A 141,786-nucleotide genomic window follows, 5' to 3' on the forward strand; every position below is an offset into this window, starting at 1 on the left:
CTGTGTGACTTCCACCTGGAGAAATCTAAGGGTGGTGTTGGGGGAGAGATTGGCCAGGCAGTCCAGTTGTGGATATCAGTCCTCTGTACACCAGTGGCCTGTGTAGTCTTGGGCCTGTGTGAAGCAAATGAGGACCTGCCTGGGTGGCTTACCATTCAGTGGTCAGAGAAGGCAGACCTGGCCAGGGAGGCCTGGGGAGGCTGGAGAGGGCTTCTAGATGCTGAGCCAAGAAAGGGCTTCAGGAGCAAGGCAGTGAGAAGCTCACAGAGATGAGGCCCGGGGAACGGTGGGGTGCAGCCGTGCCAAAGCCCCTGTGGCCAGGATACTGGAGGATAGGAGGAAGAGGAAGGTGCCCAAACAGATGTGCCTTTACCAACATGGGGAGCTCAGGTGTGGACGTAACTGTAGAAGACAAAGAATGCCCTGGACCAGGGCACTGAGGTCCCCCGAGGAGACTGGAAAGGCTGAGAACCAGCTGACAGAGTTATCTCAGGTAGATCCTGAGAAAACAAGGGGGCTAAGAAGGGTTCCCTAGGGAGTGGCTCAAGGAGTCCCCAGGGGACAGGAGCAGAGGGAGAGGCTGAAAGCATGAAAGGGCACTGTGCATTTGGCTCTGGAGTGAGAACAGGTCTGGTCTGATAAGAGTGGGAATTGGATTAACATGCTGAGAGTTTGGGTGGTGGGACCCCCCCTTTAGATGGTCCCCATTGTCCAGCAAAGCAGGCCAAGGTCATGTTTGAGGTGGGCCCAGTGGAGTAGATCCCATCTGGGTGGAGGCAGGGCTGCAGATGCCAGGGCTGGACCCTGCCAGGCAGGAAAGCCATCCCGGGAGGTCAGGTTTCATGCCTGTGTGGGGAAGAGTGGGTATTCCTGCCTCCAGGCACCCAGCAAGCTCTAGGCCCTCCACTCAGGGTCAGGCCAGGGCTAACAGGAGGGTTCGTCATTGTGGACAGGGGCATCTGTCTCCCCTCTGATTGGGGCTGATAAGGCAGGTGCCTCGCTTAGGGACAGACAGAGAAGCACATTCCCTGGGGAGCCCGGGAGGCTGGGACAGGTGGGGACATCCAGGGGAACAGTGGCTGGATTTTAGGGCAGATGCTCCCTCCTCAGAACCCTGGCTATTCTCAGAGGGGGAAACTGAGCCCCAGAAGGAGGCACAGCACAGCCTGAGGCAGACCTCCACCACCAGTTCAGGCTCTTCCCGTCAGTTGCAGGCCCAGAGCCGTTCCACTTCTCGCCTCAGACACCTGCAGACAGTTATTTAGGGAGAGGAACCCTGGACTCCCCATGGTCCCAGGGGCCTAGAGATGTGGGCAGGCAGCCTGACGTCTATGTGGCTGCTGGTCTGAAGTGGGAGTTGGGGGGTGAGGGGTGCCAGCTGGGCCCACCCTCCCTCTTGGGCTGAGGATGAAGCTGAAGGAGGGCCTGTGGTCCCTGGGCCAGGTGACAACGAGCCCTGCTCCTTAAGCTGCCTCTCTGGCCTTGCTGTGTTTTCCTTTTGACATGAACCTGGCCCTTTCAGACCCTGGGCCTCCTGCATCAGGGGGGCTTTCCCTCAGGGGCTGGGAGCTCAGTGCCAACCCCCTTCCTGCACATGGGCCCCCAACTGTGGTGGGAAGACCGCCCCCGCAACTCCAGCCAGCCCCTCCCAGGAGCAGCTGTGTCCCCGTTGGCCCTTCCTGTCTGGGTTATGGTGTATTTTTAGCACCGAATCCGGAACCTACTCGGCAGCAGCTGCCTATGGCTGGAGTGCAAGAACAATAAACCGTCCAGGTGGGCTCTGTCAGGCCAGGGCTGGCCCTCTGAGCTTGGTAGCAGATTCCAGACTTTCCAGGAATTAGCAGGTCTTTGGGGTGGATGGAAAGGGAGGAGGCAGCTTGGGGCTGAGGAAGAGTAGCATGAGCCAGGCCCATGTGGGGAACAGTCTGTGCAAAGGTCCTGAGGTGCCATGGTGCGGGTGCAGAGAGAGGCAGAAGGCATGGCAAGGAGGAGGGGCTGTATGCACTGTGAGGCTGAGCAGGGCTGTAGAGGCTGTGATCCCTGCCCCGAAGGGCAATGAGGAGCCCTCTGAGAGTTTTCAGCATGGTGGTACGTGCCAGTCAGATGGCAGCTCTCGGGAGGAAGAAGGAGACAATAAGAGAAGCAGTCATCTGAGTGGAGAAGGATGGCAGCCAGCCTGCATTAGGGGTGAGTGACAGAGGGAGGAGGTGGAAGCCACAAACCTTCGTGACTGATTGGCAGACAGGTGAGTGTCGGGGAGGGCCAGGTTTTGGAGGGAAAGCTCCCACTGGTTTGGGACATGTCAATTCAGGTGCTGTGGGGCATGACCAACTCAGGGAAGCCCTCCCTCCCTGGCCACCCCAGCTTGGTTCTCCCAGCCCCTTGTCACCTACAGCATAGGTAGGTGCTCTCAGCTCACCATGCTCTCTATCCCTGGAAGTCCTCGGTGACATTTGAGCCTCAAGAAGGCCGAGACCCGTGCTCCAGTGCTGGATCTGCGGCCTGGGGGCTGGCACTGAGACCTGACCCTGCCAGGTGGGCCTCTGTGTCCCGGTCTGTGAAATGGGCTAGTGGAAGAACCCATTTGTAGAGCCTCCTTCAGCTGTAGTCTGTCCTGATGTGGGGAGTATCAGATTTCTGGGCAGGGGCCCCTTCCTGGGACATAGTTATGGCTGCCCCTCCTGCCCCCCAGCAAGGCTGGTCTCTACCCTGAAAGAGCGAGAATGCACCAAGGCAGGATTTTCTCTCCGAGGCTGGTTTTCTCACCTGCCTCCTCCTGCTCCAGAGCTCTCCCAGGGCTGCAGTGGGGAACATTCACAGAGGAACATTCACAGAGGCCTCAAGGACCTGGGAGGGAGGCAGTAGGGTCTGGCTCTGATGGGGATATGGGGAAAGATACCGACATTGTGCAGGGAGGGGCCAAGAGTCATGGGCTTGCTGAGGAAGGACTGCCGGGCAGGCAGGAAGACTCTGGACAATGACAGTGGAGAGGGCACCAAGGCCAGGAGAATGCCTTGAGCAAAGGTGTGGAAACATGGAGAATCCATGTTTCATGGCTCAGTCATTAAGCAACTGCCTTCGGCTCAGGTCATGATCCCAGGGTCCTGGAATCGAGCCCTGCATCGGGCTCCCTATTCAGGAGGGAGCCTGCTTCTCTCTCTCCTGCTCCCCCTGCTTGTGCTCTTTCTTTCATTCTGTCAAACAAATGAATAAAATCTTTAAATTAAAAAAAAAAAAAAAGAATCCATGTCTCACGGAGGCAAGGACAAGTGAGGTCCTGAGAGCCAAGGTTGGAGCCAGTCGCCACAGTCAGAACAGTGGCTTAGGGGCGCCTGGGTGGCTCAGTGGGTTAAGCCGCTGCCTTCGGCTCAGGTCATGATCTCAGGGTCCTGGGATCGAGTCCCGCATCGGGCTCTCTGCTCAGCAGGGAGCCTGCTTCCCTCTCTCTCTCTCTGCCTGCCTCTCTGTCTGCTTGTGATTTCTCTCTGTCAAATAAATAAATAAAATCTTTAAAAAAAAAAAAAGAACAGTGGCTTAGCGACCCCCTCACTGGATTCTGCACCCCTCACTGAAGCCCCTCAGTGGGTTCCTGGACCCAGTTCCGATGCATGCGTGTGGGGCGTGTGTGTGTGCTCAAGCTTCCCCACACCCACAAGCAACCAGACCCCAATAGGGTGTCCAAGAATTCCACTCAATTCTAACACTCCACCCTGAGATAGCATCAGATTCCACAGGCTAAGGGCTCAGTCCCCCCAAGATCACCCCCACTTCAGGGGAGAGTCCAAAGGTCATAACCTTTGGATCTATATTAGGTTCTTCTTGGCTCTGTATCTTCCTCTTGGCTCTATATCAGGTTCCCACGAACCCCCTTTGGGCTCCACTAATTTGCTAGAGCGACTCACAGAACTCAGGAACTGTTTACCCACTAGATGACTAGTTTAAGTCAAAAGATATTAAAGGGTACCAGTTGGGGCGCCTGACTGGCTCAGTCAGAAGAGGCTGCCACTCTTGATCTTGGGTTTTTAAGTTCGAGCCGCACACTGGGTGTAGAGATTACTTAAAAACAAAACAAAAACCAAAACAAAAAAGGCGATCCATCAACAGCCACAGGGAGAGATACCTAACCCCTCCGGTGAGGGGGTCGCTAACGTGAGGTCCCAAACAAAGGTGCTTCTGCCATTGTGGAAGTTGGAGTTCTGCACGAGGCCACATGGAAGCCTTCCGGTTCCCCAACCGGGAAGCTCTCGGAACCCCATCCTTCTGGAGGCTTCACCACCTAGGCACAAAAGATGAAAGAAAGTGTGGGCTGCTGATGCTTGAATCCGCCTTTAGCTCTTCTCCTCCCCCACCCCCTATGTCAGGGCCTGGGACTGCAAGATCCACCCCTTTATTCGAGGGTGGAGGGTGGTTTCCCTGGCAACCAGCCCCCATCCTTAAGTGTTTTCCGAAAAATCACCTGCTTAACATAAACCCAGCTGTGATGGAAAGGACCTTGTTATGAGTAATAAGAACCCCATTTCACCTTCATGGCTCAGAAGAGCCTTCAGGAATTTATGAGAGAACAAGTAGAACACAAGAGGCTCCCCTTGCTCTTATCCCCCCAGGAATTCCAAGGATTTGGGAAGCAGTCAGCAAGGAACTGTAGATAAAGATCTAACAAATATGAGAAATATATTTTGGTCATCGGAAAGACCAAATCTCTCTTTTTTTTTTAAGATATTATTTATTTGACAGTCAGAGATCACAAGTAGGCAGAGAGGCAGGCAGAGAGAGAGGGGGAAGCAGGCTCCCCGCTGAGCAGAGAGCCCAATGCGGGGCTCAGTCCCAGTACCCTGAGATCATGACCTGAGCCAAAGGCAGAGGCTTAACCCACTGAGCCCCCCAGGCGCCCCCCAAGTATATCTCTTATCAATCACACACTATCACATGGCCACCTTACCAAAGAGGTTATTTTTTTTAATATATTTTTTAAGATTTTATTTATTTATTTATTTGACAGACAGAGATCACAAGTAGGCAGAGGCAGGCAGAGAGAGATGGGGAAGCAGGCACCCTGCTGAGCAGAAAGCCCGATGTGGGGCTCAATCCCAGGATCCTGGGATCATGACCTGAGCCAAACGCAGAGGCTTTAACCCACTGAGCCACCCAGGCACCCCTCAAAGAGGTTATTATTACAGAGGAGGAAATGGGCTCAGAGAGATTAAGTCACCTACTTGAGGATACTCAGCTAGATAGAGAGGAACCAAGACACCAAGATGCCCATGCTGACTTTGCCACCATGAGGACGGATGAAAGGGCTGGTGGCAGTGAGCTGCTCCTAGATCTTATCATAGGGCACAGGGGAGTTCAGCGTGGGGAGTGAGGGACATCACCTGCGGGTGCCTGTGGAAGGTAGCCCCCCAACCCCCTCACCCAGCCAGCATCTCACAGCCTCAGACGGTTCTCCAGCCAGAGTTTGGAGGCAAAACCTCTTTGCCACCTCTGGGCTTCTGGAGTGTCATGAGCATCAGAAGCACCCCCGGCAATACCACAACGCTCTCCTGCTGAGCGGTGTGGGTGCCTGGTTCTCTGCCTGGGCCTCAGGGTCATTGTGTCTGACCCTAGATGGCCGGATGGGAGCTTCCTTTCCCAGCTGGTCCCCTCCCAGCTGTCTTGATCCTCAGCAAGTGCCATTAATTCCCACTTCCTTCTGTGGCTACTGCAGGAATGTCAAAGCCACCTCCGGCCAGCCACTCAGGAGTCCCCAGAGCATCTGGCAGAGCCTCTCCCTGGACTCAGCTATTTTGGGGCTCAGCACTGTGGGTGGTGTTTTGGGAGAAGCAGGAAATCCGCTTATCAGAGTCAGCGGCATGGCAGGGCCACAATGCCCGTTCACCCAGACAGGAGGAGCGCAAGGCACCGTAAAAAGACGGGAGAGCCCCGTGAGTGTGTGCCGCTTGTCTGCACATGGGGCGGGGTGGGTTGGTGGGTAGTACACAGAAGGTAGTTGTGGTTTGTGCGGCCCTGACGTGCGTGTGTGGAACCCGGGGCCACACTGTCCTCCTGTCCACACAGTCTTCCTGCTCCTTACAGGATCATCAGGCCGTGCTGGCCTGTGGCCTGCCTGTGGCCTGTCTGCCTGTGGCTGTGGCCCGTCAGCACCGTGGCCCTGCCACCAGAATTCCACTTCCCTGCCCTTGGTTTACCCCAGCCACGGGGGCCTCGTTAACAAAACAAAAGCAAAATGAAAATGGCAAGATTTGGTGCAAGAGGGAACACTGACTTCGAATGAGAACTGAAACAAAACAAACACTACATTCATAAAAGCTGACAAATACCGCCCAACATCATAAAACCCAGAAAAAAATCCCTCCATCTTGAGAAGCATGTGGCCAGATGGTGTGCTGCGGCAGGTCAGGCAGGGACCCCTCAGGGCAGTGGAGGTGGGGGGAGGAGTCCAGGAAGGGGTGAGGGGGTACCCAGGAAGGGCTGGGCTGCCTTTTCAGCTTCCACACACCCCCCCCCGCCCCCGTAGCGGGTGGCCACAGCAGGGGAATGGCCACTTTGGTGCCCTCCCCTCTCCTTCCCTGGGCCGTGCTGGGAGGAGATCCTCTCGTCCACAAGGAATGCAGACATCAGCGCTTCAGACTTTGGCCTGACCACCCTCCCCCAGCCCCCCCACCTCCCACCCTCCCCTCCAGATGTGGACACAGCTGTATTTTTCAAGCAGCCAACCGCAAGGACATTCTTTCCTTCTAATTACGATGGCTTCAAATTTCCTAGCCGCAAGGGTCTCATTGTCCTGTCCCCAAATATCAGAGGGTGGCCAGGAGGGGCCTCTTTGACTGGTTGTAGCCCTCCCTCCCTCCCTCCCTCCCTCCCTCCCTTCCTTCCTTCTCTTCTTTCTTTGAACCATCAGATTGGAAATGAGACGCAGAGCCAGAATGGATGCCTGCCAGCTCTGAGGAAGAGGGTGAAGCAGGATTCAGGGGTAGGGCCTGCAGGCCTTGCTTTCTGCACCCCTGCCCCCACTGGGGATGTCCAACTATGCTGCTGCCCCCTCTGTGTTCACACAGCCAAGGGCCTGTCTGGGACAAGTGTGAGGGTGAAAAGAGGGCCGGGTGCCTGTGCTCAGGATGCTCAGTGCAGGGAAGGTCAACAGACACACACAGGGGCCTGAAGACGCAATGCCTGTGCAGTGGGCAGGCCAGGGCTATGATGTCCGCATTTTACAGGCAAGCAGACAGAGACTCAGACAGAGGAGGGAGCTCTTGGAGCTGCAGAAGCCCCACTGGGTGTTGGCTGCAACCAGGCCTGTGGCTGCCATGCTGTGCTTGATGCAGCCCGTGGCCACTCTCTCAGCCTGGTGTCCAAGGTCAGCAGGTCTGCCAACCTCTGCCCCCATACCTCCCTGGGAGACTTCTGGGGTGGGGCAGAGGTGCAGTCCAGGTGGGAGGAACAGGAAAGACTGAAAGGAGGAAGGGCCTTTGAGTGGCCTTGAACCAGCAGTTAAAGGCCCACTCTGCAGCACTTCTGGGAAATGGAGGCCCGGAGAAGCTAAGAGGTAGGCCCAGAACGGGTCAGCCCTAAGTCAGGTGCCAGGCACCTCAGTCTGGACTAGTAGTGGTCCACGCACCACTCAGTCCCAGTGATGGCCTGGCCTTTTCCTGGCCTGAGCCCTGGAAGCGAGGCCAAGGGGCTCTGGGTCCAAACTGAGCACCGGTTGCAGGGGGAAAGGCGCGAGCTCCGTGGAGCCCGCGACGGCACAACCTGGCCTTTGTCGCCCCCTCGTGGCCAGAGCGGGTGGCGGCGGCATCGGGGAAATCTCGGGAAACCAGCAGGGCGGGGCAGGCTGAATGGGGGTCTGGAGGCCCCATCTCTGGTAGCCACCCCCCCACCCCCGCCGCCGCCCGCGCCAGAGCTGGGACAACAGGCAGAGGCATTTTCTGGGACAGGCCAGGTGGGGGTAAAGGGCAGCAGAGCCGGCAGGCAAGAGGTGGGTCACAGGCGTTTCCATGGGACTTTTACTGGCTTTTCTGTATTGATTTTTTAAAATTTAAATTCAGTTAATTAACATATAATGTAGTATTGGTTTCAGAGGTATAGGCCTGTGGTTCATCAGTCTTATATAACACCCAGTGCTTATTATATCACCTGCCCTCCCAATGTCCATCACCCAGTTACCCCCCCATCTCCCCACCCCCGCCTCAAGCAACCCTCAGTTTGTTTCCTATGATTAAGAGTCTCTTGGGACACCTGGGTGGCTCAGTTAGTTAAGAGGCGCTTTGCCTCATATCATGATCCCAGGGTCCTGGGATCAAGCCTGCTTCTCCCTCTGTTATCTGCTCCCCCTGCTTGTGCTCTCTCTCTGCTCCCCTCTGGCAAATAAATAAATAAATAAAATCTAAAGAAAAAAAAAGTCTCTCATGGTTTGTCTCCCTCTCTAGTTTTGTCTTGTTTCACTTTTTCCTCTCTCCTCCTATGATCCCCTGCCTTGTTTCTTAAATGCCACATATTGGTGAGATCATAATTGTTTTTCTCTGATTGATTTATTTTGCTTAGTATAATACCCTCTAGTTCCATCCACACTGTTGCATGTACTGGTTATTTTTATCTTATTTTAATTTTTTAAAAATTTATTTGACAGAAAGAGACATACCGAGAGAGGGGACACAAGCAGGGGGAGTGGGAGAGGGAGAAGCAGGCTTCCTGCCCAGCAGGGAGCCCGATGTGGGGCTCCAATCCTAACCAACTGAGCCACCGAGGTGCCCTGTGTTCGGCTGGCAGGAAGGGCTACTAAAGATGGCAAAAAGTTCCCGCCACAGGACCTGAGCTCGGACAGGAGAACAAAGGCCCAAGCAGGAATCTGAGACCCCCGCCCCAGGCTCCTGTGGACCAATGGGATCCTGACGAGCAGGCGAGATATCCGAATAAGGGAAACTTCCAAAAGACCCCTGAGCTTCCTCCGAGACCCCTTAAAAGCCCCCTCCTCCCTGCCTTGGGCGTGACTTCCACCACTCTGCTTTCCAGAGTCGCGGAAGCTCGCCCGAGGGTGCCCATCTCCTCCCAGCGCAACTTTCCTGGCTCCCCTTCTCCTGAACCCTGAAACTTCGCCAGAGAGTGTTTTTAATAAATCTTGCCTTGCACCCACTTTGCCTGGTGTTGTGTTTATCTCGCCGGAAAAAACTTTACACCCTGTATTCTTTAATTTTAGTGTGAGCATCATTCCTCCCTGCTTCCTGCTGGGTGCCGGGGCAGATCCAGGCCCACTCTGGGCCTCAGTTTCTCTATCTCTAGAGTGAAAGGCTTGTTGGAGGGGGCATGGAGGCGTGGCCTCGTACCCAGTTGCACCCAGCTGAAGGCCAGCCCCTGATCTACACTAGCCACTGGTTAAGTGTCTTTTGTGAGTGGCTGGTGGCTGTGGCAGGTTACCCCTCCTCCCCTGCCCCTCACTTCCACCTTCTCAGGAGACCCACTAGGTGAGAATCAGATGCAGAAACCCAAGGGCTGAAAGAGTCAAGTGGTGTTCTTTCTACACTCCCCCCAACTCTTTTGTGGTTTGCTGGCACTACTGGAGTTGAGCAGGTAGGCCTCGCCTATCAGGCAGGGTCTGCCTGGTTGACTCGGGATCTGAGGACTTCCAGCAGGGCTGTTGCAGGTCCACACTTAACCTTGTGGAGTCTAAGGGGATGTGGGAAATACAGGCAAAAGAAAAAAAAAAAATTCCTTACTACTTACAGCCCATTGACGAGTCCTGGAAACAGTCAGAGTAACCTTCCTCTGGGAGCTCAGCCGTCTTTACGTTAATACTTTGCTAAGGGCAAAAGGCCCAAACCCCTAGGATCCTCTAAGATCTAAATTCCTTGCCTTTATCTCTTCTCCTCAAGATATACATTTGCACTCTCCCCCAAGCACATCTGAAGGACCTCATGACTAGGAATTTACTAGACCATAATAAATGACCCTTTCCTAATGGCCCCTAGCCTCTCAAGGTCCTGGAAACCTTGGTTCCAAATTTTGTACAGACTTAACCCTCTCCCAACTTGAAAGTCTATCATCAGCCACTGGTCACAAGCCCAGTGCAGCTCTTTCTGACCACGGGTCGTGTCCCCGTGACTTAATAAAACCACCTTTTTGTACCCAAGATGCCTCAAGAATTCTTTCTTCACCGCTGGCTCCGAACCCCAATCATTTCTCCACCATCAGTGACTCCTTTGCAAAGGAGACTGAAACCTCCCACAAGGCAGCTGCCGAGATGATTAGCATACAGCCCTGGGGCCACCCACTGCTCACACCTTAACCTTCATACTCAAGGTTAAACTCCCAGTTAATGTTTGCTGAGGAGAAACCTCAAGCTTCCGGACTTAAGGATAATAATTAAGGGTTGCCTGGACTGCTCAGTCACAGAGCGGCTGCCTTCTGCTCAGGTCGTGAACCCAGGGTTCTGGGATCGAGCCCAGAATCAGGATCCCGTTCAGCGGGGAGCCTGCTTCTCCCTCTCCCTCTGCCTGCTGCTTTGCCTACTTGTGCTCTCTCTCTTTGTCAAATGAATAAATCCAGTCTTTAAAAAAATAATAAAATCCTCAGGATGCCTGGGTGGTCAGATGGTTAAGCCTCTGCCTTTGACTCTGGGTTGTGATCCCAGGATCCTGGGATGGAGTCCCTCAAAGGGTTTCCTTGCTCAGTAGGAAGCCTGCTTCTTCCTCTGCCTGCCACTCCCACTGCTTGTGCTCGCTCTGACAAAACAATAAAATCTTTTAAAATAAAAAGAAAGTTTTTATGAAGGCTTCATAGTCTGTGCAATTTTCTGCAACTTTATTCATGCCTTGTTAGGAGTCACCTAACTTTATGTTAATGCTGTTCTTCTAGTTCATCACTTTCCACTGATGACCCGCATTCTCGGGTCAACCACAAATCATTCTCCGGACAAACCACAGATGACTGACATCTGGGCTGTTAGTGTGCTGCATTTGTGAACAGAAGTTCTTGAGCATGGGATTAAGAGTTCTTATTTTCAGGCAGACTTAGGAGAAGAACTGTTGGAATTTGCCGGCTTGCCAGGTGTTTGCAACTCCCATTTTCTAGATATGCCCAGATGGCTCTCCAGCCTCATTGAACCCATTTACATTTTTCATCAACAGTGAGCGTTCCAGCTGATCCTTACTGCCTTGGTATTGTCAGAATGAAGCTGCCAGTCTGTTGAGTGGGACATAATATTCTGTTGTCAATCCAGTTTGCATTTCCTCATTGCTGAAACAGGCAAGAATCTTTTCATGGTTTTTTGGCCACTTCCATTTATATTCTATACATTCCCGGTTCAGAGACTTTGCCCATTGTCTTGTTTTATTCCGAATACTAGTACTTTTTTGGTCATATGCTTGTGGACATCTTCTCCAACATGGTGGCTTTTAGTCTCACATTTTTATGGTTATCTTTTAACATAGATTTTTAATTTTATAATTTTTTTTAAGATTTTATTTATTTACTTGACAGAGATCACAAGTAGGCAGAGAGGCAGGCAGGGAGAGAGAGGGGGAAGCAGGCTCCCGCTGAGCAGGGAGCCCGATATGAGGCTGAATCCCAGGACCCTGAGATCATGACCTGAGCCAAAAGCAGAGGCTTTAACCCACTGAGCTACCCAGATGCCCCAATTTTATAATTTTATTATTATTTTTTAAGTAGGCTCCAAGCCCAACATGGGGCTTAAATTCATGACCCCGAGATTAAGAGTTGCATGCTCTAACACTGAACCAGTCAGGTGCCACTTGATTTTTAGTTTTAATTATATTAAATCCGCGTAAGAAACCCGTGTGTTTTACCCTTATTTATACTGAGTGTTATGCACCAATAACGGGTCCGTTATTAAAGGAGCGAGACTGATATAAAGCGAAGGTCAAGCAAAGCTTTATTTCGCGGCAAGCATCAAGAATCTAACCGAACATTCGGGGACGCACCTCTTAAAAGAGAAGGCGACCCTTCCTCATTTCATAGACTAGCTTTTTTTTTTTTTTTTTTGGACAGGCAGAGATCACAAGTAGGTAGAGAGGCAGGCAGAGAGAGAGGAGGAATCAGGCTCCCTGGCGAGCACCCGAAGGCAGAGGCTCTAACCCACTGAGCCACCCAGGCACCCCCACAGACTAGCTTTTAAGGGCAAAGGCCATGCAGCCGAGCCTGGCCACGCACAGGTGACCAATGAGATTGTAACACACACAGGAAACTCCACTGTGATGCTAGGTGACCAATTGAATTACAATTTACCCTAGTAGACATTTGACCCAGCCTATCACCTTGGTTGGGATTGGCGCCCAAAAGGCTCCCAAAGGGCGGGGCCCATACTCTTCGGTAACCAGGGAGACAGTATGCATCCCGCAACTGATCAGATGTTCTCCACCTGGCCTGACCCACCCTTGTATCTGGGCTTTGTACCTGGAGTGGTTTCCAGGACTTGTTTCTAAGTGAATCTCCTGGGGGAATGGGAGCAGGAACAGTTTAAGGGTTAAACAACAAGGTTTTTGTTTAACTTCAATGAAAGCCTCTTGCTAAAATATAAAAATAAAAAATAGGTCCTTACACTGAGGTTATTGTAGAAGCCGCTTTTAGGCAACCAAGTTGCGCAATGGATACCTGAGTAGGGTAGATGGGCACACGGTGACCACCTACCCCTGGGTGGATACAAGCAGGCCCAACGAGTGACCCACCTCAAAATATGTTGAAGCCCTAGGTGACCAGCACAGCTATTTGCAGGGGAAAAAAAAAATTTTTTTTAAATAACAACAAAAAAAGAAATCTATTTAAATAAAATATTAGCAACTGAAACCAACAATGACAACACTATGAGCAAGTTGTGTTTATCCTAAGAATTAAAGGATTAATTACCCTTAGAAATTCTTGATGTAGCTGAGCTCATAAGCAGTACAGTAGAACCCATATGATCATTGCAACAGGTGCAGAAAACACATGCAATTAGCAACTGCTACTACTTTATTGTATTTTTCCTTAATAACGCATGGTGTTTTTAGAAAAACCTTTTATTTTATTTTTTTTTTTTAAGATTTTTTATTTTATTTATTTGAGAGAGAGAGACAGTGAGAGAGAGCATGAGCGAGGAGAAGGTCAGAGGGAGAAGCAGACTCCCCATGGAGCTGGGAGCCTGATGTGGGACTCGATCCTAGGACTCCAGGATCACGCCCTGAGCCGGAGGCAGTCGTTTAACCAACTGCGCCACCCAGGCGTCCCTAGAAAAACCTTTTAAAAAGATTTTTATTTATTTATTTGTCAGAAAGAGAGCACAAGCACAGAGAGCAGCAGGCAGTGGGAGAAGCAGACTCCCTGCTGAGCAGGGAGCAGGAACTCAGGCTTGATCCCAGGACTCTGGGATCGTCCCCTGAGCCTAAGGCAGAGGCCCAACAGACTGAGCCACCATGCGTTCCAATATTTTTAGAAAAATTTTTTTTAGAGCAGAGCAGCAGGGACTGCTGGGTGGCTCAGTCAGTTAAACAACCCACTCTTGATTTTGGCTCAAGTCATGATCTCAGGGTCTTGCAGTGGCGTCCCCAGTTGGGCGGGTGCTGAGCTGGAAGCCTGCTTGGAATTCTCTCCCTCTGCCCCTCCTCACTCTCACGAGCTCGAGCCCTCTCTCTCTCTGTCTCTAAAAAAAAAAATTAATGTATTATTATTATTATTTTTAATTCAGAGCAGCAAAAATCAAACAAAAACCAGGCATGAGCAAGAAAGATACTGCAGTCTCCGTTCTGTTTATGTCCCATCACAGTCTTTTCTCAAAGGGCTTCCTAAGGTCATTTTCGGGTATACGCTTCTATGACCACAAAGAGTGTCTTTGCCAAGTCTGGTTCGATTTGGCCTTTATCCACGTCCTGGATTCCACGCAGGCTCTGAAAAGCCCTGCGAAATAAAAGATTAACCAGGTCCAGTGGACCCTGTGGTTCCTCACCTCCAAGGGTCAGCCTCTCATGCCATCAACCCCAAACCGGTTCTCCGCTCTGCACCCAAATCACTGGCTCTGCCAGGACTGACGGATGAGAGCGCTCCAGAGACTGGTGGGTCTGCCCTTCAGTCCCTTCTGATTCTGTCCCTCCACTGGGTCAAGGGAGGGGACACCTGGATTGGGGGAGGGTGGGGATGTCCGGGGGAGCAGGGGTGGGGTTTCCCGTGCTCTGGTGGTTGGCAGGGGGGGCTTGTTGAGGGTAAAAGGAAGCAGGGGAGAGGGGTCAGGAGGGGCAGTGGCGGAGGTCCGAGGGGGAACGAGGCAGGGACCGGCATCACACCGGAGGCGGCAGCAGGAAAAGGGACTAGAGGCCAGGACAGGGTTTCGGGTGAATCTGGAGCTCGCTGGGACTTCCCGGGGCAACTGCAAGGAATAGGCCATGGTGACCTCGGATCACAGTTCCCTTCCGGTTGGCAGAGACGGGCCCCAGACTCGGTCGACCAAGGAGTGTGTGGCTTTTCAGCCTCAAAGCTACGGAAAGGGCGGGATGGAGGAAGATATACCACCTGCCCTTTTGGGTCTCGTTCCCAGGTGACGGCCTGAAGCGCCTCATACCCCTCAACCGCTCTCTGCGCCTGCGCAGGTGTCTAGGGCGCGCACTCTACCCAGAGGCGCGCTGGGCTGCCCTCAACACCCACTGCGCTTGCGCATCCGCTTCGGGGGGGCCCGCTAAGGTGGCAAGCGTGTCTACCATGCCTAGTGCGCATGCGCTTCCCCAACATTTCTGGCGTCCTGCAGCAAAGACTCCGTCACCCTAGGTTCTGCGCACCTGAGCGTCGGGTCGGGTGGCGACGGCAGCGGCAGTTCTGAATCGCAAACCCGGTGTCGTAGCGAATGCTAGAGAAGTGTGTACGTGCTCAATGCCGTCCTGCAATCGGGAAAGTTCTGAATTCCGAACCACGCCCGGACCCGGTGTTTCGGACGAGGGATTGCAGACCACCGTGAATGCACCGGCGCAGCCACTCTAGAAGGTTTAGCGGAAGTGTCCGTGTATAAAAGTAGCTGGTGCTTGTTTGTCCAGTGGAATTAGGTGCTGGGCTCTGGGGAACATAAGCTGGAGGTCACGTGCAGGAATGGCCAGGAGGCCAGTGCAGCGGTGCATGGGGTCACCCGTCTGCAGGAACTGTGGCTGCAGACCCCCAGTCCTCCCACTCCCCTGCCAGCCTGCACTAATTTCCTTCAGATACCTGCATGGCACATTCCCCCGTGTCCTTCAAATCCTTGGGCAGATGTCACCTTCACAGGGCCTATTCTCAGACCACACTCTCCAAACATTCCCTCACACCCTTCCCTGCTTTATCTCTGCATTACACCAGCTTACATACTTTGTGTTTTCCTTGTTCATTTTGTTATTGCTGGTCTTCCTCCAATGGAAAGAAGGCTCTGTGATGTCACGGATTCTGTCGCCAGTTCCATGGTTATATCAGTAGCACCTGGAACAGCTGGCTTATTGTCCACACTAGGGAGGCAAGAAATATCTGTTCACTGAATTGGTAATCACTGGCATAGCTAATGTTGTCATGCTTTTCATGATCAGGCACAGGACTAGGCAATCTCCATGCATGATCTCGGTGAATCAATTTCCTGGGGCGCCTAGATGGTGCAGTTAAGTTTCTGAGTCTTGGTTTCGGCTCAGGTTCTGATCTCAGGGTCCTGAGATCAAGCCCTGCGTGGGGCTTACGTGCAGCATGGAATCTGCTTGAGATTCTCTCTCCCTCTGTCCCTCTGGCTCATTCTCTCTTAAATCAATCAATCTTTAAAAAAGATTAACTGCTATCTTGAAGACCTGCCAACATCTTCTGCCCCATGGGCTGTGTCTGTGTGTGTGTGTCTCTCTCTCTCTTTTTTGGGGGGGGAGGTTATTATTATTTTTTTTACTAATGTCTGCACTCAACATGGGACCCAAACCCCAACCCTGAGATCAAGAGTCACATCTTTTTTTTTTTTTTAAGATTTTATTTATTTATTTCATAGACAGAGATCACATGCAGGCAGAGAGGCAGGCAGAGAGAGAGGAGGAAGCAGGCTCCCTGCTGAGCAGAGAGCCCGATGCGGGGCTCGATCCCAGGACCCTGGGACCATGACCTGAGCCGAAAGCAGAGGCCTTTTTTTTTTTTTTTTTTTTTTTTTTTAAGATTTCACTTATTTGTCAGAGAGAGGGAGAGAGAGTGAGCACAGGCAGACAGAATGGCAGGCAGAGGCAGAGGGAGAAGCAGGCTCCCTGCTGAGCAAGGAGCCCGATGTGGGACTGGAGCCCGATGTGGGACTCGATCCCAGGACGCCGGGATCATGACCTGAGCCGAAGGCAGCTGCCCAACCAACTGAGCCACCCAGGCGTCCCCGAAAGCAGAGGCCTTAACCCACTGAGCCTCCCAGGTGCCCCAAGAGTCACATCTTAATCCAACTGAGCCAGCCACCTCTTGTTGCTTCCTTTTTTTTTTTTTTTTTTAAGATTTTATTTATATACTTGACAGAGGGAGAGAGAGCACGAGCAGGAGGAGCAGCAAGCAGAGGGAGAGGGAGAAGCAGGCTCCCTGCTGAGCAGGGGTTTGATCCCAGGACCCTGGGATCATGACCTGAGCTGAACCGCTGGAGCCACCTAGGCGCCCCACTCTTGCTGCTCCCTGCAGATCTTCTAAGTGGACCGCTCACGTCCATGCAGCCCACGTGGAGCTTCAACGTGACTCTAGTGAGACGGAGTCCTGGGCCCTCGCCTGGCTCCCTCTTCTGGCTTCCAGAAGGAAGTTATTTAGGCCTTAGGGAACTGTGGGCAGGTCCTCTGATGGATCTGTCTCTAGACCTGTGGCAAGATCTTTGACAAGATCCTGCACCCCAGAGCCCCTTCCTCAGCTTCCCCGTTGTCAGCATGATAGCTCACCAAATGGAGAAAGCACATCAGTTTTTTGCCCAGCTTGGTCTGCTCCCTAGCACTGTTCCTAGCTGGGACAGGCACTGGGTGTTTGATAAAATGAATAAATAGTCATCAGGTTCTGGAAGTTCTTTGGGAAATCTTTAGCCAAACATCTTTTCGCCATGAAACTGGTATGAGATTACTTAAAAAGTCATACATTTGACTTGTAGGATTTCAGATTTGCAGGGTGATCTGCTAGAACAAGACAGGCAGTATGATTTACTAGGAAAAGATCAATGTTTTGATTTTTGTGTAGTCAACTACTTTGTGCATGCCTAGGAAAGTATCTGAGAGGAGCAGTTCAATGCTGTGCCTTTGGGTCAGTGGAGAACTTTCAGCATATACTAAATTTTCGAGCATTTTAATAAACATGTTGTTTTTTGTCATTAAAAACTAGAAGAGAGGGACGCCTGGGTGGCTCAGTTGGTTGAGCCACTGCCTTTGGCTCAGGTCATGATCCCAGAGTCCTGGGATCGAGTCCCCAGTTGGGCTCCTTGCTCAGCAGGGAGCCTGCTTCTCCCTCTGCCTGCTGCTCCCCCTGCTTGTGCTCTCTCATACATACACAAAAAATAAATAAGTAAAGTCTTTAAAAAAAAAAATTTGAGCATCCCTAAAAAATAAACTGACCTAAGGGGACAGGACCTTAGCATTAAGCTCTCATGGCTGGGTGCTCTGGAGAGTTCTTTCTCCATCTTCAAGGGTATTGCATGGGGATGAAAACTGTCCTCTGTTGTACCAAGTATGTGTGGCACATGTGTACCTTGGCTGCCTATCCCCACCCTGGAGGTAGGCATGATCATCTCCAGGTCCAGTAAAGAAGTGACTCAGAGGGCCGCCTGGGTGGCTCAGTGGGTTAAGCCGCTGCCTTCGGCTCAGGTCATGATCTCAGGGTCCTGGGATCGAGTCCCGCATCGGGCTCTCTGCTCAGCAGGGAGCCTGCTTCCTCCTCTCTCTCTCTTTGCCTGCCTCTCTGCCTACCTGTGATCTCTGTCTGTCAAATAAATAAATAAAATCTTTTAAAAAATTTTAAATTAAAAAAAAAAATGAAGTGACTCAGGACAAGGGAGGAAGGGCAGAGTTGGCAGTGGGACCCAAGCACGGCCACCAGTTGTGGCTACTCTCTGCTACTTCATATGCCCCACCAGTGCCCACACATACAGATCCATGTGGCCCTTCTGTTAGCCTTACTATGAAACAGGCTGGCAAGTGAGAGAAGGAGGCGCAGCCTCTCTGTTGGAGAATATTTTGCTGGGGCCAGCCACTGGGGCTGGGAAGCTCTAGTCCTGCTAGGGGCAGAGCCTCACTCTCCTGGGGCCCCAGCCCAGAGCACTGTGCCCCAGAACAACAGCAGGCAGGCCTGCCCAGGGACAGCCTGGCACAGAGGGCCACAGACCTATTGTCTCTTTTGGGAAGAGGCTAATGGGGGAGAGGGTGGAGGGTGAGGGGACAGTGGGGCCTGGGACTCGAGAGCAGAGACTGGGGTTCCTCTGCTACCCGCCAGCCATGTGACCTAGATAACCCCTCCTCTCCTTGCCTCAGTTGGCTTATCTACAAAGTGGAAACATCACTGCATAGTTCAACTAGATTGCAGTGCTATGATTGGCAGGTTGCAGCCCTGGGAGGGAGGTGGAGGCTATTAAAGGTCACTCTGTGTCCTCCCTTCTCTCCTCAGATTCAGGGCAGGGTCCTGCTCCTGACCACCTGTGCAGCTGGCATTGGTGGTACTTTTCAATTTGGCTACAACCTCTCCATCATCAATGCCCCGACTTTGGTATGTATTTTCTGTGCCTGCCATCCCCATCCTGGTAGGTGCGGGGGAAGGCTAACAGTTGCCTGCTGTGGGGTTTGGGCCGGCATCCACTTTGTGGTACTCCCCCCAAACACACACACACATCCACCTTCACTGAGATGGCCCACAGGTCCTACAGATGCAGGTTCAAACCCAGCTCTACATCCTCCCTTGAACCTGGATGTCCTCCTGGGTCCCTGATATCAGCGGATAATTCTACTGTCTGCCTAGCGGGGGACCAGCCTTGACTCGGCCCCTTGCCCCCAAATACCGAGCCCTTCCTAACTACCTCTGACTAGCCATTTCTCCCTGTGTCTCTGCCATGACTCCAGTTCAGGCCCTGTCTCTCCTTCCTGGACCCCTGGCTTTGCCTCTTCACTGGCCTTGAAAGTTGACCAAGGCACTCCCCTGCCCAGAAACATTCTGTGGCTCCCCGATGCCTATAGGAGTAAGAACAGACTCATCCGCCTGAAATTCAAAGCCTTCTTAGATCAGAACCTATCTACCCGTCCCCTGCCTTCATTCCCTGAACCCCACTAGCAAAGCAATTTAAATGCAGGTCCCCAAATGCACACAGCTCTCTCTCTAAGCATCTTTTGCTTAGGAAGCCCTCTCTGCTGCCCCTGCAGAAGCCCCTCAAGGACCACCCAAACACCATCACCATCCTGAAACCTTCCTTCGACAGCAGACCCCCAACCCCAAGTGGAAGTTGCCCCTCTCTCCCCAGCCGTTCGAGCGGGCTGTCCCCACTGAGGTTGTGTGCCGGTTGTGTGGGACACTGCTTTTAGTGTCTGAGTCGTCCTTGTGCCCCCAGCACATGGTGTTGACCTGGCCCAAGGGACTTTCTTGGCCTCAGAGACTCCTAATCCACCAAATGAATTTCCAGCCAAGGGCAGGAGAGGCTGGGCCTGATTCCCAGCTCTCCTAGATGGTCCTTTCCCGGGAGGGACCTGGGAGGCACCAGGCTGACACCCATTACCCTGAGCCGGCCTGACCCGAGGGGAACTGGTCCAACCCCTCAACCCGCTGCCCTCCCCACATCCTCCCTCACATCCTGCTGGGAGGCCTGAGACCAGTCAGACCCTGAAATGTGTCTGGGACTTGCCCAAGTGCAGTCATTCCTCACCCTGTGGCCTCTGTTCACTTAGCTAGAACTGCAGCTCTGGGGGTGGAGGACTGGGGTGTCCTGACCACCCTCTACAGCCCTGACCTGTGGCTAAAGCCATGAGCAAGTCCTTTCACCTCTCTGGTCCTAATTCTGAGTGTAAACAGCGAACAGAGGGACATGTATCTAATGAATACCTCTAAGGGCTGTCAAAATCGGGGTCCCAGGGAAGCAGGTGGTACAGTCCAGATAAGTCAGGTAGGTTTAGATGCCACAAGGGACAATTTACAGATTGAGTGTGGCAGAGAGCACACAAGACCAGGGAGAGCTCACTGACACCGGAGTCATTACCACGCCTGCCCCCAAAGGGACACGTGGAAGGAGCAGTAACTGAAACCGGAAGGAAAGAGATGTGTGGCATAGGACCCCTTGAGAAGAGCGGTGATGTTTGATTGAGTGTCACAGCTGGCCTGAGGGGACCCCCCCCAGCCTGAGATGACCTGGACGCAGGCACCCCCCGCTCTCTCTCATGTCCTACTGGTGCTCACCATTGGCAAAGTCCCACAGAAAGCCAGTCAGCGAGGGGCCCCCTGATGCAAGCCCTGAGGTTGGGTTCTTGGGCTGAAAGCCAGGGCCCCGGGGGGTGATCGTGGACTCTGTGGGGCAGACAGAGACTGGCCAGCACTAGGCTCCCGGAGACATATGTGAAGGAGACCTGCCTGGTGCACTCACAGGGTAGGAGTTCAGGAGACTCTGTCCCTGCCCCCACAGCCAGGGAGCAATATGGCTGGAGGAAGCCTGGGTGCCTGCTCTGGAGAGGCAGAGACCTGTCGGGGAGAAGACCTAGCCTGTTGGGCCTGTTCCTGGGAGGCTAACTGGCATCTCTGTCCAAAGCCCATTCAGGAATTCATCAATGAGACGTGGTGGCTGCGGACCGGCCAGCCACTGCCCAACCACCTGGTTCTGTTTGTGTGGTCCCTCATTGTGTCTCTGTACCCCCTGGGGGGCCTTTTTGGAGCCTTGCTTGCTGGGCCCCTGGCTGTCCTGCTGGGAAGGTAAGTGCTTTCTGTGTGTACCCTTGATAAGGGGATGCCCCAGTCTGTAGGCTGAGGAATGTGGGAGAAGGAACAGCCCCTAGGGGCTCAGGCCCAGGCCCGCCCAACTGCCCCAGCCTCCTACCCTGCCAGAAGTTTCATCACAGAGTCACATTTCCAAGCCGATTTGGTAGAGGGAGGAGCCTTGTGCTCTGAGGGAGGGAGGATTCCTGGCGTCTAGTTCCATGTCTGCTGGTAAATTTAGGCTCTTCCTGCAAAAGAGAAGGAATTAGCTCTGACCCCTGGGGTGCCTTGGGAGAAGGGCGGCAGAATGGTCAAGCAGGCAGAGTGGTCAAGTAGGCATGCCGACATGAGTAACTTGCTCATGCAAACCTTTGGGGCCCACATGGGGCATCACTGAAATAGTGACTAAGTGCTACTAGGCACACCCTACCTTAGCGAAGGATTGTCCTATGGGACACAGTGTGTGATGGATACACGGCCACAAGGGGTCCCAGAGTCTGGTGTAGGCACTACTGACAAGTCCAAGGTTATTTCTAATTAAGAGGTTGATAATTCATTGAAGGAGAGTGGCTTTGCTCCAAAACTCTAGGTCTTGCCTTGTGACTCTCCTTTTAGACACCCGCCGCTGTCACTTGGAGCACCATAGGCTCTCTTAGGTCTAAAGGGGCGAGTGGCAGAGCGCTTTGCACTTCGCGTGGACCCACTGGAGAACACTGTCCGTGTACTGTCCGTGTTCGAGCTCCCCTCGAAGCCGCCAGGTTTTCAAATCACCTGGTTTGTGTGTGAAAGCATGACACCCAGGGTGGTCCGTGCTCTCTCTCCAAAATTTGAACGAACTCTCTGAGAGTTGATCATCCTTCTTAGAGGGAGGGCAGTGATTTCTCATGCCCTTTGGTGGAAATAGGCTGATGGGCGTTAGTCCAGCGAGCCTCAGGAACTTCCCTGATGCGGCGGCTTGAAACTTCTGGTCTTTGCCATGCTTGTGCCCTACAAGACAGTGGACTCTTCTGGTGCCCGTTGTCCCCATCCTTTCAGTGTAAAATCATCAGAAAAGTGGGGCAGCAAGACACCCTATGGAAGGGACTGTGGCCTGAGGTGGGGAGCTGCTCTGTCCTTAGGCAGGTCAGTAAAGGTGTAATTCTGCCCCTGCTAGGAGAAAGCCAAACGTTTTCGGTGTTGTCTGTGTATGGAAAAGGAGCAAAATGCATTTACCAAATAAATACCCCACCCCCAAAGTACTTTATTAATTTACAGCACCAAGGCAACCTTATCTGGTTTTCAGCAGGAGTCCCCCGCGGGCAACGTTTGCTATAATCTGTGCCATTCTACATTCTCTAGACCCAGGCAATATAGATTAGTTTTTATTCCCTCACCAATGTGCCACTGGCTTTAGGCAAAACACTGGCCTCCTCTAGGATCCAGCTTCCCCGGCAGAAGCCGGCTCTCCCGAGTACCCTGTGTGACAGCGCTTCCGCGCTCAGTATCAGGAATCCCAGAGTCGAAGCTTCGGCACGGTTAAGCCGCTGACATTTCTAGTGGCCACTCCCCGGGCTGCAGACTGTCCCACCGAACTAGCCATGGGCCACCCTGCCATCCTGAAAGTTCTGAAAAGTGACTATAATACATGGGAGAAAATGTGAGAGAGCGGTACTTGGCTTTCCAGGTGTCTCTTCCCTTACTCTGAAAGCCCCGCTCTTCTTCTCTATGGTTTGATTGAGTCGGAGAAATCAGATGTCAGGCCCCTCATCTTACAGAAGAGTGGGAGGAAAGTGATGCTTCATCTGGAAATACTGTCATTTCAAGCCATGGTGTAGGCAGAGAGGACAGGCACTTGGAGTATGTTGGAGAGGGAGGGGTGTGGGAGTATGCCCTTCAAGGCACACCACATGTGGTCCTAGGCACACTGGCTCATGGGCATTTCTGTCTGTGTAGCTTAGACTCTTTTTTTTTTTTTTAAAGATTTTATTTATTAATTTGACAGACACAGCAAGAGAGAGAGAGAGAACACAAGTAGGGGGGTGGGAGAGGGGGAAGCAGGCTTCCTGCTGAGCAGGGAGACCAATGTGGGGCTTGATCCCAGGACTCTGGGATCATGACCTGAGCCGAAGGCAGAGGCTTAACGACTGAGCCACCCAGGCGCCCCTAGCTTAGACTTCTTGATGCAGGTCATACATGCGCACACACAGGTCTGATTGGGGCCAGCTGGAGCTGCAAAGAGGGGTCCCTGGGGAGAGTCCCCCCTCCCCCAGACTGAACCTGAGCCTCTCTTGCTTGCGTTCTACTTCCCCTCAGGAAGAAGTCTCTCCTGGTGAATAACGTCTTTGTGGTGGCCGCGGCCACCTTGTTTGGCTTCAGCCGCCGAACAGGCTCCTTTGAGATGATCGTGCTGGGCAGGCTGCTCATGGGAGTCAGTGCAGGTATTCGGGGCGGGGGGGCGGGTGGCCCATCCTGCCTCCCTATTCCTACTCAGTCATGTAGCCCATTTATTCATTTGTGTTCTCTTGATTAATTTCATCCACTCATGCATTCTCGTTCTTCACACTTTTCCTTCACGCCCACCTCTCCTTTTGCAAAATGATTATTTTGCAAGATGGTTTATCTCAAAAGGCTCATATAACCGAACCCTTAAAATGGACATCAAAAGTTGGCAAAGTTGTACAGGGCTGTGAATACGAACATCCCCAAGCCTGTGCTAACAGAGGCCCCATATTTGAGCCACAATATAATCCAGGAGCTTCCTGGCAAGCTAAGGTACAAAGATATCAGGATGAGTTCTCAGATTGTCCCTGTGGAGGCAGAGTAGCCTGTTAGGGGCTCCTCAGTTTCTAGGGCTTGTCATGTGTGGAAGCATATTTACCTGGGCTTCCCCCCCCCCAAAGACTATTTATTTGACAGAGAGAGAGACACAGTGAGAGAGGGAACACAAGCAGGGACAGCGGGAGAGGGGGAAGCAGGCTTCCCGATGAGCAGGGAGCCCGATGCCAAACTCGATCCCAGGACCCCCGGGATCATGATCTGAGCCAAAGGCAGACACTTAACCCACTAAGCCACCCTGGCGCCCTACCTGGGTTTTTAGAGACACCCATCAGCAAATCCCCTCTTGACTTACTACTGTTTACACAGCCAGGGGTCTCTGTCTGTATTAGTTATCTCTTCCTGGGAAAGAAAGTACTCTGAAGCCCCGTGGCTATGCACATGTCTAGGCTTGAGCATGAATGTCCAGCCCATGTACCTGGGAGAAAGTGCTCCCAAGGAACTCCGAGGAGCCGTGGCCATGACCCCAGCCATCTTCACTGCCCTGGGGATCGTGATAGGTCAGGTGGTTGGACTCAGGTAAGCACTCCATCTCCCTGTGCCCTGAGTGGTTTGAAGGATGCCAGAAAAAGCCCTTGCCTAAATTTCTTTTCAATCCACTAAGTGTATTAAGGCATTGCTTCTTTGAATTAAGAAATCCTCTTTGTACTGAAATCCTATCCACACCCATCTGGCCGATACACAAAACGGGTATTAGTCAAACCACCCCTCAGTGTGGTTTGGAAAGACTGGGCAGAGGAGTCACTATGGATAAGGTGGGGCCGTGGCCCTGCCTTATCCTGGGATCCTACCTAGGATGGGAGGGATCTTGGTGTCCGGACCCAGAGCTGGTTAGAAAGAAGCAAAGAGTAATACAGGTCCTCTGCCCTTGAGAGGGCAGACAGGCAGGGGACTGGGTGGAGGGAGATGGGGGGGGGAGTGGGGAGGGCAGGGGATTACGGGGCAAGTGTGCAGGGTCCTGGCAAGGAAGCACCTGGTCCCTCCTCTCTTCTGCCTCCCCAGGGAGCTCCTGGGTGACCCAGAGGCCTGGCCCCTGCTGCTGGCCAGCTGCCTGATGCCTGGGCTGCTCCAGCTTGCCTCCCTCCCTCTGCTCCCTGAGAGCCCACGCTACCTACTCATTGACCGTGGAGACACCGAGGCCTGCCTGGCAGGTGGGTGAGTCCCCGACTTCAGGTCCCCAGACCACCCTTGACACAGGGACACATCTGTCCAGAGCATGTGAATCCCCATTTCTTGGGTTTCCTTTATCAGGAAAAAACTGTCCTTCACTTTTGTGCCATCCACCCATCTCTTCAAAAGTCTTTTTTTTTTTTTTAAAGATATTATTTATTTATTTGAGACAAAGAGAAATAGGGCACAAGCGGGGAGGAGGAGCAGAGGGAGAGGGAGAAGCAGGATCCCCTGTGAGCAGCTAGTCCCATGTGGGGCTCGATCCCAGGACCCTGAGATCATGACCTGAGCCAAAGGCAGATGCTTAACTGACAGAGCCCCCCAGATGCCCATCTTCAAAACTCTTTATCAGGGCACCTGGGTGGCTCAGTCAGTTAAGCATCTGCCTTTGGCTCAGGTCATGATCTCAGGGTCCTGGGATAGAGCCAGCCTCTGACTCTGCACTCAGCGGGGAGTCTGCTTCTCCCTCTCCCTCTGCTCCTCCCCGCCATGCTCGCTCACTCTCTCAAATAAATAAATAAAATCTCTTAAAAAAAAAACAAAAAAAACCAAAAAGCCTCTTTACCAAGGGGCTGTCCTAAGTGCCAAGGCTGCAGGACAGAGCAGACCCCACCCCTGACATCCAGGAACAGCGTGACGGTGCCAAAGGAGAGCCCTTCCCTCTACCGCATTTGCAGGATGAAACACTGTGTCACCTGGGTGCTGATGGACTGATTCATTAGCTATGGCCATGATAATGATGCCCAAAAGCAATACCAAAAGTCTCTGGCTTAACATAATCCATTAGGGCGTCTTCTACTCATTTACTTGCTGGGCAGGCTGCATGCTGATCTCAGCCAGCAGCTCTTGGTGTCTGGGAATCGGCCGATGAGCCAGTCCAGGCTGGTCCGGGCCACAGCCCGTTCAGTTCTACCGCACACGCCTCTCTCCTCTCTCTTGGTACCAGTGGGCCTGCCTGGGAATGTTCTCTCTCTCTCTCTCCTTTTTTTTTTTTTTAAAGATTTATTTATTTAATTAATTGACAGAGAGAGAGAGAGAGCTAGAGAGGGAACACAAGCAGGGGGAGTGGGAGAGGAGAAGCAGGCCTCCCGATGCAGGCTCGATCCCAGGACCCCGGATCATGACTTGAGCCACCCAGGCGCCCCGGGAATGTTCTTATTACAGTGATGGCAGAGGACCAAGAAAGCAGATCTAGTTGCACGAGTATTTTGCACATGTGTGCTCCCCATGCCCGTGAACAGCCCATCAGCCATGTCACTGAATCCAAAGTCAAGGGATGGAGAGATCAATGGCCTATCCTCTCACATGGCAAGGGACGTCCATTTAGAGAAAGCTGAGGACCAGCGCGCACTCATGCATCTTCTCAGCTCGCCATTGTGATCACAGCTATTACTGATATCCTTTCCCTATGCGAAATATGCTCAGTGTCAGCCGGAACCCCTCGTCTCACCCAGTCATGGCATCTGTCTTGCAGTCCAGGATCTTAAGATCACATCAAGTCTCTGTGTGGCTTCTCTTGATCCAGAGACCTAGGAACTAACAACACAAGTCTTCTGCTCCTCTGAACTCAACACACAATGGTGAAAGTAGGACAGTATAACCAGAACTAACCCTCATTTCTTTCTTTCTTTTTTTTTTAAGATTTTATTTATTTATTTGACAGAGAAAGATCGCAAGTAGGCAGAGAGGCAGCCAGAGAGAGAGAGAAGCAGGCTCCACGCTGAGCAGAGCCCAGTGCAGGGCTTGATCCCAGGACCCTGAGATCATGACCTGAGCCAAAGGCAGTGGCTTAAATCACCAAGCCACCCAGGTGCCCCTAACCCTCATTTCAAAGAGGAGGAGTCAAGCAGTCACCAGTCCTTAACGCTAAGGTGCCCCTCGGAAAATGCTGCCAAATCTCCCTGCTTTGCAGGTTGGGAATGTTCCATGATCAAGTTCTGGCTCTGTCCCCTGGGAGGGGCTTTGAGGCCGTGGTGTCCCGTGGTTCTAGCTTCTGCCCTCTGAGATATCCAACCTTGACACCTTCTGAAGAGGGCATTGCAAATATACTCCTAGAAAGTTGAGGTACAGAAGTTTTTACATTTCCAGTTGTCTCGTTCCCTTTTCATCTGGTGTAGTGGAGCTTTTGTCAATAGAATTCTTTGAGAAACGATGTGATTTTTCTATGTATTTGATTGATGTGCCCAAAAGCCATACCCAAAAGTCTTTTTGGGACATGCTTCCCTCTTGAGACTGAATGACGGAATTTGGGGCATGGTAGGCTGCTGGGGATCAACACCCTTAAGTCCCCCAAATGCGCCTTTTCCTGCCAGGAGTGTCTATGACGCATTGGCATTAAACCACACCCTTAATTTGATCATTACCCTGAGTTCATGGCTCACTGGCAGGGCTCTGCACTTGATCTTTTTTTTTTTTTTCTTTTTCTTTTTAAATGATTTTATTTATTTATTTAACACAGAGAAAGAAATCACAAGTAGGCAGAGACGCAGGCAGAGAGGGAGGGGAAGCAGATTCCCTGCTGAACAGAGAGCCTGATGAGGGGCTCAATCCCAGGACCCTGAGACCATGACCTGTGCCAAAGGCAGAGGTTTAACCCACTGAGCCATGCAGGAGTTCCTTTATTTTCCCTTTTCAAAGATTTTTTTTTTTTTTTAAGTTTTATTTATTTATTTATTTATTTATTTGACAGACAGAGATCACAAGCAGGCAGAGAGAGAGAGGAAAGGAGGCTCCCTGCCGAGCAGAGAGCCCGATATGGGGCTCGATCACAGGACCCTGGGATCACGACCCGAGCCGAAGGCAGAGGCTTTAACCCACTCAGCCACCCAGGCAGCCCTTCTTTCCAAAGATTTTATTTATTCATTTGACAGAGAGAGACACAGTGAAAGCGGGAACACAAGCAGGGGATGTGGGAGAGGGAGAAGCAGGCTTCCCGCGGAGCAGGGAGCTTGATGTGGGGCTCAATCAGAGGACCCTAGGATCATGACCAGAGCAAAGGCAGACGTTTAACAACTGAGCCACCCAGGCACCCCTGGATTTGATATTTGCTTTCAGGCTGTAACTTCACATGAAAGTCTTTTTGCTAATTGGTGGGGCTCGGGATGAGAAGAAGGTTTTTTTGTTTTGTTTTGTCTTAAAAGACAAATTAAACTAAAATTAAATCAACCTATTGAGTTCCAGAATAAGTTAAATTTAATTAAATCTTGTTCTCTCTGAAGGTCTGTTTGAGGTCATGTTTTTCTTTCTCTCTCTTTTTTTTAAGGTTTTATTGATTTATTTGATAGACACAGAGAGAGCACCAGCAGGGGGTTTGGCGAGCAGAGGGAGAGAGAGAAGCTGGCTTCCTGATGAGCAAGAGAACCTGATGCGGGGCTCAATCCCAGGCTAGATCATGATCTGAGCCAAAGGCAGACACTTAACTGGCTGAGCCTCCCTCATGTTTTTCTTACAGTAAGCTTAGAATAATCAGCGAAAAGCAATCAGTTCATGCTTTCACCACATAAGGATCTCTTCCCTAGAGCCCAGGAGTTCATGAGATCTGTTTTCCTTTTTCTGCAATACTGCCCTTCCTACCCACCCAGGTGTCCATTTTTCCAGCCTCCTCTCCATCTCTGCCTGGTACTGGAATTGTACCATAGATTACAGATCCTAGTATGGTAGCACCTGCACCTGTTAATTCATCAGTTTTCTGTTGCTGCCTAATAATCATACCTCAGTGGCAAGCCAAAGAAGCAATCCCTTAGTTGAAGCTTCTGAGTTCCCTGGGATTCGCTGATGTCTGCACCAGGCTGGTGGCTCTGCGGGTCTTGGTCTCTTGCACAGTCTGCTGGGCATTGGCTAATTTAGGAGGGTCCCAGCTGGGCCATCTCTGCTCTTCCTGGGACCGGTGGGCTAGCCCCGCCACACCTTCTTATGATGGTGGTAGAAGAGCAGGAGAAATGAGCAAGGTCTCTTAAGGCTCGGGCTGGAATTTGCATACCCTCCCTACAACCTCGTTCTATTGGCCAGAGCGAGTCATATGACACAGCTCAGTGTCAAGGGGCAGAATAGGTACTTGCCCCTTTGGCTGGGGCCACTGCAAAAGTCATCTAGCAGAGGGCCTGGATGCAGGGGAGGATGGAGAACTGGGGACATTGGATAATGGCAATCTGCTGCAGTTGTGTCCAGTCTGATGTCTCTGCAGAACCCCGAGCTCCTAAAGCCTTTTTTGGTCCGTGATGCCCTGAAATGACAGGGAAAGGGGAAGATCATCCCCATATGATCAGGGGGCCGGGGGAGAGGATGAACAGAGTTGGGGGTGGGAGCTCACCATGGGGGACCAAAGAGGGACGGATGGGGCTCAATGCCCTCTACCCCTGCCCCAGCCCTGCAGCGGCTGCGGGGCACTGCAGACGTGGCGGGGGAGCTGGAGGAACTGGAGGAGGAGCGGGTCGCCTGCCAGGGCCAGCGCACCCGGCGTCCGTGGGAGCTGTTCCAAGATCGCGGCCTGCGGAGGCAGGTGACAAGCCTCGTGGTGCTGGGCAGTGCCGTGGAGCTCTGCGGGAACGACTCGGTGAGGACCGTGTTTCATTCCCCTCTCCCTGGGACAGGAGGCTGCAGACTGCAGGCCGCTGGCAGCCTGGCCCTCTGCTCTCTGTCTCCAGGTGTACGCATACGCCTCCTCAGTGTTCCAGGCGGCGGGGATCCCCGAGGGGAAGGTCCAGTACGCAGTCTTGGGGACTGGGAGCTGCGAGCTGCTTGCAGCCTGCCTCAGTGTGAGTTTGTCATGGGCTTGGGTTGACCCTCTACCAGACTTTGGGGATCGGTGGGGGGGAAGCAGTGACTGAAGTCCACTACCTTGAGCTCTTTTCCACTCCAGGTCACTATGTTCAAATGGGGCGACTTAGCTAGCATTTATTGAACAACTGTTGACCTGACTGTGCACTTAACACACCATTTTGAGATGAGGAAACTGAATGAAGGGGAGGGGCCAAATTAATAATTAAAACATCAATAGGGGCGCCTGGATGCCTCAGCCACTTGAGCTTCTGTCTTCGGATCTGATGGTAATTTCAGGGTCCTGGGGTTGAGCCCTGTATTGGGCTTCCTGCTCAGCGGGAAACCTGCTTCTCCCTCTCCCTCTGCCCCTCCCCACTGCTGCGCTTGCTCTCTCACTTGCTCACTCACACTCTCTCTCTCAAAAATCTTAAAAAATGCCTTAATCTCCTGAAGCAATCAACAGCTCCTAACAGTCCCCCCCCCACCATCTTCCCGCTGCTCTCCCTTAAACCAAGGGAAGCCTGCTTCCAGTGCAGGGGTCAGTGACCAAGGCTCCCTTCCTTTGCAGTGTGTGCTGATTGAGAGGTCCGGCCGCCGCGTGCTGCTGATAGGAGGGTACTGCCTGATGACCTGCTGGGGAAGTATTTTCACCGTGGCCCTATGCCTGCAGGTAGCTGGTGTGGGATGGGGACGGAGAGGGCACGAGTGTTGCAATTTGGGACAGCCTGATCTCCACCTCACTGCACCCCCTCTGCCCCTTTACTACAGAGCTCCTTCTCCTGGATGCCCTACCTGGCCATGTCCTGCATCTTTGCCTTCATCCTCAGCTTTGGCATTGGCCCCGGTGAGTGAGCCCAAGGAACACCGGGCTTTGGCTTTGCAGAAGGAACTCAATTGTCTGTGTTCATCACAGGTGGTTGTGAATGCTGTGTCACCTGCATGCCCCTCCCCCCAGCCTACCTGCGCTGAGGCTTCTGGGAGGGAATGGCCAGAGAAGAGGACAAGGGGTCCCCACTCCCATGTCAGGGACAAGGTGGGGGGGAGGCTGGGCTGGGAGCTCTGGCTGGCAGCCCCCTGTCCCTGCTCCTCCTTCTAGCCGGAGTGACAGGGATCCTGGCCACGGAGCTGTTTGACCAGAAGGCCAGACCTGCTGCCTATATGGTTGGCGGCGCGCTCGTGTGGACCTTGCTCTTCTTGGTCGGGCTGGGGTTTCCCTTCATCAAGGTAGGCCTTCCCTGTCTCCCCCAAACACCGGGGCCCTGTCTTAGGTTTTACCTCTGTAGGCAGCAGAGCCCCTGCTGGAGGTCTCCATCCTCCACCAGGAGGCTGGTGGGGTTGGGACTCATCTGAACCAAGAGGGACGAATCTCTTAACACCACCTGTCATGAAGCCTTCCGTCTGGCGGCTGAACTGGGCCACAGCAGGTCTCCGGGTCTCTCCACACCTACAGGAGGGCTTGTCCCACTTTCTCTATATGCCTTTCCTCGCCTTCTGTGTCTGTGGGGCCATCTATACTGGCTTCTTTCTCCCTGAGACCAAAGGCAAGACCTTCCTGGAGATCTCCGAGGAACTGCACAGACTCAACTTCCCCCGGCAGAGCCAGGGCCCCAAGTGGACAGGCCCAGAAGTCATCCTGTCCACAGAGCTGTAGCTCTGTTAGGTATGGTGGGGGCCCAGATTCAGCTGTTGCTGTCTCCTTTGCTTCCTGCCAAGGGTCCTGGCTTCCGGCATTCCCTAGTTCCTGTGTTCATTTGTCTAATGAGTGCTTTTTATTTTTATTTTTTATTTTTAAAAGATTATTTATTTATTTATTTGACAGAGAGAAATCACAAGTAGGCAGAGAGGCAGAGAGAGAGAGGGAAGCAGACTCCTTGCTGAGGAGAGAGCCTGATGCGGGCCTTGATCCCAGGACCCTGGAATCATGACATGAGCAGAAGGTAGAGGCTTAACGCACTGAGCCACGAAGGCATAAGCACCCATAACATGAGTGCATACTAAACACCTACTACTTGCAGCCATGGTGCTGAGTGCTTAGCAATCCATGGTGAGCCAAGAGAGGTGGCATCAGGACCTGCTGGTAAGCTCCCTGTCTAGAGGAAACCAACAAAAAGGATCACAAACTCAGGGAAATGCAGTGACAGGTAATGCAGATTATAAAGTGCTTACCGGGGCACCTGAGTGGCTCAGTGGGTTAAAGCCTCTGCCTTTGGCTCAGGTCATGATCTCAGGGTCCTGGGATCGATCCCCACGTCGGGCTCTCTGCTCAACGGGGAACCTGCTTCCCTTCCTCTCTCTCTGCCTGCCTCTCTACTTACCTCTGATCTCTGTCCGTCAAATAAATAAATAAAATCTTTTAAAAAAAAATAAATAGGGCGCCTGGGTGGCTCAGTGGGTAAAGCCGCTGCCTTCAGCTCAGGTCATGATCTCAGGGTCCTGGGATCAAGTCCTGCATCGGGCTCTCTGCTTGGCAGGGAGACTGCTTCCCTCTCTCTCTCTTTGCCTGCCTCTCCATCTACTTGTGATCTCTCTCTGTCAAATAAATAAATAAAATCCTTAAAAAAATTTTAAAAATTTAAAAATAAATAAATAAAATAAAGTGTGTACAGACTAGGGAGCTTGACTTAGTTTGAGGAGGGCTGTTAGAAAAAAATTTTCTGGGGGTGCCTGGCTGTCTCGGTCGGTAGAACATGTGACTCTTGATCTCAGGGTTAAGTTTGAGACCCGTGTTGGGTGTAGAGATTACTTAAAAATAAAATCTTGGGGCACCTGTGTGGCTCAGCTAGGTAAGCATCCAACTCTTGATTTCAGCTCAGGTCATGATCTCAGGTTTGTGAGATCGAACCCCATGTCAGACTCCACACTGGGCTTGGAGCCTGCTTGGGATTCTCTCTGCCTCCACCCCTCCCCAACCTCACCTCTTTTAAAAAAAAAAAAGGGCATACATTATAAAACCAACACTAGGGGCACCTGGGTGGCTCAGTGGGTTAGGCCGCTGCCTTCGGCTCAGGTCATGATCTCAGGGTCCTGGGATCGAGTCCCGCATCGGGCTCTCTGCTCAGCGGGGAGCCTGCTTCCCTCTCTCTCTCTCTCTGCCGGCCTCTCCATCTACTTGTGATTTCTCTCTGTCAAATAAATAAATAAAATCTTTAAAAATAAAAAAATAAAAAAAATAAAACCAACACTACACTCAAAGTGGAATATTCGCATCACCCCAAAATCTACCCCTTTGTCATCTGTAGGCCCCCCACATGCAGACCCAGGCAACCAGTGACATGCCAACTGCCATAATAGGTCACATTTACTTTTTTTTTTTTTTAGAGTTTGATGTCATTCCATACTATATGTATGCATTTGTGTCTGGCTTTGCTCCCAAAAGTTTCTGAGCTTCATGCATGTTGCCACATGTATTATATTATTCTTTTGTGTTGCTGAGCAGTATTTCGCTGTATGATAATTTGTTTACCATTTCCCTGTTGATGGACATTTTGGGCTGTTTCTGAATCTCAGCCATCCCAAATAAAACTGCGATAAATATTCCTGTATAAGTTGTTATATAGACAAATGTTTTCATTTCTTTCGGGTAAATAAATTGCTGAGTTTAATAGCAAATATATGTTTAGGGGAACCTGGCTGGCTCAGGTGGTAGAGTGTGTGACTCTTGATCTCTGGGTCATGAAATCAAGCCCCATCTTGGGAGTAGAGATTACTTGAAAAATAAAAGCTTTGGAATGCCCACAATAGCCAAACTATGGAAAGAACCTATATCCATCAATAGATGAATGGATAAAAAAGATGTGGGGTGTATATATATATATATATATATGTGTGTGTGTGTGTGTGTGTGTGTGTGTGTGTGTGTGTATATATAATGGAATACTATGTAGCCATCAAAAGAAATGAACTCTTGCCATTTGTAACGACGTGGCTGGAACTAGAGGGTATTATGCTGAGAGAAATAAGTCATTCAGAGAAAGACAATTTTCATATGATCTCCATGATATGAGGAATTTGAGAGGCAGGGTGGAGTGTTGTGGGTAGGGAGGGAAAAAATGAAACAAGATGGAATTGGGAGGGAGACAAACCATAAGAGACACTTATCTCACAAAACAGAGGGTTGCGGGGGTGGGGGTGGGGGTAGGAATGGGGTGGCTGGGTTATGGACATTGGGGAGGGTATGTGCTATGGTGAGTGCTGTGAAGTGTGTAAGCCTGATGATTCACAGAGCTGTACCCCTGGGGCAAATAATACATTATATGTTAATAATAAATTAAAAATATGTATATTAAATAAATAAAAAATAAAAGCTTTAGGGTGTCTGGGTGACTCAGTCAGTTAAGCATCTGCCTTCAGCTCTGGTCATGATCCCAGGGTCCTGGGATTGAGCCCCATGTTGGGCTCCCTGCTTAGTGGGGAGCCTGCTTCTCCCTCTCCCGCCTATTCTGCCTGCTTGTGCACTCACTGTTTCTCTCTGTCAAATAAGTAAAATCTTTAAAATAAAATAAAATAGGGGCACCTGGGTGGCTCGGTGGGTTAAAGCCTCTGCCTTCGGCTCGGGTCATGATCCCAGGGTCCTGGGATCGAGCCTCGCATTGGGCTTTCTGCTCAGCAGAGAGCCTGCTTCACCCTCTCTCTCTGCCTGCCTCTCTGCCTACTTGTGATCTCTGTCAAATGAATAAAATCTTAAAAAATAAAATAAAATAAAATAAAAGCTTTAAGGGCATCCCTCTCTGGTCCCCTCCCTCTTTGGGAGCTTTGTACTCTATTGGTTAATAAGCTTTACTATCACTCAATAAACCTTGCTTTGCTACCCACCAAAAAAATGAATAAATGAATGGATGGATGGATGGATGGATGAATGAATGAATAAACAAAAGCTTTTAAAATAGTGAATGTATGTTTAGCTATATAAGAAAAACAAAACTATATAAAAAACTTGTCCCAAATGATTATACTGTTTCATTTTTTTATAAGATTTAATTTATTTATTTGAGAGAGAGAGAGGGAGAGGGAGTGTCACAGGGAGAAGCAGCCACCCAGGTGCCCCTCGTCCACTACTTTTTTAAAAAAGAAGTTAAGGGGCGCCTGGGTGGCTCAGTGGGTTAAAGTCTCTGCTTTCGGCTCAGGTCATGTTCCCAGGGTCCTGGGATCGAGCCCCGCATCAGGCTCTCTGCTCAGCAGGGGCCTGCTTCCTCCTCTCTCTCTGCCTGCCTCTCTGCCTACCTCTGATCTCTGTCAAATAAATAAATAAAATCTTAAAAAAAAAAAAAGTTAAAATTTGGGCTGCCTGGGTGGCTCAGTCAGTTAAGCATCTGGCTCCTGGTTGTGGCTCGGGTTGTAATCTTGGAGTTATGGGATCAAGCCCTGCATTGGGCTCCATTCTCAGTTCAGAGTCTGCTTGAGGTACTCTCTGCCCCTCTACCCCTCAAATCTTTTTGTTGTTGTTGTTTTAAAGATTTTATTACAGAGACAGTGAGAGAAGGAATATAAGCAGGGGGGGAGTGAGAGAGGGAGAAGCAGGGTTCCCGTGGAGCAGAGATCCCAATGTGGGGCTCCATCCCAGGATCCTGGGATCGTGACCCGAGCCAAAGGCAGATGCTTAACGACTGAGCCAATCAGGTGCCCCAACAGCAGGATTTTTGAAGAAATGGTGGGTTTAGTTCCCACTTGCCATTGTTTTTCATCCCCCCCCCAGGTGACAGCGTCTCAGAAACTCCCCACCATCCTACCTGCCCTGCTCTGGATCTTCTCTAACTGTCCTTCTTGCCTCAGCAATGTGTCCTCCTCAGCCAGTGTCTCAGTTTCAGGGAATACGTACACAGGCAGACTTTGAGGCAGTATTGGACTCCGGCCCACAGATTTCTTTACAGAGACCAGGTCACCCCAGCTTCCAAGTCTTCTCAGCGACTGACTGCATGAGGAACCCCAGGTTGCCTTTGGGCCCATGTTCCATATCTTCTGCCAGTTCAGCTTCCGGCCCTCCCTGGCCAGTGGCACCTCCCACTATTGCTCCAAGAGGCTGAAATCACACTCCTGGCAGGGGGTGCCACCACCAGTGAGTGGTCACAGCAGCCCTGGAGTTCTCCTCCCAGCAGGGCTGTCCCCAAGGCTGCCACCCCCCCACACATGTGCACGCACACACAGACACACGCACAAACAGAGGGAGAGCCTGTCCACAAATTTTTTAAACTTTTAAACTCTTTGGGGGGCACCTGGGTAGCTCGTTTGGTTGAGCAATCCACCTCAATTTCAGCTCAGGTCATGATTTCAGGGCCATGGAATTGAGTCTGCCACCTACTCCCTGCTGAGCAGGGAGTCTGCTTGGGATTCCCTCTCTGTCTCCCTCTGTTGGCCCCTCCCCATCCCTCTAAAATCAATAAATCTTTAAAAATGTTTTGAAAAGTTTTTTTTTTTTTCAGAGCGGTTTTCATTTCACTGCAAAACGGAGAAGAAAATACAGAGATTTCCCATATGCCTCCTCCCTCCTCACAGGCAGGGATGATTCCTTTATCACCAACATCCCCCACTAGTGAGGTCCCCGTGTTACTATCCATGAGCCTACATGGATACATTAACACCCAAAGGCCATGTTGCACATTCTCTGGGTTGGACAGATGTGACGTGCACCACCACCGTGATATACAGAATATTTCCACTGGCCTGAAAATCCTCTCTGCTCTACAAATCACCCCTCCCTTCCCATTGATCCTTGGCAGCTACTGAGTTTTTGCTGTCTTCATCATTTTACATTTTGTATAACGTCCTATAGTTGGAATCAGATAGCACGGAGCCTTTTCTGATCGGCTTCTTCCCCTTAGTAATACACATTTAAGTTTCCTCCATGTCTTTGCACAGCTCGCTAGTCCATTTCTTTTTAGTGCTGAATAATATTCCATCGTCTGGGCAAAGCACAGTTTATTTTACCCACTCACCCAGTGAAGGACATCTTGATGTCAAATTTGGTCACAAATTTTACATTTGCGACAGTGTATTTCTCTTTTGTTATCCACATTCTGGCAAGAAGGAATAAAGTTGCTCTACACATCCACGTGCACATTTTTGTGTCAACATGCTTTTTCGACTCCTTTGGGTAAATATTGAGGAGTATGATTGCTGGGTCATAGGGTAAGAGGTTGCTTTGTTCTCTAAGAAACTGCCAAACTGTCTTTCAAAGTGGATATAGCATTTTGGATTCCCAGTGGCAATGAACAAGACTTTCTGTTGCCATGAACTTACTTTTTTTAAAGTGAGTTTTTTGAAGTTTTGACCAAGATCACAAGGAGGCAGAGAGGCAGGCAGAGAGAGAGGGGGAAGCAGGCTCCCTATTGAGCAGAGAGCCCAATGAGGGTCTCGATCCCAGGACCCTGAGATCATGACCTGAGTCAAAGGCAGATGCTTCACTGACTGAGCCACCCAGGTGCCCCTCTTCATATGCTTAGGAGTGTACCTGTCAGGATACAGGAGTGTATCTGTTACTGTCTTTAGCTCATTTTTTTTTAAAAGATTTTATTTATTTATTTGACAGAGAGAAATCACAAGTAGGCAGAGAGGCAGGCAGAGAGAGAGAGGGAAGCAGGCTCCCTGCTGAGCAGAGAGCCCGATGCGGGACTCGATCCCAGGACTCTGAGATCATGACCTGAGCCGAAGGCAGCGGCTTAACCCACTGAGCCACCCAGGCGCCCCTTTAGCTCATTTTTTAAATCAAGCTGTTCATGGGGTCCCTGGGTGGCTCAGTTGGTTAAGCAGCTACCTTCTCCTTGGGTCATCTCAGGCTCCTGGGGTCGAGCCCCGCATCAGGCTCCCTGCTCAGCAGAGAGCCTGCTTCTCTCTCCCTCTGCCTGCCACTCTTGTTTGTGCTCTGTCAAATAAAATTTAAGAAGAAAAGAAAAAGAAAGAAAGCTGTTCATTTTCTTACTGAGTTTTAAGAGTTCTGTGTATGTCTAGGATAACAGCCCTTTATCAGATTTTTTTTTGGGGGGGGGGTTATTTATTTATTTAGAGAGCACCAGCAGGAGGAGGGGCAGAGGGAGAGAAATCCTCAAGCAGACTTCATGTTGAGCAGGGAGCCCAACGTGGGGCTCCACACCACTGAGCTTAAGACCTGAGCCGAAACCCAGAGTCCATCGTTCCACTGACTAAGCCACCCAGGTGCCCCTATCAGATATGCCACTTTTCTATCGGTGCACGGTGCACGGGAGAAGAATGAGGCGCAAACAAGTCAGCCATGAGAGGGAGGGAGCAGGGGCACAGCTGGAAAGACTGTCATCCCAACAACTCCTCAGTCCCGTATTTATTAGATACAGGATGGCAACAAAGAGGAAGAAAAGGTTATGCAGTAGCCGTAGGTCTAGTAGGTAAACAAGAAGGAATTCGAGTCTTAGGTTTGTCACAAGTCTTAGAGGTAAAGGAGTTAAACAGGAGGAGGAGTAAGGTGTGTGGGGTCCAGCAGCGGGGGTTTGCAGTTAAGCAGGCGCACTTAAAGGAATTACCTTAACCAGAGGCTTTCGGAGAGGCAGAAGAGACCACAAACAAGGGAAGCAGGAGGTGTTCCACCCAGAGAGAGCCAGGCATCCCCAGGTGCTCGGCCTCAAGGACGGCTTCAAGGACAGATATCATCCCCTCCACCAGAGCCCTGCTGCTAGTGCATATTTTTCTCAAGGTCATCTTTAAGCATGCTTATGTGAGCATTACAACTCCTCATTAGTTAAAATAGTATTTTGAGCAATATATTTTTCTGAGGGACAGTTACATTTCCCCCTTTGTGTAGAAGTAGGAAAGTCCATTTTGCAACTTCTTGATCCATTCCTTGTCGAAAGGATTTTCACGCACCATCTGAGGACTAAGCATAAAAAGATTACAGCAATAAAAAGAATCATTCCAATAATGCCAAGACCAGTTTGTTTGATCCAACAAAAAGGGTTTAGATCAGAGTATCATTAATCCTTTGCGCAAAGCTCACTCCTGGAACTGATTGTAATGATAAGCGAGTATGCCTTAAGCAGTATCTTAACTTGTTTAATATCCAAAGTCAAATTATCGTCATGACGACTGGTAATATGACGGCGAATCTTGCTCCACGATATTTCTGATTCGTTGTAGGCACAGGGAGTAATACAGAAGGAAGAGACATTCTAATCACATAAAAGGTGGAGCATAGTTTTATGTTTTGAAGGTCTTCTCCTATATATGTCACGGCTGATTCTAAATCAGCAATTCTTTCTTTTTTTTTTTTTTTTAAGATTTTATTTATTTAGTTGTCAGAGAGAGGGGGAGAAAGTCAGGTGGACAGAATGGCAGGCAGAGGCAGAGGGAGAAGCAGGCTCCCTGCCGAGCAAGGAGCCCGATGTGGGACTCGATCCCAGGACGCTGGGATCATGACCTGAGCCGAAGGCAGCTGCTTAACCAACTGAGCCACCCAGGCGTCCCTCAGCAATTCTTTCATTTAATCTCTGCTCTATGATTGGTGATTCCAGGCTTTGCTAGCATTGTCGGGCCACTTTTGTACAAATTGCGTGATCTGTACAGTTTGATGCAAGGCCATTCCTGCAGTTGTAGCTGTAACAGTAATGACTGTAATTCCTAAAATAGCTGCTACAAGCAGACCAAGAAGCCTTTTTGTCCTACGGACCTAGTCCTTCAGAACTGTTAAAAGTACATGCATATCTGGAGAGCTTTCCCAAACACTGTGGTTGTTTTACTGGTAACCAAATGCCTATTCTTCTTCTAGCTCTGAGAAAGACAGAATTGTCTATATAAACGTTCTCATCCACGCAGGTGAAAATTTTACATTTGTGACAATGTATTTCTCTTTTGTTATGATCAATAGTCATTTTTCCGGTAACAAAATGGTCTAATATACTCTTTTTTAAAAATATTTTATTTATTTATTTGACAGAGAGAGATCACAGGTAAGCAGAGAGGCTGGCAGAGAGAGAGAGAGAGAGAGAGGGAAGCAGGCTCCCTGCTGAGCAGAGAGCCCGACGCGGGACTCGATCCCAGGACCCTGAGATCATGACCTGAGCCGAAGGCAGCGGCTTAACCCACTGAGCCACCCAGGCGCCCGGTCTAATATACTCTTACCCATTCTTCCCTCATCAGGGAAAAGGTGAATGCAAAATGACTGGACTGATAAATGTTAAGAGCTGTTCCAGACTCTTAGGTGATTTAAAGCAGTGGTGACTTTCCATAAATTCTTTTGTCTTTAATGATAATCAGCAAAAGGGGATGGTGCAGAAAGTCCTAGCCCATGCCAAATGAGGTTCGTGGCAAGTCATGGTGATCAGAAACTTGCCATTTTAAGTTCCGATGAGAGGAGCAAGGTCTCCCAGTGCAATTGTTGACTGCCATGCCTTTAGGGGACCAGTCCCATACAACTCCGTAGAATCATTAATGAGGACACTGCGGTGAGAAGCTCAACAATCCTCCCATAAGGGACGAATTCCCTTATCGGACCATATTTGTGTCAATTTGCATTTGCCGATATTCATTGGCCTGGAATCCTTTAGTAGAAAATAAATGTAACTGAACTTTTAATTAGACTATTTTTTTTTAAGATTTTATTTATTTATTTGACAGAGAGAGAGAGATCACAGGTAGGCAGAGAGGCAGGCAGAGAGAGAGTCGGGGTGGGGGGGAAGCAGGCTCCCTGCTGAGCAGAAAGCCCGATGTGGGGCTCGATCCCAGGACCCCGAGATCACGACCTGAGCCGGAGGCAGAGGCCTTAACCTACTGAGCCACCCAGGCGCCCCTAATTAGACTATTATTAATAGGAGAGGCCACCAACCATCTCTGATCATCAGGGATAAGAGAACTGGAATGACTACCAATACAGTTGGTCTATTTTGATATACTAAGGTAAGATTAATGTTTGTGCCCTCTTCTTGGGGCAAAAACGGCAATCTAGGATCCAATATTCCTGGTACCCATATTGATGCATTCAAATAAATTGGTATTATATCTTCTCACCACTCTACTGGGCAGAGAAGGGGAGGATTAAGTATACATGCCCAATAAGTAAAGTTAGCTATTTGAGCATAACATCCAGGAAAACTTACAGCTACTGTGATGAGAGTCATCATAGTTACAGCCATGCTATTAGGGGTGAATGGACGCTGTTCATTTTCCAGAACTACTTCTGCTTTCTTGGTCAGTTTCTTTATCTGACCCCATGTTGGAATCCTTACTCGGTCCATCCTAAGTATTGATTTGGCTGCTCTGTAATGTGAGTCTCTCTTGAAGATGATCAGTGGGACTGGTTTTTATCTTTAATTTTTTCCTCTTCTTGCTTATGACAAACCTTTATGGAATGAGAGGGCACCCATACAGGTTCGATGGCTTCTTTGGGTAATATACATATGTATCCTTTTCCCCAGGTAAGTTACCAGGAAGCCACTGATCAGAAGTAACATTTTCCCACCGGACTGGGGGACATACATTGTCTTGTTTTTGTTTACCAAAATGACTTTCTACTGCTGCAGTGTTTTCATCATCACAGTTTAAAAAATTTAGGAGTAAATAAAAGTTGGCTAGTATTTGAGGGGGACCTTGTATGCCCTATTGTTTGTAAAGCTGTCATTCTAAGATTTGTTAGCCCACTCTACAATTCCTTGTCCTTGAGGATTATATGGGATGCCGGTGGAATGTTTAATATTCCATAAATTAAAGGGCTGTAGCTTACTTGAAATATAAGCGGGTGCATTATCAGTTTTTATAGCTTTGGGCATGCCCAAGACCGTGAAGGTGGAATGGAGATGCCTAGTAACATGCGCAGCAGTTGCTCCTGTTTGGACTGTAGTCCATATAAAGCAAGAATGTGTATCTACAGTGACATGAATGAAAGATTGTTTCCCAAATGAAGGATGTGAGTGACATCCATCTGCCGCATCTCATTCGCAGTTATGCCTCGTGGGTTGAGGCCCGCTGGCTGTGCAGGCAGACTGATGGTAGCACATAAAGGGGAGGAATGGACAACAGAATTTGTTTGTTCCTTAGTGATAGGGAATTTGTGTCAAAGTCCTTTTTGGTTTCTATGCATGAGAGTGAAAATCGGATGCTTCCTGAAACGCTGAGAAAATGAGAGAATCAGGTATTTCATTACCTTTAGTCAAGGGCCCAGGAAGGCCAGTGTGACTTCAGCTGTGTGTAGCATAGAAAGGGGCAGAATGCTGATGAATGAGGGACTCTTAATGATGAAATAATGAGTGGAGGGAAACATTCAATATAAAATAGAAGTTTCAATACTATTGTAAAACGTACACTGTATATAAAGAATCAGATAACAAGTTAAATGCAGAAGAAACATCTTGAAACAATGTAATAATAATCACCATTAATTCTGATTTCTGTGCTGAGACACCAGTAGTAGGTATGACTTTTGAGGTAGGACCATAATAACAAGCTCTGCCTTTTACAGAGCCATTGGAAAAGTAGGTAGGGGCATCTGTGATTGGATTTTCAGAGGTAATTTTAGGAAGCATGAAAGCAGTGCACTTTAGAAAGGAAATAGCAAGTAAAGATAGGTAATGACATGTGTTTCCAGTAAAGCCACTAAGGGCAATTTGCCAATTTAAATTATTCTGGGATGCTGTTTCAATTTGTATTTTATTTAAAGGCATAACAGTAACTTTTGGATCATATCCCTGTATTTGACAAGTTCTTTTTCTTCCCAATTGAATAATGCTACCAATATGGTCTATGTATGTAGTGAGTCTTTTAACCATATTATTTGGAAGAAAAATCCATTCTATGATTAATTCTCCCTGCACAATTAGGTCCAGTGGGTGTAAGCGGGGTATGAAAAATAAGATCACCTAAGGGTATTTTAGGTTGAACTCTATCCATCTGCATTAACTGAATCTCATTTTCAACAAATCGTAATTCCTTTAAGGCCTCTCTTGAAAGGGTCCTAGGGCTGTTTAAATTAGGATCTTCCTTTGAAGAGGCAGATAAATAGGTGCTGTAAAGCATAAGTGGGAATTCCAATTTTAGGTCTTAATTATTTGATATCATAATCTTACCCCTATGAATCTGAACTTTTTTTTTAAAGATTTTATTTATTTATTTGTCAGAGAGAGAGGGAGAGAGAGGGAGCACAGGCAGACAGAGAGGCAGGCAGAGGCAGAGGGAGAAGCAGGCTCCCTGCCGAGCAAGGAGCCCGATGTGGGACTCGATCCCAGGACTCTGGGATCATGACCTGAGCTGAAGACAGCTGCTTAACCAACTGAGCCACCCAGGCATCCCTATGAATCTGAACTTTTTGCGGTTTAATAAAGGTCCTGTCCATAAGGAACCCCAAATATGAGAAAGGTGTGGTAGTTAGTATTTTTTCTGGAGCTATAATTAGTTTGTACTTTTCAAATTGCAACAGAAGCATATTTAATCCCTCCTGTAATTGTATATTATCTGAGGCTGCACATAATGTATCATCCATATAATGGGTAAGATAAATTTGTGGAAATTGATCTCTAACTGGCTGGATAACTTTTGCCACATGCTCTTGACAGATAGTAGAGTGCTATTTAACATTCCTTATGGTAAAACTTTCCATTGATATCGTTTGGCTGGTTCTTTTAAATTTACACTGGAAATAGTGAAAGCAAAACGGGGACAATCCCTTAACAAGTGGTATAGTATATGGGGCGCCTGGGTGGCTCAGTGGGTTAAAGCCTCTGCCTTCAGCTCGGGTCATGATCCCAGGGTCCTGGGATCGAGCTCCACATCGGGCTCTCTGCTCAGCAGGGAGCCTGCTTCTCCCTCTCTCTGTCTGCCTGCCTCTCTGCCTACTTGTGATCTCTGTCTGTCAGATAAATAAATAAAATCTTAAAAAAAAAAACAAGTGGTATAGTATAAAAGCAATCCGTAAATCTATGATAATTACTGTCCATTCGTGTAACTAAATTAGGTAAAGGCATTCCGGGTTTCAGACACCCCATAGGTTGGATAATAGAATTTATCACACATAGGTCTGTTGTAAGTCTCCACTTTCCCGATTTTTTTCGTAGTAACAAGGACAGGCAAATTCCAAGGTCTGTGAGATTCTTCCGATATGCCCTTTTTTTAGCTGCTCCTCAACTAGGACTTGTAAAGCAAGTAGTTTTTGTGTTAAGGTCCAAAAAAATTAGTGGGAATTTTAGTGTGAAGCTCGGCAGGCATTAAGAGACAATCTCTGGAGGGGCGCCTGGGTGGCTCAGTGGGTTAAACCTCTGCCTTTGGCTCAGGTCATCATCTCAGAGTCCTGGGATGGAGTCCTGCATCGGGCTCTCTGCTCAGCGGGGAGCCTGCTTCCTCCTCTCCCTCTGCCTGCCTCTCTGCCTGCTTGTGATCTCTCTCTGTCAGATAAATAAATAAAATCTTTAAAAAAAAAAGAGAGAGAGAGACAACCTCTGGGAATAGGGATATCTAATCCCACACTACCAGGCATAGCGTGTAATAAATTTAAAATGGTACATCTGTCGGAAAGCTGAGTGCTATGGGAGAATTGGCCCCCTTGTTTTTCGGGGCTGAGGGCTTGCTGAGAAAGGAGTTTCCCTGATGGGGGATCCATCCTTGTGGAATTTGGAATGACACTGCTTTGCCCCATGTTTTCATTTTTTACATTTAGGACAGAGACCTGGTGGCTTATGTCTTGCATTTTGTGGAGGGCATTTTCCTTTTCACCTACATTGAGCCTTAGTATGCCCTATCTGCCCACAGTTGAAACATTTTCCTTTAAATTTTTCTGTGGTCAGAGCAGCCATTGCTTGAGCTAGCAAATTGGCTTTATAGGTCTCTATCCCCACTCCTTGGCATAGCTTAATAGAGTCCTTTAATGTTCCCTTGCCTTTAAAGGGTGCTATCAATTTTTTACAATCAGCACTGGCGTTTTCATATGCCAACAGCTGAAGAACAGTATCAGCAGCCTCGAGGTTATTTACCTGTCTTTTAATAGCTTCTTGTAATCTCACAATAAAATCACTATAGGGTCCTTCAGGACCCTGTACCACCTTCTGAAAAGAAAAGCAAGTCTCTCCCTGGGATTCTATTCTCTCCCAGGCTCTCAAACAACGCTGGAGCTGCTCAATAGCTCGATCACTCACTTGTACTTCATCTTGCACCCGGGCCCATGACCTAACGCCCATGAGCTGCTCCAGGGAAATAGGAACATTATTAGCTGTGTTATGGGCAGCTGCTGTTTCTGCATAATCTTGCCACCATGTTTTATTTTTTATTTATTTTTTTAAAAGATTTTTATTTATTTATTTGACAGAGAGATCACAAGTAGGCTGAGAGGAAGTCAGAGAGAGAGAGAGAGGGGAAGGGAAGCAGGCTCCCTGCCAAGCAGAGAGCCAGATGCGGGGCTCGATCACAGGACCCTGGGACATGACCTGAGCCAAAGGCAGAGGCTTAACCCACTGAGCCACCCAGGCACCCCGCCACCATGTTTTAAACTGCAAAAACTCACTTGATGATAAGACTTTTTTTGCTAGTAATAACCAACCAACTGGAGTAAGTTGATTGCCATCTGCGATGCCTTGAAGGATCCCCACTGTATATGGGGAATTAACTCCATAGTTCTGTACCACCTGCTTTAATTCCTTCAATAATCTGAAGGGAAATGGCTCAGGCCTGGCCTCAGAGATATTGTTAGGGTTGTTGGGACGATACCCTGGAGCGACATGTTCCCTAACAGGAACCAGGACATCAAAGTGTAAAGGCATCTAGGTCTCCTGCTGGTTTTGCTTTCATGAGGCCTTTTTGAATTGCTGGCAACATGAATTTTTTATTCTTATCATTAAGTGGTGCTTTCTCATAGGACTGCAGTGCCAATTGTGATGGTGCCACTTGCTGGGCACAATGACAATTGTTCCCTCCTTTTATTCTATTATTGGAGAAGGAGGAAGAGGAAATTCCTCCTTTACATATTCCTTCACAGAGACTTTTTAGTTTTTTCTCTGGGATGGCATGTTTAGGTTCCTCATTTTTAGTTTTCTCCTGAACACTCCTTATCGCTCCTTATCGCTCTTCGAATCAGGGGTTTGTAAAGGTTCCAGAACAGAGCGAATAAGGGTCCAAGTAGACCATATAGTAATTGGAATCGGTTTTCCTTTAGCATGCAAAATTTTTTTTTTTTTTATTTTTTATTTATTTGAGAGAGAGAGACAGTGAGAGAGAGAATGAGCGAGGAGAAGGTCAGAGAGCGAAGCAGACTCCCCATGGAGCTGGGAACCTGATGTGGGACTCGATCCCGGGACTCCAGGATCACGCCCTGAGCCGGAGGCAGTCGTCCAACCAACTGCGCCACCCAGGCGTCCCGTAGCATGCAAAAATTTAACTCATGACCATGTTGGTGGGTCTAAAGTCCCTAATGTAGGGAACCAGGAGCAAAGTTCTTTAATTACCTTTCAAATCTCCAGAAGTTTACCCTCGCTGATTTTTGCTCCTCCTGCCTTTAGGAGCCTTCTCTGCAAACATACACAAGAGTGATAATCGGTGCTCTCTAGGTTACCCACACCTTGAGGTAAGTACCCACAATTCACCAGCGAGGAAAAGGCACGGCTGTACAGAAGTCACATTGGGGCTTCTTCTGTTTTGTTTTTTGTCCCTATTGGGATGCCACGTTTCACTTTCCGATCTGTGCGTGGGAGAAGAATGAGGCACAAACAAGTCAGCTGTGAGAGGGAGGGATCAGGGGCCGACAGCTGGGAGGACTGTCACCTCGAACAACTCCTCAGTCCTGTATTAGCAGATACAGGATGGCAACAAAGGAGAAGAACAGAAGGTTATACAACAGCCATAGGTCTAGTAGGTAAACGAGGAGGAATGTGAGTCCTACATTGGTCACAGGACTTAGAGGTAAACAAGGAAAACAAGGAGAGTGAGGTGTGTGGGGTCCAGCCGCGGGAGTTTGCAGTTGAGGCAGCACGTTTAAAGGGATTACCTTAACCGGAGGCCTTCTCCGAGGCAGGGGAGACAGCGAAAAGGGAAGCTCTCGAGTGAGCGAGCCGGGCAGCCTGGGTGTCCCCAGCTGCTCGGCTTCAAGGACGTGTATCATCCCCTCCACCCGAGGCCAGTTGCTAGTAGGATTTTCTCAAGGTCATCTTGAAGTGTGCCTGCGTGACCAGTACAACTCCTCATTAGTTCAAGTTGTATTTCGAGCAATGTATTATTCTGAGGGACGGTTACACAGATATTGTTAGGTCTCCCAATAATGGGTCCGTGATTAACGGAGCGAGACTGATACAAAACGAAGGTCGAACAAAGCTTTATTTCACGCCAAGCATCAAGAATCAAACCGACCGGCCAGGGCCGCTCCTCTTACAGAGAGGGCGACTTCTCTCTGCTTCACACACTAGCTTTTAAGGGCAGAGGCCGTGCAGTTGGGCCTGGCCATGCACAGGTGGCCAATGAAATTGTAACACACAGAGAAAGCTGCACAGTCATGTTAGGTCATACATAAGTGACCAATTGAACTACAATTTACCCTAGTAGATATTTGAATTAGCCTATCACCTTGGTCAGAATTGGTGCCCAAAATGCTCCCAAAGGGCGGGGCCCAAACTCCTTGGTAACTAGGGAGACAGTATGCGCCCCCCAATGATCGGTTGTCTCCACCTGGCCTGACCCACCCTTGTATCTGGGCTTTGTTACCTGGGACTGGTTACCAGGACTTGTTTTTAAGTAAGTCCCCTGGGGGAAGGGGAGCAGGGACAGTTTAAGGGTTAAACAACAAGGTTATTTTTTAACCTGGATGGAAGTGATCTGACTAAAGTAGGCCCTTACAATAAGTCTTCGGCAAATATTTTCTCCCAGTCTGTCATTGTTCTTTTGTTTTTGTTTTCGTTTTGTTTTATTTTCATTCTCTTGACAGTGTCTTTCACAGAGCAGAAGTTTTAGTTTATTTTTTTTTAAAGATTTTATTTATTTATTTGACAGAGAGAGATTACAAGTAGGCAGAGAGGCAGGCAGAGAGAGAGGAGGAAGCAGGCTCCCTGCTGAGCAGAGAGCCCGATGCGGAACTCGATCCCAGGACCCTGGGATCATGACCTGAGCCGAAGGCAGCAGCTTAACCCACTGAGCCATCCAGGCACCCCAGAAGTTTTAGTTTTAAGGCCGTCCACCTTCTTTCTTCCGTGGATCATCCCTTTGGTGTGGTTATCTAAAAAGGCATCACCCAACCCATGGTCTGCCGCCTAGATATTCTCCTAGTGTTCACCATTTTTTATTGGGTTGTCTTCTTATTTTTGAGGTGAGGACATTCTTCATACATTTTATTTTATTTTTTTTTAAAAGATTTTATTTATTTATTTGACAGAGAGAGATCACAAGTAGGCAGAGAGGCAGGCAGAGAGAGAGAGGAGGAAGCAGGCTCCCTGCTGAGCAGAGAGCCCGATGTGGGACTCGATCCCAGGATCCTGAGATCATGACCTGAGCCAAAGGCAGCAGCTTAACCCACTGAGCCACCCAGGCGCCCTCTTCATACATTTTAGATGTCAGTACTTTCTCAGGTATTTGTGATGCCAATATTTTCTTGAAGTCTCTAACGTGCCTGTTTTATGTTCTTAGTAGTGTCTTTTTTTTTTTTTAAGATTTTATTTATTTATTTGACAGAGAGAGAGATCACAGGTAGGGAGAGAGGCAGGCAGGGAGAGAGGAGGGGAAGCAGGCTCCCTGCTTAGCAGAGAGCCCGATGCGGGCTCCATCCCAGAACCCTGAGATCACGACCTGAGCTGAAGGCAGAGGCTTAACCCACTGAGCCACCCAGGCACCCTTAGTAATGTCTTTTTTTTTTTTTTTTTTTTTTTTTTAGTAATGTCTTTTTAAGAGCAGAAATTTTTATTTGATAAGTCCAATTTATCAATTTTATCTTGTATGTTGAATGCTTCTTGTGTCCTAAGACATCTCTGTCTCTCTCAACATTGCAAAGAATTTCTTCTAAATATTTGATCATTTTGGGGTTCCTGGGTGGCTCAGTGGGTTAAAGCCTCTTTCTTTGGCTCAAGTCATGATCTCAGGGTCCTGGGATCGAGCCCCACATCGGGCTCTCTGCTCAACAGGGAGCCTGCTTCCTCCTCTCTCTCTCTCTGCCTGCCTCTCTGCCTACTTGTGATCTCTGTCAAATAAATAAATAAATAAATATCTTTTAAATAAATAAATAAATAAATAAATAAATATTTGATCATTTTAACTTTTTTTTTTAAGATTTTATTTATTTATTTGATAGACAGAGATTACAAGTAGGCAGAGAGACAGGCAGAGAGAGAGAGGGGAAAGCAGGCTCCCCGTTGAGCGGAGAGCCCGATGCGGGGCTCGATCCCAGGACCCCGAGACCGTGACCTGAGCTGAAGGCAGAGGCTTAACCCACTGAGCCACCCAGGTGTCCCTAATCATTTGAACTTTTACATGTATGTTGATGATTGATTTTGAGTTGATTTTTGTATATGGCTTGAGGTAATTTTGTGATGGTGATCTCAGCCACCTGCCCAGCCCTGGAGATCCTGATGGGACAGGTCAGATTTGGGTGACCAACACCCGCTGCATGGAGGGCTTAGGGACACCAGTAAGTCTTTCTCTTAAATGACTTTTCAAGTCCTGTGGCTTGAAATCTCCTGGTTTGGGTTAAGGCTGTCCCATCTAAGTATGAATTGCCTGGTGAGGCTTCACGGGACAGGGAGCAGAGAGAAGGCTGCATAGAATGGGAGGGGGGGCGGATTACCATGGAGGAATTGTGGGAGGGTGCCCATCTCAGAGCCTTGTTTCCTCCAGTCAGGGAGAGGCTGGGCCTAGGCCCCTGAGGAAACATGGATGACACTGAGAGAGAAGAGAAACTCTTTGCCCCACTGGCTCCCTTTTGGGTTCCTTGCTGGAATGACATCCTGACTTTGAGCTGATTAGGAAGACGCACAGGACAATGCAGGCTCTTCGCAGGCATGGAAACAAGGAACAATCTGGGCAGGGCTGTAGCAAGGATGCCTCTGGCCTGAAATCTCTGTGTCCCCAGGGAGCTCCTAGGTGACCCACAGGCCTGGGCCTTTCTCCCTGAGAGCCCACACTACCACCTCCCTGACTGCAGAGGCCTGCCTGGTGTGTGAATCCCTGCCTGGGGCCCCCAGACCACTCCTGATGGAAGGATCCCACCATCCGGTCCCTTCAGATCCTTGTCTGTCAATCCCCACAGCCCCCAGAAATGGTCTCCTTCATGGCCAAAGGCCCCCCAGCTCTGACTCATGTGCCCAGAACCCAGATACAGTGTGGCTTCTCCCCTCCTGCAGAGTACCAGGCGGGCTCCCTCTCCCGGCCCACACCCTTCCCTTCCTTGCTTGCTAGTTACCTGGATTCTGTGCATCAGCTTGCCAGGGAGAGGCTGGGCAGAGAACCTGGCTACCGGGTCTCATGCACTGCTTGTAAGGGTCAGGAAGGCACGGCTTCCAAAGGGCTGCAGCTGTCAGGGGGCCTGGGTGGCTCAGTGGGTTCTGCTTTCAGCTCAGGTCATGATCCCAGGGACCTCGGATTGGGTTCCCTGCTGGGTGGGAAGCCTGCTTCTCCCTCTCCCACTTCTCCTGCTTGTGTTCCCGCTCTTGTTGTGTCTCTATCAAATAAAATCTTAAAAGAAGAAGGGGAACAAGAAGGAAGAGGAGAAGGAGAAGGAGGAGAAGAAAGTTAGTCTCACAGCCACAGCATCAACAGCACTGTCTGGAGCCAACATCTGTGGAGACTTTTCTGCCCTATTGAGACTGTTCTCAGTGCTTCGCAAGAACTGGCTTCTCTATCCCCAGCAAAGGCCCCAAGAAATAAGTCCTTTTTTGGTAAAGACTGTGTATGTATGTATGTATGTATTTGAGAGCAAAAGAGAGCACAGCAGGGAGAGGGAGCATTGAGGGAGAAATGAGGGAGAAGAAGTGAGGGAGAGGGAGAAGCAAACTCCCTGCTGAGCAGGGAGCCCAATGTGGGGGATCTATCCCAGGACCCTGGGACCTAAGCTGAAGGCAGACACTTAACTCACTGAACTGCCCAGGTGCCCTAGAAATATCTTCAGAGGCTGGTTGGGAGGGAGCCCACAGTGTGGCCCTTCCCCACAGAGCCTGCAGGAGGTCAGTCGCAGGCCACGGGTTCTGTGGCTCCATTCTGTAGGCAGCAGGAAATGGAAGATGAGGGAGAACCAGACACCCAAAGAAGGACAAGGTCCCACAATCAAGGCTCTGGCATTGGAGCAAAGCTCTAGGGACACACACCCCACACACAGCTTTCTTTGGAGGCCGACCATGAAAATGTGTCTGAGGTGTAGGGTGATGAGGCCTAGAGAGGGGTGGGTTTCCAGCTGGAGGTGCCTGGAAGGCATCCCCGGGGAAGGCTGCTGCTGAATGGAGATAGGAAAGTCCAGGACCAAGTGGAGGGAAGGCCATCCTGGGGGGGGGCCTTGGTATGCCCCAATTTTATAATTTTATTATTACTATTTTTTAAGTAGGCTCCAAGCCCAACGTGGGGCTTAAATTCATGACCCCAAGATTAAGAGTTACATGCTCTAACACTGAACCAGTCGGGTGCCACTTGATTTTTAGTTTTAATGATATTAAATCCTCATTTTGGGGCACCTGGGTGGCTCAGTGGGTTAAAGCCTCTGCCTTTGGCTCAGGTCATGATCCCAGGGTCCTGGGATCGAGCCCCGCGTGGGACTCTCTGCTCCGCGGGGAGCCTGCTTCCTCCCTCTCTCTCTGCCTGCCTCCCTGCCTACTTGTGACCTCTGTCTATCAAATAAATAAAATCTTAAAAAAAAAAAACCTCTATGTTTTATCCTTACTTATCCTGAGTGTTATGCCCCAATAATGGGTCCGTGATTAAAGGAGTGAGGCTGATATAAAGCGAAGGTCAAGCAAAGCTTTATTTCGTGCCAAGCATCAACCGAACGTTTGGGTACACACCTCTTGCAAGAGAGGGCGACCCTTCTCTGTTTCACATACTAGCTTTTAAGGGCGAAGGCCATGCGGTCGAGCCTGGCCATGCACAGGTGGTCAAAGAGATTGTAACACACACAGGAAACTCCACAGTGATGCTAGGTGACCAATTGAATTACAATTTATCCTAGTAGACATTTGACCCAGCCTATCACCTTGTTTGGGATTGGCACCCAAAAGGCTCCCAAAGGGCGGGGCCCATACTCCTTGGTAACCAGGGAGACAGTATGCATCCCTCCCACTGATCAGATGTCTCCACCTGGCCTGACCCACCCTTGTATCTGGGCTTTGTTACCTGGAGCTGGACTTGTTTTTAAGTGAATCCCCTGGGGGAAGGGGAGCAGGGACAGTTTAACTTTAATGAAAGCCTCTTGCTAAATAGGTCCTTACAAGGGGTAGGGGTCCTCAAGCTAGGATTGCCCTTTGACTTAGCAAAGTGTTAAGGTGAAGGCAGTTGAGTCCCTTGAGGAATGTCACTCTTCCTTTTTGAAGGGCTTGTCAGTGGGCAAGGAAATTTAATAATTTTTCTTCTGCCTCTTTTTCCCACATCACCCTCATTGGGAGGTTTCTTCCCTCTCACTTCTGTGCCCAGCAGCCCTTACCTACTGAATGGTTCTAGGTAGTTTTCCTTTTTTTTTTTTAATAAAAATTTTTTTTAAGATTTTTATTTATTGGGGCACCTGGGTGGCACAGTGGGTTAAGCTTCTACCTTTGGCTTGGGTCATGATCTCATGGTCCTGGGATTGAGCCTGCATCAGGCTTTCCACTCAGTGGAGAGCCTCCCCTCTCTGCCTGCCTCTCTGCCTACTTGTGATCTCTCTCACTGTCAAATAAATAAAATCTTTAAAAAAAAAAAAAAGATTTTTACTTATTCATTTGAGACACACAGAGAGAGAGAGAAAGACAGAGCACAGGCAGGGGGAGAGGCAGAGGGAAAGGAGAAGCAGACTCCCCACCGAGCTGGAAGCCCAATACGGGGCTTGATTCCAGGACCTGGAGATCATGACCTGAGCCGAAGGCAGATCTCAAGCTTCTGAGTCACCCAGGTGCCCCTCTAGGTAGTTTTCCTGTAAGCTTCTTCGCTGCAAGCATTTTGCCTCATAATGAATTGGCTATGAGACAGTTTTGCCATAAAAGATTAAAAGAAGAGTAACTGGTTTCAATAACATGATTCTTTGGTTTCATCAACTGGTGGACAGTTTGGTTCCAATTCTCCATTGACACAATATTCTCATTTGTATATTACATAAATCTTAGCTTCATAATGGTCTACACAGTGCAACGGAGTATTGAACCAACATTTGCCAAAGAACTATGGAATGGCTATCAATGGACATGTGACAATATGCCAAAACCAAGTAACAGTGTAGAAGCTTTCACAATGTAAAACAAAACTGACCCAAACTAAAGGAAGATTAAAAAAATAAACTAAAATAGGGGTGCCTGGGTGGCTCAGTTGGTTAAGCAGCTGCCTTCGGCTCAGGTCATGATCGAGGGTTCTGGGATCGAGCTACATATTGGGCTCCCTGCTCAGCAGAGAGCCTGCTTCTCCCTCTCCCTCAGCTGCTGCCTGCTGCTCTGCCTACTAGTGCTCTCTCTCTCTCTGTCAAATAAATAAAATCTTTTCAAATAATAACAGTAAAATAAAATAAAAATAGAACTACCCTATGATCCAGTGACCAAACTACTGGGTTTTTACCCCAAAATACAAATATACTAATTCAAAGGGATGCATGCACCCATATGTTTATAGCAGCATTACCTACAATAGCCAAACTGTGGAAGCAGCCCAAGTGTCCAATGACCAACAAATGGATAAAGATGATGTGGGGTGTGTGTGTGATGGAATATTACTTGGCCATGAAAAAGAATGAAATCATTAAAAAAAAGAAAGATAATGAAATCTTGCCATTTGCAAGGCGGTAGCTGGAACCAGAGGGTATTTCCAGAGAGAAAGAAGTCAGTCAGACGAATACCATATGATTTCACTCATATGTGGAATTTAAGAAACAAAACAAATGAACAAATGCAGAAAAAAGAGAGAGAGAGAGAAACCAATAGACAGACTGCTAACTATAGAGAACAAACTCCTGGTAACCAGAAGGGGAGGTGGGTGGGGGGATGGGTTCACCAGGTGGAGGGGATTAAGGAGCACACTTGTGATGAGCATTGGGTGTTATATGGAAGTAGCTGAATCCCTCTATCGTATACCTGAAGCTAATAAACACTTTATGTTAACTACACTGGAATTAAAATGAAAATAAAAATTTAGAAAGAAGCTTTCACAATGTAATTCAATGCTCAGTTACAATCATGTATCCTAAGGGTGCCAGGGTCAGTTGAGTGTCTGACTCTTGGTTTTGGCTCAGGTTGTGATCTCAGGTAGTGAGATCGAGCCCTGCCTTGGGCTCCATGCCCAGTGCAGAGTCTGCTTGAGATTCTCTCTTTCTCCTTCTTGTCTAACCTCCTGACCCACTGTCTCTCTCTTCTGTCTCTCTCTCTCAAATAAATAAATCTGAAAAAAAAAATGCATCCTAGTGTTTGGAAACAGATATCTCTCTTAATGAAGAAAACTGAGCAAAATAATAATAATAATAATAATAATAAAAGTGATACAAGATGAAAAAAAGACCCCCAAAATGCGTAATACTATTTTGCAAACAAATGCATGGGTACAATCTACAAAACAAAATCAGTTATTTGCACAGAAGCTCCACCTGTTTTAAATATTCTCAAATGGGACGCCTGGGTGGCTCAGTTGGTTAAGCAGCTGCCTTCGGCTCAGGTCATGATCCCAGCGTCCTGGGATAGAGTCCCACATCGGGCTCCTTGCTCGGCAGGGAGCCTGCTTCTCCCTCTGCCTCTGCCTGCCTCTCTGCCTGCCTCTCTGTCTGCCTGTGCTCGCTCTCTCTCCCATCTCTCTCTGACAAATAAATAAATAAAATCTTAAAAATAAATAAATAAATATTCTCAAATATTTGTATTTCTCAGCAAAGTCTCAGTAATTTTGTTTTCCAGTTTCATTCGGTCCTTTTTACTGAATGCCCCTCTTTTCTTTCTTTTCTTTTTTTAAAGATTTTATTTAACGGGGTGCCTGGGTGGCTCAGTGGGTTAAAGCCTCTGCCTTCGGCTCAGGTCATGATCCCGGTGTCCTTGGATGGAGCCCCGCATCAGGCTCTCTGCTCAGTGGGGAGCCTGCTTCCTCCTCTCTCTCTGCATGCCTCTCTGCCTACTTGTGATCTCTGTCTATCAAATAAATAAATAAAATCTTAAAAAAAAAAGATTTTATTTAACAGAGAGAGACACAGTGAGAGAGGGAACACAAGCAGGGGAAGTGGGAGAGGAAGAAACAGGCTTCCCACTGAACAGGGAGCTGGATGCCGGGCTTGAACCCAGGACCCTGGGATCATGACCTGAGCTGAAGGCAGAGGCTTAACAACTGAACCACCAGGTGCCCTTCTTGTATTTTTCTTGATTTTTATCTTTTATGGCAAAACTGCCTTATGGCAAATCAGTTAGGTGGTTAACACTTTATGTTTGCCACGAAAGTGCTTGCACCGAGGAGGAGTCTTGCACTGAGAATGCCTGCTGTGCCACTGGACATGGCCACTCAGGTCGTCCTTGGCAGCAGCAGGCAGGATCTGCAGTGGGGCTGTGAATGACACGAACCCAATAAGAGGACTTTGAGCAGAGAGGGGCTTCTATTTCTATTGTAACTGAAAGGCAGCCGAAAGGCCTAGGCAGAGAGCTGTCAGAGCCCCACACTCCACTGGGCTCCCACTCCTTGCTTCTATGCCTGGGGTTTTTCCAGCTTAGGGTCGCCTGACATCGGCTGCACTTCTAGGGGTCATGTCCAAGTTCCAGGGTGGAGGCAGGAGGAAGGAGGCAGGGCTATGCTTCTGTCAGCAAAGCAGCTGCTTCCCCATAAACCCCACATATTGCATGAGCTTCGCGTGGCTATATTTTGTTCCAGGGGCAGCGAATGTTCTAACCAGACAGAACTGGGAGTCCGTCAGTGAGAACGAATATGGAGAGGATCCCAGGCAGGTCAGCAGTCATGCCTGCTAACACCTCCCAGAGCATGCATCCTGCTGTTCAACACACCATTATCAAGCCCCAGAACAAATGACCGCAAATTTAGCAGCTTAAAACAACAGAGATTTACTATCTCACAGTTTCTTTGAGTCAGAAGTCCAGTAGTATGGGTCTTCTGCTTACAGTCTTGTATGGCTGAAGTCAACTAGCGAAGAGACCACTTCCAAGTTCATTCAAGTTGTTAGCAGAGTTCAGTTCCTTGTGGTTGTATGACTGAGGCTCCCGGCCCCCTTATCCTCAGAGCCAGTAAAGGCACATTGAGTCCTTCTCTTGCTTTGAGTCAGACTTACCCTTCTGTCGCATCTCACCGAGTCTAGCTGGAGAAAATTCTCTGCTTTTAAGGGCTCATGTGATTACATTGGGCCCACCCAGATAATCCATGATCATCCCTCTGTCTTAAGGTCTATAACTCTAATTACATCTGTGCAGTGCCTTTTGCCACGTAACATAACATATTCACAGATTCCAGGGGGTTAGAGCGTGGACATCTCTGGAGGCCCTCTGCCTACCACTGAGGTAATGTCTTCAGAGGCAGGCATACAGCAACAGTCAAAAAGAGACCATCCCCTCTCTCATGGAGCTTACCATCTAGCAAGGAAACACTGCCTCATAAGTAGAAATGTGGTGATGGCCTCAAATGATGGGAGAGGTGCTGGGCACGTTATAGGACTACGTTACAGCGTGAAGCTCTGGGGGTTTCCCAAGGGACTTAGGTAGATGAGGGAAAGTGAATGCAAATTGCATTTCAGGACACATGTGAGAGCCAAGAGCCAGGAGCACGGTACTGAAGGGCAGCGCACAGACTCAGGGAACAAGGAAGGATGCTGCTAGTTGTGGGGGGGCGGGGGGAGCCGCTTCCCCAGGGCATCATAACAAGACTACCTCTAGTATCAGTGGGGACCCTCACCAGTATTTAGGCCACTCAGTCCTCACAACATTCTTCTGGAAGGTGGGCACTACTATCATCCTCAAATTACAGGTAGGGAAACTGAGTTTCAGACAGGTTAGTGCTAAGTGTCCAAGCTAGTAAGGGATGGGATAGGGAATGAGATCACCTCCCCAGATGCCCTTCTAGAAAGATGGGACTGACTGCTCCTGGGAAGGGTCAGAGTAAATGGTAAGAGCTCAGAGGCTGTCCTGATCATGGAAGACAGCCCTCAGCTACAGAAACATCCTGAAAATTGCAGTGGCTCACCTACAGGGGCATCGCCCGTGTTTGCTGGTGCAGATCCCTCTCAGCACACTGCGACCATCTCAGAGAACCTGGTGCTGGCTCTTGAGTCTTCTGCCTGGAGTCGCTCATGTCACTTCTGTTCACATCTCACTGGGCCAGACATGTCATATGGCCAGATTTGCTGCCGGGGGCAGGGAGATAGGCTCCTCCCTGAGAAGAGCAGTGGCCCATGGTTTTACCACAGTCTACGCTAGGATAAAGGTGAAGCCAGCTAACTTAAACTAAGATGAGGGTGGGGAGGTGGAGGGGGGCAGAGAAGGGAGGATAAGGGCGACAGCGGAGGGAAGCATGCTTCACTGGCAGGCCAACAGGTGAGGGAGGAAAAGTGATGCACTTGGATTTGGACACAGGGAACAGGAAGTGCCCAACTTGCTACTGAACTGAGGGGCGCCCAGCTGGAGACACGGCGTGGAATGCATCAGTCCATCAGGGGTTAAGGGAGCCTGGGGTGCAAGGTGCAAGAGGAGGGAAGTAGCCTGGGGCCCAGCGGGAGGAGCAAACTCTTGCAGGCTATTTGCACAACCAGGCCATGGGACCTACTTGATAGGATGCTGGCTGGTCCCAAAGGCACGAGTGCCCTTGCTGTATCACATGGCCATTGTCAAGGCAGGGAGATAGGCTCCTCCCCACCTTAGCCTGCCAGATGCCAAGGAGAGCTCTGAGGACTTGGCCAAACGCAACATGCCCCTTCCAGCACCTGTGAGAAGTCTGCTCCCCAGCATAGCACCCTTATCTGCAGGGCTCCCCAGAGGGGGAGTGGGTGGCCACTTAGCCACAAGCCCTTCCACCCAGTGATGGCAAGACCTGCAGGCATGGCCAGGGCCTCAATCCAGCCACCGCTCTGTCCTCTTCCTGCCAGGTCATAGCTATCTTCACTCACCCATTCGTACATTCAGCCAGTATCTAGTCTGTGTCTTTTGTATGCTTGGCACCCACTAGATGCGCCCTGAGCTTACCATTAGCGGAAGAGACAGAAATCTCTTATGACTCCTAGCAAGGGCATCCCCACAGGACCTAACTAGGGTGGGGCTACCCTGAGGAGCTTAGGTTGGCAGAAGTGCAGAGAAGTTGCTCAGGGGAGCAGAGACTTGGGGTGGGCTCTGAGACAGCGCTGCTGACCACCTAAGCCTCCCCTCTTATCCCCCACCCTGCCCTTGGTGTCTCCTGGCAGCCTCACTCACCTTAAAGAACAAGCATGTAGGGAAGGCACCTGGATGGTGACTCTGACTCTGACTCTGATTCTACTATGGCTGCCCTGCCCCACTTCTGCCTGCAGCAAGGACTACCTCTCCCGGACACACACACACACCCCACCCCACCCCACCCCCAACCCAGGACCATAGCAATGGCGGACTTGTGGCCCAGGAGACTCGGGGCGCACAAAGCTCCCGTGCGTGTGGTGGAATGGGCTGGGGCTTCATCTATGTCACCAGCTGTGAACTGCTGGGGTGGGCCAGGGGCCATGTGCTCTGTAAACCACCGTAGCCCCAACTCCTGGCACACACATCCGTGACTAAATGAAAGGACTAACAAAGAAACGAAAGACAGACTTCTGGCCACCACGGGGAGAACGGCTTCCACAAGGTGCGTGGGCCCGGGACGCCAGAGCCCGAGGTCGCGCCAATGTCCGCCCGTGATGACGTCACCAGTCGGAAGAGGGCTGCGGCGGCGCAGGCCTGCGGTGATGTCACCAGTCGGGAGAGAAACGCAGCAGCACGGAGGCGGGGCTTCCGCCGGCGCTAGCGTCACAGGAGGCGGGGCCGCGACCGCCCTAAGGGCGCGGGGTTGGGGGGAGCATCGTGCGGCGGTCACGTAGCTCAGGTTTCCGGGCTGCAGCGGGAGGCGCGTCGGTTAGTTCCAGTGCAGCGGTCCCCGCCGTTTTTCCGCCAGCATGCCGATGTTCGTAGTCAACACCAACGTCCCCCGCGCCTCCGTGCCGGACGGACTCCTTTCCGAGCTCACTCAGCAGCTGGCGCAGGCAACCGGCAAGCCGGCCCAGGTTTGCGGGGAGGGAACAGGGACAGGGGGTGCTCGCTGGACGAGGTGGTCCCGGGCCGGGGGATGGGGAGGTGTGGGCGGGGGAAGCGATTCCGGGTTGAGGCGAGGCTCCGGACGCGGATGGGGTGGGGGGGGGTAGGGTTGCCGCCTGATCGCGCCTTGTCTCCCCACAGTACATCGCGGTGCACGTGGTCCCAGACCAGCTTATGGCCTTCGGCGGCTCCAGTGAGCCGTGCGCGCTCTGCAGTTTGCACAGCATCGGCAAGATCGGAGGCCCGCAGAACCGCTCCTACAGCAAGCTGCTGTGCGGCCTGCTGGCCGACCGCCTGCGAGTCAGCCCGGATAGGTGCGTGGGGCGGCTGGGGGCACGACGGTGGGGGGGAGCGGGAGGCGCGCGCTTGGGGCGGGGTGGGGATGCAGCCCGTTGAGCCTGGCATCCACGCCCCGCAGGATCTACATCAACTACTACGACATGAACGCGGCCAACGTGGGCTGGAACGGCTCCACCTTCGCCTGAGCGCCACGCCTGTCCAACCCCCCCGCACCAGGCCCTGCCACCTGCAATGTTGTGTCCACTTCGCCCCCCACTCCCACAGCGACCCCCACTTCCAAGTCCGGACAAATAAACGGTTTGGAGGCTGCATCTGCCTCTCGGGCTTCCTTGGTTTTTGGACAAGTGAGTGCAGGGCTGGGACGGTTGCCCCCCTGGGAATCTACTCTTAGGGTCTTTTCTCCTAGCTCTAACCCCCTTTGCCCCATCAGCGGCTCCAGCCTTGATTGGCATCCTGCCTCGGGCCACAGACTCAGGAATCAGAACCAAATCGGAGCTGCTCGTCTTGCCGCTCTGCCCTCCCAGGGCAGGTTCCTGACTCCGCCCTTGGCGGGAACCCAGACTTAAATCAGTTCGTGCCCACAGGGCCAGGGCCATCACCAGGGCTCTGACTGCCAGAAGAGTGGGAGGGAGAGGTGGGGATCAACAGCTGATTGGCCTGAGGGCCCCCGAATCTGTGCTGGGTTCTGCTGTCCTCTGGCACACAGTTCCCAGAGACAACACCCGGTCTGTAGTTGTGGTGCCTTTCACGTTTTATGGAACCATGGCTCTGGAAAGCCTTCAGGTGTTAGTCAACCCTGCTAGATATTGAAGGTCTTGGCCCTGGGGGACACTGTCCACAACAAAATCAGTATCGAGGCCCAAAGTGACTGGATTCTTAACTGGTTCAAAGCCCCTTCAGCCAAGGCCAGGGGCTCCCTTGTGGGGGTGAGGATAGGACAGTAGGCAACTCTGCCCCCACGCTTGGGGCTTCAGCTGCCATGCTGCTTCCCAGAGCCAGTGCCTTCGGGCTAGAATACCTTGGTAGTCCACAGTGTGTGATGCCTCGTGTGCTGTGGCAGCAACTCCTTCCAAGTGAGACGCAGCCACTAGCACTAGGAGTTAACGTACCCGGAGTTGGCCCTAGGACCAGCTCAGCCCTTCTGTACTGCCTGGCCTGTGGGAACAGTCAAGTTCATTTCCCCTGCTTGTACAGGGAGAGGGCTCCTCTGACCACATGAGCCCCATCCCTGGGGGCTCGAGAGACGTGGGGGCCTCACTTCTGGACGCCTGCTGACTAAGCCTTTGGGACCCCTTGCTCTTTCTTGCTCAGCCTCTATGTAAACCAGCTTAATCTTCAATGGAAGAGATGGTTTTTTTAAAAACGGAATTTAAATGAATTTACTTTTGAAAGCTGAGGGGCTTTGAGGGAAAGGGTTGCTGCCAGGCCAAGCCTTTGGAAGCTGTCACTGCCCTTCTGACACTGGCAGTGAGGAACAGGCCTGCCTTTGAGCCACAGGCAGTGACAAGGGCTGCCTTGTGTGTGTGTACAGAAGCCTGGGGCCTGTAGTTGCCGTGGGCTCCTTCCTTGAGATGGCTCCCAGTGGTCTAGTCTAGCCCCCGCAGCACCCACTATCCCTGGATGAGTCACCCCTGTGGCATCACCATGAACATCATTGTGCCCATCCCAGGCTTCAAGCAGAGAATGAGTCATTTTCTCCTCTGATTATGGCAAAATAATCAGACCTCAGAACAACCCAGGCCCCAGAGCTATGGACCCCGGTCAGCTGGCACTTTACACATGAATCCACTCCCACGCCTGCCCTCTTCCTCTCCCATCACGGAAGTTTTGGGAGTTTGCCTATCCTCACTTAACTAGCTTACTAGTCAAGATGCCTAAGGACTGCTCTGCTTCGCAGTCTAGGTCCTGCAGCCCCACGTCAACTTCAGCCCCAGACAGCAAGGATTTACTCCGAGAAGAACAGTAGTAGTGTTATTTGGGGTCACGTTTTAAAAGAGGAAGGAAAGCGGTGCCTGGGTGGCTCAGTGGGTTAAACCTCTGCCTTCGGCTCAGGTCATGATCCCAGGGTCCTGGGATCGAGCCCCACATCGGGCTCTCTGCTCAGCAGGGAGCCTGCTTCCCCCTCTCTCTCTGCCTGCCTCTCTGCCTGCTTGTGATCTCTGTCCAATAAATAAATAAAATCTTTAAAAAAAAATAAAAATAAAGGAGGAAGGAAAGTCACGGATTCAAGGGAATCGGGAAGGGTGTTTGCCCATCTTTGGAGGTGGGGAGGGCAATCTTCTCTTCCACAAAGATGTCTGAGGGTCTTGTTCCCGCTGCCTCAGTGAAAGGGCTGGTGAGCCCCACATCTATGTCCATGCAGGGTTTGGGGCATGGGGCAGGGGTGGGGCACGGGGATGGCAGCATGGCTCCAGCTAAAGTCAGAACCTGGCTTGTGAGCTGGGGCCTCCTTCATGGATCCAAGCACCTGCTGCTCCCACCCCAGCCCTGGCCTTTGTCACAACCCCTCAAGCTCCCTTGTGTTCCCAGTTCCCGACACAGAATCTCCATCCTTTGCTTCTGGCTCTGTGCGAACCTGCCATTTGTGTCTCCCTCTTAAATCCTGAACTATACCTGGTCAGGAGTGTGCAGGGTCATGGGTCTCTGCAAGTATGGGGCCCAACTCCCCCCTTTAACAGATGAGGACACTGACCCCAGCTTTCCTGGGTATGTCAGTGCTGGCCTGGCCACCTCACAGGACTCACCCACACATTACCCCCTAGTACCCACAGTTGGGTTCACCTTATGGTATCTCATGAGCAGTGGGGGTCTCCTGGAGCAGAAGGGGCATAGGAGACAGGCTGGCCCCCTGCTGTATTTGGGAAGGCTGAAGCCAACATCCAGGAGAGCTGAGGACAGCCTGCTAGCCGCCGCCCCCTCCACCCCACCAAGAAACGGGAGTGTCAGGCTCTCAAGTCAGCTGGGATGTCAAGGAAGTGGCTCCTTGGAATCCATGGAAAAGGTGGGGCATCTGTGAGTCAGGAACCCCACTGTTGCTTCTGCGCACCATGCTCCCAAGTCCCCTGGAACCAGTAATTGCCCTTATGCCAATGAAGGCTACTGCTGCATCCCATTTAAGCCATATCCCGTTCCCCAACCCAGTCATGCCCTGGTCAGCCCAGTTTATTACAAAGTGTGGGCTCCAGTCCCATTGAGCAGTCTGTCCCTTCCTTAAAGCCCAGTGGCTGCCCCAGGGCATCCTTGAAAAAAGTTGCAGAAACTCATTTCCAAATAATACCTCAAAGTGAGGTACAGAAGAGCTTGGGGGCTGGAAGGGGAGCACAGTCGGCCTCCTGCTCTCTCTCATCGCTCCAGTGATACCATGTTATCTGCCAGTGAAAACCTGACTGGAGAAAAGGCTGGCCCTGACAGCCTCCTACCTCACCTTGCGGGGGGCTGTTCCTTCTGCATGGAATGCCTGCCTCCCATCTGCCCACTCGGAGCCCCACACCATGCCTTTCTGGAAGGAAGCCCTCCCTGAGGCCAGTGCAGGTCGACATCAAGGCCCCTCTGCTTCAGCCTATGCCTTGTGAGCTGGGGTTTCCCTTCCTGTATCCCCCAGCAGCCTATGTGCATTGGGAGGCACCTGCTCCCAGCTCTGACTTTTTGGGCCCATGTCGCAGGTCTGGAGAGCCTGGCAACGCAGGCTTTCTCCCCAGCCTTCCACCCTGTCATCCCCACTCTCCACCCCCCAAATGCTTTCATTGCAGAAACCCCACTGCTCCCTCCCCCAGCCTCAGCTGAGACCCTGCCTCAGGCCCACCTCCCCTCCACCCTCCACCACTTCTGGGAGCCTGATCCCCGGGAGGTGGTTAGACTTGAGGGCGTGCCTGACCTCCTTGACTCTGGGGTCACTTTCCCCCTCTGTGAAATGAAGGGATTCACCAGATGTCCTTCCTACATATTCCCTCAACCTTGGAGCATGACTGGAGCAGCTCACAGCCGGTGACCGTGGACATAATGCAGATGGCCAAGGGAGGGGAAGGGGCAAGCAGGTGCCCTTCGCCTGTACTTGGGTCTTAATACAATTGTGAAGCCCCTTCCTTGGGTGGGCTTAGAAAAGACCAGGGGTGATATGGGCAGGTATCTTCAAGGTAGGCCCCCATCCAGAGCCTGGAAATGAAGGAGGGGGAAGGCTGAAAAGGGAAAGCACATGGCCTTGGCAGGAATGCAGCTGAAAAGTTCACTATGGACCCCAGCCCATACCGAGGGGCCCACCAACCACAGAAGCTGGTGGGTCAGATCATGGGGGACCCCACCGCCTCTAAAGCAGTAGGTAGAAATAGTGCAGTCTTCCCGGGGTGGGAGTGGGGGGTCAGCTGACACCCCACCCCCCAGAGATTAGGAAGTTTCCAAAGTTTCTGGACTACTGTCTTCCTTGACTTCTTGCCCCTACTGGGCAACTAAGTGTTAGACCCCAAAACCATGTTTCTGTAAAGGTTTCTCTGGCCGGCCCAGCTCCCTTCCCAGCTGAGCAGTGCCAAACCAGGCCCCAACCCTCCAGGCCTCCCAAGGAGAATTCCAGAACTAGAGGGAAGGGGGAGGGGAAGGGTGCAGCACATTGCACACCCACCAGCCATTTGCCCAGATTTCCCCTCCTTGTTAAGTGAGCCCACCTCTCTTCTGTGTTTGAAATGCACATAAAAGAGACCAAAAGTTGTGAGTTTTCAGAAATTGGCTCTGTCCCCTCACTCCTGGAACCTTGGTCTCCATCTTGGAACAATGGGGTCTGGCCTCAATATTCCCATAGGTCTAACACCGAAGACATCCAGACGGGGCCCCATATCCAAAAGCTACAGGTGAGAAGTCTCAGCCCCCTCGTCTCCCTATGATTGCAACTCCCCTTCCCCCAGTGACCTGGTTTCCTATGTACCTAATTTTATTCTCATTTTCATCAGTGATAATCTTTACATTGACTCAAATTCAAAGCATTCCGAGGATCCCGAGAGAAGTTTCCCTCCCACTCCCTCCCTCCACAGGATTACCCTCTCAGATCCCCCCCCATATTTTATGCATATTGGAAGCAAATATGTACAGCATATTCTAGGCTAATTGTGCATTTTCCCTTTTTTTTTTTTTTTCCACCTGGAAGTTTATCTTTGTACCTGAAGAATCTCCAGTATTCCCTTCTTAGGACCAACCACAATTCCTTTTAACTAGTCTCTGTCCTGAACGGTTAGGCTGTTTCCAGCCTTCCATTCTTAGCTCTGACATACTGAGTTGAACATGTGTAAGTGTATCTGTAGAATAGGCACCTGGAGGTAGAATCATTTGGTCAAGGGCGATGCTGTTCTAATATGACCCGATGTCCCCCTTAAGAGGTGGGGCTTATCATCACCGTCAGCTGGGTAAGGAAGGCCCTCCCAGTTCCAGTTTTGACTTTTGGCCACCTGATGGGGAAAATGCTTTTCTCTCCCAACCAAATGGTTTTAATTCGCTTCTTACTATGAGGCTGATCATCTTTTCACAGGGTCAATGGCCATTCCCTTTTCTTTCCTAGGAACTAAGTCAAATCTTTCAGCCCGTTTTCCCACAGGATTGGGTTTTCTTGTTTGTCTTAAAACTCTTTATTTCTTAGAGATATTAGCCCATTGCCATGAGTTGCACATATTTTTTCCAGATTGTCACCTAGATTTTTGACTGTGGGTGGATGCAGGAGATACATTTCTTTATGTCATTCCTCAGTTTTTCCCACTCTGTGATTATCAAACTGTTTGCCCTGGTTTCTTTCAAGACGTCATGTAAACTTGTTTTCACACTAACATTTCTGCTTCTGGAATTTCCCGTGTCACGTCTGAGGTATGGCTCCATCTATTTTTAAATCTTTTTTTTTTTTTCCTTTTTTTTAAGTAGGCTTCATGCCCAAGGTGGGGCTTGAACTCACTACCCTCAGATGAAGAGTCACATTCTCTGCCGACTTAGCCACCCAAGTGCTCCTGATCTATTTTGATTATAGACACCACCTGTCTGTCCCCTCACCATCTGCAGAATTATTCAACTTACTCCACTGATGAAATGCCACTTCTATTCTAAATGAAATCCGCTTTGGACTTGGGTACAAAAGATCTTGATTCTGTTTCCCTGATGGGTCCCCTCTGGATTTCATTTGTAACAGACAGAGATTGTTTACAGACTGCCTGGCACCTGGGGGTAGCCTGCGAACAAGGGGGAAACTTGTCCTGACCCTCCCTGGGCCTTCCCTCCTCCAACTCCTCCCTAGTGCCCTCAGTTTCCCCCACAGCCTGCCTTCTCACTTGCCAAGTGTCCACCTTTATGGTCTTGCCATCTTGGAGGGACTCTGCCTATTGTGTCCATTAGACAGTCTGGAAGAGCACAAGGACCTCAGATGTCCAGAGGTTAATGTAGACAAAGTATTCTCACAACACACGGATGTTGTCAGCAATAAACAAAAAAGCTGCAACAAATTCCTAAGTTTTCAACTTGGCTTATGAATTAGGAACTCTGGCTGGTGCCGGATCCCTCCTCTCTTAACTCCAGCTATGGAGGCAATGCCCATCGGCAATCGTCATTTTAACTGTTATTTTATCATGAGATTCCCAAAGATGGTATGAATTTCAAGGTGTCCTAGACCTTCTCGAAGATAGGGGAAAAAGCAACGTGACGTCAGGAACTCTACACAGAAGCAAATCAGGTGGAACTCTGTCAGAACCTTCCAGGTTTTCTCCAGGATAACAACTTGACTTTAGGTAGTGAGTGTCCTCTTTTGCTCTCTTGATAATCCAGATAATATTCTTGGTTTATAAAATAAGGCCATTTCCATCTTCTTCAGAAAGAAGTGAAAAGACCTTTTGGGTTGAATTCCTTTTGACTCTCTTTTTTTTTAATTCTGGTGAATACCCAGGCTTGAACCCCAACATTGGGCTAGGAGGAAAAGGGAACCAGGAGTCAGACCCCATCCAGGGAGCACAAAGCTTTGGAGAAGAATTTAATAGAATCCACCAGCCAGAAGGTGGGGCTGATGCGACTCGGGTGACACTGCTCCTCTGCGTCCTTAAGAGGAAACAGCCATGGGCACCTGGGTGGCTCAGTGGGTTAAAGCCTCTGCCTTGGGCTCAGGTCATGGTCCTGGGGTCCTGGAGTCCTGGGGTCCTGGGATCGAGCCCCACATTGGGCTCTCTGCTCAGCAGGGAGCTTGCTTCCCACCCTCCCCACCCGACTCCCACCTGCCTCTCTGCCTATTTGTGATCTCTGTCAAATAAATAAATAAAATCTTAAAAAAAAAAAAAAAAAAAAAAGGGCAGCCAGATCAGAGGTGGAAGAAGCTTCCAAAACCTCAACCCTCTCCATTCAGACCATAACTTAGAACCCCTAGCCCTCTTGGACCACACACAAACAGAGGAACAGCACACAAACAAGGCCATAATACTTTTTGACAAGAGGTGAGTGGCTCTGAGCCTTTGAACCCCACCCATCCACAGGGCTCCTCCTGTAAGAGCAAAGTATGAATGAGAGTTGAGAGTTGTGTACTAAGAAAGGTTCTGGAAAGGAGCCATTTCCAGGAATAAATCCTTCAGGGATGGGGTGGTTCCTTAGTGAGTTGCCACCAGTCAAAATAGAACATAGCTACGAGGCAGAGAAAAGAGTTCAGTCATTACAGCCCCTCTATTGTGATTTCAAAGTGTAGAGAAGGATCACGTGGGTGCTGACTGAAGGATGCCAGTGATCGTGAGTGGATTTAAAAAAAAGTCAAAGAAGAACAAGAAGGGTGTGAATTTATACAAGTTTAACATCTGAGCCATGTGGAGTCACTATAATAATATATTTGCCAGACAAGCAAGACAAGGGATATTTAGAATACTTGCATTGAATATTGATAAGAGAAAAGGACATTTTTCAGAGTAAGATATGACTTTACAAATATCATATAAAATAGGACTTCATACAAAGAAGAGAAGATGGGTTGGGGTGGCGTAAAGAAAACACGCCAACGAATAGCTAATAAGTTGCTCTGTACCTAGGAATAAACCCGAGGTGTACAGATTTCTAGAAAACAGACACACTGGGCTGGGGCGGGGCGGTTGTCACTGAAGGACTAAATAAAATGGAGAGACCATTTATTGGAACTATGTGACTTCTCCCCAGTCTGGTTTTTGACTCAAGACAGTCCCACTAGAAATTCCCACATCTCAGTGGAATTTGAGAACCCAATTCTACCTTTGACGTGTGTATCCAGAGGACTGATAGGAGCCAAAATCTTTTCTTGAAGAATTCAGGGTGGGAGGACTTGCTTTGCCCATGACAAGGTTTGTTATGGCATCCCGTAATCAAGGCAAAGTGAAATCAGCATGGGGGCAGACAACAGACCGATGGAAAGAAGAGAAATCCCAGAAGTAGAGCTCTCCACACACAAAGCTGATATATGACTGAGGACACACTGAAATCTTCATGAAGGGAAGCACTGTTCAATTACAGGTGCTTGGCAGCTGACTTCCAAACCACGCAGGCAGAAAGACCAAACTGGATTCCTAGTTCACATCCACACACAAATCAGTTCCCCGTGAAATAAAAGTTATAAAGAAAAGATCACAATGACCTTAAAGTAAGATGATGTAAGAGAACATCATCTTACTGATTCCTAAAAGGAGATACACAAAGCACACATGACTAAGGAAGAAATGGACACATTGGACCTCATATTAGTAAAACACCATGAACAGAAAGAAAAGCTGCACAGCTTTTGCAATTCATGTGATTGACAAAGGGTTCATCTCCAGAACGTATTTTTTTTTTAAAAACTTTTACAATAGACAACGGACAACCCAATAAATAATTAGCAAAGGACCTTAGCAGTCCCTTCACAAAGCAGAATATCCAAATGGAAAAGGTGCTTGACCTCAGTGGAAGACGGGGACCTGTGATGAAGGCCACTGCAAGATACGACTAACCACCCACCACGTTGGCTGTCATTAACATGCCCACAGTCTCACTCCTGGGTATATATACCCAAAGGAACTCCTGTCTGGACCCAAGATGTCCACCAAGAATAGAATGGATAAATAAACTGTGGTGTATTTCTAAGCTATGGCTACACATGTCACCGTGGATGATCTCGCAAGTGTAGGATGTTGAGTGAAAGATGCAAGATAGAGGTAATACAAACTCATTTAAAGTGCAGAAATAGGGAACGCCCAACTTCACAGCTCAGAGGTCTGCACCTGGCTGGTGCAGCTGTGATGGTGGTCAGGAGACCATTCCCCTCTCATGGTCAGGACAGTGATGTCCCTGGTGAGGAGGGAGGGCAGAGACTGGCAAAGGCGCCCAGGGGTGGTGATGGGGTCCTGAGGCGGTATTTTTTTTTTCCTTGCTGTTCACAAGTGTCTGTGTTATGTTTGTTAAACTGTTATGCATTTTTCTGTGTGTATGTTGTACTCCAATCATTAATGCGCACACACAGAGCCAAGGGAAGACCACAGCCAGCATACCGTACAGAGGAGCTGCCCAACAGCTGTATCCCTCTGAGACCTTGTCCCCACTGTGGGCCATACCAAGAGCTACCCCACCCTCCGCCTTTGCTGCCTTCTCCCTGACCCACCCCCAGCCTCCCTGAGCTTCCTGCTACTGGGGTTCCTGCTAGTGTTCGGGGTGGGGGGCTCTTCCCCCTCATCTCCTCACATTTCCCTGGGAAATTTTTCCACCCCTGGAGATGGAAACCTTTCAGGACCCCCCTCTGCACACCTGAACTGCCTGGCTTGTCCCTTTTGGGGCCCTCCAGCACATGCCATGACCCCCCAACCCGCGCAGCTGCAGAGAGGCCACAAGGTGGGACTTGGAAGAAGGCAGTATTCTATTGAGCGTGCCCCACCCCCCACACGACAATCCAACATCTTGTGCACTGGCTCTGAGCCTTGAGTCCACACTGGTGAAGGTGCTGGTGTTGTCTGGTGTGTTCATGGGGGCTTCCTGCGGTCCACACTGGCTTCTGGCCCTGGAAGTTCCCCACAGTGCTCGGGTGCTGGAAGCGGTTGAGGGGTTGGCTTCTAATTCCTAGTGAGAGGCTCTCTCTTCTCCCACAGGAGTGGGGTCTGTATCAGTGTCTGACCTTGGCAGGCCTCAGCAGTGGCGCAGGGCAGGGCTTTGGAGGGCAGTCCCAAGCTCACAGCTGTGCTTTTTAATGAACGAGGCTTCCCCAAGCCTGGGCTGCTGGAGTTTGGTGAGCAGAGGCAGGCCTCCCCGGTGCTGGGGCTTGGGTGTGAGTAGTCTCAGGTCAGTCATGGGCAGCCACTTCCAACTGCATAGTGCAACTATGGGAGTCTAAAGGTCCAGATGCACCCACGGAAGGGTTTGTTCACAGTTGGACGCATTCAAAGGAATCGGGGCCCTTCAGAGAATATGCCACTTTCTTTCACTCATATAGAAGGGCAACTCAGTGAAATCACTGCACACCCCAAAGCTAGCAAGGCCATGCAAAACCTTATGCTGGGAGCTGTCTGTCCCAGGGAGTCAGGTTTTCTCGGAAGATCCAGAAGGAACTGGAATGGTTTGAAAAACATGCCACAATCTTATTCTCAGAACAGGAGCCGTGGAAAAGGAGAGAGACTGCTTGGGGAAGAGGAATGTCCTCAGGGTGTGAGGTATCAGGAGACAGGCAAGTCCTCTGCTGAAAAGGGAGGGTGGAGGTTTGCAGAAGAGGTGAGACCTCCCTCCCCCTCCTCCTGCCACTCCCCTCCCCAGGCACCACCCACCCCGCGCCCCCTGCCACCAACACACACCCAACAGGGAGCCAGGTGACCCAGAACACTCTTGAGGGGTTGGCTTATGCTGCCAGCAGGAACTCTGTTAAGATCTAGAAGCCATCCCATGAGCCCAGCAGCTCTGAAGAGGCCATAGAGGATCTGAGCAAATTCAAGGACAGAAGATCAACATCAAATACTGAGATTTGGCATGCGTTTGCAGGCGGGGCGGGGGGGGGGCGGTTTGTGTTTCTGGGGACGGCTCAGAGCCTTAGGGAGTATGTTTTAAAATATATGGGATGGGCTCAAGGAAGGTTCTGCTGAGCCCTACCTCACCTCCCACATTGGGAGGCAGACCCAGGCATCAGAGGCAAGCTGCCGGCAGAGGTGGCTGGCTGGCACCCCACTGCGTGGAGCCATGGGATTGTTTCAACAGTGCATACTTGTGACAAACTCGAGATTTTTTTTTTTTTTCTGTCTGTTGCCATGGGAGACCCCAAGAGACAATGTCTGGAGGAATAGGTCAGAAAAATTAAAAGTTTAGACTGGAGAGCAAAAAGGAAAAGGAGGGAAGGCACTGGAAGGCAAGAAAAATGGTTAGCCCTCTGTATGGTGAACCAAAGGGATTTTAAACCAGTGTCAGAGCCCACACAGTGCCATCCTCCAGCCGCCAGCCATAAATAGTGTGAGGAAACACACAGTGGAGACAGATCCTGGCTCCCCGGAAGTTGTGTCGCAGAAACAAATGCCACTCGAGGCTAGAAGCATTCCAAATGGAGGACAGCTAGTGTCCTGAGAACTAACGGGGCAGAGCGGTAACTCCCTGGCCCTCAGTTCTGGAACCTGTTCCACACGGGACATACCCACATGGGCAGGGAGTTCAGCACTGGACAGAGCCCAAATTTGGAACCCGTGTCATGAGGCAGAGCTCAGCACTGGGCACACAGCGAAGTGGAAATGACAAGGTCTGCTACTGGAAGAAAGAAGATATAAATGAGACCCAATGAAGTGTCACAGATGTCGAGGAGAAGGAGGAGGGGGAGTAGGAGGGGGAGGAGGGTGAAAGTTGGTCCCTGCCCACCCAACATGGTGGGCGGGGGTAAAGGTAACTTTCCACTTGGTCCAACTCCCAGGGCATGGCGTCTGGGCTATCATTCTTTTTTCATCCAATTTCCATCAGCTGCTGGGACATTTCTACCAAGGTCTTGAGGCAGTGGGAAGAGGTACCTACATGGGATTGATCACTGGCTGCTTGGGACAGCCAGCAGCCCCCAGCCTGCCCTAGGGATGTCCTTCTGGAGGGCTGGGCTATGAGGGTGTCACCACCTACTTCATCCAAGTAACTCAGGGTCTTTTAAAAGCTCAGCACAGGAGAGAGGCTAATTAAAATGCTGGGATGTTGAGAAGGACCCTAATTCCGGGAGCCACCCTGCTCTGGCGTGCCTGCTGGGGCAGTGGAGTGGCCCGTCATGGAGCCTCAGGCGGTTAAGGGCTTTGGAAAGGGTCTTTGAAAGCCAGTTAGGCTCTCTGTGAATTGCTTCCGACTTTCGTCCATTGCCCTTAAGACTTCAGTTTTTATTTCTTTGAACTTGAAACTAAAAGGGCAAAGGAATATAATTTTTTAATTTGAATTTCACCCTAGGAAATTCATAATGAGAGAGGTCCTTTCTACGATGACTTTTTTACTAGAGTATCTTTGTCATTTCATCTCTTTGCACAACCTCTGAGCCACATTTGGTCTCCCATCCAAGTACTAACCAGGCCCGACCCTGTCTGAGCCACATTTGGACTTTGAGATTGGACCTAATTTAGGATGGGAAAGAGTAGGGAGAGGACTCTTAGTTTGGGGTCCAGTGTGGCCTTGGCAGTTCACTAATGCTGGGTTCTCACCCCTCCTTAGGCCTAGGAGGGAGAATCTAAACTAAACCCCCAAGTCAGGAGTGGATGGAATGGGTCATGGCCTCTCCATCCCTGGGGGGCCTTTTCACTCCCCACCCAGCCTCACCCCCCATTCTGCTCAGCAAGCAGCAGCCATATCATGGACCCACGAGTTTGGTCAAAGAAAGTGGACCAATTCAATTCATCTTCTTCTGGTCCCCTCTTGCGGTCTGGCCTGCCTTACCACGTGGGTGCCAGCAGTGACTGCTCTCTGATCAGCGGTAAAGCAGAGCAAGCCAGCTTGTGAAATGCTTTCTCCATCACCCCAGAAACCCAACAGGTGGCTGGGAGCAGCTCTCCCACTCAGCCCCAGGTGTCCCCACACTCCATGTGTTGTCTGTCTGGCTTCCTTCTTTATCCTCCATGTTGCAGTTAGTTTGGGCTTTGCTCCCCTGACCTCTGTCAGCCCATCCCCAGAACCATCCTATACCCATTTACTTGGCTGGAAATGAATCCCAAACTATCACTGCAGGTAAGCTTTCTTGTTTTCTAAAGGGCTCACTCTGTACACACTGGAAGAGGCAGAATAGGTTCAATAGTGGAGGCTGTCTGGGAGAGCAGGAAGGGGATGAGAAGAGTTAGCACCAGGTGTTATCTGGAGGAATCTCAACCAGGGAAACAACCAAGTAGGCCTGCAAGGGCCGAGAGTGCCTTGGAGCCACCTTGCAGCTGGGTCCTAGGACCATGGCAACATCTGGATCTGTGGGCACAGAGCCTGAAGTGATGCCTGGTCCAGCCATCGGTCCTCCCTGCCGTGGTCTCTGCTAACTGTCCTCCCACATGCACTTTTTTTGGGAGGTGTGGGGAGTTCCTCATTCTGGTCTCCTGCCTCCCCTGGCCCCTTTCCCTCTAGACCCTTGAAGAAGCAAGCTGGGCTACTCCAAGCAACTGGGATCTGGCTAGACCAGAACAGCAACTCCTCAGTCTTCCAGGCTTCTCCAAAGGACTTTGGCCGATCGGGGCTCAGGCCCAGGAGTGCCCACAAGCTGAGCTCTGAGTTTCCGACTTTGCTGTCAGGGCTCTCTCTGGGAGTGACCACCTGCACCAGGGTGTGGAAGGCTGTCAAGCAGGGCTAGTCCTCCTAAGGCAGGGTCAGCTTTGAGTAAAGGCTAGGGTGATTTCCCCAAAGAGGCAAGGCCCAGGCCTGGGTCCAGGGTCGCTGACTTTTATTTTCCCCCCTTTGGCCAAAGAATTACAAGAGTATCCTGTGTGAACAGTCTTTCCCAATTTCCCAAGCAATTTCCCCAGACATTACCTCGTGTTATCCTCACAACAACCCTGTGAGGTAGGTCTTATTTAGGAGTTCTACTTTAAAGGGGAAACTGGGGCCCAGAGAGGTCAAGTAGGAGGCTTTCGCCAGGATTACACAGCAAGTTAATGGGCAGGACAGTGTTGGGGGCGCAGCAGCAGGGACAGAACCCACCCTCTCACCCGGCAGCTTTGCACCCTCCCCCCACTGCCCTTCCTTCTGAGCTACTGCCTTTTCCTTTTTTCCAGTTCCTTTCTTCTATGCTTTTTCCCTCCTGTTTTCCCTCCCCTGCTGAGATGTGTTTTTTATACTTGCGGATGAGTTGTCTACAGCACCATTCAACAGTCCTGTTTTAGGACAGGCGGGGAAGAAGGGAGCTGGCATGGGATTCTGAAAAGACAGGGACCCTAACTGGCTTTTCTGGCTCCCACCCTTTGCCCTTTCAGGAAGAGTACCTGTGGTTCAAAGTCTGCTTGACCACATACGTGTGTGCAAGAGAGAGCAGGGTGGGCTCAGCAAGGAAAACACTGCTCAGAGCTGAGGACTAAAGGACTCTCTTCTTGTCTAGGGGAGGGTTCTTTGAGGTGGGGCGGGGTGGGGGTGGGGGAGGGAAGGTCAAACCCCAGGAACTTCCTGCTGTGTGTTTGGCAGGTGACTGGAGTAGGGTGGCTTCTATGTCAACACAAAATTAGCCAAAATTAAGAGGAAAGCAGCCAGCTCCCAGGATTGTTCAAAGGTTTATGCTAGCTTCCCTTGAACTCTCCAGGGGCTTAACCTTGAGCCATGCACAGATGCAGTTATTTGGAGCAGAGGTGGTAAAGGTCAGGGCCTCTGTTTGCCCAGCGAGGGGCCCCAGCAATACTTTCAGCGGTCACATGTGTTGGGAAAAATTGCTTAAGTTATTTTTCCTGCTTGGCAGAGGGCCACTCACTCTTGCTGTTGCAAGTTCTGTCACATATGTCCTGTGGGAGGAGCTGTGAGTTTTTCAAGTGTGGCTAGGGCAGGAGAGGGGAGAGCAAGGTGAAATTGTGGGGGGGGGATCCTTAATGGATGGGTTGAGTGGGATTATTTATGTGCTTTGAAGTCAAGTGTGGATCTACTTAATTACAGCTGTCTTAGCCCATAAATGGCTTCCAGGGACACTTTCTGACAAAGGAAAGATGGAATTATCTTTTAATCACTCTGTAGGAAATATTACAAAATTGTGGTCAGGTAAAGGTAACCGGCTGTCAAAAAGATATGGGAGTAGGGAATATTTTAAAGCTGAAGGTGTGTCTGGCAGTTAATAAAAAGGTCAGGGTATTCTTCTTGACTCTGTGTTTGTATTTGTTTCTAAAATTAGTAATTTCTTTTTTCGAGCCACCTGATTCCTTCACATAAAAAAGAATCGCTTGGCGCTGACTGTGGGTTAATCCCACTGACTGTTCAGCCTCCTGTTCCAACCACCTCTTCACTTACGGCTCAATATCCCCCAGTGCTTATTGAGGAGCTATTCATGATGCCCCAAACTTTCTGCGCAACTCTGTTCTCATGCCATGCCATCTTCCGCTCTCGAGAAATCACAGCCCACTGAACATATTTAAAGCTTACTGATTTCCTACAGATCATCAGCCCCAAGTCACACGTGGGGAAACTGAGGCCAAGGCCAATGCTAAGGCTAAAGGAGGTGACAGTATTCAGTGACAGCATGACACGAGGAGTGAGGTCAGGGCAGTTGGTAAGGTCAAGATAGCTGCAGTGCTTTGTCCCAAGGCCATTCCAGTTGGTGACAAAATAAGGGTCTCTAACAGATTCCCAGCCTGGGCTCCTCCCCTACAGCGGGGACCTCCTTCAGGAGCCAGAAATGCCTTGGTTTCTATGTTTTCATTCACAGGCCATCTTAGCTCTACATAAGCAGGGAAGCTGAAATGACTTGCCCAAGATCACTCAGCTAGTAAGTGACAGATCCAGGTTTCAAATCCAGGTCTCTGGACTCAGCAGAGCCAGGGAAAGTGAGGGCAAATACATTAACATCTGATGAAGCTGAGTTGGCCCTCCTGGCAAATGGGGCAGTGAGAACAGCAACAGCAGGCCACAGCCTGAACAGGTTGATTCCAGCCCCTTCTTTCCCCAGTGGCTCCTCAAGCCATGTGGCTGGAACTTTCTGGTACTACATCCTTGCATTTGAGTCCCCCCCCCCCCCGCGCGCACACACACACACACCCTTTAAAGGCACTTTCGGTGTCTTACTAGGTCTCTATAACAGTCTAGGAGGGGGCAGAGCTGTGTTTTATTTACAGATGACAAAAGAGCCTGAGAAAACTTTGGGAGTTCAATAATCTCCCCAGAGGGATGTTCCCTGGTGTAATCAGAAGTAATGGGACAGGAGCACAGAGCCATTCACCTAATATCCTAGCCGATTCCCTAGGGAAATGCCCTCGATCATCCTCGCTGAGGGAGGAGGGCTGAGACCCCAGGGCACCCTGGCAAAGGATGAACAAAGCATGAACAAATGACGGTGGAGGGGGAGGTCAAGCCCAAGAAGTGAGTCCCATGCGAAGTCTCCCTGTTGACAAGAATTGTGCGAGGGGTCTTCTCCTGAGCCCCTAGTCTTGGTCCACTTGGTCCACCACACTCAGAATCCCTGAAATGGGAAGGGGTATTTGTGACACATATTTCTCAGTTGATCTAGTTCTCACCAGGCTAGGTCCCCTCAGTGTTCTGTCCCTCACCTCCCACTGGCATCCCTTCCTTGCACTGCCACTGTCCATCTGACCCTTCCTCTTTTTTACACGGGGAAGAGAAGTCTCCCAAAGGTAAAGGTACGTCCTGGGGTGACTCTCTTTAGGCACCAGAAAGAGCTGTGGTCAGACTTCCAGCTACATGTGAAAGCAACCTCTGAGGCCTCTTCCTGTTCCAGAACTAGGCTCTTGATTCAGGTCAAAAGAGCTTTTTAAAAATTCTCCTCTATATGTCCTGCCCCCCTTTCCCTGACCATTCCCTCTTTCCCTACCCCTTCTGAAAATTAGTAGGAGTCGTTTATGGTTTGTTCGACGATGGGGTTTATGAGGCTGCGGAATGATGCCATGGACTCATCTTTGCCGGGAGACCTCCTCAGCTCAGTCTCTTGCATCGCCCTCTTTCCCCCTGCACACTTTCTCATTAAGTCCACCCCTCCTCAAGCCTTCCTGTCCACCCTTCTCCTTCCTTCTTTCCCGGACCCTGCTCAGTTTTTCCCACTCCACACTCCCTCCATCCGAGATTCTGGACTCCAGCTGAAGGCCTGGAGAGGCTACTTTCCCGCTCTAGTGGGCACAGTGGGAGTCTCCTACCCTTGCCTTCTGCCCAGGGTCTGAAACAGTCTGGGGCCTCCACACCCTTCCCTTCCTGCCTTCAGAGGCCCCCAGCACTAGGCATGCTCCTGTCTCAGGGGCCCTGGGCACAGTGGCAGATCCGGTCACCTGAGCCTAACGGCCCCTGAGCGCCCACCCGCCAGTTGCCAGCGGCGCCTGTTGCCAGAGCAACCCGCCCACTACCGGCCAACCGCCACCACCCGCCACCACCCGCCCCCTCCTCCTCCCAGCGGGCTCCCGCGCACCAAGCCGGCTGGTTGGAGAAGGCCGGGTGGCTCCCAGCATGCGCCGCGCGGGGGCGGGGCCGAAGCGGGAGGCGCGTAGTCCGCTACTCTAGCGGGTGCCACGTTGTTTCTACTGGCCCTGCCTGCCCAGTGCGCAAAGTGGTTGCAAATGCGGCCTCAGGCGGGGGCTGGAACTGAGGCAGGCGTCCAAAGACGAAGCTTGTCTGGCTTAAATTTTATTTTTATGATGACGTTTTTGTTAGCATCCTTATTTAAATTTGTTATAAACAATAGTGTACAAGGGACGCCTGGGTGACTCAGATTAAGCGTCTGCCTTTAGTTGGGGTCATGATCCTGGGATGCTAGGATCCTGGGATCTAGTCCCCGCATCAGACTCCTTGCTCAGCGGGGAGCTGCCTCTCTCTGCCTGCAACTCCACCTATTTGTGTGCTCCCTAAACAAAAATAAATAAGTAAGTACAAATGATGAGGGAGCAGAAGGCTGGCTGAGGACAAAGCAAAAGCTGGCACCTTACACCCCCTCTTCCCCCACCTCGGTGAGTGTGTAACATTCCTCAGGCACTCCTGGTTGCCCTAAAAGAAAAACAAATTGTTAACGTGTAGAGAAATCACAATCCTGCAAGACTGGAGTCTCCCTGGGTTTACAAATGTCCTAGTGATTTACAACAAAGAAGTTATCTTATCAATAGCCTGACCTCCAGAGACAAGTACCTCAGTTCCTGAAGCCCTAACATCAACATTGCCCTCCCCTCCATAAAACTGAAGGAGGCTGAGGCAGAAGGAAATGTAAATTAAGTTAAATTTCTTCTAAACCTAAAGCTCATTGACAAGGATATGTGATAGGAGGAATGTGACATTCCACCAGGAAACTCCCAACTGTTTTCAAGTTAGCGCCTCATTAGAGGGAAAAACAGACTTGGCTTGACAATAACCAAGCCTCCAGTATCCTAACAGTCTTCTTTACCATGACAGCCCTTCTGAAAACCCCCTTTGTCCTTAGCTACCCAACTCCTGTGTATGTAAGTTCAGGATATCAGGGCAGCAACTCTTTCTGCCCACGGGTCCTGTCCCCGTGCTTTAATAAACCACCATTTTGCACCAAAGATGTCTCAAGAATTCTTTCTTGGTCATCAGCTCCAGACCTCACCCCACCAAACCTCACATATATTCTAGAACTTCATCACAAGTACTAGTGGACCCCTTTTACCCCCAACTTGGGTCAGGCTCCTAGTCCTTATGCCTCAACCTCTACGGAGGAAACTGCACTGCAGTCTGGTGATAACAGCCGTGAATGTGTTTATAAGAGGAGCTCAGATCATACCACCCCAGAATATGCCTCTCTGGCATACTGACTATTTTGAGTTAAAAACACTCAAAAAAGAGGCACCTGGTTGGCTCAGTGGGTTAAGCCTTTGCCTCTGGCTCAGGTCATGGTCTCAGGGTTCTGGGTTCAAGCCTTGCATGGGGCTCATTGCTCAGCAAGGAGCCTGCTTCCCCTGTTGCGGAAAATCTGAGGTAACTGAGGAAACCCAAATGGCACACTGAGAGATGGGAAAACACAGCTTTATTAATGCCAGCGGGCTCAGTGGGATCATTCCCAAAGACTGAGCACCGTACAAGGTTAGGAGTGAGGTTTTGTTTTTGTTTTGTTTTGTTTTTAAAGATTTTACCCCTTCCTTTGACAGACAGAGATCACAAGTAGGCAGAGAGGCAGGCAGAGAGATAGGAGGAAGCAGGCTCCCTGCTGATCCCAGGATGCTGGGATCATGACCCAAGCCGAAGGCAGAGGCTTTAACCCACTGAGCCACGCAGGCGCCTCTAGGAGTGAGTTTTTATGGTTACAGGCAATGGGTGATGGTAACAGGTTGTTTTCCAGGTCTCTCAAGGCTTTCACTTGTAAGTATAATCTCTGTGGAGGTAAATCGGGAAAGTGCTAAATCACCTAGGGGGCTATTTCTCTTTCTTTTCTTAGTCAAACAGAACTGGGCATCTGGTCTTTTTCTTCTGTCTCAGCAGGAGCAAAGACTTGTTATCTTATCTTAGTCAAATGGGATGGCTATTTGGTCTTTCCTTGGCCTTAGCTGGAGCAAAGGGGAGCCAGGGACGGAGGGGGCTGGAGCCGGGATTCTCTATCTGCCTCACCCGTTCTCTGCGGGCGTCTCTATTTGCGATCCCTCTGTGTCAAATAAATAAAATGTTAAAAAAAAGTTTTAATTAAAAAAACACTAAAAAAAAAAACTGCAAATGCAAGAAAATTGATGTGATGTAGGCTGAGGGGGACAGCCAAGAAAGAATTCTTGAGAACTTTTTGATGCAAAAAGGTGTTTGTTTTGTTTTTTTAAGAACTTAAGGGCTCCTGGGTGGCTCTGATGAAGTTCTAGAATATAGATGAGGTTAGGTGGGGTGCGGTCCAGAGCCGATGACCAAGAAAGAATTCATGAGACATCTTTGGTGCAAAATGGTAGTTTATTAAAGCATAGGAATAGGACCTGTGGGCAGAAAGAGCTGCTGCTCCCGGGTGAGGGGTGGCAGGTTATGTACCATGGGGGTGGGGGGGAAGTAAGGAAAAGGGAGGTTTCAATAGAACTTTCATATACTAAAGAGGACCTACAAGATACTGGATACCAGAGGCCTTGCCATTGCCAAGGTGGTTTTGCCTTCTAGCAAGATATTAACATTAAGATGGTTGGGAGATTCCTAAAGAATATCACCGTCCTTTTGCTTTGTCCTCAGCCAGCCAGCCAGCCAGCCTTCTGTTCCCTCATCAGCTCAGTTGGTTAAGCCTCTGCCTTTGGCTCAGGTCATGAGCCCAGGATCCTGGGATCCAGTTCTGAATGGAGCTCCTTGCTTGGTGGGGAGCCTGCTTCTCCCTGTGCCTGCCAGTCCCCCTGCTCGTGCTTTCTCCCTCTGACAAACAAAACTTAAAAAAAATTTTTTTAATGTTTTAAAAAGTATGATTTTATTTACGTATTTGAGAGGGAGAGAAAGAACGAGCATGGGGGTGGGGCAGTGAGGAACAGAGGGAGAGGGAGAAGCAGACTCCCCATGGAGCAGGGAGCCCTACTTGGGGCTGTGGAGGCTGATGAAGTTCTAGAACCTAGGTGAGGTTCGGTGGGCTGAGGTCCGGAGCCGATGACCAAGAAAGAATTCTTGAGACATCTTTGGTGCAAAATTGTGGTTTATTAAAGCACGGGGACAGGACCCGTGGGCAGAATGAGCTGCTCCCCCGGGTTGTGAGGGATGGCAGGTTATGTAACCTGCGGTTGGGGGAAGGTGAGGGTAAGGGAGGTTTCAACGGAGTTTTCATATGCTAAAGAGGGCCTACAAGGTGCCGGGATACCGGAGGTCTCCCGGCTTGATCAATGTTGTCTTTTAGCAAGCCATTAACATCAAGATAGTTGGGAGATTCCTGTCTTGCAGGATTGTGATCTCTGCTAGTTAACTATTGTTTTTCTTTTAGGGCAGTCAGGGGTGCCTGAGGAATGTCACACATATTACCAAGGGGAGCAGGTGGAGAGGGGGTGCAAAGTGCCAGCTTTTGCTTTGTTCTCAGCCAGACTACTGCTCCCCTATCAGAGGCCAAGAAAAACAAGGCTGTACCTCAGAGGCCAAGAAAAACAAGGCTCAAGTCTAGCCTTGACATAAGTACAGCCATCTTGGCCCCGGCAGCCATCTTAGGTCTCCATGACTGGTAAATGACCCCTGGCTCCAGGAAGAATGGCCAAAGGATTTGTCTCCATGACCGATAAATGACCCCTGGTTCCAGAAGACTGACCAAAGGTTTTGAAAACAAAACGCCATACCAAAACCAATTAGGAATAGGATAGCTTAACGAGGTAATAAATCATGTCAGAAATAGCATAGCTTAAAACTGTAATAAATCACAAGAACATAGGGCTTGTGATCATGGCCCAAGCACCTACTGCCAACTCCACCCCTACTCTATCTTTAAAAATTCTGACTATAATCTGGTTCGGGGTCCAAATCCCTATTCCGCTGTGCCAGGTATAGCTGGGCCCAAGCTTAAGCTTGTCGAATAAACCCTTGTGTGATTGCATTGGTGTTGACTCCTTGTTGGTCTCTCAGACATGAAAACTTGGGCGTAACAGGGGCTAAGTCCCAGGACCCTGGGATCATGACCTGAGCCAAAGGCAGATGCTTAACCTACCAAGGCACTGAGGCACCCCAATAGGTGTTTTTATTTTTTTTTTAAGATTTTATTTATTTCTTTGTCAGAGAGAGAGATTGCAAGAGCAAGCACAGGCAGACAGAGTGGCAGGCAGAGTCAGAGGGAGAAACAGGCTCCCTGTGGAGCAAGGAGCCCCGATGTAGGACTGGATCCCAGGACGCTGGGATCATGACCGGAGCCAAAGGCAGCTGCTCAACCAACTGAGCCACCCAGGGGTCCCAACAGGTGTTTTTATTAAAGCACAGTGGGCAACAGGGCCCATGGGCAGAAAGAGCTACTGGGATTGTGTTCTAAATTTTTTTTTTTTTAAGATTTTGTTTATTTACTTGACAGAGAGCATAAGCAGAGGAGAAGCAGACTCCCTGCTGAGCAAGGAGCCTGATGGGAGGGCTCTATCCCAGGACCCCAGAATCAGGACCCCAGCAGACACCCCATTGACTGAGCCACCCAGGCACCCCCTAGGATTGTGTTCTAAAAAAAGATCGATGACAGGGGCGCCTGGGTGGCTCAGTGGATTAAAGCCTCTGCCTTCAGCTCAGGTCATATCTCAGGGTCCTGGGATCGAGCCCCACATCAGGCTCTCTGCTCAGCAGGGAGCCTGCTTCTTCCCTCTCTCTCTGCCTGCCTCTCTGTCTACTCGTGATCTCTCTATCAAATAAATAAGTAAAATATTAAAAAAAAAAAAAAAAGATCCATGACAGTGGTACTTTCTGTTTGTAAAGGGAAAAACACTTTAGTGATATTATAAAGATCTGATAGAAACAGAAAGGGAAATCTAAATCTACACACAGACGAGGGTAGCAGCAGTAAATGAGACTAGGACAGGGTTCCATCAAATCGGGTACTTACAACCTCCAACCTCATTACCTGGGAAAGATCCAGTGGAAACAGCTGCGCAGGAGTCCCAATCGAGAGGCCTGGGCACAGTGTCCTCCCCTCAGGTGAAACTTCCAACAGACCATCCCCATAAAGCCCTATTTATAGGACAAATGATGGGGTATGAAGTTAAACATTTGTTTGCCTCCATGGCAGTTTGGAGCAAGCTGCCTTCCATGTTATTGTGTTTTTACATTTTCTTTTTTTTTTTTTAAAGATTTTATTTATTTATTTATTTGTCAGAGACAGAGGGAGAGAGAGTGAGTGAGCACAGGCAGACAGAGAGGCAGGCAGAGGCAGAGGGAGAAGCAGGCTCCCTGCCGAGCAAGGAGCCCAATGTGGGACTCGATCCCAGAACCCTGGGATCATGACCTGAGCTGAAGGCAGCGGCTTAACCCACTGAGCCACTCAGGCGTCCCTGTTTTTACATTTTCAAGGAGACTGGGCTGTCGGAGCCTACCTCCCCTCCTGGGTCCCATGCCCAGGGGTCAGCCCAGTCTGGAGCAGGAGGGGATGTGAGGCAAGATTTATATCTCTTGATGTCCAGAACAGAAGGGCCAGTTCTGACCTGGAGGCCAGACAATGTATTTCTTTCTTTTTTTTTTTCCGACAATATATTTCAAATAACTAGTCTTCCAAGGTCATTCATGCAGCAGGAGCCTCACAAGCAGCATTCCTTAGCCTGCCTGGGCCCCTGAAGGTCTGATGGTCAGTGTTAGTGTCTGGAGTCGACCACCCCTCAAACAGACAAGAGGAAACCCACAATAATGCAAGTCACACAGTGAAGTTTATTTCCAGCTAGCTGGGGTCCAAGTATCTGCCCGACGTGGCGGGTTTCAACAAGAACCCAGAGCGCTCAAAAACAAGGGTTTATATAGCATTTTCAAAACATCTAACTCACAGTAATTTCCCATAGTTACATATTTTTGGCTTGCGCCACAACCTGGTGGTTTAACAAGATAAGCTCTTTTCCAAACAGAATTGCGCCACAACCTGGTCGTTTATGATTAAGTTGTTTTTCAGGTTTTAGCTAGTTTCTCTCTTCTCAAAGTTACCTATGCAGTTTCAGCCAGGTCGCTCAGTAAAATGGCTTCCCGGTCCTTAAGATGGCCATTCTAATGCTAACCCACTTACATACCCCCCTTTAGTTGTGTATAATGAGGAATCCTGCTCATTTATGGGGAAGTTGGAGGGGTCCCCAGAAGCGGGCAAACTCTTATCCTGTTGTCTCAAGACCATGAGTTGGACGGTATTAACATGATTTTTTATAAAATTAACAAGCCTATTCAAAATGCAAGCGCCAAAAGTTAAAATAAACACAAGCAAAACAAATGGGCCAACTAAGGTAGAGACTAGGGTGGTGACCCAGGGGGACCTATTAAACCAAGCCTCGAACCAGTTTTCCTGTGCCTCCTTTTCCCTCTTTCTCCTGGCTAACCCTCCCCTCCCTTAGCCATAGATTCTTTTATTACCCCCAAGTGGTCAACATAAAAGCAGCACTCTTCTCCTAACGTGGCACATAGTTCCCCTTGTTGGAGGAACAAATCAAGCCCTCTTCTATTCTGGGGTACTACCTTGTACAGGGAGGTGAGAGATTTTTCTAATTGACTTATGGAGGTCTCTATTCTTTCTAGATCCTCATCTATGGACACCCTCAGGGATGTCATTCCTGCTCATTGAGTAACCAGGAAGGTTATGCCGGTCCTGACCCCAGCTACTCACTCTTGAGCTGAACAGGGTAGCAACAGTTAGTGCAGTGATGGGCTCTCTCTTACGTCTCTCACTTGTGCCTCTATTCCAATGAGAATACATGCATTCCTTGGGGTGGTAGAGGATGGAGGACATCACAGTCACCAGGACACAGAATTCCTCAGAGGCATTAAAGACCGAGGTTGAGAGGCACGCGGCGAGGCCAGTCTTTGAACATATCCACCATCCATTATTTTCTGGGATTAGCCACTTTGGGCCATCTTTCCATCTAGGGGTGTTATCTATGGAAGTGCAAAGACTTCATTTAACCTGTGACACTTTCCCTAGGCAGGTTCCATTACCACTCACTTGCTGCAGGGTTAGACGGATTTTACGGTCCCCCCCAATGAACATTGAGAGGGATTCTCATTTGATGATACATTATAGGTGACATTTAGCCCTACTGCTTCATAAAATGGAGGCTTCACATCATAACATAATCAGCACGAGGCCGTGAGGTTAGGGCTCGTGGCGTTAAGGGTCTCATTCATAGAATGCATTAGTTTTCACAAGGAGTCCTTGGTGGCCTGTGTAGTAAGTGCCGGGGAGATTACAGAGGTGTTAGTCTGGGGTCTTGTGGTCCCATTTGTGAGGTTTTTGTTACCTGGGTTCTTGGTAGGGGCGGAAGGAGCGGGAGGAGCCTTTCGCCCGCCTGGAGGAGCAAACACCCTATTTGGACCTACCGGAGTACTAGTCTTCTGTACTGCCTCAACCTTTAATCTGACAACAATAGTGGATCCCACATGTCCCCCATATTTGTAGAACACTACTCCCCACTGTTTTCCTTGAATCCAATTGTTAACCCCTTCCTGTTTTCCCTGGTCAGTGAACTGAACTCGGATCCTGTCTGAGTCCTGAGGGGAACAAGGACCTTGAAGGAGAGGCACAGTCGCCCCTCTAGGCTTTCCTTGATTAACAAAGGCCAATTGAAGAGAGTCTGGTCGTGAAACTGGCCACCTCCAATCCCCATCATTAGAGGTGACACAGGCCCAACTCTTACAGAAGGAATATTGGACCCCCCCACAATGTGGGTCCTTAGAGTGTCCCGGGCAGGCATAGAATCCATAGCTACGGGCTAAATTGGGTGCCGTGGACTTGTAATCAGGGTTGATGTCTCTGAAGCAGAAGGTTAAGTCTGGCCACCATGTGGATAGTGGGGCCACGCGGGTGGTTTCGTTGAGAGTCCTACCAGTCTCTCCATTACTCAGGATCCATGTCTGCTTGTAAGGCCGGTAAGGATTGGCTTCTGCGAGGTTCCTTTTCCAGTTGTTGAGCAGGGTCAGGACCAGCAGCCACTTCATCGTCAGACTGGGCTGGAGATGTGGGGCATCCCTGAGGTGTGGAGAGTTGTAGCTTCAGGGGTTTATCAGGGTGTTATCGCACAGTCCACTCCCTGGCTTGTCTCTGCTCTGGCGGGGTGGCCCGGCGTACATGGGAGTGGTGAACCCAAGTCCAATGCTGTCAACCTTTAAGGCAGTGGGGGTAACCAGAACAACCACATAAGGACCTTTTCATCTTTCTTCTAAGGTTCGGGACCTGTTGTCTCCTTACCCATACCTAATTCCCTGGGACAATGCCATGTTCTGGATTCTGTGTGTCCCGTCTCATACAAAGAGCACACCAGGGGCCAGATTTCACGCTGAACCTCCTGTAGGGCCTTCAGACTAGCCAGATAATTTGGAGCCACATTAGGGTCTTGGTCCGGGAAAGTACCGATGACAATGGGGGGTGGTGTCCCATACAGGATTTCAAAGGGAGTTAATCCGTGCACAAATGGGGAGTTCCAAACCCGGGAGATAGCATAGGGTAGGAGCGTCACCCAGTCTCCATGGCCAATTTAGACAAGGTCTCCTTCAGGGTTCGATTCATCCTTTTTATCTGCCCTGAGCTCTGGGGATTATATTCGCAAAGCAACTTCCAATCGGTCCCCACTGCTTGGGCCCGTCCTTGTAGGACTTTGCTGATGAAAGCTGGGCGGTTATGGGACCCTAAAACCTCGCGGACCCCATATCTGGGTATGATCTCTTTCAGTAATGCCTTAGGGACAACCTGGGCAGTCTCTCGTTTCATGGGGAAGCCTTCCACCCAGCCTGAAAAAGTGTCAACCAATACCAGCAGTACTTATACCCATAACTCCCAGGTTTTACCTCAGTAAAATCCACCTCCCAGCTCCATCCCAGCGCCCTCCCCTGTACCCTCGTACCTGTGCGTAGGGGTCCCTTCCTACTGGGTTTCATAGCCTGGCACCCAACACACTGATCCACGATCTCCTGGATCTGGGTTGTTTGTCAGGGGAACAACCAGGGGAGGCGGGCGGACTCGGGAACTGTCAGCAATTTTCTCTTCCCTAAATGGGTGGCTTGGTGCAGGTTGGAAAGGAGGAACAGTCCTAGTTTTGCCGGCAGTTATCAGTCTTTCCTCTGGGTCCCGATGCCACCCATGCTGATCAGGCTTTGGGTAGTGGTGGTTCTGGATCCACTGCAGATCCTCTAGGATGTAGTCAGGTCGCAGGGGCAGGCGTGGGAGCTTGGGTGTGGGCAGGGCGAGTGCCAAAGTTGGTGAAGTTACTGCCGCCTTTTTGGCGGCCTCATCCGCTGGCCGGTTTTCTTCAGTCTCCGAGGTCCAGGCAGACTGGTGTCCAGGGACGTGGACAACTGCAACTAACTGCCCCGGGCTTCTGCACGGCTGCTAGCAGGCTCTGTACCTCTGGGAGATTGCGCAGTTCTTCCTTCCGCTGTAACAAAGCCCCTCTCCCGGTAGATGGCGCCATGCATATGGACAATGCCGAAAGCGTAGCGGCTATTGGTGTAGACAGTCACTCGTTTCCCCTCGGCCAGTTCCAGTGCCTCCGCCAGCGCAATCAGTTCGGCCTTCTGGGCTGAGGTCCCGGGGGAAGTGAGGCACTCCAAATGACATTCCCGTCTTGGCCCACTACCGCTGCACCCGCCTTTCGCACCCCGTCCATAACGAAGCTGCTTTCATCAGTGTACCATATCAACTCACTGTTGGGAAGGGTGGTGTCCTGGAGGTGGGGGCGCACCTGGGTGATTTCTGTCATGATCTCCTGGCAGTCACGCAGGGGGCCTTCCAGATCCGGGGTCGGCAGCAGGGTGGCTGGATTCAGTGCAGTTGGTTCGGCAAAGATGATCCGGGGTGCATCTAACAGGAGTCCTTGGTAATGGGTCAGGCCGGCCTTGGTCATCCACCTACCAGGGGGATGCTTCAGGACTCCCTCGATGGCATGGGGAGTTACCACCTTCAGAAGCTGCCCGAAAGTGAGTTTGTCTGTGTCCTTTACCATCAGGGCTCCCGCCGCGATGATCCTCAGGCACTGGGGCCATCCTGATGCGACTGGGTCTAGTTTCTTGGATAAGTAGGTCACCGGACCGGACGCTTCCATGGCCCCAGGCACTGCATCAGTACCCCTTTCCCTATCCCCTTCCTCTCATCGACAAAGAGGGTGAAAGATTTCAGGGGGTCTGGCAATGCTAGGACTGGTGTCTTTAAGAGGTTCGTCAAAGGCCTTTTGCTGTTTTGGCCCCCAGGCCCAGGGGGCCTTATCGTTGGTTGCCTCATACAGGGGCTTCGCTATCTCAGCATACCCCAGAATCCATAGCCGGCAGTAGCCCGCTGTCCCTAGAAACTCACGGACCTTCCCGGCCGAGGTCGGGACTGGAAGCCTAAGAATAGGCTCTTTCATGGCCTCTGTTAACCATCTGGTTCCTTCCTTCAATTTATACCCCAGGTAAGTGACTGTCTGCCTGCATATTTGGACTTTCTTTGCACTGGCCTGATAGCCCAATTGTTCCAGCTCCTGGAGGAGGTCTCCAGTGGCCTGTCGGCATTTGGCCTCAGTGGGGGCTGCCAGAAGCAAGTAATTTACGTATTGCAGGAGTGTAGCTGAATCATGGCTCCAGCGAAAACGAGTCCAGGTCCTGATTTAAGGCTTCATTAAACAGAGTAGGAGAGTTTTTGAAGCCTTGTGGTAGTCTAGTCCAGGTTAACTGTCCGGGAGTTCCCGTACTGTCATCATGCCATTTGAAGGCAAAAATGTGTTGGCTGCTGGGTGCCAGGGTTATGCTAAAAAACGCATTCTTTAGGTCTAGGGTGGTATACCAAACATGTGAACGGGGCAAGTGACTTAGCAAGGTATAAGGGTTGGGGACCGTGGGGTGGATGTCCTCGACCCTTTTATTCACTTCCCTCAAGTCCTGGACTGGCCTGTAATCCTTTCCCCCTGGTTTCTTTTCTTTTCTTTTTTTTAAAGATTTTATTTATTTGACACAGAGAGAGAGAGATCACAAGTAGGCAGAGAGGCAGGCAGAGAGAGAGAGAGAGAGAGGGAAGCAGACTCTCCATTCAGCAGAGAGCCCGATGCGGGGCTCGATCCCAGGACCCCGAGACCATGACCTGAGCCGAAGGCAGAGGCTTAACCCACTGAGCCACCCAGGCGCCCCTCCCACTGGTTTCTTAACAAGGAGAAGCGGGGTGTTCCAGAGGAAGTGGCAGGGTTTCAGTATCCCGGCTTCTAGGAGGTGGTTAATGTGTTGGGCAATTCCTTTCCGTGCCCTGGTGGACATGGGGGTGGGGTACTGGCGAATCCGGATAGGCTGGGCCGAGGCTTTGACCTCGACCACTACTGGTGCTCGGTGGGCGGCCAGGCCCACACCGCTATCTCCGCCCACGCCTGAGGGTGTGTCCTAAACCAGTAATCCATCTCTTGGGGCCACTCTGTTGGGGGAGAAGTGTCCTGCAGGGCAAACAGGCGATGCTCATCCGCGAGGGACAGGGTCAAGACATGAAGGGGCCGCCCTTGGCCGTCCATCACTTTGATGCCGTCCAGCTCAAAGTGGATATGGGCCTGGACCTTGTTTAGGAGATCACACCCCAACAAGGGGGCCGGGCATTCAGGGATAACCAGGAAAGAGTGGGTCACTTGGTGGGGGCGCCAAGTCCACCTGGCACCTACTGGTCTATCGATAAGCCTTGGACCCAGTTGCCCCCTGCACTAGGCTGGTTTTCTGAGATAAGGACTCCGTAGGCTTATTTAAAACTGAGTACTGGGCTCCTGTGTCTACCATGAATCCCATTGGCTTCCACTCCACATACACAGTTAGCTCAAGACTTGGGGAGGGGACACGAGTCCCGTCGCCCCTAGTCACTGTCCATTCCCGCAAGTAATACCTGAGCGTCCTGTCCGGTCTGGCCCTGGTGCTTGGGGCATTCCCTCCTCCAATGCCCATATTCTTTGCAGTTTGTGCATTGCCCCTATCTAGCCTGGGTCACAGTTTCCAAGGTCGGGCCAGTCCCGCTAGACCTGGTCCCGCCTGGGCTATGGCCTGTACCCCTGTCAGCAGGATCTTGTCCATCTCCTTCTGCTGCCTTCTGTTCTCCCTACTCTGATACTCTCTGTCTTCTTTCCTAAGTCTTTCCTGTAACTCCTGATTCTCCTTTCTGATCCGATCCTCCCTTTCCTCCGGAGTCATCCAAGTGTTAAAAACTCTCTCCCGCGGCTCCTGGGTGGCTCAGTGGGTTAAGCCGCTGCCTTCGGCTCAGGTCATGATCTCGGGGTCCTGGGATCGAGTCCTGCATCGGGCTCTCTGCTCAGCAGGGAGCCTGCTTCCCTCTCTCTCTCTCTCTCTCTGTGCCTGCCTCTCTGTCTACTTGTGATCTCTCTCTGTCAAATAAATAAAATATTTTTTAAAAAAATTTAAAAAATTAAAAAAAACAAAAAAACAACTCTCTGCCACTTTCATCAGATCCCAAACGGTCATTTCCCCTAATCCTTCCTGTTTATATAAGTTCTTTCTAATATCTGGGGCAGCTTGGTTTATAAAGGATATAATCACAGCTGACGGATTCTCCTCTGCCAGGGGGTCTAAAGGGGTGTACTGCCTATAAGCATCATAGAGGCGCTCTAAAAATACGGCCGGGCTTTCACTTTCCCCTTGCATTACAGCTTTTACCTTAGCCAAATTGGTGGGGCCGTGTGTCGCCCCTCGGAGACCTGCCATAAGAGTCTGGTGGTAAACTAGGAGATGCTTCCTACCCTCCGAGTTCCCAAAGTCCCATTCCGGTCTATTCAAGGGGAAGCGCTTGTCGATCAGGTTTGGCAAGGTTGTTGGCTGTCCATAGTCGCCGGGGATATTCTTTTTGACCTCGGTGAGGATCCGCTCCTGCTCTTCGGTGGTGAACAAGGTCTTAAGGAGCTGCCGGCAATTGTCCCAGGTGGGGCTATGTGCATGCATGACAGACTCAAACAGGTCAGTCAGGCCCCTCGGGTCTTCAGAAAAAGGGGGGTTTTGAGCCTTCCAGTTATACAGATCACTGCTTGAAAAGGGCCAATACTCCCCATCTGGGCCAGTACCTCCCAGGGCCCGTACGGGGAGAATGGGCGCCCTGGCTGAGATGGAGGAGGACCCGAGACGGCTGCCCCTCGGGAGCCCCCTCACTCATCCGCCTCCCTGGCTGTGGTTGAGGAGACCCTGGAGGAGTCTTAAAATAAAACCCATGGGAAATTTTACTAGTTACCAAGCGCATTTAGACATAGCCTTAAGAAAAAAACATACCAGCAACAGGCCTTTGGGGGAGAGGGTGATATATGGCCTTGAAGCTGAGCGGCGGGGGATGCCCGGCTCGCTCAGGGCAGAAAGCCTCCTGCTTCATTTTTCCATTATCTCCTCTTTCTCCCCACAAAAGCGCCTGTGGCTAGTTAGGTTAAGTCCTTTGAATGTGCTTGTTCAACTATAAACTTTATACTGCTTGACCAGACATATTTTTGCCCTCCTTCTTGTTTATCTACAAAGCATAGGACTAATGTTTGGCCTTCTTCGGCTCTTCTGTGGGTTATTGTTTGGGTTATATTTTATTTTATTTTTTTAAGATTTTTATTTATTTGACAGAGAGAGATCACAAATAGGCAGAGAGGCAGGCAGAGAGAGGGGAAGAGAAGCAGGCTCCCTGCTGGGCAGAGAGCCCGATGTGGGGCTCGATCCCAGGACCCCGGGATCATGACCTGAGCCGAAGGCAGAGGCTTAACACACTGAGCCACCCAGGCGCCCCTTGGGTTGTATTTTAATACATTGTTCTGAGGGACAGTTGCAGGATTTACTCTATGGATGGAGGTTTCTGTAATCTAATAAAAGCGGGACTAAGGAGTTGTTCGGGGCAACAGTCTTCTCTACTATTGTCCCCTGCTCCCTTTCTCTTGCAGCTGACTTGTTTGTGCCTCATTCTTCTCCCGTTCCCTGACCCGAAGTAGCAAAACCCTATCCTTGAGTTGTCATGCATAATATGACGCCATATGTACCCACAAGGCACTTTCCACAAGGCACTTTTTACAAATCCACAAACCTGGAAAGACATTTTAAGTAGCACAGAGTGTAATTATAAGCACCCTTTACACACCCTCCCCAATGGGAAAACCAATCAAATAAACTAAGGAAAGTGTCGCGGCCGGCGCAACAAATCGACCAGGAACATGAAGGTAAGAGAATGAAGAACTCGAGAAGCAGAGAGATGGGGACAGGAGGAGCACTGAGGAGGATATCCAACAGTGCTGATTTTATCCCACATCTTACAAGCATTTATAAGGCAGATCACAATAGGAGTAATACATTATTATCTAGTCAGGTTATCTAGTCAGATAACAACACTAGATAATGTATTATCTAGATAACTAGATAATACATTATTATCTAGTCAGATAACAAGATAACTTGTTCCTATAACAAGTTTTACATTAACTACAAACAAATCTCGTGATGCCAGGTAATCACAGCTAATGCCATTAGCTACTATTGATACAAAAAGTTACAATCAACCAGGGAGTGGATTATGGGAAGTACAGGAACAACAAGGACCAACTAAGAATTTATGATCCTGACCACATTGTTCCCTTCTGTAGGGAGAACGTGTGGAAAGTCACGTAGGTGAGTGCGCGACACATAACACAGGCCCTTTCTCGGTGTTACTCAACTTTCCTGTCCTTAACCCCTGATCAAGATGTCTGGACTTTAAAGGAGACACAAGTCAGGGCCTGGTTTGATCCACAACTCCAACCGTGCCGGGGCCTCCAACAGGAAAGTATTAGGGCGCCTGGGTGGCTGAGTCTTTGGGTGTCTGCCTTCAGCTCAGGTCATGATCTCAGCATCCTGGGATCCAGCCTCACACAGGGGACCCTGCTTCTCCCTCTCCAGCTCCCCTGTGCTTGTGTTCCCTCTCTCGCTATCTCTCTGTCAAATAAAGTCTTAAAACAAACCAAAACAAACCTAGGGAAAGTATTGAGTTGATCAATTTCATGTCTCATATTATTTATAAATTTATCGATTTTGTTAAAATCTTAAAATAGCACATTCATGGGATGCCTGGGTGGCTCAGCGGGTTACACCTCTGCCTTTGGCTCTGGTCATGATCCCAGGGTGCTGGGATCAAGTCCCACATGGGACTCCTTGCTCAGTGGGGAGCCTGCTTCTCCCTCTGCCTGCCGCTGCCCCTGCTTATACTCGTGTGCTCTCTGACAACCAAATAAAATCTTGAAAAAGTAGCACATCTGTGGGGATGCCTGGGTGGCTCAGTTGGTTAATCGGCTGCCTTCAGCTCAGGTCATGATCCCAGCGGCCTGGGATGGAGTCCCGCATTAGGCTCCTTGCTCATCAGGGAGCCTGCTTCTCCCTCTGCCTCTGCCTGCCGCTCTGTCTGCCTGTGCTTGCTCTCTCTCTCTCTCTGACAAGTAAATAAAATCTTTAAAAAAAAATAGCATATCTGTGGAAGGTCATTACATTGTAACAGGAGATAATGTATAGTGGCTCTGTTTTATAAGAATTCTCACAAAGCACTTACTGGAAGAGCATCAGCAGTACCGTTAACTATTTTAGAAGTTATAAAAAGAGAAGGGTGCCTGGCTGGCTCAGTTTTTTGGGTGTCTTCCTTCGGCTCAGGTGGTAATCTTGGGGTCCCTGAGATCAAGCCCTGTGCTGGGCTCCCTGCTCAGCGGGGAGTCTGCTTCTTCCTCTCCCTCTCCCCCTTCCCCCTTTGTTCTCTCTCTCTTCTCTCAAATAAATAAAATCTTTTTTAAAAAAGAAGTTATACAAAATAACTTTTTCATTTTGTTCACCTACTATTAATCCAGGTGTAGCTAAAACACTGGTTACTGAGGAGGCAATAGTAGCAGAAAGAGATAACACATGATCATCATGATTGGTGGGTCAGGTGTATTTCTCAGGAGGACTTTCAGGAGGAGACCTAAGGAGAAACAGTTTCCCTTATAGTACCTTGCTAATGTTTAGGAATATGATTTCTTTTAATTTAATTTTTTTAAGGATTTTATTTATTTGACAGACAGAGATCACGAGTAGGCAGAGAGGCAGGCAGAGAGACGGGGGGGGGGGTGGGGGGGAGGCTCCCCGCTGAGCAGAGAGAGCCCGATGCAGGGTTTGATCCCAGGATACTGGGATCTTGAGCTGAGCTGAAGGCAGAGGCTTAACCCACTGAGCCACCCAGGTGCCCCAGGAATATGATTTTTTTAAAAAAAGATTTTATTTGTCAGAGAGAGAGCGTGCGTGCACAAGCAGGGGGAGGGGCAGGCATAGGGAGAAGTAGGCTCCCTGCTGAGCAAGGAATGGGCTGCGGAACTCCGTCCCAGGACCGGATCATGACCCCAGCCAAAGCAGATGCTTAACCAACCGAGCTACCCAGGTGTCCCTAGGAATATGATTATGCAAGAGATTTCCACATAACCAGGACCATCCAAAAGGCAATAACAAAGTGTGGACCATACATATAAGAGGTATGATTGCAAGTAGAAGGAATTGTAGAAAAATTCATACATATACAATGAGAGGTATATGGAAGGGAGGTGGTACATTTGCATTAACAATTGATAATGGAAAATATAGTACCATGGGTGTAAGAATTTGCTTAAAGAGGTTCCTATGCCAATATTTTGTCAAAATATATCTTGGGGACTATTTCCTTTGAGTATACAAAATGAGCTAAGGTTTAACACACTTGTTGCCAAGTGTAATCAGAAACTGTTTCTCCCTTAAAGGGACAGTGCAGTTATACACTGTTACAAATATAGATGCTTGTTTAAAACTGTTATCAGTGGGGTCTGCTTTTACATATGTAGATTCACCGTCATCAGACAAAGTTATGGCTCTTAATCCTACAGAAAAATTATGGCTGGGGTTCCTGCGTGGCTCAGTCATTAAGTGTCTGCCTTCAGCTCAGATCATGATCCCAGGGTCCTTCTTGGGATTGAGCCCCACATCAGGCTCCTTGCTCAGTGGGAAGCCTGCTTCTCCCTCTCCCTCTCCCACTGCTTGTGTTTCCTCTCTCGCTGTGTCTCTTTTGCCTCTTTCTCTGTCAAATAAATAAAATCTTTTTTTTTTTTTTAGAGATTTTATTTATTTATTTGACACCCACAGAGAGAGAGAGAGATCACAAGTAGGCAGAGAGGCAAGAGGCAGGGAGAGAGGCGGGGGAGCAGGCATTGAGCAGAGAGCCCGATGTGGGGTTCCATCCCAGGATCCTGAGACCATGACTGGAGCCAAAGGCAGAGGCTTTAACCCACTGAGCCACCCAGGTGCCCCAAATAAAATCGTTAAAAAAAAAAAAAAAAAAAGTAAAGAAAGATTATGGTTATTGATGAGGGAGCAGGAGGCTGGCTGAAGACAAAGCAAAAGTTCGCACCTTGCACCCCCTCTCCAACCACTCCCTTTGGTAATGTGTGTGACATTCCTCAGGCACCCCTGACTGCCATAAATGAGAAACAAATAGTTAACTTGCAGAGATCACAATCCTGCAAGACAGGATTCTCACTTGGTTTACAAATCAATAGCCAGAGGCAAATAACTCAGTTCCTCAAGCCCTAATGTCTCCCTCCCCACCATAAACAAAACTGAAGGAGGCTGAGGTATAAGGGAATGTAAATATAGTTAAATCTCTTCTAAACCTGCGAGCCTGGGTGGCTCAGTGGGTTGGGCCGCTGCCTTCGGCTCGGGTCATGATCTCAGGGTCCTGGGATCGAGTCCCGCGTTGGGCTCTCTGCTCAGCAGGGAGCCTGCTTCCATCTCGCTCTCTCTCTGCCTGCCTCTCCATCTGCTTGTGATCTCTCTCTCTATTAAATAAATGAAAATAAAATCTTTAAAAAAAAAAAATCTATTCTAAACCTAAATCTCACTAACAAAGACAATTGATAGCAGGATTGTGAAATCCCACCAAAAATCTCCCAACTATCTTAATGTTAATGGATGGCCAAAAGACAACACTGATCAAGTCCCAAGGCCTCCGGTATCAGGGCACCTTGTAGGCTAGGCCCTCTTTAGCATATGAAAGTTCCATTGAAACCTCCCTTCTGGGACGCCTGGGTGGCTCAGTTGGTTGGGCAGCTGCCTTCGCTCCGGTCATGATCCCAGTGTCCTGGGATTGAGTCCCACATCAGGCTCCTTGCTCAGCAGGGAGCCTGCTTCTCCCCTGCCTCTGCCTGCCATTCTGTCTGCCTGTGCTCGCTCTCTCCCCCTCTCTCTCTGATAAATAAATAAAATCTTAAAAAAAAAAAAAAAAAGAAAGAAACCTCCCTTCCCCTCACCTTCCCCAACCGAAGGGTACATGGCCTGCCATCCCTCACAACCCAGGGCAGCAGCTCTTCCTGTCCCCGGGTCCTGTCCCCATGCTTTAATAAACCACCATTTTGCACCAAAGATGTCTCAAGAATTCTTTCTTGGTCATTGGCTCCGGACCTCAGCCCGCTGAACCTCACCTAGGTTCTAGAACCTCATCAGTTATCTTGATGAGGGTGGTCAGTGCGCTTTTGGAAAACATCTGACATGTTTTGGAGAATAAATCTCATGTCCATTATGGTGCCAGCATATCAGTCCTACAGGTAAAGGACATCTGGCTCAACAGGACAGGATCAATGGCTGTCCTGCTTCAGTGGAGACAGCCTCAGGCTGAGTCTGCAGGATACAGGTAGATTGTGTCCAGGTGATGGGAAAGCACAGTATCCAAATCTTTATCTATGATCATGGAGGGAAACATACATTAAAGGAACATGATACAATTTTTCATGGCCAGAATACATTGCTATTACTGTAGCATCTCCTCCTTGAGCAGTTACTTCCGAAGGAGTGGAATTGCTGTGGGTGGGTGGCTTTGTCACCCAAGACTTTGCCACTAGTTTCTAAGCAGTGCTGGAGCCAAACCCTTAGCTCCCCTCACCATAGTGAGGGCAGGGTCAGAGCCAGATTCCACAGCTGTCTTCATTAGCGCAACAATACTAACTGTCCGTTTAGATTATATTTTTGTATTCAAAGAGGTCGCCCTCCAGAATTGAGTAAAATGAACTTTATCTCTCCTTGATAATCAGGATTATTTCTCTTAATATTTATATTCCTCTTAGCACCAATCTTGAATGCCCCATAATTAATCCAACTGTTTCAGGGGGGCAATGAATCCCTATGCTGGTAGGCACAGTTCATTGAATTACAGCTTACTTGTGCTTCTGTCATGGAATGTAAATCTAGTCCAGCAGACTCGGTGGGGGGGGCTCTGTAAGACAATTTAGTGTCTGAATTAATATTCCAACATATTAAGGCTGGCTGTAATAATTTTGTCACATTGCTTATTTGCAAATTAGGGGTCTTCATTTGCCCTAATGGAGTTGCATTTTGACCAACAGATCTATCATTTAAGTTTTTTTTAAAGATTTTATTTATTTGACAGACAGAGATCACAGGTAGGCAGAGAAGCATGCAGAGAGATAGGAGGAAGCAGGTTCCCTGCTGAGCAGAGAGCCCAATGCGGGGCTCAATCCCAGGACCTAGGGACCATTACCGGAGCCTAAGCCAGAGGCTTTAACCCATTGAGCCACCCAGGCGCCCCTCCTAATTTTCTTAATTGTTGTTTAAGAGTCCATTTGTCCGCTCCACTGACCCAGCCACCTGGGGGTAATAGGGAATATGATGAATCCATTCACTATTGTAGGAGGCAGGAAAAGGCTTTCACTAACTTACCTGGAAAGCGGGAATCATTAACACTATGGATCTGAATAGATACACCATAATTCACTATAATAGTCTCTAAGGTCTTATTTATTTATTTATTTATTTATTGACAGAAAGAGATCACAGGTAGGCAGAGAGGCAGGCAGAGAGAGAGGAAGGAAAGCAGGCTCCCTGCTGAGCAGAGAGCCCGATGCAGGCTCAATCCCAGGACCCTGGGATCATGACCCAAGCCGAAAGCAGAGGCTTTAACCCACTGAGCCACCCAGGCGCCCTAGTCTCTAAGGTCTTGACAGCGTTCTGTTGAGTGGCTTGGGCAAATACACAAGATATTAAATATCCCGAGTAAGTGTCCACTACCACACAGATACATTAACAACTCCGGAAGTGGGGTAATGGCCCCACGTATTCTATTTGCCAAATTTGGCTGGGGAAGTCTTCCCTGTTGTATTGTCCTTTGTACTGTTGTGGAATTTTCCGTCTTTGCCATATCCGACAAACTGGACATTTTAACATGGTTTCTTGTACAGCATCCTGGGGCATGGGTATCCCACGGTCCTGACCCACCTGTGAGTAGCCTGCTCTCCCAAACGCTGGTTTTTCTCCTGAGCCCATTGCGCCAATCTGGTGTCCGTCATTGGATCAACAGTGTTTACTGCAATTTGGGCTAATGAGTCTGCGACTTTGTTGAAGGTCCACTCCGCGGAGGTAAGCTCACTGGGATCATCTCCACGGAAGATAGTCATTTTAGTATTTTGGGCCCATTGTCAAATGTCTTCCCATAGGGGTGTTCCCCAAATCTCTCCCGGCAGTGCTTTATCAGTGTTCTTCTCATCACGACATCCACATCATTAACCCATTAGCCACTGACCAGGGTGACACCCAATGTCAGGGTGACACTGTCCCCCTTGTTCTTGATTTAAGACTTGGTAAACAACATAAAACGCTGCATATTGGCTACTCATCCCATCTCCATGTGGTTGTAACTTTTTTTTTTTTTTTTTAAGATTTTACTGATTCATTTGAGAGAGCACAACGGGGGCGGGGGGCGTGCAGTAGGAGAGGGAGAAGCAGACTCCCTGATCAGTAGAGAGCCCTATGACTGATCCCAGGACCCTGAGATCATGACCTGAGCTGAAGTCAGAAGCTTAACCGACTGAGTCACCCAGGCAACCCTGTTAGGTCTCTCTCCCTCTCTCTCTTTTTTAAAAGATTTTATTTATTGGGGCACCTGGGTGGCTTGGTGGATAAAAGCCTCTGCCTTTGGCTCGGGTCCTGATCCCAGGGTCCTGGGATCGAGCCCCGCATCGGGCTCTCTGCTTGGCATGGAGCCTGCTTCCTCCTCTCTCTCTGCCTACTTGTGATCTCTATCTGTCAAATTAAAAAAAAAAAAGATTTTATTTATTTGTTTGAGAGAAAGAGAGTGTGCAATGTGCAAGAGAGAGCATGAGTGGGGAGGAAGGGGCAGAGGGCGCGGGAGAAGCAGACTCCCCACTGAGCAGGGAGCCCTATTGAAATAGACAGGAATGGGATAAAATACAATAAATAAAATAATGTGAGGAATGGGCTTAGGAGAATCAAAAAGATGGCCACTGCAGAGAAACCTTGTGACCGTGGTCAGTCCTGTGACAAAGATCAGCAGTTTTATATTTAGACATTCTTGTGGTTATCGTTGTTAGAACAGCTCTTGCAGCAGTTTCAGAATGATTGTAAAATTTTAACTGCTTGTCTATACAAAATGGTCCGTTTCCACATCTTGTAACCCCACAAATAACTAACCTCCATCTGCTTCTGTGAAACCAACTTGCTTGCTCCGAGATACGTACACTGGCAATTTTTGCCTTTATATATTTTTTTTAAAGTTTTTATTTATTTATGTGACAGAGATCACAAGTAGGCAGAGAGGCAGGCAGAGAGAGAGGAGGAAGCAGGCTCCCCGCGGAGCAGAGAGCCCGATGCGGGGCTCGATCCCAGGACCCCGAGATCATGACCCGAGCCGAAGGCAGAGGCTTTAACCCACTGAGCCACCCAGGCGCCCCAATTTTTGCCTTTATAAACTTCAAGCCCCTGCTGCTTGAGGCTGCACTTTGAGTTCCTGAATCTGGAGTGCAGTCCTGATTTCAGAATAAAGTCTCTGACTTTGTGTAAAATTTTAACCCGTGTCAGAGTGGTGAATTCTGAACAACCTTAAGCCCATAACACCTATGAAGGACTAGATCCCAGGACCCCAGGATCATGACCTGAGCCAAAGGCAGATACTTAACCCGACTGAGCCACCCATGCACACTATAACATCTTTTTAAGATGGGAACTGTAAACTACAGCCTTCCAAGATGAGCATTATTAATATCTTTTGCCATTTTTTTTAAAAGATTTTATTTATTTATTTGACAGAGAGAAATCACAAGTAGATGGAGAGGCAGGCAGAGAGAGAGAGGGAAGCAGGCTCCCTGCTGAGCAGAGAGCCGGATACGGGACTTGATCCCAGGACCCTGAGATCATGACCCGAGCCGAAGGCAGCGGCTTAACCCACTGAGCCACCCAGGCGCCCCTCTTTTGCCATTCTGTCAGTAAACCAAGCATGCTATTTTTCTTCTGTGAATGGATCACAAGGCTTCCCCCACAGGATAGGGGAACTATCTAATGGAACAACATCATTAGAATACATTGACTAATTGGAGTGAGTAGCCATGTCATTCATTTCTTCATGCCCATGTGATATTCCTTTATACTAGGCTTAGCCTTATCTCATATATACCATTTCCATTTAATTATACTCACTTCCTGGGCGTGTCCAATTTTATGGGTAGTGGGGTTTCCTTAAATCCACGTCTTAACAGGAATGAGGCCTCATCAACACATCCTGACTTCCGGTTACAGGTTCCCTTTCAACTAATGCCCAGCAGCATGCCAGTGATTGTTCTCCAGATGGAGTATAAGACATACTACTTGAAGGAAGCTTCCTAGTGCAGAATCCTAAAGATAGCCGCTTACCACCTTGTTTTTGCCCTGGACTCCAAGGAGCACATTCCCCTTCTACTGAGACCTGTGGGTCTGAGAGAGCCAGGTCAATGGGCCATAAATCTAAAGCAGTCTAAATAGCCAGTTTTGGGGGCGCCTGGGTGGCTCAGTGAGTTGGGCCGCTGCCTTCGGCTCGGGTCATGATCTCAGGGTCCTGGGATCAAGTCCCGCATCGGGCTCTCTGCTCGGCAGGGAGTCTGCTTCCCTCTCTCTCTCTCTGCCTGCCTCTCCATCTACTTGTGATTTCTCTCTGTCAAATAAATAAATAAAATCTTTAAAAAAATTTAAATAAATAGCCAGTTTTGCTTACTGAAAGTCCTGTTTTGTGGTGGTCTTTTGGCCATGAAGCCCTTTGTCTTGATTATTATCTTCCATAAATCAGGCGTGGAAAACCCGTCAACTTTTTCACGAGCCAGCCCTTTAAGAAGGGCCAGAAACATCTCTTTCCCGCAAACCCGGGTTTTCTTTACTTGTGGTTTATCACAGGGAGCTAATCCCTAAATCTCCCAATTCGCCTAACTGGGTAATTTTTTTCCACTACTGCTAATGCCCCTCGGAACAATGTGTTACTTAAACTATAACCCCTGGAGGATTTTACTAGTTACCAAGCACATTTAGATATGGTCTTAAGAAAAACATACACTGGAAACAGTTCATTGGGGAGAAGGACGATGTAAGACCGTGAAGCTGGGCAGCTGGGGATGCCTGGCTCGCTCAGGGTGGACCGAAATACCGCCTGCTTCCCTTTTCTGTTATTGCTCCTTCTCTTCCCAGAAGCACCCATTGTTATTTAGATGAGTCCTTTGAATATGCTTGGTTAACTATAAACTTTATCCTCCTTGTTTGTCCACAAGACATGTGGTTGAAAGACTCCGCATATAGACACCCCCCCCCCAGCCATTGATTAACTAACTGCTTCTTGGCTTTTCTGTAATCGTTTGGCTTCGCCCTTCCCCTGTTAGACCCTTCCCCCAGTTAATTGTTTAACCGCTCTCTTGCCTTTCTGTAACCGCTTGGCTTTTAGGGGGTGATACTGGTCTCCTGTTTAAACAGGATACCTTATGTGCATAGTCATGTAGGCAAGGGGGGTCGCCTAAGTATGTGGACCTAGTCACGTAGGCAGGATGTTTCTCTGCTAAGTAATAAGGTCCACTCCCCCTCCTCACTCCCCCTCCCCACCTTTCTCTTCACGTGCCGGGGTCCTTCAAAGCCAATCTACAAACACCGAGTATGCCTTACATTCAAACCAGCCAATAAGAACCTTGTAACTATGTTTCTGCTTCTGTACGTATGCGCTCGCTTCCCCGAACCCCATAAAAAGGCCCTGAACAAAGGGCTGGCGCGCGAGTCCTTTTGAGACTTGATCGCCCGCAGGTACCTGTGTCAACTCAATAAACCTCGTGCTGTTTGCATCTGATCAGTGGACTCGGCTTGGTTTTTGGGTCCGGGGGTCTCCTCCTGAGAAGGGGTCCATTCCGGGGTGCTTGGAGCCCCGGGGGGATCTTTCATGGTTAATGTTTGACCTTCATTGGTTCTTCTGTTGGCTACTGTTTCTATCTAATAAAAGTGAGACTGTGTTGTCCTCTGTTCCCAATCTCTTGCAGCTGACTTGTTTGTGCCTAATTCTTCTCCTGTTCACCGACTGGGAAGTGGCACACTACCCCATCAACGAGGCCGTCAGTGTCGTTAAACAGGAAAGTCATGGTTACCTGCTTATGTGCGGGAGGAGTGGTGTTAATTACTCGATTTCTGATTTAGATAGTAAGTGACAGTTCGTTAATGTATCTGCCAATCCCCCCAAAACAGCATGATTCATGGCCTTGTGTCACAATTTTGGCACACAGTCTTTTAAAGAAGACCAAGGTCTGGGACGCCTGGGTGGCTCAGTCAGCTAAGCGTCTGCTTTCTGCTCAGGGCAGGATCCGAGGGTTCTCAGATCAAGTCCCACATCAGGCTCAGTGGGGAGCTTCTGCTTTCTTTCTGCCTACCTCTCCCTCTGCTTGTGTTCTCTGACAAATAAATCTAAATAATGATAATAATAATAATAATAATAATAATAAAAGAATACCAAGGTCTGTGCACAGCAGGCCATGTGTCCTCCATAGGGTTTTTGTCGGGTGCTCCACAGATGGATGATTTTAACAGGAGTTCCATCCATGGGCTTCCCATGGGGCATTCCCATGAGGCACTTGACTCCAGTCTCACAGTTTATTCCTGTGAAATGGTTACAAATTTCTTTTCTTTTTAAATTTATTTATTTGACAGAGAGCACGCACAAGCAGGGGAGTGGGAAAGGGAGAAGCAGATACCCACCCCCTCCCTGCTGAGCAGGGAGCCTGACACTGGACTCGATCCCAGGACCGGGGGATCATGACCTGAACCAAGGACAGATGCCTAACCGAGCCACCCCGGTGTCCCTATTTTATCTTCTCTTCACTGAAATCGAGTTTACTGGGCCATGCTGTCACAATCTCAGCTGGAGTAGCTATACTGACAGAGCTGTAAATATTTTCCTTTGCAATTACAACAGTCCAATCGAGGGTGTTGTGGGAGGCGCAGAGCTAGGAAGGAGTTAATACGATGAGCAACGGCTCTAGAGCTCTGACCAACCTGGGCCCCACATCCCCTTTCTGTTTTAATGCCAAAATTAATGTCTTCTGAGAAACCGGACTATTGTATTCTCACAAGGAAACAGGATATGGTTCCGGGCACCTGATTTCAACAGTTCTGGCACCTTCACTCCTATTGTGTGAAAGCATCCAGTATAGAATTCTCTTGTGTAAGCCTTTACGTGCTAGATGTGTGCTTTCTACCCTATAAAAACCTGTAAGCAATAAAGCAAGCTCGACACATGTGGTTAAACAGCCCTGTGTCCCCCGCGTTTTCCTTTTCATCCCTTACCTCTTGGGATACCCCCTGCTCGTTTGTTGCTGCCCAACAGCGACAGGGTGTCTCTGTAGTAAAAGCCTCTGTAGTAAAAGACTGAGGAAATTGGTTGCCGTGGTAACAAAGAGGCAAATGACCTCTAGAGCAGACCCAGGCCAGGAGGTCCCAGAAGATGGAAAGATACTAACAATAAGCTAGAGATAACCAGAAGCCCTACTGGGAGCAAGAGATAACCATAACCAGCCCTTTCTGCTCCTTTAAACAGGCTTCCTACCACAGGCTCCCTGCACTGTTGTTCCTGCTCTAAGCAGCCCCAGTTCCCCCAGTTCAAACCCACCTACCAGCAAGCAGCACCGCCCTTGGAAACTGACTGCCCGTGAAATGCCCAAATTCCGGGACCCCCCAAAGACGACCACCAGAGTCCATAGTCAAAGCCAAACAGCAAGGGTCATTTATTACGAGTTCGAACCCGGACCTCCACGCACCCGTTATCGGTGCACTAAGAGGTCCCGAGCTCAGGATTACAACACCTTTTATATACTATTTTTGGGGAGGCAGGGACTTAGCATACATCATAGTATCTTGTAACAAATCGCCACATACCGCGGGAAAATCATAAAGCAACTCTCTAATATGACTGGCGCGCTACAGAGCGGGAAAAGGCTGGGAACAGATTTTGGTTTGGTCAAAGTGCTGTCGTTCTTCAAACTGCTTGGTTGGCGCCACTAGTATATGTGTCACCTCATGATTGGCCGGGGTCTTCGTGTCAAGCCGCGGGGCACCAGATGGTTATTATCTCTTGCACCCAGAGCGGGGTGGGGGGTCCCGGGAGCAGTCATTCCGTCACGTCCAATTCTGGGTGGCAGTTTCTCTGGCGCCAGATGGCTGTTATCTCTTGGCCCAGAGCCAGGTGGGGGTCCGGGAGCGGCCATTCTGTCAGATTCAATTCTGGGTGGGGGATGTGCGATTACAGAGTGTCTATAGAAAGTCTGCTGGCATTTTTCCATCTCCTCATGGGTTAGCAAGCGAAGGTACAGAAGCAGAAAGAGCAGTGAGGTGTATAATGGTCATAATTTTATTCCCTAAGCTTCTCACGTACCACAGGCTTCCTGCACTACTGTTCCTGCTCTAAGCAGCCCCAGTTCTCCCAGTTCAAACCCACCTACCAGCAGGCAGCACTGCCCTTGGAAACTAACTGCCCGCAGTCCCTACAAAAGCCCTGTAACCCCATTGCCCGGGGTCCAGAACTTGGAGCATGAGCTCAGCTGGGTCTGCCGGGGTAAAATAAATCCGAGTTTTCTTACTTCTCCGAGTGTCACTTGGTCTCTCACAGGTCTGAATATTTTCTGCAACAGTAACAGTTAAAGGAGCAAGTGGCTGAAAATCGTTTTTTATTCCCAGCATGATTCCTTCTGTTTTCAGGAAACACCACCAACACTCCCAACAGGCAAAGTAACAAAAAAGAAAAACTTTGTGGATACTCTAGAATTCCCAGATACAATCTTACTGGCTTCATTAATCCATCTCTCCACACCACCCTATCATCTGATCCCAACCCAAAATATTTTGATTCGGGGTGATGAAGTTCTAGAATCTAGAATCTGGGGTGAGGTCTGGACCTGATGACCAAGAAAGAATTCTTGAGACATCTTTGGTGCAAAATGGTTGTTTATTAAAGCACGGGGACAGGACCCATGGGCAGGAAGAGATGCTGCCCTGATATCCTGAGGAGAGGCTGATTATATACACAGGAGTTGGGTAGGTGAGGACAAAGAGGGTGTTCAGAAGGGCTGTCACGGTAGAGAAGACTGTCAGGATACTGGAGACCTGGTTATTGTCAGGCCAAGACTGTTTTTTTCTCTAATGAGGCGCTAACATGAAGATAGTTGGAATTTCCTGGTGGAATGTCACATTCCTCCTATCACAGATCCTTGTCAATGAGCTTTAGGTTTAGAAGAAATTTAACTTAATTTACATTTCCTTCTGCCTCAGCCTCCTTCAGTTTTATGGAGGGGAGGGTGATGTTGATGATAGTGATGTGGGAAACAGAGGCAGAAGAAAAATTATTAAATTTCCTTACCTACTGACAAGCCCTTAAAACAGGCAGAAGTGACTCTCCTCTAGGGACTCAACTACCCCCACCTTAAGGCCTTGCTTGGGGCAAAGGGCAATCTTAGCCTGATTGACCCCTACCCCCAATGAGGATCCTATAAGTCTACTTTAACAATTCCTTTGGAACCTTTATCTCTAAACCTCCAAGATAGTGTTGACAATCATTCCCCAGCATATGGCCCACTGATAGACATCTAAAGGGTCTCCTGAGAAAGTTTTGTTACCAGTAATAAATAACCTTTCCCCCAAACAATAGCTAGCCCCTCAAGGTCCTAGAAAAAAAAAATTTTTTTTTTTAAAGATTTTATCCATTTGACAGAGATCACAGAGAAGGAGGCAGAGAGAGAGGAGGAAGTGGGCTCCGTAACTTGAGCCAAAGGCAGAGGCTTTAACCCACTGAGCCGCCCAGGCGTCCCAAGGTCCTAGAAATCTTGCTTCCAAAATTCTTTAGAGACTTAGGCCATCCCTAACCCCCTCCCAACCCCAAGGGTATAATAGACCACTCCTCACATCCCTGGGGCAGCATCTGTTCCTGCCCATAGGTAATGTCCCTGTGCTTTAACAAAACCACCTTTTTGCACCAAAATTGTCTTGAGAATTCATTCTTACCCCTCGGCTCCAGACCTCCCCCAACCCAACCTCGCCTAGATCCTAGAACTTCATTATCAGGGCTTTAGGAACTGAGTTACTTGTCTTTGGAAGTTGGGCTATTGATAAGATAGCTTTGTTGTAAATCACTAGGGCATCTGTAAACCGAGGGAGACTCCAGTCTTGCAGGATTGTGATCTCAACAAGTTAACTATTTGTTTTTCTTGTAGGGCAGCCAGGAGTGCCTGAGGGATGTCACACTTGTCACCGAGGCTGGTGTGTGTGTGTGTGTGTGTGTGTGTGTGTGTGTGTGTAAGGTGCCAGCTTTTGCTTTGTCCTCAGCCAGCCTTCTGCTCCCTCATCAGGGGCACTTGGGTGTCTCAGTCCGTTAAGCCTCTGCCTTCTGCTCAGGTCCTGATCCCAGGATTCTGGGATTAAGCCCCTCTCCTGGGGCTCTCTGCTCAATGGGGAGCCTGCTTCTCCCTCTTCCTCTGCCTGCTGCTTGCCTGCTTGTGCTCTTTCCCAAATAAGTAAAATCTTTAAATATATATATATTTAAAGATATTGTTTATTTGACAGAGATCACAAGTAGGCAGAGAGGCAGGTAGAGAGAGAGGAAGGGAAGTAGGCTCCCCGAGGAGCAGAGAGCCCGACGCAGGGCTCGATCCCAGGACCCCGAGATCACGACCTGAGCCAAAGGCAGAGGCTTTAACCCCAGGCGCCCCTTTAAAAAATATTTTGATTCAACCCATCTCTTGCTGTGAATCTCCCTTCTCTTTGGACGGATGCAGTGGTACAGTGTCATTCCATAGTTCTTCATGACTATTTACAGGAGCCAGGAGCCAGAATAGAGCAAGTTAACACCCCCATACCCCGTTGGGACACTGTAGTTTTGGAATATAGGTGAGTCCCTGCTCCCTCATCAGTTCCTCCCCGAAACAGAAAAGGGATGTTGTGAATCCAGTCCACTAGTCAATTTCACTGGAAAGAAAAGATTCATGATAGCTGTACTGAGGGAACAGAAGGCTAGCCGAGCACAGCGCAGAAGCTGACACCCCACAACCCCACCCCCATGGGAGAGATGCGACTTTCCTCAGGTACTCCAGGCTTCCCTAAAGGTAAGGGAAGGAAAAACAAATGGTCAGCCGATAGAGATCACAATCCTGGCAGGTGCGAGTCTCCCTCAGTTTACAAATGTCTCAGCAATCTACAAGAACAAAGCATTTCTATCAATCACTTAGCTACCAGAAGGAAATGTAAATACAATAAACTACCCTTAGGACCTGCAGCACATTGACAGATACTGGAAGTGGGCAGAGTATCACATTCCTCCAGGAAGTTCCCAACTATCTTATGTTAATGCCTTGCTAGAGGGAAAAACAATTTTAACTTGACAATGGCGTGGCCTCAGGTATCCTGAGTCTTCTTTAACATATGAAAATCATTTTGACAACTCCCCTTCCCTTCCCTCCCCCAACTCCCAAGTACAGAGTTAGTCGCCCCTCCGATCCATTGCACAGAAGCTCTTTCTGCCCACGGGTCCTGGCGCCGGGCTTTAATAAATCGCCTGTTTGCACCAAAGATGTCTCAAGATTTCCTTCTTGGTTGGCTCTGCCCTCACCCCACCGAAGCTCACCCATGTTCTGAAACCCCATCAATATTTTTGGCTTTTAAAGGGGGGAAACGGGGGCGCCTGGGTGGCTCAGTGGGTTAAGCCGCTGCCTTCGGCTCAGGTCATGATCCCAGGGTCCTGGGATCGAGTCCCGCATCGGGCTCTCTGCTCAGCGGGGAGCCTGCTTCCTCCTCTCTCTCTGCCTGCCTCTCTGCCTACTTGTAATCTCTCTCTGTCAAATAAATAAATAAAATCTTTAAAAAAAAATAAATAAAATAAAGGGGGGAAACGGCGCCTGGGTGACTCAGTTGTGTGAACTGCAATGTAAATATTATAAAGGGTTATTATTATTAAAAAGGCTTCCCATATATTATATAGGAAGTTACAGGTTACCCTGGGTCAGAGGTCGAGGAAGAGACTGGGTGCTCTACACCTGTGACTCGTGGTCTGTCCAGTCCCCAAGTGTTGGGAACCACAATGTTGGGATGTTGTGTCCTCAGGCTTTAATGTGTCACCTATTGATCACCTTCGTTGCCTTCAATGCTGGTGTAACTATGTCAAAAGCAGGAGACAGGGGTGCCTGGGGTTAAGTGTCTGCCTTTGGCCTCTGGTCATGATCCCCAGGTCCTGGGATTGAGCCCTGCAGTGGGTTCCCTGCTCAGAGGGGAGTCTGCCATCTCCCTCTCCCTCTGCCCTTCCCCGCTAATCATGCCCACTCTATCTCAAAATAAATAAAATAAAATAAGAGCCCCTGAGTGGCTCAGATGGTTAAGCTTCTGCCTTCAGCTTAGGTCATGATCCCCAGGCTGGGATCCAGCATGAATTGAGTTCCCTGCTCAGGGGAGAACCTGCTTCTCCCTTGGCCTGCTGCTTTGCCTACTTGTGTGCTCTCTCTGTCAAATGAAACTTAAAATTTAAGAAGCAGATGAGGTTCCATGTCTTAGGATACATATCCTCCCTAGAGCAGAAGGAAAGTAACATTTTACCATGAGGTTCAGACCAAGAGAATTCCATAGGCCTTGTTAAAATAGTTATGAACTCTGCATCAACAGACCTTGTTGAAACAGTTACCCTCCTTATAAGCCTCCGCATATAATTAACTTTCACAATTGTTTCATTGTGTTCAGCCTATTATAAAAAAGCATGTAGATTTTGCCATTTCTTTGGGTCTGAAAGCTCCCACGACACATGAAACTTGTATTAAGCATATATGTATGCTTTTCTCCCATTGAACATATGTCATTTACTTTTCGGCTGGAAAAACTCTAAGAGAGAAAAGATAAAATCTTGCCTTTCCTACATGGTGTTTAAAACAACCACCACCACCCCAGAAATGTGAGGGTGGGGGAACTCCGGGCTCCTGAATTCGAGCCCCATGTTGGGTGGAGAGATGACTCAAAACTAGTCTTTTTTAAAAGATTTTATTTATTTGACAGACAGAGATGGCAAATAGAGAGGCAGGCAGAGTGAGAGGAGGAAGCAGGCTCCCTGCTGCGGAGAGAGGGTCTGGATGCGGGTCTGGATGTGGGTCTCCATGTGGGGCTTGATCCCAGGATTCTGGGATCATGACCTGAGCCGAAGGCAGAGGCTTTAACCCACTGAGCCACCCAGGCGCCCCTCAAAACTAGTATTAAAACACGGGTGCGCGCGCGCACATACACGCCCCCTTTAAAGCGACTTCCCAGAACTGGGTGCCTAATACCTACTCTAACAGCAACGTTAACTTCCCCCAGAAATGTAGCTTTAAATTGGTTAGTTAGTATACTATCTAGTATAATTTTTCCATCATTATCAATGACTTGGCCACATCCGGGTCCTCTCTACCCCCCAAAGAAAGACAAAGTAATCTGCATACCACTCTGCTTTCCCTCCTTGAAAGCAGCTTCCCTCATCTGGAAAAGACTTTCATTTGCTGGTAACTTTTTTGTCCCTATTGTCCTTGTATAAAAAACATTTTGTACACCCCGTTGGAGCACCTGTCTACTTCCTAGCTGGGACGCTGCCCATTCAGTGAATTATTGAATAAAAGCCAATTTTATCTCCTAATTTACTTGGTGGAATTTTTTCTTTCTCTTTCTGCTGGAACACAATCAAATCCTCCCCTATGTGACTGGGGTCCTGACGGATCCTGTCGGATCCTGTGAGAAAACTCCAGGAGATGGGAGGGCAAAAGTCTACGTGGGCTGGTGCCGAGAACAGACATGGGATACCTGGAGTGCTTTCATGTCCTCCTTTAGAACAGATGGATCTGGTAAGTGTGGAGAATCATTAACTTGTTCTCATTTGAAGCTGAGAGATAATCGTTGTTCCCTTGTCCCACATGATCGCTTGCATGTAGCCCACATCCTGCTCATAGCTCAGGGACCCCACATTGGGCTCTCTGCTCACAGGGAGCCTCCTTTGCCCTCTATGTCTGCCTCTCTGCCTACTTGTGATCTGTCAAAAATATATATATATATTAAAAAAAAATGTTGTGTATGGATCAGTCTACGTAATTCCCCCTCATCATTTCAGCTCCCATCACCAGTTTCCCCATCTTGCGAAAGTGACACTTCCTAATTTTACTTATTTGACAGACAACGAGAGAGGGTCTACAAGCAGGGGGAGTGGGAGAGGGAGAAGCAGGCTTCCGGCAGAGCAGGGAGCCGGATGGAGGGCTCAATCCCAGGACCCTGGGATTAGGACCTGAGCGGAAGGCAGATGCTTAAGGACTGATCCACCCAGGCCCCTACCTGGTGGAATTTTCTTACATAACAATGGTTTGGGTTTCCTTTCAGTACTTGGATAAACAGCTGTCTGAGCGGCTTCCCACACAGGAGTGAGCGTGAGATCTGTTGTGGGATAGTATTTGCCTCCCCGCAATGGAAAGCAAAACATCCCGTCACTCCGGTCTTCTGCAGAAAGCACTGCAAAGCGGCCTAACGAGGAGACACCACTCCCCCTCAAAAATCTGTTTCTCTCACCGGAGCTTAGAATATGGTTTTAATTTATTTTATTTATTTATTTATTTAAAAAAAGATTTTATTTATTTATTTGACAGAGAGAAATCATAAGTAGATGGAGAGGCAGGCAGAGAGAGAGGGAAGCAGGCTCCCTGCTGAGCAGAGAGCCCAGTGCGGGGCTCGATCCCAGGACCCTGAGATCATGACCTGAGCCGAAGGCAGAGGCTTAACCCACTGAGCCACCCAGGCGCCCCTAGAATATGGTTTTATAGGGGCGCCTGGGGGCTCAGTGGGTTAAAGCCTCTGCTTTCAGCTCAGGTCATGATCCCAGGGCCCTGGGCTGGAGCCCCACACAGCGGGCTCTCTGCTCAGCAGGGAGCCTGCTTCCCCGCCTCTCTCTGCCTACTTGTGATCTCTGTCAAATAAATAAATTGGAAAAAAAAAGATATATATATATAGTTTTACGAAAGTTGGGCTCATATACATATTGATGAAAAGGGCGGGGACATTTAGGACTATTCATGAGGAAGGATGGAGCATGCCCATTGAGCAAACCTGAGATTGAACATTGAAATGAGGCAAATGAGGCCTCATGGACAAGGGAAGGGGCTCTGTACGTGCCCTCTACAGACTAGATGAATGCAGGGTGTCAGGGAGGAAAACTTCCTCTACCATCAATGTCTTCCGGCTGGACTAAGAATTCAATTTACATAAGATAGGTTAACAGGAGAAAAAAAAAGTTTAAGTTCCTGGAAGCCCATTAATGAAACCCAAGGAAATGATTGAGGCAGGCAAGGTTTATACATTTTAGACAAAGAGACAATACATTTGTGAGGAATTTATAGGATAAAGGAAACAGGTATTAAGGGAGCTTTAACTAGTAAGGAGTTCTAAGCAGAGTTCAGGCTGACAGCTGATCACTTAACAAGGTTTGTCCCTATCTCTGGTGATAAGGTCTTTTTTAAAAATAAGATTTTATTTATTAGAGAGAAAAGGCTCAGGTCATGATCTCAGGGTCCTGGGATCGAGCCCCGCATTGGGCTCTCTGCTCAGTGGGAAGCCTAGCCTGCTTCCCCCTCTCTGCCTGCGTGTGATCTGTCAAATAAATCTTAAAAAAAAAAAAAAAAAGTATCTTGTCTTAGAATAGGGAGGGCCAACTTTCACATTGAAGAAGTATTTCCTGCTTTCAGGGGAACAGAGGAGTGTCTGAGTCTTTCTTGCACAGATTGTCTCTTAAGTAACTTTTATTTAAAATGATCAATATTAACAAAATGGCACAATTTGGAGCAACCTGCCCTTGGCCCCTACAGTTTCCCCTCTGAAACTTCCCTGGGGGTTTCACATACTAAAAGCTGAGCTGGTAGATTATCTTACCCAATGGGTCTCAGTTCTGGTAACAGGTCGTGTCATTCACTTTCCCTTTAGGAGGCGGTGAAGCAGGTAGGTTGTCAAAAGCCAGGCCTGTTGCTTAAACAATCAGGGGATCACGAAGAGGCCCATCAATGAAATTGAAGAAAAATGGTGGATAGTAACTGCATCAAGTTGTAATCCCGTTTTTGAGTTCCTAGGCCGGACAGTCAAGATTTTCAGATGTCAGGCTCAAAGCATTTTTCAGAGCAAGCGCAAGCAGTGCCCATCTGACAGGCTGTCCTGATTTGTCGCTGCAGTGTCTCTGGCGATCTTTGGAACAGCTCACAAAGCCACCAGGTATGACGACAGTCTATGTGTGAGTTGCTTTGGTTGCTTCTCTGAAGTTTGCATCAGGCTAGTGATGTTTAGTTTGCAGGGCTTCGGGGGAAGAAATGCAGTTTTACTTCTTGTATGAGTCCAACAACTCAGAAGTTGGAAGGAAAAAAAAAAAAGTTTGAAGGCATGTGTAGCCAGCCACTGGAGGAAACTAGAAGAAATCAGCATCTAGTTCAGCATATAATAAGCAGTATCAGAATTCAGTGTTTACATAGGTGTTTTACTGAAACATATTTTCTCCCTATCACCCTCTCACTTTTGCTGAAGATAAAACAATTGAAGACTAATTGGCTTGCAAAAAAAGTGTAGTTAAGAGAGAGCAAATCTTGGCTCGGTTACTGACATAAATGCAGCAAGAATAGCAGTTGACGATGCAGAATCTTTTAAATCTGCTTTACTGGAATTTTCAGTAAGGAATCTCTAGGTTGAACTTTCAATAGCCTTTCAAGGCCAGGAGCCACGCCAGATGCTTGCCATCAGACTTCGCCTGCAGTACCTACAGATTTGGGTTAACTCCTCTCTTCTCGAGGTTCCCAACATATTGAGGTTCCTGCACCTGCCAAGAAGTGACCTTCTTTACCCCCTGGTGAGGCTGCTGGAACTCTCTAAGAAGGTACCAGGCTGGTATTTCCAAGGGGCTTTTTACTGGCTCCATGAAGTCAACCTCAGTTCCTTAAAGCTGCTTGGTCATACCGCAGACTATTCAGGTCTCTCTCAAACGTTACATTCCAGCAAAGCTTGGGTAAAAAACAAAACCCAATGTTTTTCTTTCCAATGATGTTTTTAAGGAGAACAGATTCTTACTGCACTTATGCAAGTAACTTTAATTGTCATAAATGAACGAATACTCACTGAGAATTTCTGAATTCTGGAGGGTTCAGGTAGGGAGAAAAAGATAAATGTTTTGTGTTTGTTTACAAAGGAATATTTTATCAAACCGCTCTAAGCCGCCGCTTAAGAGAAAAATAGTTTTTAAGTCAGGAAAAACAAAACATTTAAAAAAAATCAGCAATGTTTTCAGCAAAAATGTGATAAAATTGTAATTATCTTCCTCAGTTTTATTCAGTCTTTTGTTATTAATTCTTTTTGGAGTAGTTCTGGAAACTCTTACTTCAGTTTAATGACATAAAGGTTATAAAGAAACCTGTACCCCAGAGTTCTTCCCATGAGTCTCACAGAAGTACATTTGCAAAAAGCTTTTATGAAAGCATCTGAGTTAAACTGTAATTGTCTGTAAATGAAAACACTTAATGGCCATAGTCAAAGATCTGTTTAGAGTCCATTACAATGCAACTAGTAAGAAAATCTGCTTATTTCTGAGACATACAACATTTCAAGATAGTAACATGTTCAGACATATCAGATCCCCAGGAGTTTTACACAATTTTGAGAACACTTACTTTAATAACGTATCTATATGAACAATCTAAAAGAGTTTAAGTGTCACTTATTTGAGTACTTCCCATGTAATTTAACATAGCAAGCCAAATTAGTTTCATTTTTACCGAATTTTTTAAAAGATTTTGTTTTAAAATTATCTCTACACCCAATGTGGGGCTTGAATTTATAATTCCTAGATCAACAGTTTTAGGCTCTACCCATGGAGATAGGTGGGTATACCTATCCACAGAATATCCACAGAATTCTGGAAATGTTCCCAGGGCCTTCTGAACATTTCACTTAGACTGTGGTCAAAAGACTTTTGGAATTTGATTCTGGGAAGTATGTCAAAAAGTATCTATCATTTGAACATTTCATTGATCAAAATCAATTTATCAAAAGGCAGAAATATGTCACTGGATTACAGGTCATTAGGTAACTGTATTTATTTAACCAAGGTGGTCATAGAAGATTTCAAAGTAAATACAGATGATACACAGTTGTGAGCAAAACTTCGCATTTTTTTTTTAAAGATTTTTTATTTATTTATCAGAGAGAGAGAGGGAGAGCGAGCGAGCACAGGTAGACAGAGCGGCAGGCAGAGGCAGAGGGAGAAGCAGGCTCCCTGCTGAGCAAGGAGCCCGATGTGGGACTCGATCCCAGGACGCTGGGATCATGACCTGAGCCGAAGGCAGCTGCTTAACCAACTGAGCCACCCAGGCAAACTTCGCTCTTATATTAAGACTCAGTTTTTTTGAATAATCAAGAATCTGATGAAGAGAAAACACAGAATCTTTAGATTGTCCTTAATGTAATCTTTAACAGATGTCACAGACGGCGTGACAGTATGACCAGGGTTGAGAGGGCAAGAGGATGGGGAGATGAAGATGAGACGCAGAGAGAGGAGGACAGCAGGGGCCAAGTGGATGATGGCCAAGCAGTGCCAATTTTATTCAAGGCTGTGAGGCATTATATAACAGAAACAATCATAAGAAGGTACCTATTTTTAGCTGATTACTAAAGAACTTGCAACATACACATAAAACCCCTCAAGCTTCCCTATGATCTATTTTCCCAAGCACTAATAGCAGACCCTCTGAGTCAGTGGTCTCTGTCTTCAGGTAACTCCTTAACCAAATGCACTAACTTCAAAGTGGCTCAAGACATAGTTTACAATCTTACAATGGTGTCGTTTATAGTCGTGCAAGGACAGCACAATCCCACAATGATTAATGACCAGGCCTGTTTTGCCCATTCCAGGTAAGCACATGCAGGCAACCACGTCAGCGAGTCTTAGGATCCATAGCTCAGGCCCTTTCTCAAGCGCTACTCAACTTTTCCACCCACAGGGCTATCAGCCCTTGGGCTTCCGGGAGGCGCGAGCCAGGGCCTGGTTTGGTCTCTTGACTCTAGCCCAGTCTGTGGCTGCCTATAAACAGAAAACTGTTTTCAAAAAGCAAACCAATAATCTAATAAAACATTTTCCTTTTAACAGAAAAACCAAATTCTAATTTTGCATCAACAATACTTTTTTTTTTTTAATTTAAAGATTTTATTTATTTATTTGACAGACAGGGATTACAAAGTAGGCAGAGAGGCAGGCAGAGAGGAGGAAGCAGGCTCCCCGCTGGGCAGAGAGCCTGAGGCAGGGCTGTTCGCAGGACCCTGGGATAGTGACCTGAGCTGAAGGCAGAGGCTTTAACCCACTGAGCCACCGAGGCGCCCCGCATCAACAATACTTCTGATACTGAAACTCATCTTAAAATACACTTATTTTAACCTTAGCGTAAAATTGCCTTCCAAAGGTGTTTTACAATTTTTTTCATTCAGATTTTGTCCTGTTTTCAGTCTTTAAATTACTAGCCTAATTTTAGGAAACAAAGTATTTTCTCTCAACAAGTATGATTTCATTTCTCAGATTTTTAAAACCAAAACCATGTATGTTACTTTCCTTGTATACAGTTATTTCCCTTATTTTTCAGTAATTTTAATGGTATTAGAATTCTTTTTTTTTTTTTAAAGATTTTATTTTATTTATTTGACAGAGAGAGATCACAAGCAGGCAGAGAGAGAGGAGGAAGCAGGCTCCCCACTGAGCAGAGAGCCCGATGCGGGCCTCGATCCCAGGACCCTGAGATCATGACCTGAGCCGAAGGCAGCGGCTTAACCCACTGAGCCACCCAGGCGCCCGAGGTATTAGAATTCTTAACTTGTGGAAACCTTGATGCCTTGTGAAACTTAACTAGTTAAGTGTGAGCTGTTACCCTAGAATCCTTTAGGTTGACAAATTTATGAATACATTCCGTAATTCAGAAGCTTTTTTTTTTCATAGTATAACCTTCTAATAATAAAGGAATCTCTAGGTTGAACTTTCAATTGGAACTGTTAGGTTAACAGACCCAAATTTAATTTCTCTGTGCAGTTGAGACAAAAGTAGATAAACCTATGTTTTAGTGCTTAATGTTTGTAATTTTATCTTATTTGGAAATGATATTAAATGAATATTACATGAATTTAACTTAACTCATCATTTAACTTAGTACAAGTTTGGAGTTTCCAGTTACCCAAGAAGCTATTTAAAAGTTGACCTATAGGTGTGTCTGGGTGGCTTAGTCAGTTAATCTGCCTGCTGCTTTCTCTCCCCCCTCATGGTCTCTCTTGCTTACTCTTTCAAATAAATAAAATCTTAGAAAAAAAGTTACTTGTAAACTTTTTTTTATAAGAAGGCTCCATATCCCATGTGGTGCTTGAACTCACAACTCTGAGACCAAGAACTGCATACTCCACTGAACTGAGCCAGCCATGTGTCCCCCCACCCCCACCCCATTACATCTATTTACTTGTTCTTAACATTTATGCTTAAATTACCCATAAAAACTTCGAGACATTGGACAAGGTCAGTGCTTTCAAACCACTATTACTATTACTTAAGATTTTTTTTTAATTTTAAAAATTTAAATTTTTTTCCAATGTTCCAAGATTCATTGTTTATGTACCACACCCAGTGCTCCAGGCAGTATGTGCCCTCCTTAATACCTGCCACCAGGCTCATCCCCCTTCCCTCCCAAACCCTCAGTTTGTTTCTCAGAGTCCACAGTCTCTCATGGTTCATCTCCCCCTCCGATGTCCCCAATTAACTTTTCCTTTCCTTCTCCTAATGTCCTCTGTGTTATTCCTTATACTAAGCTATTGAAACCGTATGATAACTTTCTCTGCTTGAATTTCACTCAGCATCATCTCCTCCAGTCCCATCCAAGTTGACACAAAAGTTGGGTATTCATTTTTTTCTGATGGCCGAGTAATACTCCATTGTATATATGGACCACAATCCTCTTTATCCATTCTTCTGTTGAAGGGCATCTTGGCTCTTTCCATAGTTTGGCAATTGTGGACAAACTATATTCTGTGTATTTGTATATATATATACACATACTGTGTGTGTGTGTGTGTGTGTGTGTGTGTGTTTATACATATATTGTGTATCTGACAAACTACAGCATCCATTCCTGACTGAAACTCTTCTAAGATTTTATTTAAGTAATCTCCACACTCAGTGTAGGCCTTGAACTGACAACCCTGGGACCAAGAGTTAGTTGCAAGCTGCACCAACCAAGCCAGTCAGGAGCCCCTCCAGCTATTATGATTATTTCAATTTGTAACAGAGATCACATCAACTTACTTGACTTTCAGTAAATACAGACAGAATAAAAGTTTCAGTTTTAATGTTGGTAACATTAAGCCATTTGTATTTAAATTAAACCAACAACCTTAAATTAGCTTTAGTAGCAAGCATCTCCCCAGATCACATGAATCTGAGTATTTGGATTAGTCTCTGGGAATTTTAGAATGCCCAATCCTTACACAAGCATTTGCCTTCAAGCCAAGTACATGAAACTTTTACACATGCCAATTTTAGCAATACCATCCAGAGGCAGAGGAAAGCTCTCCTATCAGATGGAGTCATACCCAGACAGATGCAAACAAAAATTGTTACCATACTCAAAATCTGTGCACCCGTGTGCAATAAGCTGATGTCTGAGACAATGGTTTTGAAGCAAAGCTTTTAGTGTTAGAAGAGCAGCCCAACAAGACCCAGGGGAACATTCCCAAAGCTGCTCTGCCCTGATGAGCCCAGCAACAGCTTACACACAAGCGAGGAGAGGCGTTCTCTGAAGCCTTGGGGGGAGGGTCCTGAAGCAATCTAGAAGGATGCATTCTTCTGCACTACGAGGTGCTATTTGGGACCTGGTATGTTCAGATAACGCATAAATGTTACCATCTGTCCTCATCAGGTATCTACAAGCAGTGGGTAAACAGGGAGTAGTAGGGGTGAAGAGGCAAAGTTAATGATGGGTTGTGCATGAGGTCCAGAGGGGCATAAAATATCATTAGAGCACAATATAGAACATGGAGCCGAGTTAATCAGAATGCAAAGAATAAATCTCTGCTTATTTTAAAGATTTTATTTATTTGACAGTGAGAGCAGGAACACAAGCAGGTTAAGTGTGATGGGGAGAAAGTCTTCCTACCAAGCAGGGAGCCAGATGGGGGGCCCTCCCCAGATCCCAGGACCCTGGGATCATGATGCAAGCTGAAGGCAGTTGCTTAACCACTGAGTGACGCAGGCGCCCCTCTGCTTATGCTTTCAGAACATATCCACAGGGGTGCCTAGTTGGCTAAGTGGGCTAAGCATCAGCCTTCAGCTCAGGCCATGATCCCAGCGTCCTGGGATCAAGCCAAACCAAACCAAACCAAACCAAACTAAAACCAAAACCAAAACCAAAAAAACCCAGAACAGATCCAGGGGTCATGGGTCTGACCTCAAAACCCTAACAGCTCTTTTAAGAGGGCAGTCATAGGCCCAATTTCCCATATTCGTCTCCACTCCTTTTTTCCTGATGAAAAACTTTCCCCTGCAGTTTGCATTCCAAAAAATGACTCTCAGCTCCTAGAGAAGATGAGGGTTGAAAATGTGTGCTAGAAAAAGCATAGGGAATGTACCCAAGTTTTCCTCAGGGTGGATATTTGGAGCATTATCTGCTGCCTATTATCAGAAGGGCTAGAGTTTCAGAAGGGCCCCCGTTACAGCAGTTTGCACAGTCTGTATTTTAAAAAAGCTCTCCCCCTCCCCTTTTTCCCTTTACTTTCAGGTGCTGGTGGGTTATTTACATTTCAAAGACATGTGCTAGGATTCGTAATTTTCTCCCTTTTTCCCTCCCTCTGTTTAAACACTCAGTCAACGTTAGTTTCAGATATAGTGTTCAATAAAGGATTTGTAACATTAAGGGACAAAGAATACAAGGGTTTGTTTTTTCCTTCGAGTTTCTGGGTATTTGCAATTTACAATTTACCTTTTTTTCTTCCTCAAATACAGGACACTTCTGTCCGAATAATGATCCTTTGTAACATCTAAAAGATTTTGAGAGAAAAGATCAGGTTTTAAGATTAGTACAGCTAGGTGGGCTGTGACTTTTTAGTTTTTTTGATTTTGTCGAGATTTGTGAAACCAAGCTGACTGAGCCAGCCAGGAGCCCCAACTTTTCCCCCCTCCTTTAATCAGGGAGTTTTTTTTGAATCATATTTAACAAATATGGAAATCCAAAACTTATGCCTTCCAAAACTCTTCTAAAGCAATTTAACAAAAGCCTCCTTTCGGAGTACACAATTTACCATTGGCGCCGCTTCCAGAATTAGGCACAAACAAGTCAGCTGCAAGAGACTGGGAGCAGGGGCCAACAGTCAGTCGAAAAGGACGGCTGCCAGGAGCAACTCCACAGTCTCACTTTTATTGGATAGAAAACAATAGCCAATAGAAGGATTGATGAAGGTCAAACGTTAATCCCTGTCTTGCAGACAAGCAAGGAGGAGGATAAAGTTTATAGTTAAACAAGCACATTCAAAGGACTCATCTAACTAACAAGGGGCACTTCTGGGAAGAGAAAGAAGCGATAACAGAAAAGGGAAGCAGGTGGTTTTCGTTCCACCCTGAGCTGACCAGGCGTTCCCGGGTGCTCGGCTTCCCTGAAGCAGGCGGAGTTCCGCCCTGGGCGGACCAGGTGTTCCCGGCTGCCCAGCTTCAGGGTCTTACATCGTCCTTCTCCCCAAAGGCCTGTTGCCAGTATATGTGTTTCTTAAGGCCATATCTAAATGTGCTTGGCAACTAGTAAAATCCTCCAGGGGTTACAGTTTAAGTAACAAATTGTTCCGAGGGGCAGCAGCACGTTGGCTTCTATTAGTCTCTGGATACTGGCTTTTGGGAGATCATCTGTAGGAGGGCTTAAGAGAAATTTTTTTGGTTTACTTTGTGTAAGGAGGGGTGTCATTCTTCCAGGGACCATGGGACCTGCCTAATGGCCACAGTGTAATCAATCCTGGGCCAGAAGAGCCAGCCAGTCAAGGTCTCTGTGAGTGCCACTGTGAAGATCCATTAATTTTTATTTTAAAAATTTCCTAATCAAGTTTCTTTAGCCATTAAAAAAAAAAAAGATTCCTCTGTGGGGATGCCTGGCCAGCTCAGTTGGTGGAGAGTGCAACTCCTGGTCTCAGGGTTGTGGAGTGTAAAAAGCCCCACACTAGGTGTAAACATGACCGGGGAAAAAAAAAAAAAAAGTCTTTAAAAATAGGTAAATAAAAATTCCTTTCTAAATTTCGTAGATCTTCTGAATGTGAAGGGCTCTATCACTTAAAAGGATCTGGTGCTGTTCAAGGGCTGTAAATACTTTGCTCTGTGTGTGTGTGTAGGATACTTCTGTTAAGGGTTACTGCCCAGAAATGCCTGAAGCTGGCACAGCCTAACTATAGCAGAGAGAGCTGTTCCATGCACCCCAAGGGAATTTCAAGAGAGAGCGGTCTGCATACTTCAAACCCAGAGATTAGGGGAGCGCTGTCTGCAAATCTTGTAGGGAAAGGAAGTTAAGACAGGCAAATGGGGCTAGATTTTAAGGGGAATTTTCACTGGATGTGGGGACTGATTTGCCAATCTAATTTTTGTTCTTTTACCTTGTCAGTGGAGTCGCTAGTGACATGGAGAACAAAGGCAAAAGAAATGTGGAAAGTATTAAACTTCCCTACAACTTCCCTCCCCTTCACAAGTACTTAAGACAGGTGGAATAGTCTTCCACCAGGAACTCAACTGCCTCAATGTTGGCCAAAGGCAACCTTAGCCTGACATTAGCCTGACCTCCGGGGTCCTGTAAGTCTTCTTAAATGCATGAAAATCCCTTCAGAAACTTCCCCAAGATACCTGTTGGCAATCACACTCCAAGCAAAAGGGGCACTGGTACATTCTTATCTGAAGGGTCTCGCTGACTGGGAAACACAGGCAGAAAAAAAATTATTAAATTTCCTTACCCACTGACAAACCCTTAAAACAGGCAGAGTGACATTCCCCTAGAGACTCAACTACCCCCACCTTAAGGCTTTTCTAAGTCAAAGGGCAATCCTAGTCTGACCAACCCTTACCCCCAGGATCCTGTCAAGTCCACTTTAACAATTCTTTTGGAGGGGCGCCTGGGTGGCTCAGTGGGTTAAAGCCTCTGCCTTGGGCTCAGGTCATGATCCCAGGGTCCTGAGACAGAGCCCAGATACGCATGCAACGCATGCATCGGGCTCTCTCTGCTCAGCAGTGAGCCTGCTTCTCCCCCTTTCTCTTCCTGCCTCTCTGCCTACTTGTGATCTGTCAAATAAACCTTTAGAGAAAAAAAAAGTTCCTTTGGAAAACTCTCTCTTTAAATCTTCCAAGATAGTGTTGACAATCATTCCCAAGCATATGACCCACTGATATGTATCTAAAGGGGCTCACGAAAATGTTTTATTACTGGTAATGAATAACCTTTTCCCCAATAATAACTAGCCCCTCAAGATCCTGGAAACCTTGCTTCCAAAATTCCTTGGAGATTTACACTATCCCCCAACTCCCTCCCAACTTGCAAGCATATAAATGATCACTCCTCACAGTCCTGGGGCAGCAGCTCTTTCTGCTCACAGGTCCTGTCCCCATGCTTTAATCCACCTTTTGGCACCAAAGATGTCTCAAGAATTCTTTCTTGGTCTTTGGCTCCCGATCCTCACCCCACTGAACCTCACTTACATTCTAAGACTTCATCATCATGACTAAGTTATTACTAGACAGGAGTCAATGATTTTAACAGCAGCTAGCCTCCCTCTCTCAAGGTCCTGCAAACCTTGCTCCCGAATTCCTTAGAGACTTAACCCCTCCCAACTTAGATCAGCGCTCAATGACCCCAGTGCAGCTCTTCCTGCCCAGGGGTCCTGTCCCCATGCTTTAATAAAACCACCCTTTTTTTACACTGAAGAGGTGTCAAGAATTCTTTGACTGTTGGCTCTCAGACCCCAAACAACACAACACATCGCCATCACCAAAAGTTAGCTGTTACCAATTCAGAACTCTCCGTAAAGAATGTTTAAGCATACTATTTACGGGGTGCCTGGGTGGCTCAGTGGGTTTAAAGCCTCTGCCTTCAGCTCGGGTCATGATCCCAGGTTCTGGGATCGAGCCCCGATGTGGGCTCTCTGCTCTTCAAGGAGCCTGCTTTCTCCTCTCTCTCTGCCTGCCTCTCTGCCTACTTGTGATCTCTGTCTGTCAAATAAATAAAATCTTTAAAAACAAAACAAAAGAGAGTATCTACTTACTTAAATACAGCCAATTTAAAGGATCTATCATCTGTCTATTGGTGGATAGGATCTTATTAATTTCAGTAATGATTCAAACCGGTAAGCTTTTTTATGGCTTAACTAGGAACCTAAGCAGCTTCCAGAAAAGACACAGATGACACCCAGTCCCCATGATCCAAGTTTATTCCCCCAAAATAATCTAAGAAAGCAAAGACCTCCTTTGCATAGGTGGTAAGGATGTCTCTGGTCTCCTACAAAATTGAGATGCCTCCAGTTACAGACCCACTAATCTGTGACACTGGGCAGGGACTAACTGGAATGGGACTTTTCCAGCACTGACCCTTTAGAGAACAAAATGCCCCTTATAATCTGGGACTTCTTATGAAACTTTCCCGAGAGGTGTCACAGCTGGACTGAGTGTGCTTTTTGTTAATGGTGTCCAAGATCCCCAGCCTATCTGGGGTACTCTACCTGGGTACCCAAGGCACACCCCAGTAGCTGCACTGTCTGGATGTTGGAAACCTGGGTACCCAAGGCACACCCCAGTAGCTGCACTGTCTGGATGTTGGAAACCAGAGAGAATGTTCTCACCGGTCACCAAGGCAAGCTCTTAGGGCACAGAACATGACAAAAGGAAAAACTGCGTCTGGCTTTTATACAGGGACTCACAGCAGTTTGTCCAAACATGCTGGTCTGGTTGAGAACCAGAAACTGAAAAGAGACTTCTGGGATCTGCCCTATATGCCTGCCCTATGCTCATTCCTTTTTATGAACAAAGAACACAGAAGACACACACCAATGAAGACCATCTCTGGGAGAAATAATCAGCAACCAGAGGGTGCTGCCAAATTTTTCCCACGAGTTGCAAAGCCCAAGGAGCTAATCCCTAGTATTTTCTCTTGCTAATTGAAATTTATAGAGTACAAAAGACTCTTGTTCCATTAGATTCTGCAGACAGAGATCCCGAAAGCTCACACCATGTGTTTAAAAAAAAAAAAAAAAAATCCTACCTTCTGCCAGCTGTATTATCAGATGTCCCAGGATCTCAGTGGTGGCAGAGTCTGGGACCAGCTTTGGCCCAGCAAAATATCCTACCCACTATGCCAGCTACTGGGAGGGAAAATTCTTCCTCTACCCTCAAGTTCTTCCAGCTGGACAAAGAATTCAATTTACAAGAGACAGCAAAGGAGGAAAAAACCCAAACCTTTGTTATAAAGCCCAATAAGGAAACTGGGAAATTGACCAAAAAATGACACAGGCAGGGAGTTTTTATACATTTTAGGGGGGAAAAAAAAAGGCCGTAAGTTTGTGAGGAATATACAGGGTAAGGAAAAAAATACATGCGGGGCTTGATCCCAGAATCCTGAGGTCATGACTGGAGCCCAAGGTAGGTAAATTAACCCACTAAGCCACGCAGACCACACAAATGCCCCTGGTATTGTCCTCCACAGGTAGCACTAGTTTACACCAAGAGATCTGTTAAGTGTCTTTTTCACCAAAAAAGGTGACCTGGGGTTCCATGGGGAAATTTCAATGAAGGCTGTAGGGCCGTCAGGAGTCCCAGAGGCCCACCTTTCCTGGAGAGTTCTTGGGCAGAAGATGGGGAAGGACGACCAGAGGGCAAAGGCATCTGGAAGTTGGGCTAATACCTATTCAGAGAGGGGCACTCCCTCTTCCAGTGTCCCTCTCGTTTGCAGTAGGCACACTGGTTCGGTCCTACGATTGGGTGGCCTCTGGATCCCGAATTTGCGGGCCTCGGGTTTCTTACTCTGGGACCTGCACCAGGCTGGTGTGCACCCTGGTGAGGGTCTGACCACACCTGCCTCAACACATCCGCCAGCAAGGCTGCCTCCTGCCGCATCCTGCGCTCTTCCTCCTTCTGCCGGACCTTGTCTCGGTTTCGGAAAACATCGAAAGCAATCTCAACCAACTGATTTGTGGGCATTCCTAAAGCCCCTCTCACGCTTTTTAATTTCCTGTAAATGTCAGGGGCAGCTTGCCTTATGAAGGTTTCATTGACCATGTGTAGATTCTCTGGAGCTTCCGGATCTATATCCACATACTGCCGATAAGCCTTAAACATTCTTTCCCTGTACTCAAAGGGGTCCTCATCAGGCTTCTGTCTAACCTGCAGAACTTTATTGAGGCTTCTTTGTTTAGGGACTCCATTCTTCAGACCACTCAGGATGCAGCTCCGGTAATGCTCCAGCCTGTTTCTATCCCACTCATCGTGGGGGTTCCATCGAGGGTCGGTGGTGGGGATGGCCAGGTCTCCAAGGGCTCTCACCGGATTATAAGGAGCTTCCTCGTGCATCTTATCGGCTTCAGCACGAGCCTGTTCTAGGATCAGGCTACGTTCCTCTGGTGTGAGGAAGAACTTGAGGAGGGTCTGAATATCTGCCCATGTTGGATTATGGATAGCAAAAATAGAGGCAAAAAAATTCTTCATTCCAATAGGATCATCTAGGTAAGGGGGCATCTTGGTTTTCCAACTCAGCATGTCAGAGGTGGAAAACTGGGAACGCACGAAGATGAAACCGCTTAGCTGTTGGTTCCCGTAACCCCCACCGATCAGTACCTCATTCAGGGGCGGTCTTCCTGCCTGAATTTGGGTGGCCCTCTGGTCCAACGAGGTATCCTGGCAGGTTTGAGACCTATAGACCACTACAGGTCCTCCGGAATCTGGAGAAGGGGTTGGAGCTGGCGCCCGAGGTGCCGAACGTCGGGGGACAAGGTCCCCAGCAGTTCCAAGGGGAGGTGGCTCAGTGGTAGTCTTTAACTGCGTGGGTAATGAATTCTCTTCCTTATTACGAGAATCAAGGGAAGCTTCCTCCTTTTGGGGACTCTTTGGCACCCAAATCATGTATTTTATCTGAATTTCCTCATTCCAGTATAACAACATAAAGGATCGTAGATAGCACATCTCAGACCACTTTTTCTCCCTTTTGCAAAATAACTCCAATTGCAAGATAGTACTGTAATTTAAGGAACCATTCTGAGGCCATTTTTCTCCCGAACCCAAAGAATACAGTGGCCAGACAGTATTACAGAAAAATATCATCTTTTTCTTAGTGATGAAGTCACTCGCGAACAATGCCCAATTCCTAAGGATGCAACCCAAGGGAGTATACTTTGGGACTGAATTCTTATTTCCCATTTTATCTCCGAATTATTTAAATTAATTCTCAGCAAGTCACACAGAGCCGCTCTCACACGGGTTTTCCAAGAAATCCAATTAGCCAAGAGACCCTCTGTGAGTGTAACCCCCCCACCCCCCCCGTTTTCCTTTCTAAGAAAGGGAAAACTCCTTACCCAGGGCCTCTCGGTTGAGGTCAAACACGAAGAAAATCACGAGCAGTCAGTCATCTGTACGTTCTCACTCACCGAAAGGATGTCTTCAGAACCCCAAACAAGTTTCTCTCCCCGAAGTTAAAACCCGAAAGCAGCGAAGGCTCACTCTGCCGATTGGAGGGAGTTCGGAATCCAGACCCCCGACTGGGGGCTAAGGTAACGCAGTTGGATTCAGACTCCCTTCGCGGTTGCGGAATTTGTTACCGGGCTGAAAATAAGTTTATTTGCTGGCATGCAATGGAAAGTCGCACTCCACACCACCAGGCTTTTGCAGGAAAAAAGGGTTGCTGTAAAGCTGCCAAGCACGAAAACAGGAAGCTGGCTCAAAAATCGCACTTCCCCTCTGATTTGAGAACACGCTTCTTTAATCACAGGGGTTGGAAGTTACATATTGATGAAGAGGGCGGGGGAAACTGACTATTCATGAGGAAGGACGGAGCAAGCGCTTTGAACAAAGGTAGAGGCAACACACCTTCCACGTTTATGTTGGGTGGAGACTTGACATTAAAATGAGGCAAAGGGGGTCCTGGGTGGCTCAGTGGGTTAAAGTCTCTGCCTTTGGCTCCCGTTATGATCCCAGGGTCCTGGAATTGAGCCCCCGCATTGGGCTCCCTGCTCAGCGGGGAGCCTGCTTCCCGGTCTCTCATCTCTCTTTCTTCCTACTTGTTATCTCTGTCAAATAAATAAATAAAATCTTAAAAAAAAGAAAATGAGGCTATCAGGTGGTCACGGTCACCTATAGGACAGGGAGACGGTTGTGCGGATCTTCCCGGGACCGGTGTAAACTGAATGGGGTCTTAGACCAGATGGGACTGTCTTGCTTGTTTATAGGTTGAACCTTATCTGAAAAGAAGCAGGGGCTGACCAGAGAGAAGCAGGTCTTTGAAAAACAAGCTTTAAGTTTTCTGCTTGTCTCAGGGAAGCCTGGCTGTCTCAGTTGGTGCTGTTGGCGGAAAAATAATCAGACCTGCAAGAGACCAAGTGACACTCAGAGAAGTGTCACTCGGATTTATTTTACCCCGGCTGACCCAGCTGAGCTCGTGCTCCAAGTTCTGGGCCCCCCGGGGAATGTGGGCTTTTGTAGGGACTGTGGGAAGTCAGGTTCCAAGGCCAGTTCTGACTGCTGGTAGGTGGGTTGGAACTGGGAGAACTGGGGGAACTGGGGCTGCTTTGGTCAAGAACAGTAGTGCAGGGAGCCTGTGGTGGAAAGCCTGTTTACAGGAGCAGAAAGGGCTGGTTATGGTTATCTCTAACTTATAGTTAGTAACTTAGTGTCTTCTGGGTCCTGCTGGCCTAGGCTATCTCAAGACCTTGAACATTATTTTATTTCATTTTTTAAAAGATTTTACTTATTTGACAGCAAAAAAGAGCACAAGCAGACTCCCCATTGAGCAGGGAGCCCAATATGGGACCGGATTCTGAGATGCCTAAATTATAACCATTACCGCTATTTCTGCTTCTGTACCTTCGTTTGCTAACCCATGAGGAGATGGAAAAATACCAGCAGACTTTCTATAGGCACTCTGTAACCACACATCCCGCCGCCCAGAATTGAACCTGACAGAATGGCTGCTCCCGGGACCCCTCCCCCGGCTCTGGGCCAAGAGATAGCAGCCATCTGATGTCAGAGAAACCCCACCTGGAATTGGACATGACAGAATGACCGCTCCCGGACCCCCCATCCGGCTCTGAGCCGAGAGATAACAACCATCTGGTGCCCCGCAGCTTGACAGGAAGACCCCGGCCCATCCTGAGGTGACACATACACTGGTGGCACCAACTAAGCAGTTTGAAGAATGACAGCCCTTTGACCTAACCAAAATCTGTTCCCAGCCTTTTCCCGCTCTGTACGTGCCAGTCATTTTATACAGTTGCTGTTTGATTTTCCCACGGTATGTGGCGATTTGTTAAAGATACTATGATGTATGCTAAGTCCCTGCCTCCCCAAAAATAGTGTATAAAAAGTGTCATGATCCTGAGCTTGGGACCTCTTAGCGTCACCGGCAACGAGTGCGTGGAGGTCCGGATTTGAACTCATAATAAACAACCCTTGCTGTTTGGCTTTGACTCTGGACTCTGGTGGTCGTCTTTGGGGGGGGTCTCAGAATTTGGGCACAACAATTCCAGGACCCTGGAATCATGACCTGAGCCACCCAGGCGCCAGAGCTGGGGTTTTTAAAGGGTGAAAATTCACTGGAAAGCATCTTGGGGTAGTTCAGTTAGGGATTAGATCAGCTGTAATATTTCTTTCCTGAATTGTTTTGCCCCTCCTGGCCTTGCCCTGTCTGGTTTTGGTGTAATAAGGGCCTGGGACTGCAAAACCATGTTGCCAGATTGCATCAGTCACTTTCCTAGTACAACAGCGGAAGGTATGCATCTTGTGACTGCTCCTAAGTGGCAAACAGTGACTATTTTTTGCACACGCAGCCCATTATGTTAGCGACCTCAGGCAGAATAGCATCCCACACACTTTCTCAGTGGCAACTTCATGTTATTTCCTGAGGCCACTCTAAAGGTTTCTTTAAACGGTAACCAAGGAAAAATAAATAAAAAATAAACGGTAACTAAGGGCTACTTAACTCTGATCAGAGGCAGCTGGGAGCCACATATCTCATTGTGGGGCCTGCCAGGGGCTTGTGTTCCTGGTTTTGATGGGGCAGAAATTTTTATACTTCTTTTTTTTTTTAAGATTTTTTTTTTTTAAAGATTTTATTTATTTATTTGACAGAGAGAAATTACAAGTAGATGGAGAGGCAGGCAGAGAGAGAGAGAGGGTGCTTCCTCTCTGTCCCCGCAGTGGGCAGAGAGCCCGATGCGGGACTCGATCCCAGGACCCTGAGATCATGACCTGAGCCGAAGGCAGCGGCTTAACCCACTGAGCCACCCAGGCGCCCCTTTTTTAAAAGATTTTTAATTTATTGGGGCACCTGGGTGGCTCTGCAGGTTAAACCTCTGCCTTTGGCTCAGGTCATGATCTCAGGGTCCTGATATCGAGCCCCGAATTGGGTTCTCTGCTCAGCGGGGAATCTGCCCCCCCTCATCTTTCTGTCAAATAAATAAATAAAAATCTTTTAAAAATTTAAAAATCACACTTAAAAAAAGATTATTTATTTATTTATTTGGCAGACAGAGATCACAAGTGGGCAGAGAGGCAGGCAGATAGAGAGGGGGAAGCTGGCTTTCTGTTGAACAGACAGCCCGATGCGGGGCTCAATCCCAGGACCCTGGGATCATGACCCGAGCTGAAGGCAGAGGCTTTAACCCACTGAGCCACCCAGGCACCCAGAAATTTAAAAAAAAGATTTATTTTAGGGCTCCTCGGTGGCTCAGTGGGTTAAGCCTCTGCCTTCGGCTCAGGTCATGATCCCAGGGTCCTGAGATAGAACCCGAACCAGGCTCTCTGCTCTGTGAGGAGCCTGCTTCCCCCCTTTCTCTCTGCCTGCCTCTCTGCCTACTTGTGACCTCTCTGTCAAATAAATAAAATCTTAAAAAAAAAAAAAAGATTTTTATTTTGGAGGGGAGGGGGAACTCTCAGTCCATGGAGGGTATGACTCTTGATTGCTGAATTGTGAGTTCAAGCCCTGTGTTGGGTGTACAGATGACGTAAAAAATAAAATCTTTCAATTAAGGGTTTTATTGTTAAATCATCTCTACACCTGATTCGGAAGTATCTATATTTATATCTATGTCTACACCACATCTTCTTTATCCTCATCAGTGGATGGACACTTGGGCTCTTTCTGTAGTTTGGCTATTGTTGATAATGCTGCTATATACAGCAGGATGCGTGTATCCCTTTGAATTTGTGTTTTTGTGTCCTTTGGGTAAACACCTAGTACTGAAATTGCTGGCTTGTAAGGTAGCTCTATTGTTAACTTTTTTTTTTTTTTTTTTTTTTAAGATTTTATTTCTTTGACAGAGACAGACAGCGAGAGCAGGAACACAAACAGAGGGAGTGGGAGAGGGAGAAGTAGGCTTTCCCTGGAGCAGGGAGCCCAATAGGGGGCGCAATCCCAGAACCCTGGGATCATGACCTGAGCCACCCAGGTGCCCCTATTTTTAACTTTTTGAGCAACCTGCCTACTGTTCTTGAGTGGCTGCACTAGTTTGCTTTCCCACCAACAGTGCAGGAGGGTTTCCCCTTTTTCTACATTCTTGTCACATCTGTTGTTTCCTGTGTTGTTAATGTTAGCTGTTCTGACAGGTGTGAGGTGGTATCTCATTGTGGTTTGATTTGCATTTCCTTGATGATCAGTGATGTTGAGCATCTTTTCGTGTATCTGTTGGCCATCTGGAGGTCTTCTTTGGGAAAATGTCTATTCATATGTTCTGCCCAGTTCGTAACTGGATTATTTGGGTTTGGGGTGTTGAGTTTGATAAGTTCTTTATATATTTTGGATACTAACCCTTTATCACATGTGCCATCTGCAAATATCTTCTCCTATTCTGTAGGCTGCCTTTCAGTTTTGTTGATTGTTTCCTTTGCTGTGCAGAAGCTTTTTATTTTGATGAACTCCCAAATAGTTCGTTTTTGCTTTTGTTTCCCTTGCCTCCAGGGACGTGTCTAGTAAGAAGTTGCTGGGGCACCTGGATGGCTCAGTTGGTCAGACATCCAACTCTTGATTTCAGCTCAGGTCTCGATCTCAGGGTTGAGAGTTCAAGCCTAGAGCTGGGGTCCACTCTGGGCAGGGAGCCTACTTTAAAAAACAAACAAACAAACAAAAAACTGCCAAGGTCAAAGAGGATGCTGCCTGTGTTCTCCTCTAGAATTTTGATGGTTTCCTGTTGAAGCACAGAGTCTAAATTGTAATATAGGTGATTATCAACCTTTTCCTTTATGATTTGGGCATTTTGTGTCTTACTTAAGAACTCTGCCCCTACCCCAAGGTCATAAAAGTATTCTGTAGTTTCTACTGAAAGTTTTTTCTTTTTCTTTTTTTAAAAAGATTTTATTTATTTATTTGACAGAGAAAGCGAGAAAGCACAAGCAGGCAGAGCAGCAGAGAGAGAGGGAGAAGCAGGCTCCCCACTGAGGAGGGAGTCCAATGCGGGGCTTGATCCCAGGACCCTGGGATCATGACCTGAGCCGAAAGGCAGACGCTTAATGACTGAGTTACCCAGGCACCCCAGTTTTGTTTTTGTTTTTTTTTAAGATTTTATTTATTTATTTGAGAGAGAGAGCACACGTGGGGAGGAGAGGGAGAAGCAGGCTCTCTGGGGACTTAATCCCAGGACACTGGGATAGTGACCTGAGCCAAGGCAGATGCTAACTGAGTGAACCAATTAACCGGGCTCCCTCCACTAAAGTTCTTCACATACAGGTATTTAATCCACTTGGGTTAGTTTGTGTGTAGGGGGGGCACCTGGGTGGCTCAGTGGGTTAAGCCTCTTGCCTTTGGCCAGGGTCATGATCTCAGGGTCCTATGGGCTCTCTACTCAGTGGGGAGCCTGCTTCCCCCCTCTCTCTGCTTGCCTCTTTGCCTACTTGTGATCTGTCAAATAAATAAAATCTTAAAATAATTTTTTTTTGTGTAGGACATGAGGTAAGGAGCCAGTCTGAATTGCATGTGGGTAGACTGTTCTGGCATCATTGATGTAATAGTCCATTCTTTCCCCACTACTCAGTCATGTGTCAAGGTTAGACTCTACTGTTCTGTTGGTACATCTGCCTGGTGCTATAATTTTCAATGATGCCGCTTTATAGAAAACCTTGATACCTTTGTCTATGAGTCTTACCACCTTGATCTTTGTCTTTAGAAGTGTCTTGCCTACTCTGGACTCTGTTCCTTTCTGTAAATTTTACAACTGGTTGATCAAGTTTGAAGAAATTTCCTGCTCAGGGCGCCTAGCTGGCTCAGTCAGTGGAGCATGTGACTCTTGATCTCAGGCACCTGAGTTTAAGCCCTACATTGGGCATGGGACCTACTTTAAAAATCCTGTTGGAGTTTTGATTGGGATTACATTTCAGTTACAGATCAACTTGGGAGAGAAATGACATCTTCATGATATCAGCATTTTACCACAAACATGGTATATTTCTCCGCTTACTGAGGTCAAATTAATGCCTTTCAAAACACTATTATAACTTCCTCCATGAAAGTAATGCGTATCTTAGCTCAGACTCAGCCCTTCTAATGTTTATGGGCCCTACCCCTGGGGTCTCAGGTAAACTACATGTTAACTTTTACCAAGGTCAGAATGACTTGACCAAACTTCAAAACATGGGGGCTCTATTTATGTCCAGAGCATGCACTGTACATCTACTTTGTTGACAAATAACAACAACAACAAAAAGACAAAAAAGAAGAACCCTCTTGGGGGCACCTGGGTGGCTCAGTCAGTTGGGTGTCTGACCCTGGATTTCAGCTCAGATCATTATCTGGGGCAGGTGGGGGTGGGTCCTGGGATCCAGTCCTGCATCAGGCTCTGCACTTAGCAGGAAGTCTGCTTCTCTCCCCCTCTTTCTCCATCTCCTTCTGCCCATCCCTACCCCCACATGTATCTTTTCTTAAAAAAAAAAAATCTTAAAAACAAAACATAAAAAAGCCCAACAACTCATTTTAAACGTAAGTAATAAGACCTCCTTGAAATCCCATGAGACTGAAGTCATTCAGCCTTATACAGAATCAAAGCTTAAGATAAGGTCTTTAACTTTCTGAAATGTCTTTTGTCCAATGGTTTGTAACTTTTTATGTAAAAACAAAAACAAAAACGAATAAAACCCTACACCGAATGTTTCTTCCCTGGAGCACTCTCTTCCTTGTGAAGATCAGGTATCCTGGGCAACTGTCCTCATTTGGGCTCAAATAAATCTTTCAGAGATTCTAAAAGGTTTGTTCATTTTGCCGCAACAATATATTTTATAAATACCTGCTTTTTGCATTTGTATTTTACATAGTGAAGGCAGTATCTTTTTTTTTTTTTTTTAAGATTTTATTTATTTATTTGACAGACAGAGACCACAAGCAGGCAGAGAGGCAGAGAGAGAAGGGGGAAGCAGGCTCCCGCTGAGCAGAGAGCCTGATGCGGGGCTCGATCCCTGAGATCATGACCTGAGCTGAAGGCAGAGGCTTAACCCACTGACCCACCCAGGCACCCCTCTTTTTTTTTTTTTTTTTTTTTAAAAGAAGATTTTGACAGAGAAAAAAAGAGTGCACAAGCAGGGGTAGCTGCAGAGGGAGAGGAGGAAGCAAACTTTCCACTGAGCAGGGAGCCCCATGCAGAACTTGATTCCAGGACACTGGGATGATGAGCTGAGCCAAAGGCAGATGCTTAACAAACTGGGCCACCCAGGCACCCCATAAGGATTTTATTTTCAAATAACCTCTACACCCAACATGAGGCTCAAACTTACCACCCCACGGTCAAGAATTGCTTGTTCTGGGGGGGTGGGAGGTTGGGGTACCAGGTGGTGGGTATTATAGAGGGCACGGCTTGCATGGAGCACTGGGTGTGGTGAAAAAATAATGAATACTGTTTTTCTGAAAATAAATAAATTGGGAAAAAAAATCACTTCAATTCCCCACCCTGCAAATTCAATGAAAACCAAATTAAAAGATGATTTTGTTTAGTAAAAAAAAAAAAAAAAAGAATTGCTTGTTCTACTACCTGATCCCGCTAGGTGTCCCTCTTGCAGCATTTTAAAGATAGGTTCCACTGTCTTCAGGATTCCTGTGGTGCTTTTGAAATTAGTTTTCGTAGTGCCAGTGTTTTCTCCCTTCCTCCCTCTCTGTCTCAAAATCCTCCGTCTTTAGTATCCTACAGTTTCCATACAGTATGTCTAGGTGTGGATTTATTCATTTTGACCCTGCTTGAGATTTGTTGTGTGTTATGGGTTGAATTGTGTCCCCCCAAAAGGTATGTTAAAGTACCTCTGAAAGTACTTTTTAACTCCCAGTACCTCTGAGTGTGATTTTATTTTGAAGTATAATTATCAGAGATGTAATTTATGTGGGGAAAACTTATGTGGCATAAAACTTATTAAATTTCCTTACTACCTCCCCCCACTGGCAAGTCCTTGAAACAAGAGTGACATTCCTCCAGGGACTCAACTGTCTCAATGTTAATACTTTGCTAAGGGCAAAAGGCAATCCTTGCCCAACTGCCTCTCCTCCCCCAGGGTCCTGTAAAACTACTTTAAGTAGGCAGAGGGGGGAAGCAGGCCCCCTGCTGAGCAGAGCACCCCATGCGGCTCTATCCCAGGACCCCGAGATCATGACCTGAGCAGAAGGCAGAGGCTTTAACCCACTGAGCCACCCAGGAACCCCTGAAAGTCTACTTTAACATATAAAAGGTCTTTTAGAAATTTAATTTTAGAAATCCTTTAGAAAATTCCTTTAGAAATTTCCTTTATCTCTACATGTTGGCAATCACCCTCCAAGCATATGGCTCACCGATATACATCTTCAGGGTCTCATGACTAAGGTTTTGTTAGACGGTAATACATGACCTTTTCCCAACAGCTAGCCCCTCGAGGTCCTGGAAACCTTGCTTCCAAAATTCCTTACAGACTTATGCTCTGCCCAACACCCTCCTAACTTGAAAGTCTATAATGGGCCACTCCTCATGACCACAGTGTAGCTCCTTCTGCCCACGGGTCCTATCCCTGTGCTTTAATAAAACCAGTGTTTTGCACCAAAAAGGTCTCAAGAATTCTTTCTTGGCCATTGGCTTAGAACTCTAATGTCTTCCCTGCATAATTAGATAAAATGCTGTCATACTGGAGGAGGGTGGCCTTTAACCCAGTGTAATGGGGGTCTTGATGAGAACAGAAGAAGGGGAGAGGATGAGGGGACGACACACAGAACAACAGGCGATGACTGAGGCAGAGACTGGAGTGACAAAATTTTAGAACATATGTGAGGTTTGGTGGGGTAAGGTCCAGAGCCGATGACCAAGAAAAAATTCTTGAGATATCTTTGGTGCAAAATGGTGGTTTATTAATGCAGGGGACAGGACCTATGGGCAGAAAGGGCTGCTGCCCCAGGGCTGAGAGATGGCAGGTTATGTACCATGGGGGTGGGGGAAGTAAGGAAAAAGGAGGTTTCAACACAACTTTCGTAAGCTGAAGAGGACCTACAAGATACTGGATACCAGAGGCCTTGACATTGCCAAGGTCGTTCTGCCCTTTTCAGCAAGCTATTAAGAATAGTTGGGAGGGGTGCCTGGGTGGCTCAGTGAGTTAGAACCTCTGCCTTCAGCTCAGATCATGATCCCAGGGTCCTGGGATCGAGCCCCGCATCGGGCTCTCTGCTCAGCAGGGAGCCTGCTTCCTCCTCTCTCTCTCTGCCTGCCTCTCTGCCTACTTGTGATCACTTGTCAAATAAATAAATAATATCTTAAAAAAAAAAGTTGTGAGATTCCTAAAGAGTGTCACATATGTCCCACCCAGGAGTGTTGGTGTGGGGGGGTGTTGCAAGTTGTCAGCTTTTGCTTTGTCGTCAGCCAGACTTCTGTTCCCTCATCATTCCCTCCTGAACAATTCTGACCCTTAAATCTTTAAGGTTGTTGAAGGTGAAGGTCTCAGCTTCTGTAACATCTTCCTGCTGAACGGGGGTGTAGAGTTGTCCCTACCTACTTGGGTCAACACTGGTCAGGTGGGGAATGTGTAGGGGAGCTAGGAAAGACAGAGGCAGCTGAATCCAGGGGAGACTGCTCAGGTGATCTTCCCAAGTGGAAAGGATCATCAGTGGAAGTTATGGCAGTGAAGGAGTTGATGCCAGGTGGGGAGACATGGGAGAAAACAGCAAAACATGATTAGTGTAGCAAAAAGAAAATGAATCTCAAGTAAGTTTTTTGCTAGTTGACAAAAAACCCTTTTCCAGTCCGGGAGTTTGTTTTTTTTTTTTTTTTTTAATTTATTTATTTATTTGACAGACAGAGATCACAAGTAGGCAGAGAGGCAGGCAGAGAGAGAGGGGGAAACAGGCTCCCTGCTGAGCAGAGAGCCTGATGTGGGGCTCAATCCCAAGACCCTGAGATCATGACCTGAGTCGAAGGCAGAGGCTTTAACCCACTGAGCCACCCAGGTGCCCCTCCAGTCTGGCAGTTTAATCAATCATTAAAGGAGAGAGGGACTGTTTAAAGTGCTAACTTGAGTATATCAGAACCCAAGAAATATTTTGTGATAATCTGGAACATAAACATAGTACTTTGTTTTTGTGATTGCACAACTTCCACCTTGTGTAGCAGTTTAAACATTCAATGCTGGGGCACCTGGGTTGGCTCAGTGGGTTAAAGCCTCTGCCTTCAGCTCGGGTCGTGATCCCAGGGTCCTGGGATTGAGCCCCTTGTCAGGCTCTCTGCTCAGCGGGGAGCCTGCTTCCCCCCACTCTCTCTCTGCCTGCCTCTCTGCCTGCTTGTGATCTCTGTCTGTCAGATAAATGAATAAAATCTTTAAAAAAAAATTCGATGCCAATGCCATTCTATTTTGTAAAGCTGTTTTACACATTTGTATTACCATAGCATTTTAATAGAGAAATGCTACTTCGAGATCAGTTGGGGCTGACCATGTACTTATTAGTAAGAGTTTTCATGTGCCAAATATCCTTCCGTTCCAAAGGGGGAACAAAAGTGAATGTTAGTTGGTCGTACCAGTGAGACAGAAGGAGTTCACCACTTTTTAAGGTCTGGAAGGTTGGCCGGGTTGGTAATGGTTTTAATAATGCATTCGAGATTCCAGGCAAAACCCAGAATACAGTGGCCTATCTAGCCTGGGGGAAACCATGAGCACAAGATACATATAATCATTGGGTCCCATTAGGAGACAGTCCTCCAATTTTGGGTTTCCGTAGCTGCAGTCAAGATATCAAGGGCTATTCAGTTTTGAAGGGCCATCTTTTAATGTGTAATAAAAGGCAGTCCATTGCTACTTCATAGGGACCAAGGGAGTCCAAATCTAGGAACAATTTTCCTTTATGAAGTTTGTCACTTCCATGGCCTTTTTGCCCAAATCAGTGGCCTGGTATAAACCCTGTATTACTTTCATTGTTTCCAAAGGTCATATCCTTTGACATCCTTTGAAGTGAATTACGGCTATCCCCTTAAGTAGGTGTACTGCCTTAGGGCTGTATTTGTGGAGTTGTGGCTTGATAATAAACCGCTTTTTTCCAAATTGCTCCATGGACATGTAGGACTAGGAAAGCATATTTGGAGTCAGTATTAGTATTAATTTTTAAGGCTTAGCAATTGCAAAGTGCTAGTGAGCACTATGGCATACCCAGCTTTCTTATTCTTTTCATGAGAACTATTGTCATCAGTAAACCAACTGTCATTTTTTTTTTAAAGATTTTATTTATTTGAAAGGGAGATAGAGATCACAAGTAGGCAGAGGGGCAGGCAGAGGGGGAGGGAGAAGCAGGCTCCCTGCTGAGCAAGGAGCCAAATGTGGGGCTCGATTCCAGGACTCTAGGATCATGACCTGAGCCGAAGGCAGAGACTTTTTTTTTAATTTTTTAAAAAATTTTATTTATTTATTTGACAGACAGAGACTATAAGCAGGCAGAGAAGCAGGCAGAGAGAGAGGAGGAAGCAGGATCCCCACTGAGCAGACAGCCCGATGCGGGGCTCAATCCCAGGACCCTGGGATCACGACCTGAGCTGAAGGCAGAGGCTTTAACCCACTGAGCCACCCAGGTGCCTCTGTCATTTGGATTTATAACAGGGGCATCTTAAATCTGGCCAACTAGATTAAACAACATCAATAGCCTCTGAACAGTTTTTGCTCTATAAAGAGGTACAATGGTCAGGTTCAGGCATATGGGTAACTAGGTTTAAAGTTTGACAAGTTTTAAGTATTATTTCTGGCATATCTGTAAGTGCAGCCCAGTACTTAGTAAGTTGGCTTCCATCATCCATTGCCACTTCCATTCGGTGCACGGGAGAAGAATTAGGCACAAACACGTCAGCTGCAAGAGAAAGGGAGCAGGGGACAACAGTCAAAAAGACTGCTGCCCCAAGCAACTCCTCAGTCTCACTTTCATTAGGTAGAAACAATAACCAACAGAAGAGCCAATGAAGGTCAAACATTAGTCATATGCCTTGTAGACAAACAAGAAGAAGGGCAAAGTTTATAGTTAAACAAGCACATTCAAAGGACTCCTCTAACAAGCAACAGGTGCTTTTGGGAGGAGAAAGGGGAGATAACAGAAAAGGGAAGCAGGTGGCATTCTGCCTGAGCGAGCCAGGCATCCCCCGCTGCTCAGCTTCAAAGCCGTATATCGTCCTCCCCCTCTCCCCCAAAGGCCTGTTGCCTGTATGTGTTTTTCTTAAAGCTATATCTAAATGTGCTTGGTAACTAGTAAAATCTTCCAGGGGTTATATTTTAAGTAATATGCTGTTCTGAGGGGCAGTTGCAATCCATTAGTGGCCTTTGGTTTCTGAGATAAATCTGGATCTGATGTGATGTGATTATAGTCAGGGACTGTCCCATAGTGAGCTTTGAGGCTCCTTTTATGAGGAGGGCTGTTCTATGCTTCACTAACTCATTTATTTGCAACTATACCTCAAAAGGGGTGGCTTCTAGGATAAATATGACTAAGGGATGAAACCATTAAGAAGCCCTTTGAGTGGTCCAGCCTTAAAAATATCCTGATTATGGAGGATCACTGGCAAGTGGGAGAAAACTTGTCAAGAGGGAAGGGGAGTCCCACATGCATCATCCGATCCAATCATATAGAAAGTGGGGTCGTCTGTTATCTACACAAGTCCATAGATAATCCTATGGAGTGGGGTATGCTGGCTTTTAGGCAGTTATCCTAGCCCCACAGAATTGGTCAACGTGATAGTAGAGTTATACAATTGTTGAGGATTCAATCCCATTTTCAGCTGTTTAATAATCATGTGCCATGGGGTTCTGTTATTATCCCCACAGAACAATCAGCAGAAGAGTGTCTATATATGAGTTACTGTGGTAATTTCTCTTAAGTTTACCTCTAGTTGTCTAGCTTAGGTAAACAACAAACATGTAAAGACAATCAAATCTAGAACATCCACAAAGTTGTGTTATTAAAACATGTTTCTCTCTAAAATAGCCCTCATTTCCAAAGATAGCCAAATTAGTGTAAGGACCTATTTAGCCAGAGCAACTCCATCTTGGCTAAAAGCCATTTTGTTGTTTGTGCAGTAAAACTTAAACTGACCCTGCCCCCCACCCCCCGAAAAACTTACTTAGAAGCAAGTCTGGGAAACCAGTGAAATGTGGTCAGCTAGTTCCTAATAACAGAGCCCAGAATACAAGGCCAGTTCAGCCAGTTCCTAATAACAGAGCCCAAAATATAAGGACGCTTGATAGCAAGAATGTGACATTCCACCAGGAAACTCCCAATTGTCTTCATGCTGGTAAAAAAAAACCAAAAACGGCCTTGGCGTGATAGTAACCAGGCCTTCAGTATCCTGACAGTGTTCTTTACCCTGATAGGCCTTTTGAACACCCTCTTTGTCCTCACCCACTGCTGAGTCCACCCCTACTCTGCTTTTAAAAACTCTGACTGTAATCTGGCTCGGGGTCCAAGTCCCTACTCTGCTGTGTTGGGTATACTTGGACCCAAGCTTAAGCTTGTCAAATAAACCCTCATGTGATTGCATCGGTGCTTGGCTCCTTGGTGGTCTCTCAGATGCGAAAACTTGGGACTAAAAACTTGGGACATTAGGACTAATTTATCTGGAAAAAAAAGTCCAGCTTAAACAGATTTGGCCTAATTGTTTCCATAAGCTCTGCAAGAACAGTGAGTGATCATACAGATCTTTTATAATCTGCTTTGCTGGAGCTTCTTATAAGCAATCTCTAAGTTGAACTTTTAGTAGCCTCTACAGGCCAGAAGCCAAGCCAAGTACTTGCCATCAGACATGCCTGCAATACCTGTGGATTTGGGCAAATTCCTCTTCCTGAGGTCTCCAAAGTATCCTGAGGTTCCTGCACCTGCCAGGAAGTGACATTCTTTACTCACCTGGTGAGGCTGCTGGGAACTCTGTAAGCGAGGTAGCAGGCCAACGGTTCCAAGGGGGTTTATGGCTCCAGGTTTTCTGAAGTCAACCTTAGTTCCTTAAAGCTGTCTGTCATATCTGAGTCTACATGTCTTTCTCAAATATGACATTCCAGTCAAAGCGTCCTAAAAGTTAGGAGGAGAACAGATTCTTATTGCACTGTTGCAAATGACTGATTGCCATGGAATAATACTTACTGAGACCTTTTGAGTTTCAGAGGGTTCAGATAGAGAGAAAAGTTGAATGCTTTGATTTGTTTACAAGTCAAATGAGTATTTTTACATTTCTGTAAGTCACTGACAACCTAAGTACAATTTTTCTTAGTCTGGAAGAGTAAACATTAGAAAATGAGCAATGTCTAAAATAAGAGACATAACACTATAATCTTACAGTTCTGTTAGTCCCATGTTACTAATTCTGGTTTAGTTTGGATGCAGCTTTAGTTAGTTCTGGAAATTCTTACCCATTTCAGTTCTGATCTTAAAGATACTGAATACCTGTGTTGTCCTCAAAGTCCTTTTTATGAATCTCCTTTAAGATAAAACTCATTTTACAAGAGAATTAGAACAATTATAAATGACAAAAAGACTCAGAAATGGACATTGTTAATGATCTGATTCGAGTTCACTATGATACTGTAGACAAGGAAACTCAAGTTATCCTGGGACCCATTGACACATTAACACCTCAATAATTACAATATCAAATGGTGATCTATCAAAACATTAAAACTTGGGGTGCCTAGGTAGTTCAGTGTGTTAAAGCCTCTGCCTTCGGCTCGGGTCATGATCCCAGGGTCCTGGTATTGAGCCCTGCATCAAGCTCTCTGCTCAGCAGGGAGCCTGCTCCCCTTCCCCTCTCTCTGCCTGCCTCTCTGCCTACTTGTGATCTCTTGTCTGTCAAATAAATAAATAAAATACTAAAAACAAAAAAAAAATCACCATTAAAACTTTAGGAAATACATAGAATCCCTAGAATAGTTATAGCCTTTACCCAAATGTAACACAAAGTTTATCATTTTTTTTTTTTAGCTGAACTTTCTGAGTAACTTAGCATACCAAGAAAAAGCATAATGAGTTAAAGAGATTTCATTTATGATTTAAATCTTGTCAACATTTGCCAAAATCTTATAAAGGTTTTTTTAAAAAAGATTTTATTTATTTATTTGACAGAGAGAGATCACAAGTAGGCAGAGAGGCAGGCAGAGAGAAGGGTAAGCAGGCTTCATGCTGAGCAGAGCGCCTGATGTGGGGCTTCATCCCACGATCCTGAGATCATGACCTGAGCCGAAGGCAGAGGCTTAACCCACTGAGCCACCCAGGCGCCCCAAATCTTACAAAGTTTTAAAGCACATGCCTAAATATAATTAGGGATGTTAAAGACCTGATATAGGCAAAATGTGGAAAATAGTTTTTCTGGACAGGCAAAGAGGAAACTGTACATTTTCTTGCTGACAGATGATTAATTTAAGAATACTGTCTTTTTGAACACAGAGAATTTCAATCTCATACCAAGCCACTTTAAAACCCATTTGTTTTAATCTTAGTCTGTCCTGACCACACCAAAGATTCCTTTTCTGAAGATTTCCCTTCACAAACCATCTAACTTTCCTTTGCATTCAGATTGTGTCCCAAGCCATTTCTTTCCAAACAACCATCTCATTTAGTAGGACAAAATTACCTTTTATCTTTAACAAAATGTGTTCCCATTCCTTATCTTTCTTACGTATCTACTTTTCCACATAGAATTGTTTCCTTTATTTCCATTAGTCTTAGTTACAGTTAGAATTTTGTATTCTGGGACGCCTGGGTGGCTCAGTTGGTTAAGCAGCTGCCTTCGGCTCAGGTCATGATCCCAGCGTCCTGGGATCAAGTCCCACATCCGGCTCCTTGCCCAGCAGGGAGCCTGCTTCTCCCTCTGCCTCTGCCTGCCATTCTGTCTGCCTGTGCTCGCTCTCTCCCCCTCTCTCTGATAAATAAATAAAATCTTAAAAAAAAAAAAAGAATTTTGTATTCTTAGAATACCTTATTCTCTAGTCAGTTAAGTATTTGTGGAGGCCAAGAAAAACAAGATTGTACCCACCTCGAGTCCAGCCCTGACATAAGTACAGCCATCTTGACAAAGCAAGAGCTGGCACCTTGCACCCCCTCTCCACCCGCTCCCCTCGGTAATATGTGTGACATTCTTCAGGCACCCCTGACTGCCCTAAAAGAAAAACAAATAGTTAACTTGCTGAAATCACAATCCTGCAAGACAGGAGTCTCCCTTGGTTTACAAATGTCCCAGTGCTAAATCTCACTAACAAGGACGCTTGATAGGAGGAATGTGACATTCCACCAGGAAACGCCCAACTGTCTTCATGTTAGTGCCTCATTAGAGGGAAAAACGGCCTTGGCTTGATAATAACCAGGCCTCCAATATCCTGATAATCTTCTTTACCCTGATACTCCTTCTGAACACCCCCTTTGTCCTCACCCACCGCTGAGTCCACCCCTACTCTGCCTTTAAAAACTCTGACTGTAGTCTGGTTCGGGGTCCAAGTCCCTACTCTGCTGTGTCAGGTATACTTGGGCCCAAGCTTAAGCTTGCTGAACAAATCCTCGTGTGTTTAACATCGGTGTTGGCTCCTTGGTGGTCTCTCAGATGAGAAAAACTCAGGCATAACATGTTAATCAATTGGGAACTGTTACAACAGAATTCTTTAGATGGCAAATTTGTGAATCAGTTAAGCACAAAACATGTTTACCAACAGATTTAAATATTCTTAGTTTCTTTGCAGTTAATCAAAAGCATAAACCTATGTCCAGTGATCAGTGACTAAGCATTTAATTCTATTTGAAAGACCTAGATGTCCAATGAATTTAATTCATCATCCAAGCAAAACTTTAAACTTTCAGGTTACCAAAGACTTTGAAAGCTATATCAATAATTACCCATGTCATGTTCTTCCTCTCTAAAAAAAAAATAATAATAAAAAATAATAATAATTACCCATGAAAACTTTGAGACAACCATGAGAGACTATGGACTCTGAAAAACAATCTGAGGGGTT

General features: G+C 48.2%; 2 protein-coding genes and 3 long non-coding RNA genes across 6 annotated transcripts; 2 read left to right on the plus strand and 3 right to left on the minus strand.

Annotated features, from left to right (window-relative positions):
• Positions 1 to 13,959: 13,959 nt before the first annotated feature.
• On the plus strand, positions 13,960 to 35,755 carry SLC2A11 (solute carrier family 2 member 11). The gene is made up of 13 exons (XM_044243799.1): positions 13,960 to 14,036; positions 18,568 to 18,666; positions 20,684 to 20,844; positions 23,140 to 23,264; positions 24,051 to 24,180; positions 24,664 to 24,812; positions 29,196 to 29,383; positions 29,475 to 29,585; positions 30,158 to 30,259; positions 30,358 to 30,433; positions 30,686 to 30,813; positions 31,040 to 31,249; positions 35,282 to 35,755. Exons 1-12 carry the CDS (start codon positions 14,016 to 14,018, stop codon positions 31,238 to 31,240), a joined length of 1,491 nt encoding a protein of 496 aa, XP_044099734.1. The 5' UTR covers positions 13,960 to 14,015; the 3' UTR covers positions 31,241 to 31,249; positions 35,282 to 35,755.
• Positions 35,756 to 58,599: 22,844 nt separating this feature from the next.
• On the plus strand, positions 58,600 to 59,480 carry MIF (macrophage migration inhibitory factor). The gene is made up of 3 exons (XM_044243800.1): positions 58,600 to 58,840; positions 59,013 to 59,185; positions 59,290 to 59,480. Exons 1-3 carry the CDS (start codon positions 58,733 to 58,735, stop codon positions 59,354 to 59,356), a joined length of 348 nt encoding a protein of 115 aa, XP_044099735.1. The 5' UTR covers positions 58,600 to 58,732; the 3' UTR covers positions 59,357 to 59,480.
• A 23,017-nt stretch (positions 59,481 to 82,497) lies between these two features.
• On the minus strand, positions 82,498 to 87,511 carry LOC122903210. The gene is made up of 2 exons (XR_006383932.1): positions 85,682 to 87,511; positions 82,498 to 84,944 (listed from the first exon to the last, which is right to left on the minus strand). It is a non-coding gene; the product is annotated as an uncharacterized LOC122903210 (long non-coding RNA).
• Positions 87,512 to 116,813: 29,302 nt separating this feature from the next.
• LOC122903211 lies at positions 116,814 to 125,098 on the minus strand. 2 transcript variants are annotated; one of them, XR_006383934.1, is made up of 4 exons: positions 124,713 to 125,098; positions 120,010 to 120,074; positions 118,118 to 118,175; positions 116,814 to 117,062 (listed from the first exon to the last, which is right to left on the minus strand). It is a non-coding gene; the product is annotated as an uncharacterized LOC122903211 (long non-coding RNA). The 2 variants fall into 2 exon arrangements; XR_006383933.1 differs by lacking the exon at positions 120,010 to 120,074.
• Positions 125,099 to 136,453: 11,355 nt separating this feature from the next.
• Positions 136,454 to 138,829, minus strand: LOC122902019. The gene is made up of 2 exons (XR_006383725.1): positions 138,698 to 138,829; positions 136,454 to 136,657 (listed from the first exon to the last, which is right to left on the minus strand). It is a non-coding gene; the product is annotated as an uncharacterized LOC122902019 (long non-coding RNA).
• Positions 138,830 to 141,786: the final 2,957 nt, after the last annotated feature.

This window comes from Neovison vison, chromosome 3, assembly GCF_020171115.1.
Source record: "Neovison vison isolate M4711 chromosome 3, ASM_NN_V1, whole genome shotgun sequence".
NCBI classification, from domain to species: Eukaryota; Metazoa; Chordata; class Mammalia; order Carnivora; family Mustelidae; genus Neogale; species Neogale vison.

Excerpts from the sequence above, each read along its gene's own strand:
- SLC2A11 (XM_044243799.1), top strand. The coding sequence starts at position 14,016 with ATGAGAGCGCTCCAGAGACTG. Across the intron at positions 29,384-29,474 it reads AGCTCTGCGGGAACGACTCG|GTGTACGCATACGCCTCCTC; the intron begins GTGAGGACCGTG and ends CTCTGTCTCCAG. Across the intron at positions 30,814-31,039 it reads TGGGGTTTCCCTTCATCAAG|GAGGGCTTGTCCCACTTTCT; the intron begins GTAGGCCTTCCC and ends CCACACCTACAG.
- MIF (XM_044243800.1), top strand. The coding sequence starts at position 58,733 with ATGCCGATGTTCGTAGTCAACACCAACGTCCCCCGCGCCTCCGTGCCG. Across the intron at positions 58,841-59,012 it reads CAACCGGCAAGCCGGCCCAG|TACATCGCGGTGCACGTGGT; the intron begins GTTTGCGGGGAG and ends GTCTCCCCACAG. Across the intron at positions 59,186-59,289 it reads CTGCGAGTCAGCCCGGATAG|GATCTACATCAACTACTACG; the intron begins GTGCGTGGGGCG and ends CACGCCCCGCAG.